Genomic DNA, 144,179 nt, shown 5'->3' with positions numbered 1-144,179 from the left:
AGAAGTTTGGTAGGAATGGGATCAAGCAGGCAGGTAGTAAGGTGAGAGGAAGACAGCAGTTTTGAGACTTCCTCTTCAGTCACTGGGGAAAAGGAGCCAAGAAGAGACTGGGTAGCATGTAGGGAGGGAGGGGAATGGTTATGGGGATTTAGTTGTGCAATGTCACTTCGGATGGTGTCAATTTTATTTTTAAAGTGCTCAGCAATAGCTTGAGCAGTGACTGAAGCACACGGAGGGGGCGGAGGAGGGGACAGCAGAGAGTTAAAGGTAGAGAAGAGTTGTGCAGATTTTTTAGAGAGGGAGTTAATAAGTGCAGCGAAGTAGGTTTGTTTAGCTTGGCAGAGGGTGGTGTTGTAGGAGAGCAGAGCAGATTTGTAGCTGCAGAAATCTGACTCTGACCTTGATTTGCGCCAGCGGCGCTCAAGTGTACGTTTTTGGAGGGATTTGGTATGAGCAGTGTGCCAGGGTTGGAGTGGTTTGGGCCTCATGCGTTTTGTCTTGGCAGGAGCAAGCTCATTGAGGGCAGTGGTGAGTGTGCTGTAGTAGACAGAGGTAGCCTGATTAGGACAAGAGACAGTTAGGATGTTAGAATGAAGAGAGTCAAAGGAAGAAGAAAGGTGTGACGTGTTCAGGGATTGCAGGTCTCGGTATGTATATGTTTGGGGGGCAGCAGAGGGTGTAGAGGGAGTTAGCGAGAGTTGAAATGTGAGCAGATTGTGATCAGAAAGGGGAAAAGGGGAGTTAGTGAAGTAGAACAACATTTTGTAAATATAAGATCCAGGGAGTTTCCATTAGAGTGAGTGGGGGGGTCAGAGCACAGAGAGGATCCACATAGGAGGATGTTAGTGAAAAGAGTTTAGAGGTAGCAGGGGCATTAGGATTGTTAACAGGTATGTTAAAGTCAACTAGTACAATGGGTGGGGAGTCAGAGGAAAGGAAGTAAGGAAGCCAGGCAGAAAAGTTGTCAAAGAATTGTGAGGTCGGTCCAGGAGGTCGGTATATGACCGCAATGCGAAGTGAAACAGGGGAGAAGAACCTAATAGAGTGAACCTCAAATGAGGAAAATGAAAGAGGAGGAGGAGGTGGAAGGACTTTAAATGAATAGTGGCGGGAGAAAAGGAGTCCTACCCCACCCCCCGCCCTGTTTCCAGGTCTGAGAGTGTGAGTAAGGTGTAGCCCCCCGAAGGACAGAGCAGCAGGTGAGGCAGTGTCAGTAGGGGAAAGCCAGGTCTCAGTTATTGCAAACAAGTTAAGTGATTTAGCGATGAAAAGGTCATGGATGGAGGTGAGTTTGTTGCAGACGGAGCGGGAATTCCAGAGGGCACAGGAAATGTGAATAGAGGCTTTGGGTATAGGGGTAAGGGTTCTGTACTTTAAAGGGGTACAGGGTGGGTTTGGTGAACGTGTCCCTAACAGAATAGGGATGGGGGTAAGGGCCAGGGTTGGGGGAAATGTCACCAGCAGCGAGTAACAGGAAGGAGAGGAATGCAAGGTGAGAGCGGGATTTGTATGTTTTTGTTTTACGTGAGGAGAAAGAGTTAACTGGGGTTATGGAGCAAAGCAATTTAAAAACTTCATGTGGTGAGAGGGAAGGAGAGGAGAGTAGAGAGGCAGTGATGGTTATACCTTTCTGACTGGATGGAGGGTGTGGCTGGAGATGTTTTAGGAAACATGAAAGTGCAAAGAGGAGGAGGGCAGGATAAAACATTTTGGGGTAGGAAATAATAAACTACCATGAATAAGCAAAGTTGTTTTCTTGCGATTCTTGCGACTTCTATAGAAACTCACAAGCTTTTAGATGCCAATTTTTTACATTTGGGTTTTTGCACTTTTGAACCATAATTCAAATTAATTTTTTAGCACAAAAAAACTCGAATCCTGAAACAAAATCAAACAAGTTGAAGAAGTGCTTTACTAAATCTCATATATTAAAGAACTAAAGTAGTGAAGTAATAAATGTACTATTTTATATAAATGTAATGCTAGGTATACTTGAACTTATGATTCTGACAAAATTCATAGGCTTTTTAAATGTTTATTGGTTTGAATGAGAGCTAGAAGATGAATTGAAGAGGCTTGAACAATAAAATTGTAGCCTTGGAGTGCATTAGATTTATGTTGCCATTTGATTATTGAAAAGGAAGGGGGGAAAAAGACAAATTAAAAAGTATAGGGTAAGGAAAGGCTAAATTACTGGGGGGTTGCCAAATGTTAGGCACCAAAAGAAAACTGGTGGGTGGCTCGGCCCCCAAACATCTGCCACTGTAACTTATGTGCACAGGTTATACAAGGGGAAACTATGCACTGCAAAAATACCTCTTATGTAGCATTATCATCCCTGAAAGCTATACAAGAATGCATCAAAAAAGAAAATCAATCATAGGAGGTCTGAAAAACTTAAAAACTTAGGTGGATAATTGCTGGGCTGCTGATCTGCAGTAATTTTTTAACTTGTAGTAAATTGTCACAATTGTATTACTGATTGGTTGCCAGGCTGAGCACGGGATCCTTTTTTTAATTAACGGCACCGCAAGTTGAATGTAATATTGTGGAAATGTGCCACAATTTGAATGTAATATTAAAATCAGGTTGCAGATATGTTATCAGAAAGGGCCAGACTTTAAGGGACATGTTATCTTCCAGTATGGTGGAGAGTAAGACATCTAAGAAACCTACATAGTTCCTTGGTAGTTTATAATTGCGGGACTAGAAGATGCATTGTTTGCCCATACATAGATGTGACCAATTCTTTTCCCTCATCTGTTACTGGTAAATCATATAATATTGGTCAAAACATCAACTGTAATACCAGGAATGTTTTTTTGGTTATAAACCAAAAAAAGTTATTTGGGGCCTGATTCACTAAAGTCCGAAATAAGGAGTGCTATTTATAGCATGCGTTAAAAATCTTATCACTTCTTATTTTTCGCTCTATTCACTAAAAGGACACTTGTCATAATTAAGAAGCGATGTTCTTGGCGTTATTTATCTTGCGACGACATATTTTCAAGCAATATATTACGCAGCGCACAACATATTACGCAGCACGTTGCTTGAAAATATGTCGTCGCAAGATAAATAACGCCAAGAACATCGCTTCTTAATTATGACAAGTGTCCTTTTAGTGAATCGAGCGAAAAATAAGAAGTGATAAGATTTTTAACGCATGCTATAAATAGCACTCCTTATTTCGGACTTTAGTGAATCGGGCCTTAGTGTTTTATTGTTACTCAGAGATATATTTAGGTTAATCACATATCTGGATATTTCACCGGTGCAATGTATTTCTGCTAAAGCAGCTGGAAAGGAGTAATTGGGGTTGGAAATTTATAAGAGAAGATCATTTACAAAAGGAGTCATTTTAATTTTGGTATGTCCAAATCTAATGCCTTTAAATAAGGGTAGATCCTGTAATATTCTGGAGAGTGGGTCCACTGCTAGACTGAATAAAAAGGAAGAAAGTAGGCAAACGATGCATACCACAGCACATGGAGATAGGAGGTAAATTTTTATTTTTAATGATCAATATATTTTACAGCATTCCATATATTATTATATAATTTGAGAATGTTTAGCCAAATGCTCTGTATTCTAAAACCTTAGATAAGTGTGACCAAAGAACTTTATCAAATGCCTTCTCCGCATCTAGACTTAATAAAATATTTCCTGGGTCATTGAGGTGGGATGAGACAAGTGTCTGCTATGGACAAATTCCAATACATGTTTGGTAAGCAGGGTTGGAAAAATGCTCTGAAGAGGATTTGCTAAAATGTTTGCCATACCGAGAAAGGTGTTTGGGAGTAAGGGTTGTATATGCATCATTAAAGTGAGGGGGAAGTTTAAAGTCTTAAACGATAGTATTGAACAGGTCAGTTAGGATAGGGGTAATTTGTGTTTGTAGCATTTTATAATACATTGCTAAACACCATTTGCATAATGAGATGTTTGATGACCGCATGTACTTCCTGTTGCGTAACTGTAATGGGTAATTGTTGGGTTCAACAGTTCAAATTGGTCAGTTGTTAATTATGGGGATTTTGCTACAGAGGATAATATCTGCTTGTGTTGGTATCCTTGAAGGGGCATTGTATATCTATACCATATAGAGGTTTTATATTACCATGGAGTCTGTAGTCTGTTGCCGAGTACTAAGTTGGGTAACTAGGGCTAGAACTTTTGCCCTAAAACCTTACTTTTTGCACTAAAATCTGTTTTTATTATAGTCTAGTTTGCAGGCTATATCCTGTATGTGGTAACCATGGTATTAAATAAATCTTAGACTATCCAATAGTTGATCTCATTTTTAACCATAACCTGATTATATAAGGAGTTATGTATGTATGTATGTATATCTTTATTTATAAAGCACTACTTATGTATGCAGCGCTGCACAGTAGAATACATTATTACAAACAGGGGGTATTAAGATAATAGATAAATACAAAGTATTACAATAAACACAAATAAATAAAGGATACAGTTGCAATAAAGAAGAGGTCCCTGCCCGTACAGCTTACAATCTGGATGGGAGGGTAACTTACAGACACAAATAGGCAAATATAAGTGCTGTAGGTCACAGTGGGTGATATTACAATATAAGTGCTAGGGAAGGGCCTGAACTCTCCTGGAGGAGAGGAGGAGAATTCTGGCAGCAGTATTTAATATAGACTGTAGGGGGGAAAGATGGAAGTTCGGGAGGCCGTTTAGTAGCAGATTACAGTAGTCAAGACGGGATAGGATGAGAGCATGCATGAGCAGCCTAGCTACGCTCTAAGATTTTGGAGGCAAGCGGTAGAAGCGAGACAGGATGGGTCCAGCGCGGCCTTTTTAAGGATAGGCTTGACACAGGCCTGTTTGAACGAAGAGGGGAAACTTGCAGAAGTCAGAGAAGAGTTGAAGATGTGAGTAAGAGCTGGAGTAAGTTCAGCAGCACAGTGTTTAAGCAGAGAAGAAGGCATAGGGTCTAGACAAGTGGTGAGAAGTGGTAGAGCAAGTGGTGAGGAGAGCCGACAATAGAAGCCGGGAGACTTCAGAGACAGTTACGGGACCATGCAGAAGGGGGCAGAGGAAGGAGGAGCTGGTTAGTATTAATAGAGGGGGGAATCTGATTGCGGATAGACTTCACTTTGTTCATGAAGAAATCAGCAAAGTCCTGGGGAGAATGCATAAAGTGAGGTAATGGAGTCTGTGAGGGACGCAGAAGGGTATTGAATATAGAAAACAGGCGTAGCGGGTTGGATTTATTATTGTTTATAAGGGTATTGTAGTATTCCTGTTTAGCCTTCAGCAAGGCAAAGTTGAGGCAGGCCAATAGGAATTTATAATGGATGAAGTCTGCTTGCGTACGGGATTTCCTCCACATACGTTCCACAGACCTCGCACAGGAGCGTAGGAATTTGGTGTGCACATTCAGCCAGGGGCGTGGGTTTTAAACCCGAGTAGGCTTAGGCTGAAGGGGTGCAAATGAATCAATGGTGGAGGCTAGTATACTGTTATACTCGCTAACCAGGGTATCAGGGTCAGACATCTCATTAAAGGAGGAGAGACTGGACCTGAAAGAGCGAGCTAAGGTCTACGTCACATGTATTTTGAATTAGTACAGCGGGGGAAGGAGAGTGAGAGACAGAAAATGTAACTAGGTGATGGTCAGAGAAGGGGAAGGGGACACTGTTAAAATTAGAAAGGGACAGATTTTTGGTGAAGACTAAATCCAGAAAGTGGCCATCCTTATGAGACGGAGCGTTTGTCCACTGCTGGAGTTCAAAGGAGGAGGTTAGGCGGAGAAAACGTGAGGGCCAGGGCTGCGAGGGATCATCAGTGTGGGAGTTGAAATCCCCAAGGATGATTGCAGTACAGAGGAAAAAAGAGAGCCAGGTTTCAAAGTCAGAAAGGAAGGTAGCAGGGGAGGAGGCTGACGGGGCCTGTAAATGACAGCCACCCATACATAGAGAGGATGGAAGATCTGAAGGGCATGCACTTCAAATGAGTTAAACAGAAAAGCTGGGGAATAGGAATAGATGCGAACCGGCTACGGGAGGAGAATCCAACTCCCCCACCGCGTCCAGTGGGCCCGGGGGTATGGGAAAAAAGACAGACCGCCATGAAAGAGCGCAGCTTTAGTGGCGGTGTCATTCTCCAAAAGCCAAGTTTCTGTTAGTGCAAGGAAATGAAATGATTTAGAGCAGAACAGATTATGGATTAGTGTAGCTTTGTTAGTTAAGGAGCGGACATTAAGAAGGGCACAAGAAAACAAGAGTTATATACTTTTGATTAGGTGCAAAGTTTTTGTAACATGAATGGTGACATAAATGTGGTCTGACAGCAGCCAACATCACACAACGAGCCAAACCCTCAAACAGAAGAAGGTAATCAATGCGAGAATGGGTCTTGCGCACTTTCCCAGGGAAATAACTTCAGTATTTGATTGTTATTTACTCCGTCAGTAAGCAAGACATAAAAAGGGTGTTTAGGAGTGTTTTGAGCATAAATATAAGAAAGGTGTAAACTTCAACATTACGTTTTACGGTTACTTTCAGAAATCTACCTTTGAGGTCTGTTTAAAGGAGAAGGAAAGGTACAATCACTGGGGGGTGCCGCAATGTTAGGCACCCCCAGTGATTGTAATTGCTTACCTTATACCCCGGGCTGGTGCTCCTGTTAGGAGAAAACTATACCAGCCTGGGGTAGCTGTGAGAGAGCTTGGGAAAATGCTAACCAGATTATCCTTTTACAGACTACATCCCAGTGTTATTGTTATAGAAATTGCCTGTGTTTTGTCTGTAAAATCAGGTGTGTAAGCATTTGTAGCCATTAACATTGATAAACCAAACATACCATTTTGCCATGTATCGTATTTTGTCTTTCTAAACATATGCATTGCTTCTCTGGGCACATAACCAAAAACTGAAACTGAATAAAACGAAAATAGAAAATAAACTTACCCAAAAGAAAAAAAATAATAATATGCATCAGGGTTCATTTCAAACACCTTAACTGCACCTGCAACCTATGATTGTCATTAGTATCAGTCACTAGATAACCTGGTTGCCTGTCATTAATGTATTATGAAATGTGCCTTACCTTCCTGTGGCTTATCAAAAAGTAAATTTTGATTATCATGTGTAACTCTCAGTTTTGCTGGGTACTGCAATATAAATCGTATATATTTTGTTTGTATAAATGTTTACAAACATGTGCAAACTCTATCCTCTTTTGTTTAACAAAAGGAGAGAAGTCCTGAAAAATTAAAATTTGTTGTCCTTGGATGTTGCGTTCTTTCTTTTTTTTATAAGCTTGAAGCACCTGTTCTTTATCAAAATATGTAAGGTACTTAGCGAGGGCTGGTCTTGGTCTGTTAGCATTGTTCTGTGTCTCTGGGCCCAGAAAGGTTGGATATGTAAAGATTTACAATTTCTAATGCCACATATTTTGATAGTTTTGTTTGTCTAATTGTTTCTTGAATACCAATGAAGTGGAGGTTGTTCCTACTACTTCTATTGTCCAGGTTATTGATCTTTTTCTGCAGCTCGTGTATAAGTTGAGTCTACACACTGACCTGGTTTTGTAAGTTGGTCTTCATTATTGTTAGTTCTTTGTTCTACTATGTTTAGACATTGGTTATTAGCTTCTATCTTATTCAGCGTAATGGTCAGCTGGAGACCATCAAAATATAAGTTGAATCTGCACACTGATCTGGTTTTGCAAGTTGGTCTTCATTATCGCTAGTTTGTTCTACTATGTTTAGATGTTGGTTATTAGCTTCTGTCTTACTCAGCGTAATGGTCAGCTGGAAACCATCAAATTTCTGGAAAAATTGGTTGGGTCAAAAAAAGTTTTCCGTGTAGAATCTAAATTTTGTGGATAAAAGGAATGAAATTCCACAGATCGTAGATTCTACGTTCTTCAGCACTTCTCGTTTGGAAGCAGAGGAACAGTTTTAAAGCCACTCCTTCCCTCCCTGTTCGTTAGCCAGCCCCTAGGCAACAAGCAGAAGTGGGGAATAAGTGGCCCCTGAGGCGCGATCGCCCAGGGGCCTCATAGAAAACGTCAGACATGTGACAATTTTTGATTTAAAAAGGATTGAAATTCCACAGATCGTAGATTCTATGTTCTTCAGCAATTCTCGGTTTGGGAGCAGAGGAACAGTTTTTAAAGCCACTCCTTCCCTCCCTGCTCGTTCGCCAGCCCCTAGGCAATGAGCAGAAGTAAGGGGCCCCATACAAAATATCAGACACGTGACAATTTTTGACGGGCCTTAAATTTTTCTTGACACACGCAACAATTTTGACTGCAAAGACCGCAAATTATTCACTGCAAAATTTTGCAGACATTTTGAGAAAAAAAATTGCTGATGCCAAAATGCAGAATTTGGCTGCGACTCCATGCCTCATTACTACAGGTTAGTGTTAAACAACAAACAAACACACATTTATTACACTAATACACACTTATACTTATACACACACATTTTGTGGGGTTTCACACATTCACAGCACTCACACTTACTTGCACACACATGCAAACAACAAACATTTTTTCCTGAAAAAATGTTTTATTGCCATTGTGGATAGCGTATTCGCTAACCGCATTGTGCAGTACCTTTTGTATGTTATTTTAGTGCTTGTATTACATTTTTGGTGACTTCAGTGCATTTTTTTAGCGATTTTCAGTTCTGCATAGGTGTTGTTTGCTTGATTTTGTCCATTGATTTTAGTGGTTTTATTGGATTTTAGTGATTTTATTGTTTTTTGTTACTTGCTTTTGCCCAAAATAAATGTTGTCTACTTTATATATATTTGGGTGCCACATGCCACATAGCTTGCTAAATCTATGCATATTGGGCATCAAACTGTTAAGCAGACCACTGATATTCATATTTAGAATGTTTTAGACAATTTTCAGGAATTACATAAAAATTGTTACATTTAGCTTAGCTTTGCTGTTTGGTGCTTTGCCATACAAAGACATATTTACCCATTTTACATTCGTCAGAATGTGTGTTTTCTAAGAAATATGAAGTTTTAGGGGTTAACTTACTTATTTCCCACATATATTTCTACTACCAAAAAATACACCTCCTGATTTACTGTACATTCCATGAAACATGTTTGCACTAACTTCCGTTTGGGGTCTCCTTTTGTCAGATAGTTTAGTAATCCTATGCACAATGGGCATCAAACTGATCAGTAGTCCCTTGGCTTTCATATTTAGGATGTGTTTTCTTGATACCTAATGCTATGTGGGAGATAAGGTGCTTCATAGTGGAAGCTCTGAGGCGATTTTCAGGTATTTCATCAAAACCGTATAGCGACTCCATAATTTAAAGTAGAAAGACATGGGTGCCCATTTTTGATTCGCCCAAATGTGTACTTTTGAAAAACTTCAATAGAAGTTAGAAATCTCCATAAAACTATACATGTCAGGTATTGGCACATTTAGGAAACACAAGGCTTTCCGAATCAGTTGTATTTTTGCCCATAAAATATTTTTCTGGTGTAAATCCCTATAGCATGAAAAATAGCAATTGGGAACTTTCTGCTGGCACTTAAAGGATTAATGATCTAATTCATTACTTTACTTCTTCAGGTATTGTTAACACTTCAAAACTTGCCTGTCTGATTGGAGTAGAAGGAGGACATGCGATAGACAGCAGTTTGGGAACCCTGAGGATGTTTTATGATCTGGGAGTGAGATATATGGGTCTGACACACACCTGCAATACTCCATGGTAAAGCACTCATCCTTATCATTCAGATGCCTGTATGTTGTTTATACATTTCTGTATTATATTATTTATCATATTTGTTTAGTGCTGCAAGCATATACAGTGCTGTACATTATTATTATACTTTTAAAATTACTGTAACAATGAATGCAATTATATTCAAGATTGAGGGGCAGATTTATTAAAATAGGACATTAGAGCTTACCACGGAAACATTTACTCACTTTCTATTCATTCCTATTGAATTTTAGAAGTGTATTTATTAATGGATGCACGTTAGAGCTCCTTATTTCAGAAATATACTTTGTGACAAAAAGGTTTGTCTTAGTGAGAACTGTCTGTTGGATGGCAGATATATAGCACCCAGGCTGAGGTACTGGCTCCTTTAAATCTCCAGGGCAGGAGAGGCTAGGACCCTGAAGTATGAGAAAGCTAGAGAATGCTGGAGCCAATTAGGGAATGTTGGAGCCAATTGGGGAATGCTGGAGCCAATTAGGCAACACCTGAAGCATTTAAGGTGAGCCTGGGTGTGCAGCAGGGGGTCAGTTTTTCTGAGAGAAAGAGTTTGAGGTTGATCCTTATCTGAGTGAAGGTCACTCTCAGAGCAGGGCACAGAGCAGGAGGGCTGCCTGTGTTAGGAACTCCCAGAGAAGCTGGGGGTGCCTCCTGACACTGCGAAGGAGCAGTGGGAGTCGCGACCAGATGGTTGAGTGCTGAGAGGACTCGGCAAGGCTTAATGTGAAGCCTGACTGTTCCAGAGTGTGGAACCAACCCTGGAAGGTGAGAGCCCTGAAGAAGGGACCAATCACATCCATGAACTGTATGTTGATGAACTGTGTGCCTTTAAGCTGTATGTGGGGAAGAATTCACCCAAATAAACCTGAGTTTTGCCTGAAGACGTGGTGTCCCTGTCTCTATGCTCCAGATCCTCTGCATGCCTGCTTGCCTACCATTGCTAATTCCCTCAAAATTGCGTGTACAGGCAGTCAGCATGTCACAACTTTTAAAAATCACATAGGAATGAATAAAAAGTAGGTGAGTTTTTCTGTGGCCAACTCTAATTTCACACTTTGATAAATCTGCCCCAATGTGTTACGGTAAGAGTCTGATTTATTAACAATTATAGCTTGGGTTCAGTCCAAGTAAGAAAATGCGAGAGAGCTCTTAATCTCCTTTGTTTCACCAGCTATATTGAACCCGGGTAATGAGCGTCCTTTTATTTCGAATTTGGCACAGAAGTACGGCATGATGATGTCATACATCAGCGTGCACTGGTGTTCCATTGTTGGAAACCACGTGGCACCTATGGGTGCCGCCATCTTGGAGGACGTGCCCACTGAAGCCCCAGAGAAGCCGCAGGACCATCATTGCCAGGCTTGTGAGGAAATTGTTTTGAAAAGTCATTAATGAGACGAAGAGCATGACATTACTGTGCTTTACCCAAGAACACTCCTCTGGACAAAAGCCTTTTCAAAGGATTAGAAATTCAATCAAGAATTCTTTCTACCTCGTACTCCATCCACAATAATAGGAGCAGGTATTTCATGTCGAGAGGAAAAATAATTGCAAATCAGGTTGGAAAAAGGGGGAAGTTGAAGACAAATGGCCACAGGATTGATAATCTCAATGAATTTAGGTCCCAACCTGGGAAAGGGAATCCTGAGATGAGTATTCTTGGTAGAGAGCCAGACCTTGTCCCCCAGAGAGTATGGAGGAGCTGGTTATATTTCCTATCAGCATAGTTCTTCTGTACAAGGGTAGACTTCTCCAAATTTTCCTTGGTAGCACTCCAAATAGCAGACATGTAGGATACTATATAATCAGCAGCGGGGACATCAGGCAGAAGAAAATCCTTGGGGAAAGCTAAGGGATGTTGACCATAAACACAAAGAAAAGGAAATCTTCCTGTAGCTACATGGGTGGCATTGTTAGAAACATGGCATCTCATGAATTGTACCAAAGCTTAATTAAATTTAATTAAGCTCAATTAAATTGGAGGTTAAGGGCTCTGGCACACGGGGGAGATTAGTCGCCCGCGAACAGGGAGTTAAATCGCGGGCGACTAATCTCCCCCGTGTGCCAGAGCCCTAACCCCAAAAGACTTGCAGAGAGAGAGACAGAATTTAGAAACGAATTGAAAACCTCTGTCGGAGACAATTTCCACTGGAAAGCAATGTAGACAAAATATACGTAAAACAAATAGCTGGGAAAGTTCCTTAATATGTGGGAGCTTATGTAAAGGGACAAAGTGAGCCATTTTGCTGAAGCGGTCAATAACCATTCAATGATAAAGTCCATAGCTTAATGCGTCCATGGTCTAGAGGGAACTAGTAAGGAATGCAGAAGACCACAAGGTAAAAAGTGACTAGACATAGAGGAAGCCCAAATTATACAGGAAGGAACTAAGTCTTTGATGTCTTTCTGTATTGAAGGTCACCATACAAATCCATTGGTCTTCTTCCAGGATGACTGGCTTGTTTAGAAAAGTGTGTCTGTTGTAGGACAGATGGAGTTTAGGAGGAATGTATGCCATACCAGTGGGAGTATCTGAAGTAGACTGAGCATACTGAATTTCAGAAGCAAACTGTGGAAACAGAGAAGCCATAATCAGGTTTTTGTCTTCACTGAGAGAAAACTTCTAGAGAAAGTGTCTGCTTTTCTATTCTAGGAAGCAGGACAATAAGTGATAACAAAATTAAACTGTGTAAATAGTGTCCACCGAGCCTACCGAGCATTCTATCTTTTGAGAGCTTGACACCACCCTTCCAAAGCTAACTTAACAGCAAGTAACTCTCAGTTCCCAATATCAAAATCCCAATATCAAAATTCTGTTCTGAGAAGGAGAATTTCTTAGAAAAATATGCACAAGGATTGTAGCTTCCCATCTGATTCCTGCCTCTGGGACAAAATACCTCCTGCAAGGAGGGTTAACAAGGGTCAGGATTTCTGAAGCCTGGAAACAAAAGAGTCTTTCAATGATTTAAAGGCTGGGGACCAGGCATTTGGTTTTCCACCTTTATGGAGAGCTAGGAGATAGGCACTATGCAAGAAGAGAATTGATGAATTGTTATTGGCAAAGCCAATAAATCTCTGTATGGCCTTGGTGCTGGTAGGGAGAGGCCAATCCTGAATTGCATAGATTTTGCTGGAATCCATCTCAAATTTATTTGAGAGATGATATAACCGAGGAAGGGAATCTTGGGGACTTGGAGAATTTTTCCTCGAGAGAGAGCTTCTCGCACCTGGGCTCTATGGCTGATTAAGTCCTTGGAAAGCACGAGAATATAATCTAGATAGACAACCACGGATTGACCCAGAAGATCCGTGAAGATGTCATTAACAAACTCTCTTCCAGTATGGATATAACGTATCCGACCTTTGGCACATTTATAAGCATAATGAGATGGCTGTAATTCAAATTGGATTAGGCACGCTGGGAACAAGCGCACCCAGCAGAGATCATTACACCTAAGTGTAATTATTATTATGTTGGTTTGAAAAACTCAACATACTGTTCTTCGACTTCATCTTATTCTACCTTTTTTTAATTCTTAGCGCCCCCCATTTTCTAAACGCTACTCCTCCTACAGTTTTAAGGGTATAACACCCAAACTCCCCACACTTCTTCGCCCTATAGCGGAGCAGGTTGCTTGTGCTTTTCTAAGTGATCCTGCCCCCCTGTCTTTTTGTGGCGCCGCTTCAAACACCCCAATTTTTCTATTGACAGGCAAGATTTTCAAACTGCTGCCATTCTTATAGCTTTGAGGCTACACCTCCCCAAACTTGAATAACATAATCATGGGGTCACCCCCGAATGATATGATAAGAGTGATATTTGTTGGATGACCCAAAGTGGGAGGGGCCAACAACGGCCAATCAGATTTCACCTATAGACTTTACATGTTTAAACATTGCAAACATTGCAGAGCTAGTCACCAGGTACCTGCGGTTCAGAGTTAGAAAAAGTGGGTGGAGCCACAAACAATCAATCAGATTTTAACTATTGATTTTCATTGGGGAAATTCAACCTTCTGCCATTCTCACAGTATGAACACCAGGGTCACTAGGGGACTGCATTTTTAGGTTTTAAAAAGTGGGTGAAGCCACCAACAGCCAATCAGACTTCACCTATTGAATTTTTTTTGTTTGAATTTAAAATGCTGCCTTTCTCACACTATTTATGTCAGGGTTCCCAGTCACTGGATGACTACGTATTCAGGGTTAGAAAAAGTAGGTGGAGACACCAACAGCCAATCCATTTCCACCCATTAAATTTAATTGGTTTATATTTAAATACTGATGCCACTATTTTAGTATTAATTCCAGGGTTGTTAAACTTTCCAAAGTTAGTCACTGGGTATTTGTCATTCAAAGTTAGAAAAAAGAGGGTGGAGCCACCAACAGCTAATCACATCTCACCTATTTACTTTCAATGATGAAATGTAAAATGCTGTCAGTCCCACAATTTGTATGCCTGAGTCCCCAAACTTTGTAAAGTTGGTCACTGGGGGACTGCAGTTCAAAAATAGGAAAAGTGGGTTGGGCCACTAACAGCCAATCAGATTTCATTGAATTTTATTGGTTTAAATTTAAAATGCTGCCATTCTCACACTTTGCAGAGTTAGTCACTGGGTAACTGCAGTTTCAGGTTAGAAAAAGTAGACAGAGCCACCAACTGCCAATCAGATGTCACTTGTTGACATTCAGTGGGGAAATTTAAATTTCTGCCACTCAGACATTGGCCATTCACAGTGGTTTTTCAACCCAACATGAAGTTTCTTCTCAAACTTCCCTTTCTAGTTTTATTATTATTATTTATATAGAGCAATCAATTCACACAACACTTTACAGAATAAAGGGTTTCAAATACAAAACCAAACAGTTAACATATACAGAAAACATTTTCTTAAAAATGATTCACAGTTACAATTCAATATTGTTAGGAGACAATAGGGGAGAGCCCTACTCACAAGAGCTTACACTCTAACAGGTAGAGTGATTGAGACATAAGGTGAGGGTGTAGCACATACCATCACTTTACAAACACACAGGTAAGTGCAAGTAAGTAAGAGGTGAATGAGTGATAAGTGAGTGCGATAGCAAAAAGAAGGGGGGTTTAGTGGGTAATCAAGTTGCTTAGGGCTTAGATTATAGGTTTGAATGAAAAGGAGAGATTTAAGTGACTGTTTAAAATCCTGTAGACTCTGAGAGTGTATAATAGGACAGGACAGAGCTTTCCAGAGGATAGGTGCAGCATGTGAGAAGTCCTGGATGCGATATTAAAAGGAAGTAATGAGTGAAGAAGAGAGTATGGGGTCATGTGCAGACCAAAGGTTATGTTTGTAATTCAACATAACCTTCTACTCATCATTTTAAATGGGTCTACAAAACTTTCAAAAAAATGAAAAAAAAATTCAAACTCAAACAGTCACTTTTCACTCACCTTTTCATTCAAGCCTATAATATAAGCCCTAAGCAACTTGATTACCCACTAAACCCCCCTTCTTCACAAGCGTTTAGATGCCGAAGTTTTACATTCAAATTTTTTGTGCTAAATGAATATCAAACATAGTTCAAATGTGGGACATTTTTGCGCTAAAAAGCCTTTTGCCTTCCTCTGGATCGTAAGACAGGTTATATATTGGGCACTAAGGTTGAACTAGATGGACGTATGTCTTTTTTCAGCTTAACTTACTATATTATTAAATATTTAAAAGTAAAGCTAACCCTATATTATTTTCTGACAGGGCTGAAACATCTTCATATGGAGTTCATTCATCGTACCAAGATACTAAAAGCCTAACTGATTTCGGCAAAGTAAGATTTTTTTTTTTTTTATGTGTATTTAATTTTTTTGAATGGGTGAGATAAAAGGTGCAGTATCCATGCTTAGGATAACAATTTTGTTCACACATTGTAAATGTACCTATGTTGATAAATTAGATTGTATGGCTTATTTATCAATAGAAGTGCTAAATTGCACAAATGCACTTGCCCATAGCAGTTACAATTACAAATTCCATCAATTTTGATATCTCTGCATACAAAAAAAATGATCTTGTCTGACTTGATCTGTCTCCTAAGAAGGTATCCCCTTAATTTTCCACTTATAATCGATTAGAACAATAATTACTACCTTAAAGGAGAAGGAAAGGCTAAGTCACTTGGGGGTGCCAAAATGTTAGGCACCCCCAAGTGACTTAGAACGCCTACCTTGTACCCCGGGCTGGTGCCCCTGTACGGAGGGAACAGCACCAGCCCGGGGCACCTGTAGACACCGCTTCCTCCTTCCTTTGCGCGCTGCCGGCGAAATCCGCCGGCCGGCGCATGCGCAGTAGAGTGAAAAGCCGACTTTAATGTTTAAGTTCGGCTTTTCACTCTACTGCGCATGCGCGCGCAAGCGAGGAGGAAGGAGGAAGCGCCGGCAGCTACCCCGGGCTGGTGCTGTTCCCTCCGTACAGGGGCACCAGCCCGGGGTACAAGGTAGGCGCTCTAAGTCACTTGGGGGTGCCTAACATTTTGGCACCCCCAAGTGACTTAGCCTTTCCTTCTCCTTTAAAGTGGTGCTCTCTAACTGGCGGCCTTAAAGGATCTAAAACAACATTTTAGTATACCCCCTTTCTGAGATGAGCTCATTCAGTTAGGCTTACAGTATGTAAAAAAGTTCATTAACACTAGCTATTTACCCAGTTGAGAAACTCGCCTCAGATGGCAGTGTCCGGCAAGTTACCGAGGGCAGCAAAAAAGCTGTAATTTCAGCACTAGCGATGCACCCCCCTTCCTGTATCAACTTGCCCACCTCAGGCGGACCCCTGAGGTGGTGCTGCATTTTCCAACATCCCTTAGACTTAAAGTGTAATGCAACTGCTCTGCTTGTAATAGTGGGTGGTGACCAGATCATCTAGAAAGCAGAAAGACTTTAAATTCCTGAATCCAGATCAGAAACCTTAACACAATTAGATATAGCAAGACTTAGGGATACATCAAGTACATAGTACATTTACAATAACTATAGATTTCACAGGGTGTGTTAGATGCCTTGCCTTGCTGCTTGTAGTCTTAATTCTAGTGAACACAATTAGATATAGCGAGACTTGGGGATGCATTAAGTACATAGTACATTTACAATAAACTTAGATTCCACAGGAAGTTTTAGACAGCACCCAGATTTAAAATCTGAACTAATGTGCTTCATATTTGTGCCACTAATCCATTAAGCAAAAATAGATACATACATGGCACCGGGCCCCCTGCAGAAGACTTCTTTCGCACAGGTGTGCACATCTACCCCTTCCTGGTCCCACACTACCCACTCACCTTGCTGCTTGCATCTCCCACTCCCCACCCGCTGTCAGGTAAGAGGGTGGGTGGGGAGGGGGGGACTTCTATAACTGTAAAGGAAGCAGACCCCGTGGTCCAGGCCCACCTGCAACCACGGGGTCCACTTACTCTATAGTTACTGAATAGACACTGAATACACTTGCAACTTGTAAAGGGCTCTCTTTTAACACTTTTCCAGTTAGACACGGTTCATTCCACGTGCTGCTTGTGTATTCCATGGGCACCTTATATTTACATAGCTATGTGGGGGCATGACTATGAAGGGCACTAAGGTACACAGGAGAATCCTACCTATGACATCTTGAAATCATCACAAATCTAAACACAGCCCACAGTTGCACTGCAACCCATACATAGTAAAGGCCTTACTATTTAAATAAAATTAATCTTAAATATAGTCCAAGACACTACCAATGCTGCTACACAGCCGGTTATGGGTAATAGCACGAGACAATCTGTGACCTAATCTATATCCCCAGACTTAGCCACAGAATTGAAGGCAATCTGAAAGCCAGAAGCAGCACTTTCTTTGAAAATGAATGAACGTAAAGCAGAAGAAAAGGCACAGTCACTCAGTGATCGCTTACCTTATACCCTGAGCTAGTACTTCTGTTAGGAGAAAACCCCACCAGCTGGGGTATCTTCGAGCAAGCGATCCTTTTCCTTCTTCTGTCTTCATTTTGCTTGCACCTGCGCAGTAAAGTGAAAAGCCAAACTTTAACAAGCAAAAACATACAATTCAGCAGGAGAGAATTACTTCCAATGACACTGCAAAGTTAAAAATCAAAGAAAACAATAACAATACAACAAATTTAACACAATAAACTGAACTGTAAACAGGAACACACAATTATTGAACATAATCAGCCCCTAAAAGAATTACTGGCACCAAAACAAAATGAACAGTATTAGGGTTACACGAAGTGATGAGCGAAATTTGTCACCAGGCATGGATTCACAGGAAATAATATATATATATATATATATATATATATATACAGTATATAAAATTAGTCCTTTATTTAAATATACATAATATATTACTACTGTTTCAAATGAAATGTGTGCAGAGATTCATCAAAAGCCTTTTGTATTTTAGGAGGTGGTGAAAGAAATGAATAGAATAGGAATGATCATCGACTTGTCCCATACCTCCTTTAACACATCCCGAGAAGTATTGAATATATCAAAAGCTCCTGTGATATTCAGTCACTCTGCAGCCTTTGCTTTGTGTAACATTAACCGAAATATCCCAGATGACATTTTAAAGGGAATTGTAAGTGAAAATCTGATATTGATTATGTGTGTATATATATATATATATAGAGTCATGTCAACAGGCTACTGCTTCGCACAGGTGAATCATAGAAAGATTTATTTGTAACAAAAATGACATTTCTGCTGGGACTCCAGGCTTTCTCAAAGTGCCAGAATGTAAATGAAAAGAACTTAAAGGACATGTAAACCACCCACAAAAATATTAATTAGAGAACATCCTTTTTAAAACATTTTTTGAAACATTGACATTTTAATAGTAAGGCTGCAGCATCCCCCTTTATTTACTTACTTACTAAATTCCTTCTTCTCCTCTAACCCATTCGCCCCCCTCCCTCGGGAATTTAATTTGGCTGTTAGCTACTAAGTATGCTCAGTTCTTCTCAATTCAGGTTACTATACATGTCCTCCAGTCTAATAGCCAACAAAGAGATTGCATTGCTGCAGTACACATGATGCAGCTTGGGTGGAGAAGATGTGCCCAACCCTTATACATGGTAGGTTTTTTTATGTCCTTTAAAAGAGGTGTTTGACAGGAAATGCCCAGAATGTAAGGTAAGTGACATATTAGAATGAGGACCCACCCTAAGATAAGAAAAAACACAGCAGAAAGAAAAAAACATTTGAACCTTGGTTCCTAGCATTTATTTATTTAGATTTTTTGTGCCAGAAGTGACACGATGATGTCACATGCCATACCACATGGTGTTTGGCCATTTTGGATGTGGCACTGGACCACCATGGCCAGGTTTCTGAGGAAACAACCTGAAAAACTTGCACCAACTGTGGAGCATGCACATTAGAGTACTTCATTCAGGAATGTTCCTCAGGACCAAAGCCATTTCACTGGATAAGGTACTGTAACAAGCCCATGGAGAATCCCGAGTCCAGTACTTTCTGAAATTTATATTCTTGTTAGCCATCCACAATCACAGGAGTAGGAGAATAGGAGAAATGGTTGGAGGCTTACTGTAATAAGGGACACATAAAAAACATTAAGAATGCGCATTTTAGGAGGAAGCTGGAGTTGGACAGCCACTGAGTTAATGATCTTCAGAATAGGGAAAGGACAAAAACTTGGGAGAAGGAATCTTCAGATGGATATTCTTGGTGGACAGCTAAATTCAGAGTACCGAATGTCAGGAGCAATCTGCAGCAAATTCCGTGTTTTGCCACTGGCTGATTTTTTTGTAAATGGGTGCAAAAACTTGGAAAAAATTTGACGTGTGTCAAAAAAGAAGTTGCTCAGGTCAAAAAAGCAATGGCCATGTCAAATTGGGTGCGCTCACATTAAAATGGGTGCAGTTGCATCGAATTGGGTGCAGCCACATCAAAAAAGTTGCATGCAACAAAAAAAGGAGGTGTTTATCAAATCTTTTGCAGGTTTTTCTGTGAAACGGGACAGATTCGCTTATCACTAAGTATCATGTCTGCCGTGAAAAATAAATAGATGCTGAGGACCCAGATTTAATGCCCAATTATAGGACTTTGCTTGCAACTTCTTGGATGCACTTTAAATTTCTTTTTTGGACTGTTATACTAGTTTATGACCCTTTTGCCGAATTCTGACTCCACTGTTTGCTGCCTGAACAGAACTGTGTCTGAAAATCTACTTTGAGATTCCTTAACCCCAATAATTAGTTCCTTGGTTATATAATCTCTCAGGAAGGGTTTGAAATGAACCCTGCCAAAGTCTCTGCAATTCAGGATTGGCCCCTTCCTACCAGCGCCAAGACCATAAAGAGATTTACACCTCCGAGGACTTTTCCCACTACATCTCGTTTTTACCTGGGTAGGCTATTCTCTATGTTACCAAACCAATAGTCCATTCCTTTCTCCATTATCACCAGATGGGGTTTACATTGAGGATAATGTGCTGAAATGTTCAAATTGAAATGCCACAATATAGTAATAAACTGACTGGCAGGGACGTTGGTTCTCTTCTTCTGTTTCCTGGGTGCTATTTTCTGTCTTGATTCCTGTGTTTGACCTCTGCCTGACTTTGACAACTGCTGCCTGTCCTGACCCATTTGCCTGATCTTTGACCACGTCTTTTGGATTTCGATTTTGTACCTCAGCCTGCTTGTGACTTTGTCTCCTCCCTCTGATTCTGCTGAAATGCTTAGGTTCCCTAGCTTGCCCAGAATGATTACCCTGGTCCTCTCACATACGTCCTGGTGGCACCTGAGTAGCAGAAGGCCACTCCCAAAGCAAAAGGTGGTTGTTATAGGCGGAAGAGGACCTTGGCTTTTGTTCTGGGTTTTGAGATACCGTGTGTGACACCCCTGAGATCGAGTTTAGAAAATGTTGCTTCCTAGAGCCGCCGGAAAATTTCTGGAATAAAAGGAAATGGGCACCTGTTATCAGTTGTAATCTTGTTAAGATCATGATAGTCAATACAAGGCATCAATGTACCATCCTTTTTTTTTTTTTTTTTACAAAGAATATTCCTCTATAGACTCTTTAAATTTCCTGCATGGAGTACAGTAAATTACCAAAAGCTATGGGCTTTTCAGGGTCCGAAGTATATTTTCCACATTTTTTTTTTAACACAAAACAAAATCAAAACTATATTGGGCCCATAGCAGGCATCAAATGTTATGGTCCATATTACATGATGCCTAGTGAGAAAAATGAATTATGATATGGTACACAGAACACATTTAATTTTCAGAAAGAACTAAAAGCGTATTGCAACAGGATGAGGCAATGACAAAAAATAAATATTCTTATTACTGAAAGAGTAAAAAGAAACCCATTGTAGTCTGTAGATCTTGATAATTTTCAACTTATTACACTGTCATCTGTCTACATGGCTATGGACAGATTTAAGTCCATACCATTAGACACCATAACCATTGTACCAGGAGACAATTACCACAACACACAAAAATGTTTTTCTACACCAGCTATCCAGTGTTTGATGTATGTAGCACATACAGAGAATATTACCATTCAGCATGCATTAAGGGGTGGTGAAAAGAAAAATGGAAAGGTACTTTTTGGATGGCTATGTTTTTGTTGATGGTAAGCACAACGCTTTTGAATTTCAAAATATCAATTTGGATGACATTTATATCTTTTTACAACCTCAGCTTAAATAATTTATCCGGAAAATACAGTTTTCAATACCCCTGGATCCCCATGATGTGGTTTATGATGCCATCAAGTTGTATCACAAAGTAGAGGAAGGCGAAATCATAAATTATTATGATTTCTTTAGCCCTTACCCCTTTGTAAATAAAACCAAAACCTATCCAGTTGGTCATCGAAAAATAATTTTTTAAAATTTTCGTTACATTAAAAAATACTTTGGTATGGTGAATAATCTTAAACACCCAAGGGCCCACTTAAGCCCCTCCTCTTGCTGTTGATTAAGTATAGATGCAAATAATTAACGCCAAACATCCATACTTTTTAGAACACAAATAAATAACAAGTCCATAATTTACAAAAGTCCATTGCCAAGTCCATTCATTTTTCATTGTTTTGTGGACAATTGCTTAATACCTAGTCCAATTCTGAAACCTGAAACTGCAATATACATGCCTATCACAAAAGAAGAAGCAAACCTAAAGCAAAATTATCAACTTACTTTTCTCCTGTAAAATTATCTGATACCTTTATTCAGATGTCTGGATAACTGTCTATAGAATCCCAATGTAAAACATACAGCTATTAGTTTGTTCCAAAAAACATTTAAAGTTTAACTTATCATTAAACCCTTTAGGAGACATTATATACAATCAACATTACCTTTTGGGTAAAGGCCATGGATACATGGCTTCATCATCCATTCTCCTGCATTTTAACTCAGGGAAAAAAGTTTTTTGTAAAACAGTTACTATGCATGCGGGCAAAAGTTGTATGATGAATTATCTTATTCATTTCCCCATATTAGGTTTATTGAGGGTCTACCTCACACATTTATGGATGATGATTTGTTTCCACCTGGTTAGGTAAACTTGACAATTGTTGATGACCATATGGAAAGTGCTAGTGAGTATGCTGTAATAGAAAAAGCATTTACCAAGTATGTGCATCACAGAAATTTAAGTATTATGTATCTTGTGCAAAATGTGTTTTGTCAGGGTAAGAAAAGCTAGACAATAAACTTAAACAACAAATATATGGTGCTTTTTAAAAATCTGCTTGATAAGTAACACATTATTACATTGGCAAGACAAATGAACCCTGAAAAAACACTTTTCTTTTTAGAAGCTTTTGAACACAACATCCCTATGGGTATTTAGTAGTTAATTTAAGATTCAACACCCCCCGAGGAATTGCGGTTAGAAACAGGTCTATTCCCACCATCCCTCCTAGCAGTATACATACTAAATGTTTTAAAAAGTAATTTTTTTTCATTGTTCTGGGCATTCTTAATACTGTGTGCATTGCTGATAGGATGTATAGCAGACTACGTCGTAATTGGGCGCCCTTAAAGTTTGGTGACAGCAAGACCAACTGATAGAAATACTATTTTACGAAAAGCCAGTAATAATTTAATATCAGCTATTAGTAAAATTACGCTTAATGTACTTAAAGAGCAAATTGTGCAAAAAAAAGCCCCAAAAGAACATTCTAAAGAAGTGGCAAAAAGCTATAAAAAATCTGATAAAAAATTTCCTATCAGTGTTAAAAAGCGACTTGTGAATTAGTCAGGTGGGTTCATAACCTTGATTCTTGGATTTGCAATTCTATTAATGGCTAGCTTGCTGGGTAATAAGGCTGCTAGCCAGCGCCAGATTTGTAATCCGGGCGCCCCGAGGCCCCACCCTTGCGAGCACGCATGCACAAACACAATTCCCTCCCATCCCCTGCGAGCGCGCATGCGCGAACGTTTAAACTCCCATACAGAGCAGTGGGGAGAGGTCCCCATTGCTCCGTATGGGAGCAAAATGTAAACATTTCGCTGCGGTGGGGCGGCATGCCGCCCTAGGCCTGGGCCTTTGTGACTTTGCCACAAATCCGGGCCTGCTGCTAGCTAATACATAATGGAAAATGCTGATAAAATGTACCTAATGTCTAAGCTTGAACTTGACAGGTTAAAAAGACCCACTGCAGCAGCACCTGACATATGCCAGACCGTTACACAGCGTTTAGATGCTAAAATCAGTGACATTTTATATACTTACTAGATGATGAAAAAATGGAAAGAGACACAACTGTGTTGCAGAGATACTTGGTATTTGCTAAACAGGATGCAAAGGAATTGTCAACTTTAAAATTGCTAATGCCTAATGCTAATAATACACAACAAACAAAAAATGACACCAGTAACAAATATAATGCTGTCCCAGAAATATTAAGCCATGTAAATTATCACATTGCCTTGTATTTAATAAAGATAATTTAATGAATACAGTTGTGCTGTTGTTATTTTGATGAAAATTTAATAGTGGTAATAGTAACATATTACAGTGGGTTTGTGTTTTTAGAATATGTGTATAGAAACGCAGTATTGCACATTTTAAATATCCATAAGTACTACCAGGATGGTATGGTATGCAGCCATATGTAACAACCACTATGAGTGCACTGTGCAAAATCCCTTGTTTTTCTATTTTTTATCATACATAAAATGCATATAATATGTTGATTTTTTATTCACTGCTTTTATATTGAGGCCTTTACGCACTATAAGCTTTGGTGATCCTATGCATAGTGGGCATCAAACTGTTCTGAAGACTGCTACATTCACATTTAGCATGTTTTATAAAAGAGATTCTATGAAATGCAAGCTTTGAGATACTTTTCAGAATTGATTTAAAATTTGCTTACTTAAAATTGCTAGCTTACATTACATTGCAACAAACAATGTTGCAACAGAGCTCTGGGCTTATGTTCCTATAGTGCAGGGGTGTCGAACTCAATCAGAGAAGGGGCCAAAATCTAAAATCCAGCCTAAATCGCGGGCCGAATGGTTGACTGAACAGTCATAAACTGACAATGTTAACCAGAAATGTGAATTTAAAATGAGTGGAACAATCTTTTCCTTAACAGTGCTGTTAACCAACTCACATGCTATCAAGCAAAACAGTAATATTGGAATGTACCTAAAATGCTCATTGTTTTGTTTTCTGGCTAGATGTCTGACACCGTTTTACCCGGATCAATGAGTCAATGTTCGGTTTTATTTCTTGGGCTGTAGCAACCCGCAAAACAGCATGGAGGTTGTCATCGGTAATGCGTGATCTGTGCTTGTTTTTGTTCAGATTCATTATTGAAAACATCTGTTCACAAAGATAGGTGCTCCCGAACATGGATAGAATACGGGCAGCATGAAGTCGGAGCTCTGGCATTGAGACAGGGGGCAGTAGAGGGTAGAAGTCCTCTATTTCAACATCCTGAAACCTTGATTTCAGGCCACTGTCAGACTGAAGCTCGATTATCTCCATCTGAAGGTGATGGGGCACATTGTTGACATCAACTGTAAAAGGATTGGCAAAGATGTCAAAGCCTGAGTGCTGTGTTCTAAAGTCAGAGAAGCGCCGCTCAAATTCACTTAGTAAACGGCTAACTTTGGTAGCCAGCCGACTGCAAGGAAAAGTACCAGAAATAGTGGTTGAGATACTCAAACAAACGGGAAAGTGGGCAAGATTGTCCTGTTCCAGTTGGGACTTCCATAGTTGAAGTTTACGCTGGAATGCTGTGATCATGTCAGACATCTTCGTGATGACTTGTTTGCGTCCATGCAGCTTCAGATTCAGTTGGGCGAGATGCTCGCATATGTCACACATCATAGCAAAATCACATAGCCAGGCGGGATCCGACAGTTCAGGCAAGGGCTTTCCTTTACTTTCCATGAAAAGAGCAATTTGTTCTCTGAGCTCAAAAAATCTTTTGAGGACTGCGCTCTTGCTCAGCCATCTTACTTCTGTGTGGTATGGCACGTCTCCATGCTCTGCACCCACCTCCTGTAAAAACTGCTGGAACTGGCGATGATTCAGGCCACGTGCCCTTATAAAGTTAATAGTTTTAATGACTGTGGTCATTATGCCATTCATGTCCAGAACTTTTCCACACATAGCCTCTTGGTGGATAATGCAATGATAAGTAATCAAGGGTGTGTGGCAGTGACTTTTTTGCATTCTTTCCTTCATTAGTCCAACCAAGCCTTTCTTTTCTCCGCACATTGAAGGTGCGCCATCGGTAGTTAGCCCCACCAACTTTTCCCAGGGTAATTTAAAATTATTTATAGATTTCTCCACAGCCTCAAATATATCTCTACCAGTCGTCGTCCCATGCATGGCAGCTACATCCAAAAGTTCCTCAGTGACAGAGAGGTCGGTCTTCATAGCACGTATAAAGATGGACAGCTGCGCTGTAGCAGTGTTGTCTGTGCTTTCATCGATAGCAAGTGAAAAAGCGAGATAACTGCATGCCTGTTCGGCCAGCTGTGATGATAGATTTCCTGAGAGTTCTTGAACTCTCAAACATAATGAAACGTGATCACACTTTTTGGTGGATATAACTCTTACCCACAGTGACGGTGGGTCCAGGTGCTCATGCCCCAGACCATTCAGCGCAGGGAGTCATCACAGGAAACCAATTATGAAAATAGGCAGGCACTCCGGATTGTTTGTTGAAAAAAGGTGCAAAATAGTAGAAAAATGCAGCCAGTAGAAAATAATTAATTAAAAAAGTATAAATTTTATTCTATCCATATGTAAAAGCAGATAGCCTTACGCGTTTCATACCATAGGGTACTTAGTCATAGGCTGAATACATTGAACACAATACACAATATTTAAAGGCAAATTTGACCAATGAAATAAACTTTGCAATTAACCAATCAGACCAGAAGGTCATGTGGCTAGGGAAAGTGGATAAAAAGTCATAAATTTACATAGGGATATATTAAACATTATATACATTGAATTGGTGTATAACCATAAAAGGCTAGATTTAAGTACTTATACATAACAGGTAACATCATAGTCATAGTTAAGTCCATGTGGTTGTCGAGTTTTTAGGAAAAAAATCCACTTAGTTTCTTTTCTAATTAGAACCAAAGAGATATCGCCCCCTCTAGGGCTAGGGATAGCTCGATCTATCCCTATAACCTGTAAAAAAGACAAGGATCTATTGGAGCATTCAGAGAAATGTTTTGCAACAGTGGTGTGACTGTTGACATTAGTAATGTTCAGTACATGTTCCCTTATCCTATCTTTTAACTTTCTACATGTCTGACCTACATATTGTTTCATGCACTTGGTGCAAGTAAGGAGATATATGACGTTTTTAGTATTGCAATTAATGAAGTGTTTTATCTGATATTTTTTCATAGTCATAGAAGAGATGAACGAATCCGTTTTTTGTATATAGTTACAAGTGATACATTGACTGGATCCACACTTATAGCACCCTTTTGTAGACAACCATGTAGTTGTCGGCTGTCTGGTGTGTATTTAACTTGGTGACAGTAGATTGCTTTTACATATGGATAGAATAAAATTTATACTTTTTTAATTAATTATTTTCTACTGGCTGCATTTTTCTACTATTTTGCACCTTTTTTCAACAAACAATCCGGAGTGCCTGCCTATTTTCATAATTGGTTTCCTGTGATGAGTTCTTGAACTCTGTCTGCAATGGTGTTTCTTGACAAACTGACATTTTGAAAACTCTGTATCTGGTCTGGGCATACTTGCTCACACACTTTTAGCATGCATTGCTTCAAAAAGGCACCCTCTGAAAAACACCTTGAAGTACGGGCAATTTCTTCAGCCACTATAAAGCTTGCTTTCACTGCAGCATCATTTTTCGCTGTAGCCTTTGTAAACATTTGCTGCTGTGATTGTAGTTTGCCTTTTAGTTCTTTAACAATTTTATGCTTTTCTTCCAAAGTATATTTGCCATACTTAACATTATGTTTGGTGTCAAAATGACGACGTATATTGTACTCTTTCATCACCGACACTGTCTCATAACACAATATACACACTGGTTTGCCCTCTCTAAGCACAAACATGTATTCATTTTCCCATTTGTCATTAAATTGTCTGCCTTCACCGTCAACTTTTCTTTTCCAGGACATTTTGGGATCAATATTGGCAGTAAAAGATGTAGTTTATTGGAAATCTGCGTTAGAAGGAAAAAGTTGAAAACTGCACAGGGATAGCTTGATTTGGCAGATGGAGTGAAGAAAAAAAAAAGTCAGTCAATAAATGCCTGGCTGGGTACAGATAGCAGATTCTGTTGCGATTTTTATGCCTGCACTTTATGCCAGGAACTGGCAGCTTCTGCTGTGTATTTTTTATGCCCGCACACTCACTCTCTCCTCTGCTCTGCCACCCGCACAACCACATCGGATGCCGGACTATAGGTCACGCCTCCTGAATCTCGCGTGACTTGTTATCTATGCGCATGCGTAATAGATAGCAAGTACGGCCGGCGAGATCACAAGCCTCCTATGTCACCGCGCGTCATTGTGATGGAACGCAGCGGCGTGCAGTGATGACAGCGCGGGCCACATTGCAAGGCCTGGCGGGCTGGATTTGGCCCGCGGGCCTTGTGTTTGACATGTGTGCTATAGTGCAATGGTATTAAGATTGACTTGACCATCTGGCTTCTTTTTAAATTAATATTTGTGTATCCAACAACCAGTTAGGGCACAAATGTTTTATTAATTCCATGTTTAACTGATTTGCACCACCCCTCTTTTGTTTGATGGGAGATACAGTGAAAGCAAATGTTTTCTCATGCTTTTGTACTAGATGTCCAGAAAAGAATATTATGAAGGCGAAACAATATTCTAAACATGGTGTTAAATGCTATATTCTTAATTTTTTATTGCTTTTAGAAAAAGAACAAAGGTCTGGTAATGGTGAATTTTCACACACAATTTGTTGCATGCCAAAAGACCGCAAACATCTCAGACGTGGCAGGTGAGCAATTTATTCGTTTTCTGTTCTTTTCATAAAAAAATCTTTTGGAGTACATGTGTCTGTATACTAGCTGATTAGAAATACAAAATGGTAAGTTACATTTTAGCATTGGCGTGTGTGATACAGACATGCCAACTAACCCTATGTCAGTGGTGGATTTTTTAAAACCCAATTTTTCTTCAGTCAGTCAACCCCCCCCAAAAAAAAGTACCTGGTGTGCATTATTATCACTCTTATGACTTAGGTTTGTTAACATCTCTGGTAACACTGTTGTGATAAACTGACATTTTTTAATTAGGTTAAGGTTTTTTAAAATGGGCCCAAGTCTGAAATAATTTTCTTTAGCCCTTTCATATATCCTTTGCAACTTCTACGTCTCTATCTAATTGTTGTGAAAGTAGGCCTTGAAAGTCAGGTTGTCTGCTTTGTTCAAAACTGGTTTTAATAGGTCAAATAAACTGATAAGTTTATTTAAAATAAATGCCAGGAAAGTATTATATATAATGTTTATATATGTATGTATGTATATGTTTATATAGTATTATATATAATATATAATGTTTACTGTGTTTCCGTTAAAGGACATGAAAACCCCACAAACAAAAATGTAATCAGTGAACAGCCTCTTTGAAATCTTTCAATACCTGCCACTCTGGCTGTCCAGAGGTTAATAGTAAGGCTGCAGCATCCCCTTAATCACTTAGATTTCCTTTTCCTCCTGTAACCCATGCCCCCTCCCTCAGGAATTTGCTTTGATTTCTGGCTTGTGGGCATGCTCAGTTGTTCTAAGCTCAGATTACTCAGATTACAGTCTAGCAGCCAGTGAAGAGATGGCATTGCTGGTTCCCATAGAAATTGGAACTTAGAAAGTACATAGTTACATACATAGTAAGTTAGGTTGAAAAAAAAACGTACGTCCATCACGTTCAACCATAATGCCTATATATAACCTGCCTAACTTCTACTTGATCCAGAGGAAGGCAAAAAACCCCATCTGAAGCCTCTCTAATTTGCTGCAGAGGGGAAAAAATTCCTTCCTGACTCCAAGATGGCAATCGGACCAGTCCCTGGATCAACTTGTACTAAGAGCTATCTCCCATAACCCTGTATTCCCTCACTTGCTAAGAAGCCATCCAACCCCTTCTTAAAGCTATATAATGTATCAGCCAGCACAACTGATTCCTTTCCGAATATTTAAACGGAACCTCCCTTCTTCTAAATGGAGTGGGTGCCCTCCTGTCCGTTGGAAGGACCTACTAGTAAATAAAGCATTAGAGAGGTTATTATATGATCCCCTTATATATTTATACATAGTTATCATGTCACCTCTTAAGAGCCTCTTCTCCAGTGTAAACAGACCCAACTTGGCCAGTCTTTATTCATAACTGAGACTTTCCATACCCTTTACCAGCTTAGTTGCCCTTCTCTGGACCCTCTCTAACTCAATAATGTCCCATGTGAGCACTGGAGACAAAAACTAAACAGCATATTCTAGATGGGGCCTTACCAGTGCTCTGTAAAGGGGGAGAATAACCCCCTCCTCCCGTGAATCTTTACCCCTTTTAATACAGCTCAAAACCTTGTTTGCCCTTGCAACTGCTGCCTGGCATTGCTTGCTACAGCCAAGTTTATTATCTACAAGGACTCCAAGGTCCTTTTCTCCATTATGGATTTGCCTAGTGCAGTCCCATTAAGGGTATAAGCGGCTTGCATATTTTTACATCCACATTAAATCTCATCTGCCACTTAGCCACCCAGATTGCCAGTTGGTCAAGATCCTGCTGCAAGGATGCCACATCCTGGATAGAATTGATTGGTCTGCAGAGTTTTGTGTCATCTGCAAACACTGATACATTGCTTATAATACCCACCCTTAAGTCATTTATGAACAAATTAAACAAAAGTGGACCCAGTACAGAACCCTGAGGGACCCCACTGAGAACCTTATTCCAAGTAGAGAATGTACCATTAACAACAACCCTCTGTACCCGATCCTGTAGCCAGTTTTCTATCCATGTGCAAATGACTTCACTAAGACCAATAGACCTTAGTTTAGAAAACAGTCGTTTGTGGGGAACGGTATCAAATGCTTTGGCACAATCCAAATATATTATATCTACTGCATCCCCACTGTCCAGCTTCTTACTTACCTCATCATAAAAAGCAATTAAATTGGTCTGACATGACCAGTCCTTCATAAAGCCATACTGATTACTGCTCATAATGCCATTCTCTAGTACATAATTTTGTATGTGATCCCTTAACAGGCCTTCAAATAACTTGCCCACCACGGATGTCAAACTTACAGGCCTATAATTGCCAGGCTGAGATCTTACTCCCTTTTTAAATATAGGAATGACATTCGCCTTCTTCCAATCCCTAGGTACCATACCTGATGAAAGAGAGCCTGAGAATATCAGAAACAAAGGCCACTGTAAATCTGACCCTAGCTCTCTCAGTACCCGAGGGTGTATTCCATCTGTCCCAGGTGCCTTGTTCACATTTATCTTGTGTAACTCTTTAAGCACCATATCCTGTGTCAACCACTGCGTAGTTGGAGCCGAGACAACAGTGCAGCTATTGGGTGGGACTTGGCACTCTGGCTCCTCTACTGTATACACAGAAGAAAAGAACTGGTTAAGCACATCTGCCTTTTCTGTATCCACTGTAACCATATTGTTACTATAACTCAATGGGGCCACACCCTCAACCTGCATCTTTTTACTATTAATATACTTAAAAAACTTTTTGGGGTTAGTTTTAGCCTCTGCCACAATGCGCTCCTCATTTTCTATCTTTGCCTTCCGGATTGCTGTTTTACAACACTTGTTATAGTGTTTATATTTATTAAACGCAGCCACTGTCCCCTCTGACTTATATTTCTTAAAAGCTTTACTTTTTTTCCCTTTTTTCCCTCAGAGTTAAGCCACATAGGGTGATTCTTAACACTTCTACTTTTTCTTATTAATGGAATAAATTAAGAACAGTAATGATTTAATATAATTTTAAATGACAACCATTTCTGCTATGTGTTTTTATCAGAAAACATAATGCCCCAATCTATGCCCTGAAGCGCTGCCCTTATGGGGGTAAAATGTGCCTTTCTAAAATTCAGTGTCTTTATTGCCCCAGTGTACATTTGTTTCCTGCACCAAACATCAAATGAAATAACATTATGGTCACTGTTACCCAGGGGTTCAACCACTTGCATATACATTCTGGGTCATTAGAGATCACTAGATCTAGTATAGCATAGTTCCTGGTTGGCTCCTCAACCACCTGTGACATAAAGTTGTCATGCAGCAAGTGTATATACATGTTCCCATTTACTGTTCTGGCAGTACTATGGCTCCAGTCAATATCAGGATAATTAAAATCCCCTTGATTGTGTACAACCTGAAATTACACTATAGATGCTGGTAAGTGTCCTATCTGGTTGTAGACATTTGGAGTCTTCATGCCTGAAAGCAGACAAAGGATCAGCAGTGGAAGGTTATGCAAATGTGCTTTTTAAAGTGAGTCATACACAGGCCTGGATTTGTGGAGAGGCCACAAAGGCCCGGGCCTAGGGCCACCCTGCCACAGCGAAATTTTGCAATTTTGCTCCCATACGGGGCAATGGGGACCTCTCCCCACTGTTCCGTATAGGAGTCTAAACTTGTACGCATGCGCGGGTTGAGGGGGGGGGGCACCCGGTTTAGAAATCCGGTGCTGGTCATACACAGTGTCGGCCTGGCCCACCAGGATACCAGGAAAACTCCCGGAGGGCCGAGTGGTCAGTGGGCCCTCCTGCTCCTAACCATTTGGCCTATTTCATGATCATACCCTATTTCTGAATGGGAACAAAGAGGAGAAATAGATGGAAGGATAGATGCTAGCATGTAAATTAATTGAGACTTGGAGAATAAAGTGGTTGAGTAAGGAAAGGATTAAAAATAGGTTGGAGAGTGGGCCCATCGTCTAAGGTTTTCTGGTGGGCCCCTGGGGTCCCAGTCCGACACTGGTCATACACTAGATGAAGATTGGGGGCCATATGTCCTGTTCTCTCTGGCTGATCTACCTTGGGGTGCCCCTCGTGTTTGCAAGACCTGCTGGAACACCATGGAAAGTTAAAGCACCCAGTTCACCTGCATTTCATACATTTGCTACCACCGCCGCAATGCAATATAATGCACCAGTTTTCTATCCATGTGCAAATGACTTCACTAAGACCAATAGACCTTAGTTTAGAAAACAGTCATTTGTGTGGAACGGTATCAAATGCTTTGGCACAATCCAAATATATTATATCTACTGCATCCCCACTGTCCAGCTTCTTACTAACCTTATCATAAAAGCAATCAAATTTGTCTGATATGACCTGCCCTTCATAAACTATGCTGATTACTGCTCATAACGAGATTCTGCAGAACATAACTTTGAATGTGATCCCTTAACAAACCTTCAAAATACATGCCCACCACAGATGTCATAGATGTTTTAAGACAATTGGCAACTGGTCTTCATTTTTTATGGTTTTTCAATTAGCAATAAAATGTAACAATAACAATAGAATTGTAACATCACAGGGCAACAGTTTGCTGCTGGGGTCAGTGACCCCCATTTAAAAGCTCGAAAGAATCTGAAGAGGAAGACAAGTCATTTAAAAACTATGCAAAATAAAGAATGAAAATCAATTGCAAAATTGCTAGGGGTGTAGCTCTTCTCTTGACAGTGATGGCTTTGAATACAGTGGCTTGCAAAAGTATTCAGCCCCCTTGAACTTTTCCACATTTTGTCCCATTACAGCCACAAACATGAATCAATTTTATTGGAATTCCACGTGAAAGACCAATACAAAGTGGTGTACACGTGAGAAGTGGAACGAAAATCATACATGATTCCAAACATTTTTTACAAATAAATAACTGCAAAGTGGGGTGTGCGTAATTATTCAGCCCCCTGAGTCAATACTTTGTAGAACCACCTTTTGCTGCAATTACAGCTGCCAGGCTTTTAGGGTATGTCTCTACCAGCTTTGCACATCTACAGACTGAAATCCTTGCCCATTCTTCTTTGCAAAACAGCTCTAGTTCAGTCAGATTAGATGGACAGCGTTTGTGAACAGCAGTTTTCAGATCTTACCACAGATTCTCGATTGGATTTAGATCTGGACTTTGACTGGGCCATTCTAACACATGGATATGTTTTGTTTTAAACCATTCCATTGTTGCCCTGGCTTTATATTTAGGGTCGTTGTCCTGCTGGAAGGTGAACCTCCGCCCCAGTCTCAAGTCTTTTGCAGACTCCAAGAGGTTTTCTTCCAAGATTGCCCTGTATTTGGCTCCATCCATCTTCCCATCAACTCTGACCAGCTTCCCTGTCCCTGCTGAAGAGAAGCACCCCCAGAGCATGATGCTGCCACCACCATATTTGACAGTGGGGATGGTGTGTTCAGAGTGATGTGCAGTGTTAGTTTTCCACCACACATAGGGTTTTGCATTTTGGCCAAAAAGTTCCATTTTGGTCTCATCTGACCAGAGCACCTTCTTCCACATGTTTGCTGTGTCCCCCACATGGCTTGTGGCAAACTGTTAACAATGGCTTTCTTCTTGCCACTCATCCATAAAGGCCAACTTTGTGCAGTGCACGACTAATAGTTGTCCTATGGACAGATTCTCCCACCGGAGCTGTAGATCTCTGCAGCTCCCCCAGAGTCACCATGGGCCTCTTGGCTGCATTTCTGATCAGCGCTCTCCTTGTTCGGCCTGTGAGTTTAGGTGGACGGCCTTGTCTTGGTAGGTTTACAGTTGTGCCATACTCCTTCCATTTCTGAATGATCACTTGAACAGTGCTCCGTGGGATGTTCAAGGCTTTGGAAATCTTTTTGTAGCCTAAGCCTGCTTTAAATTTCTCAATAACTTTATCCCTGACCTGTCTGGTGTGTTCTTTGGACTTCATGGTGTTGTTGCTCCCAATATTCTCTTAGACAAACTCTGAGGCCGTCACAGAGCAGCTGTATTTGTACTGACATTAGATTACACACAGGTGCACTCTATTTAGTCATTAGCACTCATCAGGCAATGTCTATGGGCAACTGACTGCACTCAGACCAAAGGGGGCTGAATAATTACGCACACCCCATTTTGCAGTTATTTATTTGTAAAAAATGTTTGAAATCATGTATGATTTTCGTTCCACTTCTCATGTGTACACCACTTTGTATTGGTCTTTCACGTGGAATTCCAATAAAATTGATTCATGTTTGTGGCTGTAATGTGACAAAATGTGGAAAAGTTCAAGGGGGCCGAATACTTTTGCAAGCCACTGTATATTGCTTTCAATTGCACTCAGATCAGTTACATTATTACAGTTTTACACTATTACATTTTTGCAGATCATTTTGACTACATCAGTAGCATTGCTGGCTTTCAGTCTGTCGGTATAGGAGGGGACTATGATGGAGTGAATGGGTGAGTTATGTTGTCTTATTAGCATTTGTTTTCATTGTGCTCCTTACATCTTATTCAACACTTGTTAAGAGTGAGGAGCCACTGCTTGAAAAAATCTGTGCAGCTTTCTTAAAATTAAAATCTGTTTTTTTTGTTAATTCTATAGGATTTTTGGTCTCATTTGCACTTTATTTATTAAACAACTCCTTTTTAATGATATGAATAACAGTATATGTATCTCTTTGACTTTAAAAGGATTTCCAGAATTTTTTACCTGTGTTTACATCCATCTCAATGGTCCACTTACATATTAAATATTTGGGACTCCCCCTGCCATTTTGTGAGCCTGATCTTAGCTGCTTCTTTGCTTGGATGGTGAGATCTGTAGGCTGATTTTTCTTAGAGAATATGTGCCTCTCTGTTATCAAGGAAACGGCCTGCTTTGACTGAAATCTTAAACCATACTATTCGACCACTTTGACTGATTAATTGTTGTGTGGGCCAATTAGGTTGCCCTAGAAGTGTGGACATTCTTGTTTAGCTATGATGTGATGCCACAGGTGTTGGATGGCGAGAATGGTGAATCAGCTTGATTCATGGCAATATGTTAATTGTGATTTAGTCATTTTGGCATGTAAATTGCCCTTAGGAGATGGAAGCATCCAGATGCTTGTGTGCCCATTTTTATTTGTGGTTTGACAGTCTAACCTCATAGCTTAAAGCTTCCATCCCCTTTACCAGTTTAGTTGCAGCCTCTGCACTGCATACTCAAGGTGAGGCCTTACCAGGGACCTATAAAGGGGCAAAATTATGTTTCCATCCCTTGAGTCAATGCCCTTTTTAGTAGCCACCGATTTACATTGCCAGGAATAAGACAAATTGTTATGTATAAAATCCCCCAGATCCTTCTCCATTAAGGATACCCCCATCAAACAATTTAGTAGATAGCTTGCGTTTGTATTATTTCTACCAAAATGCATAACTTTGCACTTGTCCACATTGAACCTCATTTTCCAGTTTGCTGCCCAGTTTTCCAATTTTGTCTGCAGAAGGCTCTGCTTGGAGTAAAACTGTGTCTCCTGACACAACTTGCCTGCAAGCCAGAAATTAAAAAAATGGGCAGCTTTGACACCACTGGGAGAAACATCAAAGGGGGTGAGCAACATGTTGCTCATGAGCGAATGGTTGAGGATCACTGGGTAAATGATAGGAGAGAATAGGTTGGATAGTGGTAGGAGATAGTGGTAGGAGACCCAGACAGATAGGGACTAGGGTATATGTAGGGCCTAGTGTACCTGAATTGTAAGGTAAAACCCTCTGCTAAAAATGTCCTTATTTGGCATCCTCAAAACTTTGGTGAGTGTGGATCATGAGTAAAAAAAGTTGGGGATCCCTGCACTAAACCCTTCTTCAACGGCCAAAAGAGGAAGTGGGTCACTATACTTAATCTTTTATAGGGCCTTCGGAGGCCATCCCTTACCCATGAGCACCACCTGGTGGTGGAACAGTAATGAAAATAAAGACATTTTCCCACTCCATACAAGCTTATTTTGAAGGTCAGAGCTTCAAGTTTGAAAATCAGAAAATCAGATCAGTTAAAAATTATATCAAAAGACTTAGGGCGATGTAAACATTTTTTGCTGGGGGTGGCCAGGGAGGTTCCTTATGAGGGAACTATCATGAAAATGAAATGAGAAATATCATAAGTATAATCAATCAAATCAAACACCCAAGATTATTTCAGAAATAGTACATCATTTTTAACTGATTTATTTACGTATAATGAAGGTAATATTTAGTGATGAGCAAATTTTTTTTTGCCAGGCATGGATTTGCAGCGAAATTCGAAATGTTCGCCATTGGGCAATTTTTTCATAAAACGGGCACAAAATTTTGCGACGGAAAATACGCTGTTGCATCAGAAAAAGTTGAGGTTGTGTCAAAAAAAAGTCACGTTTTGCAACTTTTTCTGAAGTTTTGCAAATTGTATGGCAAAAGGGAACAGAATCACTTGTTATATTACATTTTTATAGTTCCTTTTATACACCTAGCTGTGCTCTCTTTCTGTGCATAAATCCCAAAGAGAAACTTCTTATACAGGTATGGGACCTGTTATGCAGAATGCTCGGGACTTGGGATTTTCCAGATAAGGGATCTTTCCGTAATTTCAGTCTCCACAATTTAAGTCTGCTAAAAATCATTTAAATAATTAATAAACCCAATAGGCTTTTTGCCTCCAATAAGGATTAATTATATCTCAGTTGGGATCAAGTACAAGGTACTGTTTTATTATTACAGAGAAAAAGGAAATCATTTTTTAAAATTACAATTATTTGGAACTTTCTGAATAACGGGTTTCCGGATAAGGGATCCAATACCTGTACATGGCTACATTGCAAATGTTTTTGACTGGTTGATTGATAATTCTTATTCGCATCATTGTTTCCATTATAAGGTTTCCCAGGGGCCTTGAAGACCCTTCAAAATACCCATCATTGATTCAAGAACTACTACGACGAGGGTGGAAGGATAACGAACTAGAGGGAGTTTTAAGAGCAAATTTTTTGCGTGTATTTAGAGAAGTAGAAAAGGTGAGTAAGCAAACCAATACAATTACCATTGATTATTTATTTTGACTTTAATTTCATGTGCTCCTAGTCATGAGTCTTCATTCATTATTTCTGAAAGAATAACAAATACAGTGGTCCAAGGCCATGCTATAAATAATACATATTCACACCTGGCAAAGACTCCTTACAGTGTACCATCTAGAGGCAAATTTCTCTAATTAAGCAGATTTAAAAGAGTTTAGCACCCTCCTAGATAAGTGTGTATATATATATATATATATATATATATATATACATATTTAAAAGCACCGTAACTTAGGCTCATTTGGGGTGAAGACACACTGAGCTACTAGTAGCAGCTATTTTTTACAGCTAAACCAGAAAATACCCTGCCATAGACAATACTGATAATTGCCTCTGCTAAAGCACACACAAACACAATATCGGTCATCATAACTGATTTTAATAAACAAACTGTGATCTTCTTTAGGGACTAACAAACATGAGTGTAAGCAGCGCAAACCTTTAAGACCTTCCATCCCATTAATTACTGTTTTTCACATCTGGTTATTATAGCAATTAATTTGATTCCTGTTTTGGCACCACTGCTTACACTCATGTTTGTAAGATCACAATGATATGATCAAAATTTTTTTTGTTTATTAAAATAATTTACTCTGAGCCTGTTGCATGTTGTACTTTATACAGTATATAATTAAAAGAAACATTAGCACAGGAATTTGAAAGAATTGTTCAAATTTTACTGCATGATCAACTTTTCAGTCTCACTTTCTCAAGATAGAGCGAGAAAGCCCAAAACCACAATATATAAACTAGTGTAGCCCACTTTTGTGGATTCAGTGCTGCTACTGCTATTATTTGGCGCAACAGGAGCCCTGAGCCCCGCTTACTATGGGGGACAGGTGTTTTAATGCTGTTTGGCGTGCCTCCACCCAGGGGTGATTTTGTGGGACTACAACTCCCACCCTGGGAACTTGATGTGGCACTTTAACCCTTGACTGGGATCCACACAACTCCCAGCACCTTGCCCCTCCCTGAGGTAAAATCTTACCGGCCAGTAGGTGATCCTTTAGGTTATTAAAGATCCGTACACAGAAAGTTATGTTGAACCAGATGAAGTGCTTTATTTGGGCTGACCTCTCCAGGAGTGTAACACATACAATCAGGGCACCTTCTCCTTTACTCCACTCATAGAGAACCTCTCTCCTATTGGGTCCCATGGTACTCCCGCCAGGTGATCCTATCTAGGTGCTCCCCCCGGTACTCTCTCCAAGAGACCCTCTCTAAGGGCTCTCCCCGGTACTCACGCTAGGCAAACCCACCACAAGGACTCACCCCAGTACTCACGCCTGGACACCCTCAGATTAGGAATCTCCCATCTAGTGGTGACTGATCCACCTACCTAGACACTTTGGTCCCTGATCTCCAGCAGATGGATTGCTGGGGGATCTTAACCCCTCTACCGCACCTGGAGGGGCAATGTCCATTCTAGCTATTAGTCCCTACATGGCACTCCTAGAGTGTCCTATAACATGAAAACTGCTCACTCAACCTTGAATATATGGAGAACCTCTGTCTAAGGCAATCCCCACACTAAGACTAACAGAACATGGCTGCATGCCCTTTTATATCCCACCAAAAAATAGTAAATAATAATCACATGTGTAGAAAAGTGCTCCGCAAATATTGTGACATAAATCCGTATATTTATGCGGGAATTGAAATTTTCCTCTCCTCTTACTGTTGGTTCATACCTATTACTATATCTCCAGCTTTTCCATTCTACTCTTTTGAGGTGAACGCATAGTTCAATTAACAAACCAGAATCTTACACTCCTGTGCATGGCGCGTGGAACGCATGTGGAGGAAATCCCGCGCACAATCGGACTTTATCCAATATAAATTCCTGTTGCCATGCTCCAATCCACAATGGCTGTTTTCTATATTCCATACCCTTCTGCATCCCTAATCAACAGAATCGCTCAACCTCATGCACTCTCCTCAGGCTTGTTCAATTTCTTCAAGAACAAAGTAAAGTCCATCCACAATCAGATCCCCACTTCTATTAACACTACTAGCTTTTCTTTCCTAAGCTGACTTCTGCATGCCATAATACTTTCCATCCGGTAACAGCCTCCAAATTGTCCCAGTTTCTCCTATCTTCCCCATTCACAACCTGCTCTCTTGACCCTATGCATTCTTCTCTGCTTAAACACTGTGCTACTGAACTTACTATAGCTCTTACTCACATCTTCAACCTAACAAAAACTGAACACTTTCCACCTAAGCCTGGTCCCTACTCTCTCCTTTACTATCTTTATTAATGGCATGCTCATTAATCCTATCAACCTGGCAGGTTGTCTAGGGGGTGACTCCATTCTCTTATTCTCTGACCATGTCAAAGCCTGTCACTTTTTCTTATGCAATATTGCAAATATCTCTTTCTTTCACTTGCAACAGTGAGGCTGCCCATGTGTGCTCTTATCCTAACCCACTTGAGCATGCACACACAAATTTTGAGGCCAGTGCACAAACTTACTGTGGTGTGCACAAAGAATTTTGTATAAAAAACACAAAATGTATCTATTGTGACCTGAGCACACTGTTTTTAAAAATGTGCACACAAGTGTGAGCACAGAATTGTTTGCACATAGCTGAGAAGGAATTAGAGGGAACATTGTCACAAGCTTCTGAAGTGCATAGAAGAGAAAGGACAGAAAAGGCCAGTTCAGTGTAAACAGACATTCTTATCGATCCATCGTGTCAGGGCTATAGTCAGTAAACCCATGTCCTCCTGTGTAGAGCCCACTGCTGCCTCTTCCCAATTTCTATTGTGCTTACCGAGTGCTAGTACCACATTACTCCTACTCGCACTTGGCGCACATCAGTGTGTATAACTGTCTGCTGTTCCTATACAGGCTTTGCCCATTGCCACAGTAACACCTGTCCACCTTCACCAGACCCAACAACACCATAATAGGTGATAGTTACAAGTCATAACTTAGAATGTCTGGGGAATTCAGTGGACAGTTACTGGGTAACCAGAGACAGGTCCCACCATAGGCTTATTGAGGACGGGAGAAATACAATAAATAGGTCCTGTAAATGACAGTTCACTCTCAACTGAACTTATGCAGGAAAATATTTGCCCAATCATTCTACACAACTTTGGATCAGTAGAAATTATTACAAAAAAAAATTTGAAAATAGTAGCGATTTGTTTAATCCCTTGCACCATAGAGATGGCAAGGCTTGTCTTTTTTTCTTTTTGTCCTTATTAAAAGCCTGTTCCTTATATTCCTCTGGCCTTGACCCTTCATGCAAGAGTGTATCCATCAGTGAGTACTTTTTTAGAAATAGGTTTTTTTTTTAATAGCTGCCGCAAGTCGTATCAAAATATATACAACAAACTCAGAGAGGCGTGTAAGCTTGTGAGTGATTTTTAAATTACCCTTGTGAGAAAGAATTGAATAAAATACAGTTATTACATCTATAGCAAGCATTTTTGGCTTTAGGTAACCAAGTATGTTTGCGTTGTTCCCCCTTCATGTCTGTAATGACCAAAAAGTCTCTCAGACTTGCTCCTTTCTTATACCCATTGTAGGTGCCTTGATCTTCGTGAAAGATAATTTATCATCTGTCTGCACAATGGGCCAAAATCACTGGACCGAGTCCCTTGGCTGTGAGCTAGCTGTATCAAACTGTGAGATAAAAATATACTGCCATCCTGATCCTTACAGTTACTAATAGACTTAGCAGTAATCCTGTAACCCTGTTTTGTTTCTGTCACCTGAACTCAGAGTACAAATTTTGTTTATGATATCCCTGGGGCAAAAAACATTGAATCAATTCCTCACATTAGTGTAAAGCCCTAATTATGTTGGTATTGTTACATAAAGCCCTGAGAAACTGTGAATATGGTATGCTCTTAATCCATGGTTGCAGATGGAAGCTAGCTGCATGTTAAATGCTATTGTGATCAGTTGGTTTATGGAATAGGGTGGTACTTATCCTCTGATCCTCAAATAAAAACTGTCCAAAAAGTCCACACTACTTGGACTGTACAAAGAAAGTTGTATATGTTCATTGCATTGTTAATACCATCCATGAACATTTTAAGTTCACTCGAAGAGCCACTCCATATAAGAAACAGATCATCTATGAAACGGTTATAAAAAATTTGTTTCATGCAAAAGATCCCTAAAGATAGAAATATCTTTATTATGTGGAACTATATTACAGATAAACTCTATTAGTGTGGCAAGAATACAATTAGTAGGTATTATGTGGTTTCGGAGTTTTGTCTATGTGTGTATGTGTGTCTATGTGTATGACAAGGGGAAGTAATGATGTTTTGATACAATGATGTTCGCTTTCACATGCATGTGTTACTGAGACGCCGAGATTTTTGCACATATGTAAGAAAAACTCTTCAACATAAAGAAAACCTCAACCCTGCTGTTTTGTGCTAGAAGCTACCATAGACAGAAGTGACTCTTCTTTTACCATTACTCTATGATCTCCTCTCCTCCTAAGCATTTAACAAGATCAGGACAAGTTTACCACAGCCCAGTATCTGCCACATTTAAGCATCTCTGTGCACGAAGGAAGCTATATACTAAGTTGTGGGTGAGGGTCTAAAAAGAGTGACTGATAAAAAGGCAGCGGTAAGGGGTGGGGAGAAAGGTGACAAGTTAGGAACATTTGGAGACTTTGAAAGGCATACTGCCTGATGGTGAATCACTAACTACAATTGCTAAAGTGGAAAGTAAGGATCTTTTTTGTGGAACAGAAAGGAGGGGAGGGAATGGTAGGCTATATGTCTGCCTGATCTGTTACTAATTACTACCCATGGGTATATAAAGCATTTTATTTTTGTGTACCAAGAAATTCTTAATTAATTAAATATTCTGTTAGTAATTACAGCACCGTGCTGCTATCATTTATGATAGTCATCAACTAATTGACTGGCTTACCACAGTAATCTCCCAAGCCTGAATAACACTTCCATGACTACGATTGTTTTATTTGCAGAAGTGGGTACCTAACCCTGTTTAGTATTCCATCCATAAAGACTTGTGTTGTCCAGTTTTTAAAGCAGTTACAGTGGTGACAGATATTGCTAAGTAGTATGCATGTATACATGTTGTCGACATTTTTACAGATGTTAAACAGTACTAAAGTACATTAACCATGGCCTTACAGGAGGAGGCTGCTGCGGGACCATGATGTGCTTGTCATGAATTGCTGAGGGCTAACCTGTGTCTGTCATGTTATGGAATGCTGGGGGCCATGCTTTGCCTGTTATTAAATGCTAGTGACCATGGTGATCCTGTTACAAAATGCTAAAGGCCATGCTGTGCCTGTAAGAAAAATATTGGGGGCTATGCTGTGAGTCAGAAAATCATCCGGGTCCAAGAGATGTGCAGATCTCTTTTCTGCCACCCTAGTCAGACATGCTTTGTTCAAGGAGCTCTCTTAATGGCCATTTCTTGTGTCGGGAACCATTGTGAAGTTTGTGATTTGCTGGTTGCTGGGGTATCAAATAACAGCACCAATGTGAATAGATTGACAACTCTGCACCAGATAAGAGGCCATCCCCAGCCTACCCCACCCTGTTTAGAGGATTAGCCCATGTATTCTATGGCATAGATTTGCAACAGTGTTATAACTTGTGTGTAATGCACTGAAAATCTGAAGCTGCCAACTGCATCGTTTGCCCAACAAGCACTACATTTACTAGTATATATATATATATATATATATATTTATTTATTTTTTTTGGTACCTCAGCACACTGACCTTTATTTATAGTCCCAGTGCTACACTCCTGTAGGAAACAACAACCCCTCTCAAAGTAATATAAAATAGCAAAAAAACATATTAAAGAGTACATTCTGTTGATGGTGTGGGGTAGGTAATATTTTCTGGCCACATTAGATGTGGCCAGTTTGTATATGTCCATACCACACCAAAATGGAATGCAAGCCTGTGAGTGGATTCTTTAAGAAATGGCACATTATTCAGATCAGCAGATGTACTTTCATACAAGCATCATATTGAGCTGTAATTATTTCACTTTTATGGACCAATTTTACCTCCAGTTATGTGGAACCGCAATGAGAATCAAACATCACCCCACGATATGCCAATGTCTTTATGGCTAGGCTTGAAGAACTCCATATATATCACAATGTGAACTTCACTAGGTATTGCTTGGCATTGTGAAGATACATTGATGATGTTTTTGTATTATGGAGGGGTGATGTTGACTCCCTTCAGCATTTCCACAGTAGACTGAATGAGGTACATCCCTCTACCATTTCTTCTGTTACGTCTGATCGCCAATACATACATTTTGATAAATCTTCTCATCACAAGCAGATTTTGCATTACACTAGTCAACATCCACTACAAAGTCCATTCCAGTCAACTTTCTAGGGTATAGAGATTGGGAAGTTAGACCCAAGAGGAGGTGTTGCAGGAACATGTTATGTGTCAAAAATTTTGGGAGAGATATTATCCAGAAAAATTTAGCCTGCAGGGTTAAACATCCTTGTAAGAAAACAAAGCAGTTTTAGCGTATATAGTGATGAGCGAATCTGTCCTTTTTCGCTCAACTGAAAATTTTGTGAAGTTGCTGAAAATTTCACCTACCGCACCAATGGCAAAATGCTTATCACTAAGTGTATAGCTTTTGCTACACCGTTTCATGCTAACAGTGAATTTGTAGAAAAACGGAAACATTGGTATATATTACAAAATGTATACCCTACAGTACATGAATTTCGATTGCCACCTCTTATTATGTAGCGTAGAGGTACTGTAGAGGCAAAACTATTGAAGCTTCTCACTGTTCTGTATGAAAGTTAAAACTAGGGAAATAAATACCTTTTTGGAAGGCAGGTCCAAGGGCATGTTTCCCTTTTATTATTTATATTATTTTTTTTCCCTAAACCAGTTTCCCATAGAAAATAGGCATTCAGGCCTAGTTGTGCGATCTACTTCTTCCGAGATGGAGAATAGTGTTATCAGATAATATTGACTTGGTTCACATTAACCCCACAGCATTAGCTCATACTTGCAGGGTTGCTTAAACTAACTTACAGAGATATTCACATATTCTGTTTACACATAGGGGAAGATTAATCAAAATGTGACATTAAAGCTCACCACAGAAAAACTCACCCATTTCTACTCAGTTACAGTTCACCATTTGAAAATACACTTCTAAAAATCCCATAGGAATGTATAGAAAGTGGGGGAGTTTTCCTGTGGTGAGCTCTAATCTCACACTTTAATATCTTCTGCATCGACTTCATGCTATTATGTTAAACATATTTGTAAAGCAAAAGTAAACATAACCCCTCTCCTCAGAACACTTTTTGCAATTTACATTTTTTTCTGTTTTTTAAGATATCAGTTTTTAGAAATTCAAAGAACAGTGCTATTGGTCAGTTATGCCGGCTGGCCTGACAGAAGAAATTTTCAGAAGAATCTATTCTGATATTCTGCTTAGAAAAGAGCAGAGAAACACCAAGTGACTCTTCTCTATTCTTTTGTAAGCAGAGTAGTAATACATTGCCAAAGTGTTCATAAAAACATGCTAAGCAGTCTAACTGTCTAAGCAGTCTTACTACAGTCTTCTATTTTGAGGGTTTACATTTCCTTGAACATATTCTAATACCATAAATGCATTATTCCCCTTCCCCTTACAAGATTCCCTTCCCTAATTTATTTTTACTCACAGGTGAGAGATGAACAGATATATATGAAACCGAGCGAGGAAGAAATTTCCGCTGATGAACTAAACTATTCTTGTCGTCTTGACCTGAGATCATTTGAACCAAAAAATCTTCAAAAGTCTGGTGGCCAAGAGAAAGGCAGAAGCATGATAGATTTAATACTAAGTATTTGGATTATATTTTTTGCCAATATGTTTGTGTAAATGAGATAGGGATTAAATTATGAAATGGTATATAGGGCAAATACAGTAAACCTGACAAAGAAATATTGTATGTGATGCATATGGCTCACTGTACCATCACATGTAAGTCACAGTTGTCCTATGTCAGTAAATTCCTCCACATTAGATCCCCATCTTTCTGATCATAGTAGTCATTTTCAGTGATAATTTGAGAAAAAAAAATAAAAGAATGAAAATCCTAGTGCAGTAAATCTGCTAAGTAATTGCTCTAATGCAGAAAGCTGTGGCATTTTACCACTGGGGGGTTGTGGGAGGTAAAGTAAGATTGTCCTCCATCTATACCAACAACGCTTTACACAACACAGATGTGGATGGGAGTGTAGATTATTTATAAAAGATGTAAAAACTACATCTCAACATACAATGTTGAAAGTGTTGAGCCAGGCCTAAATCTTATATAAAACAATTTTAGGAATTTAGAGGTTTGTCTACAGTTATGCTTATAATTATATTTTTTAAAGATATTCTTGCATGAGTAATCATTTGACATGACTTAATAAACTTTGTTTGAAATGTTTGTTTATATTTTTATTGATATTCCTGCATGATTTGTCATGAATAAAAACATAATAAAAAAGTCTAAAAACAAGAAAAGTGGATGGGGTGTGGCTAACCATTTAACAAGATGGCCGCTTATCTCCGTGTTGTTGGCAAAGCTCCCATTAAAAGTGGAAAAGCGTTGAGTAAAACTCAAAACCCTTAAGATTACCGATTCTCAGAAATTTCTGAAGAAATTCTTGATGACATGTGAACAAGAGGCTGACTTACGGTACTGCAGGTTCTTATCCAGCTGACTAGGAGAAGAAAAAGCCAAATCAGATAGGGATCAAGTAAGTTTGGAACAGAATACAACTGGCTATCTCAAATCTTTACCCAAAAAACAGGACATTCTTGACTCATCAGTGCAAATTAATGCAAAGCTGAAAGATGGGTTGCAGACCTAAAGGACAAAATTACTTCACTACACTCAAGAACGGCAGGACAATGACAGGCACGTAGTAACCACATGTCTGTAATTTCCCATGGGGCCCCTGGGCAATCCCGACCCAGGGGCCACTCAATCCCCTCCTCTGCTCATTGCTAAGAGGCTGGGGAACGAGCAGGGAGCGAAGGAACGGCTTTAAGAGTCGCTCCTCCTCTTCGAAACCCAGAAGTACTGCAGAACCTAGAATCTATGATCTGTGTCACTTCTGTCCTTTTATCCACAAACCATACATTCTATGTTCTGTGGCACTTAAAGGGTTAAGAGTCTGATTTGTAATATGATTTACTGTATTTAGCAAAAAATATAAAATTCCAGGTTAATTTCTTAGATTAGATGCCAAAAAGCCTTTTGATAAAGTCTCTTGTGTTTTTTGTGGCAGTTTTGAGCTGAAGATGTCAACAAATTGGATCAAAGATTATTTATATTTTTACGGCAATGGGAAAAACATAACATTGTCTTATTAAAACTGAGAAAGTCAAAACTACTGGGTGGTCTAAACATTTCAGATTCACCATTTGAAAATACATTTCTAATCCCATAGGAATGAATAAAATGTGGGTGAGTTTTTATGCATTCAGCTCTAAGCTCACATTTTGATAAATCTGCCCCCTAAAGTGGATATCAGAAAAGGAAACATATAACAAATTAAAAAAAGAACTACTTAAAATCCAGAGAACATGTAGTTTCTTTATTACATAATAAATCAACACACTGATAAAAAGAAAAGCTTTATATAGATACAGTTGTTATGTGGAAATTTTTCTTTAAACAAAATGGTTTTAATCACTTAATTTTCCCCTTTCAGTTGCTTTTAATATGTTATTTTGCCAAAAGGGAAGAAAAACTTTTTTGACTCCCTCTAGGAAAAATAAAGATATTTCCCAAATAAAACATATTGTTGATCCTGACAGTGGAAATCCTCTTCCTTGGGAAGCTATTAAACATCAGTTCAAACTGTATGAATGGAATGTGAGAGACATAGGTTTGAAGCGCCTTTCTGTACTTGAGTTAAATACAGCGGCGCTGCGTACATAAGCAGCGCTTTATAAATAAAGATATACATACAAAAAAAAGCTCACTTTTTCACCCTTTAGGTGAATCACTTCAGAAATTAATTGATGAACCCACAAACCATCTGTAAATAAAACCTGTTATATCCAGTTTATTATTTTAACCATCAATAAATAAGAAATAAGATTAATTTCTCTCAAGAGCTCATCCTATGGGACATGAGGCAAGCAAGGAAAGTTAGTACAGGCAGCACGTGCCCCTCCAAAGAGAAGAGGTTAGCATCTCGGCGGAGTATAGTGAGGACCCTAAGGTGCTTCAGGCTGATGCCCGAGAGGTTGTTTGGAGGGACCCAAGAGCACCTGGAAAGTCTGGTACCAGTCTTGTTATAGGGGGTTTGGAATCCCCCTGAAGAAAGGTACTGGAGGGTGAAGGTGGAAGGGGCAGGCGAACAAACAAAGAGGGAAGGGAAGTGTGTGTGATTACTTGGGACTGTGTACAGAGGTGCTTTAACCTGCTTGGTGGAATTAACATCTCATGCTCTATACAGGTATGTGAAAATGCCTTGCCTGTTCTGCATGCATGTACAAAGTTGGAATAAACATTGTGTTGCAACTCCCTGCACCATTGTGCTTCTATAGTATGCCTATATATAACCTGCCTAACTGCTAGTTGATCCAGAGGAAGGCAAAAAAAAAACCCATCTGAAGTCTCTAATTTAAAGCAGAGGAGGAAAAAAATTCCTTCCTGACCCTAACATGGCAATCGGACCTGTTTGGGTGCCGCTGCCGGCAGCCCCCCAGGTTCAATAATCAGAAAGTGATGCGAGCAGGTGGGGTCCCTAGCTGAGGACCCTGCTCACGTGATCAGTGGGCTTGGCTCTCTGTTAGTGACCCTGGTGACTGGCCTGCACGGCTGCACCTAAATCCTACGTTTCTGACAGCAGGCAGCAGTTTTAGACCATCATCCAGCATGCTGTGCGGCTCTGGAGTCTGGAACGGATCGGTAGCTCCCCTGCACACTTCAGTCCCATCTCGGAGTTATTGCTGCTGCACAGTAAATGATCAATGTCAGGGCCAGAGTTCAGCTAAAGCTACAGATGTGATCAGCTCCGCGACTCACAGTAAATCAAACAGAAGGTTTGAAGGTTTGTATAGCGTCATATAAAAGCAGCGTTTTTTATTTGCGAAATTGGTCACACTACGTTGAAACATGTCAAGTCTGGAGAAGAATGCACAATTAAAAAGTACTAGGGTCATAGACACAACCAAGTGGTCTTTGTTGCTGGGTAGGGAGAAGAAATACAAGGAATTATGTTTAGTACAGGAAAAATGAGAGATATGTGACATATTAGGGTTAAAAGGAGATAGGGGTTTAGCGAAAATGATATATATATATATATTTTTTTGCAGTGAGTGTTAACTTGCTGTTAAAATCTTCTTGGGGGAATGGGCACCAGCTGAGGGGCTTGTCTGGGGTGCTAGAATACCTGGTTCCAACACTGGGGGTGGGAGGCCCCTGAGGTGACAGTCCTGGTGGGCCCCGGACACCCCAGTCCATCACTGGGCATATTCAAGATGGGGCCTTACCAGCTCTCTGTAAAGTGGAAGTCTAACCCCTGTTCCTTCGAATATATGCCCCTTCAATGCAGCTTAAAACCTTGTTTGCCTCTTCAGCTGCTGCCTGGCATTGCTTGCTACAGCCAAGTTTATTATCTACAAGGACTCCAAGGTCCTTCTCCATTATGGATTTGCCTAGTGCAGTCCCATTAAGGGTATAAGAGGCTTGCATACTTTTATATCCCAGATGCATGACCTTACATTTATTTATATTTAAACTCATCTGCCACTTAACCCAGATTGCTAGTTTGCCAAGATCCTGCTGCAAGGATGCCACATGTATGTGATGGTATATGTTAATGCCTCATAATAATACCGACTGCTTAACGGTGGCTTTCAAAAACCTATGCCGGCAAACTTTAATGTCCCTAACTGGTACACGGTTTCCTACCCCCACATACATACCTGTCAACTTCCCATTTCCCTGGGAATTACCTCAATTATTCTTTTCCTGGGCCCTTTCACTATACCTCATCTCCCAGGCTTTCTAATTTCTTTGGAGAAATCCATTCTGCACATGCACAGAATCAGTCAGAGAAGCTAGCAGAGCTAGAGCTAGCACATGCTATCTTCCTGCTTGGGACCACAGCCTTGATTGGTAGCTTACTTATCTGCAATTTATATTGAAAAGGCCATTAGAGATAGTACAGTGCAAAGCAAGAAGGACCCACAAAATTTAATCTTTGCCCAGGGCCCACACATGCCTTAAATTGGCCCTGAAGAGGGTGTATATTTATAATCTTGATCTTGTACTGGCCCAATGCCGCACTTACTTGATTAGCCAGGCACCCCTGCTGTCAGTGAGCTGCAGACTTTGGAAGGGAGGGCAGGAGCTCAGGAGAAGTCAGAAGAAGGGTTAAATTGTAGTTCGCTACTTTTTTCCTCCACTGTTATCATGTTTCCTACAGAGTATATTATTCATGCTGCCTCCTCTACTTCAGTACTAAATGCTCAGAATAACATAATCCAGTGTTTACTTTTAAATAATTCATTTAATTTTCACCTACTGATAAATATGCTTCTAAAAATCCCATAGGAATAAAGAGAAAGGGGGTTAGTTTTTCTGTGGTGAGATCTAATATACTTTGATAAATCTGCCCCCAAGAGTTATTTGGGGTCTTAAAAGTTTTGAACCTGGGAATCTTCCCTGCAGCTTTTACAAAAATATCTACTAGAAGTAAAACCAAAGGGATTAAAGGGCATGTCAGCCAGAAAAATAATTGTTTGCATAATGAAAGAATTCTAAGCAACTTTCCAATATAAAATAATAAAAAATTTGTAGCGCTTTAAATGTTATTTGTAAATGTAATTGCTATTGAAAGCTGCATTTGCTGAACTCCTGGTTGTTACATTTTAAACAATGTTGCAAAGGTCTTGCTTCTCCAGCAATACAGGTCTGTCAGTCTGCTGCCTTGTGTTACATTGTTTCAACAGTCTGAGCCACCAGGGCAGAGAATAGAAAGCACAGGCAAACACTGCTTGTAATAGCAATTATATATACAAATAACTCAAAAACCATTACAAACTTGTAATAAATGTATATTGCAAAGCTGCTTAGAATTTTGGTTTCTTTTCTTAGGCAAAATTTTTTATTTTGCGTTGCCTTGTCCTTTAAGCAAGTTTTAATAGCTAGGGAGAGAAAGTACATACGAGAAGAGGGTAAAGGCAGAAGAGAGCGGATGAGGAACTGCAGAAAAGAGAATGGGAAGTAGAAAAATATATGTATGTACAGTACAACTTGATTAAAAAGCACCACAAGAATGCCGTACAATCTTACAATGTACAAAAACACACAGGGAGGACATACAATATATTATAACAAAAACAATGAATAAGTATAAATACACAGATTAAGAGAAAAAGGTAAAAACTAAGTAAGCTTTATTAGAAAGGTCTATGTAAATACAGCCATACAGTGAATAGAAACACCACATTTATTTCCTTCTATTCTGTATACATGATCTTCTGTGTCAGACTTCCTTTTCTCACAAAAATCCTTCAGGGAATGGCATGAGCCTGCTCGGTTTTCTCCTCTCTCTGCCTTCCTTCTCCTCTCACTCCCATCCCTGCTATAATCTGAGCTGCCTACACAATGCTGCCTGGAAGTGATGTCAGACCAGGCTAAAATGGCAGCAGCTATCTTAAACAAACAGAGAGAGCTTCTAGGGCTGTTTACTCAGGTATGGTAAAGCATTCTGAAGAATAAATACAGCATTCTAGCTTGCACTTTTGTGACTATTAGTAATAAAATGCCTGAGTAGATTTAATTCTCCTTTAAGCGCCATGTGGTATGAGACACAGCAGGAAGGAGGTTCCTGCCCCATAGAGCTTGAAAAAGAATTAAAGTGGGAGAGAATTAAGTAACAGGTGAGAATACGAAAGGAAAGAAGGAAATAGCAGAAAAAACTATTGATTTAGAGGAAGAAAGCACAAAAAGTAGAATAAAAAAAATGTATTAACTATTTTGCAAAGTAGATACTATTGCTAGTTAAAATAGTAATGGCAGATTTCGGGTTTGTTTTTGGATTTCCCATATATACTGCTGTAGCTTTTTAGTGTAACAGCAAGATCTTAGGAAATCGTTACATTTATTTTGTCTCAAACCTGTATTAAAAGCAAGAGATCTTGTTAAAAAGTAAACACCATGGCATGCGTAGAAACTATTTTTTGCAAGTAGAGTGTGTTTAATATTTGGGTGAGCTCTATGTATTGCATACAGCTTAAACAACAATTTTCAAAGATCAAAAACACCAAATATGAACATTTTTCATTTGTCGTAAACTCGAACCTGTTTATTACTATTCTCTAGATAATCCTGTAAGCAAAAATGTTTTTTGTTTGAAGAAAAAGTTCTGGTATGGTTAAAAACAACTTTTCTGTTTGAGCCAGGTTTACTGAGTTAGCAAATACTTTTCATAATAAAAAGAAATATTATGTGAACATTTTCTTTCATATGCAACTGATTTTGAAAGCAGCAAATCTCCCTAAGCATGCCAATACCAAATATGAATAGCTTTATAGTTCAGTTTGTGTCGTAAGAACCACTATGAGAATGTGTTAGTGTCACACACGGTACGCCACAAACGCCAAGATTCTGGTCTGAGCTCACTTCCCTGCATATAACAGACGCCTTTCACTACGGGAGGAGCCCTCCACTATTCAGATGCCACCAGGACTTAATGTGAGAGAACCAAGGCAATCATTCTGAGCAGGCAAGGGAACCTAATAGTAAACTGGAGTACAGGGAGAGGAGACAAAGTCACAAGGGAAATTGGTCAGTACAAGCAGCAATCGTCAAGGTGGAGGTCAGGCAGAGATCAAGCAGGAAAACGCACCCAGGAACTAGAAAAACTGAACCTACGTTGGGTGATGAAAACATGCGCATGGAACATTAGATATTTAAAGCTCCAGAAGGCAGGCGTGCCCACCGCTCCACTAGACCACCAGGCGCAAGTAATATTACAGTTACTTAGTTAAGCTGTGGTGAAAAACCACCTATGCTGCTTCAAATCTAAAGGGGTGGCTTCTGGGGCACTGGTCGTTTTTATGGGAAAAAAGAACATCCCCTAACAATCTATAAATCTGTAACAGGGTAATCATGTCCCCTTAGAAGCGTCTTTTTCCAGAGAAAACAACCACAAACTTAACAGTCTAACCTTTTAGTTAGAATCTTCAATCCCCTTTACCAGTTCAATTGGTATATGGTTCCAACTCATTTAAATAAGCCCCCAGCTCAGCAAGGGATGCTTTATAAAATGTGGATAAGCTGGCACAGTGATGCACATGTCTTTTCTTTATACTTTGAAATGCTAATAGAAAATAACTGAAAGAGAAGAGACCCTGTTTAATAAAAGCATATACTGTATATACTCGAGTATAAGCCTAGTTTTTCAGCACCCAAAATGTGCTGAAAAAGTCACCTTCGGCTTATACTCGAGTCGGGTGCCATGGGTCCCTCTAGACTAGCACCCTCTCTCCTTTGTGTGCAAATTAGGCCACCTGCAACCAGACCCTCCAGTGCCCTGGTCTAGGCTCCCACTAGCAATACTTATTTCTCCTTACATCTCCTCCGGGACTGGGTCTGCTGCCAGTTTGCCAATGTGCAATGAGCGTGGGGTAGTACTCATATTGTTTTTGTTGACCCTCTTCTCCGCTTACAGAGCTAGTTTACTGTTTTTCTTTGAAATAAATATTTAAAAACATATACCCCACTGATGCCTCAATTAATGTAATTTTATTGGTATTTATTTTGATTGTTAAAACTTAGCAGTAGCTGCTGCATTTCCCATTTTCCCCCCTAGGTTTATACTCGAGTCAATAAGTTTTTCCAGTTTTCTTAGGTAAAATTAGGTACCTCGGCTTATATTCGGATCGGCTTATAGTATATATGGTAATACTAAAATAATTTGTTGAAAAGTAGATCCTAATCCACACTTGGCAAAAACATAAAATAAATAGTACTACAATAAAGGTGTGAATTAGGTGGAGTACCCTTCTGATATTTTATATGGCATTTAGTGACACACCATGTCAGGTTTGACAGAATAAAATAGCTAAAGAGTTCAGAACCTTTCCTAAAATACGAAGGTCAATATTAACCCTTTAACTACTAAGCATGTATGCCGTACAAACTGGCAGAAAAAGGCTCTATCTACAAACACGTACCCCATACGTTCTTAGGCTGATAGAGGCGCATGCTGCCTCTGTGAAGAGTCAGGAGCAATGACAGCCCCCTGGGCAATGAGCCAGAGTGTCATTTTGGTTGGTCAAGTTGGTCCTGTGATTGTTGCAAGACCGCTGATCATACATTTACACAGGCATGCAACACTCAATTGCATGTCTGTTGTGCATTGAAGTTTTTTTGTTTTTGCATTTTTTCATTTTGCACACTAAGGGGCACATTTACTAATCCACGAATCCGAATCATGAATGGGAAAAAATCGTATTGGAAACTAAAATTTCGTAAGATCGCAAATATCCCGAAAATGCTTACGAAAAAATCGTATTAGTCACGATAATATCGTATTGGCGATCCGAAAGTCACGAAATTTTCGTACTGAACAATTGGAAACAGCGGTAAAACCTTTCCGATTTTTTCGTGCAAACATCCGAAAAAGTCGTGCGGACGCCCGAAAAAATCTGCGAAAATACGCTCGGAGCGTTCGTGTTTTTGTAAATGTGCCCCTTAGACACTCATATAAACTTACACACAACCTTTAGATGTGTAAACATAAGTATACACAAACACTCTTGGTATTTTGGCAGGTATTTTCACCACAAATTACACTGTTCTATGGATTTGCATAATTATTGTGGTTTTATTGCATTTAATTTTTTTAGCATAGCTTTGCAAGTTTGGTACTTTGGTGTAGAAGGATGTCTTTACCTATTTTGAATTCATCAGAATGTGTACTTTCCAATAATAAATGGTTTTCTGAGGGGCCCTGAGCAGATGGGGAGACTTAAGGCACATAATACGCTGCAGCGGGCTATGTTTGCAAAAAGCAGAGTTGGCAGGCGAGAAGATTCATTTAGACTATTTTCATTTTGGGGTCTGTACATACCGCATACTTTGGTATACCTATGCATATTGAAAATCAAACTGTTCAGTAGACCTCTGGAATTCATATTTGGGGTGATTGACGTTTGTATGTAAGAACTTGTGTGAGATAAATGCGTAAATGAGTGTAACATTTTTAGGTGATTTTCAGAAATGTCTATAATCCGCTAATTTTAGGAAAGCTTTGCAGATTGGTACTTTGGTGTACATGTTGGATTTGGCTGAATGTGTACTTTCCAAAAATATATTGTTTTCTGGGGGTCTCTTTACAGTTTGGGGGCCTTATGACACTTAGGGGCATATTTATTATGCTGTGTAAAAAACGGCGAGAAAATTCGCCACACATCACCAGGCTTCGCCGTGTAAAAATGGCGTAAAATCGGCGTAATTGTTTTACATGTTTTTTCTTCCACCGGAACTTATGGAAAATAACGGCGTAATATCCGGCGTTCAGATGGCGAACTTTTCCATTTATTTTACACAGCTTTTTACTCCGTTTTTCCGGCAAATTAGTTTTACACAGCATAATAAATACGCCCCTTAATACACAAAGCACAAGGTCTTGTTTGCCGAGGCTAAGTTGGCAGCTGAAAGAATTCATATGCACTATTTTTAATTTGGGGTCTGTACATATAACATACTTTGGTAAATTTATGCATATTGGGAATCAAACTGTTAAGTAAACCTCTGACGTTCATATTTAAGGTGATGTGTCATTGTATGTAAGAAATTCTGTGAGATAAATGTGGCAGATTCAAACATTTGTAGGTGATTTTCAGAAAAGTCATAAAAAATGCTAACTCTAGTAAAGCTTTGCACATTGGTACTTTGGTGTAAAAAGTTGTCTTCACCCATGTTGGATTCCTCAGAATGTGTACTATTCAAGAATATATTGTATTCTTTGGGTCTCTATACAGTTAGTGCATCTTACAACACGTATTATTCAGTCATGGGTCTCTTTTTGCAGAAACGGATTTGGCAGGCCAGAAAAATCCATATGCACTATTTTCATAAATGTGGTGAATTGCAACATTTTTAGGCAATTTGCAGAAATGCCACAAAAACTGCTAACTTTAGAAAAAGCTTTGCTGTTCAGTAGTTTAGGGTAGAAACATATATTTAGCCATTTTGGATTTGTCTGATTGTATACTTTAAAAAAAAAAACCCAAAAAACTGCCATGTGTTTATGAACTAGTGTAAATGTAAGCTATTAAAATAGTATGCACAAGGTATATTTTCAGGTCTCTACATGCCACGTGCTTTGATAAAGCTATGTACAGTGGGCATCAAACTTTTAAGTAGACCTCTGGTGTTTATATTTAGAGTGATTTAAATGGTTATCTAATGACTGTTGGAAATAAGATGCTGCAAAGCTTTAGGGTGATTTTTTGGAAATTTCATCAAAATTGCCAAAGTTTGGAAAGCTTTGTGGCTTTGGAGTAGAATACATGTGTACCCATTTTGAATTTGTGTACTTTGCAAAAATATATGGTTTTCTAGAATGAACATACTTTTTTTGTAGGTTTACCCCACATAAAATGTTGCTAATGTGTTGATTTTGCAGTAACTGAAATGATAGATCATAAGGGGTATGTTTACCTTGGGGCCCCTAAATTAATGATTTTTTTTATATTGGTACCTAATGGTATGTGGGAGATACAGTGTTGCAAAGTGAAAGCTTTGAGGTGCTTTTTGGAAATGTCATCAAAATCGCCAACTTTAGGAAAGCTTTGCGGCTTGGAGTAGAAAGAAATGTGCCCATTTTAGATTTGAGGGAATGTGTACTTTCCAAAAATATATGGTTTTCTGCGATAAGCTTACTTTTTCATAGCTTTATCCCACATAAAATAATGTAAATGTGTCGATTTTGCATTTTGGGGACCCTACATTCATACTTAGGTAAATCTATACATATTGTACGAACTGCTCAGTGAATGCCTGGCATTAATATTTAGGAAGTTTTATCTGGTTAAAATAATATAAGATGCTGTAGATTTGAAGCTTTGAAACAATTTTTCAAAGATTTCACAAACGGATACATATAGGAAAGCATTGCAACTTGGTAGTTTGAAGCACACAGACAGTTTTTCAGGGTTAACTTACTGTTAGTGGAATTTTTGGCCTTGAAAAAGTATGCAGTTTCTGGAGCAGTGATGTGGAAATTTGGTTTACGTCTTGGTGTTTTTGACCTATACAAGTAAGAAATCTCTATAAAACTATAAATATTTGGTATTGGTGCATTCAGGAGACATGGGGCTTTCCAAATCAGTTGTATTTTCGTGCATAAAAATGTATATTTCTGAAAAATACTTGAAAAATATATGGAAACTTTTTTTTTCATTTTTAAAAACATTTAGAAGCCTATATCCTGTAACAGAAGTGGTATTACACAACAATTCTAGTATATTTTGAAAGCTTAGGCTGTCTTGAAAATATAATTTCCCTAAAAGTCCCCCCCTTCCCCACGAAAGGCCCCTAAAGTGAAAGATATCAAAATATTCAAAAACTGTCTGACAATGAAAGTACAATGAATGGGCTAAAACATGTAAATATACTTTAATTACTAATTGAGAAAATTCCTGTATAAGGCCAGCTTCAAACTGGATTGTGTTATCCAGTCAGTGTGAAGTGTGGGTACCCTCAGAAGAAAGACTGGTATGGATATTTGCATAATTGCACATACAAGCACATTCCTAGGAATTGATCTGATGCATGATTAGATGAAGGTTTAAAAAAAAAAAAAAAAAAAAAAAAGGAGTCTTTATTTGACTTTAATTACTTTAACCCAATTCATGCCAAACAATAAAAAAAGGATTTTATTTGACTTCTTTTCTTTTCAGAATAGTGTTCAGGCACTGACTGGCAATCTTTGGATTCTGGCAAATGCCAGAGGGGCTGCTGTAAGATGGCACAGACAGTCAATATTTAGTGGACTGGTGGGGGCTCTTTAGATCTGTGTGCTATAAATGCCAGGGCTTAGGGCTTTTTAATCTCAGTCCAGGCCTGCAACAAGGTCATATGTTTTTATTGAGACACCGCCTCTTTCTTTCTAATATTTATACTTTTACATATAATTGGAGGTTTCTTTAATGTTTTCTTAGACAAATGCCTAGATTACTAGTAGAAAAAAAGAGTTAATGCATGTTTGAGGGTCACTCAATATTTAAACATGACTTTTAAGTTTGTAACAACACCGTAAAATGAGTAATATTTTGCCTGCAGATGTAGGTACAGGTTTCATGGCAAGCTATTCAACTCAAGGTACAACTGCGAGGATTTAGTAGAAGATGTTAGTAGAAGGGCTAAGGGAAAATAATGTAAATTAGTACTACTTTTGTGTTATGTAATTTTAATTTGACTACTTCATTAAAAAATTTAGTGAAAATAAGTTACTTTTTAACTTAAGAATGCCACTTTCAAACTTGCACTAACCCTTTTAAAACGAGTACTAACGTAATAAATATGTGAAAATAAGGTAGCGGCTGAATATCTATACCTTTTGCTTTATAGACAAGGCACAGTCTTTATAACCATGGGTTGTGCTGTAGTTCATTGCTTTCGTAGATTTATAGATCCTTCAAACCAAAGATGTAAAATTAGTCTAAGATATTTTTTTCCTGCTTGTTTATAAGCTTAATCTGAAGGCAAAGTTCAAAGTTGTATGTCAGAAACAGTGGATTATGAATAGATGGTGATTACTTCTCGTCCTCCCCCACGTACCAACAGGACCCTCTCCAAACCTTCAGTGAGTACTTCAAGAAATTCCATGTCTTTTTAAAGGTTGTTAAGGTTGTTTAAAGATAATAGAAAATTCCAATACATGTTTGTAACAAAGAACCTTTTTAGAAAACACTTTCTGCATTTATATGCAAAATTAAATGCATATAACATGCCAGCTATTTTAAGGAGCTCACATCTATATAAAATCCAGTACATACCTAAGAATATGTAGACACTTATTAGACCTTTGCTTAATTTTATGCAACTGTTATTAATGGGTGTGGTTGAAGAAGGCAATCCTCTTGGGCCAAACATGACTTTCTAATTGTCATAGGATGCCACCTGTCCATCAGATCAGTTCATCAAATTTCTGCCCAGCTAGACCTGCCCTGCCAACTTGAAAATTGGTGCTCACTATACAAAGGGCTGGAAACAGAACTATATGGACTGATTGGTATCTCTGACTTTTAAAGGGCAAAACTGGTACTAATTGAGAAAGTCAGGACACACTGATGAAATGTGCTGAGTGGTATTGACTTTTGTCTGATAAGATAACATTGCACTACAACACTGCAACGGTTTTTATTTGTGTGCACCTGCACACAAGACTAAGATTCTCACACAAAATGCCAGTCATTAGCTGGAGTGGTAAAAAACACGCCACCACTGGACTATGGATTAGTGGGAAGGTGTTCTCATCTGGCAGTGTGATGGATGAATCTGGGTTTGGCAGATGCAAGAGGAACACTACACCAAGGTGCACATATACTAAAACTAAGGTTTTTCTGGCCTTGAAAGTTGCATAAACTAGAGATTGGATAAAGTTCTATTAAACTCGTTAAGTGCTGTATTTAGAAATATCCCAGGTAATGCCTTACTCGCTTGTACGAAATGTCGAGTTGGGTTTTAGAGCTTAGTGTAGTTGGGGAGGGTGGGGGGGGGGAGTGCAGTGTAGACAGGATGGGCCAGGGCAGAGGGGAGGAAGGAAGATGGGCAGCAATTGTAAATCTCTGCTTGTTACTTATGCTGAATATGTATTTGGGTGCAACAATGATACAGAGATGGGATACATTATGTCCACAGCCAAAACGGCATCTGAGTAGGATTTTTTTTTTTTATAAACACTTCATTTTATTTAAAATATTTGTTACTTTGCAGTGTGGGTCTCACATAATAGTCTTACTAGTACCCCTGTTTGCCCACATGCCCCTCAAAGAGATTACATGACCTGCAGCTGTTACGGCTGAATCTCACCACATTAATTATGGGAAGTGATTTACCTCCAGCTTTTTTAATGGCTTTTGTCTTGTTTTGGAATCCCTGGGGAATCCAGAATGTTGTTTTGTGGCTTTGTCCTTTGTTTTCTAACCTTGTTGAGCATTCCTTTTCTTTTACTTCTGTGAACTTGTAGCTCAAGCGCAGCGCAAAAGGCCCACAGCCAGAGACAGACAAGAGACCCAGCAGCATTTATGAATATATTCTTATGTCAATGTACTACTTATATTTTTCAGAAGACCAAACCGGAGCCTCACACCAATCCTCGTGTACTACATCTAAAATAATATATGTCTAAAAGACAAAAATATTCTTCCTTATGGATGCTCTAGGATCTGGTGGATTAAATTAAAGTATTGTTCTTAACACTTTTATATGATCTTAATTCACATAATATCACCTGTATTCAATACTGATATTATGATTTAATTATTACCACTTCATATAATCATAATTAAAAATTAAATACAAACACTATATAAGAATAAATCATGATTTTAATATGCAATTATTTGTGGATTACAAATATATCACTTAATTTATAGGTAGTCCTTCATGCATGGTGTATGTATATACAGTGGAGGAAATAATTATTTGACCCCTCACTGATTTTGTAAGTTTGTCCAATGACAAAGAAATCAAAAGTCTCAGAACAGTATCATTTCAATGGTAGGTTTATTTTAACAGTGGCAGATAGCACATCAAAAGGAAAATCGAAAAAATAACTTTAAATAAAAGATAGCAACTGATTTGCATTTCATTGAGTGAAATAAGTTTTTGAACCCTCTAACAAAAAAAGACTTAATACTTAATGGAAAAACCCTTGTTTGCAAGCACAGAGGTCAAACGTTTCTTGTAATTGATGACCAAGTTTGCGCACATTTTAGGAGGAATGTTGGTCCACTCCTCTTTGCAGATCATCTCTAAATCCCTAAGGTTTCGAGGCTGTCTCTGTGCAACTCTGAGCTTGAGCTCCCTCCATAGGTTTTCTATTGGATTAAGGTCCGAAGACTGACTAGGCCACTCCATGACCTTAATGTGCTTCTTCTTGAGCCACTCCTTTGTTGCCTTTGCTGTATGTTTTGGGTCATTGTCGTGCTGGAACACCCATCCACAACCCATTTTCAGTTTCCTGGCAGAGGGAAGGAGGTTGTCGTTCAGGATTTCACGATACATGGCTCCATCCATTTTCCCGTTAATGCGAATAAGTTGTCCTGTGCCCTTAGCAGAAAAACACCCCCAAAGCAAAATGTTTCCACCCCCATGCTTGACGGTGGGGACGGTGTTTTGGGGGTCATAGGCAGCATTTTTCTTCCTCCAAACACAGCGAGTTGAGTTAATGCCAAAGAGCTCTATTTTGGTCTCATCAGACCACAGCACCTTCTCCCAGTCACTCACAGAATCATTCAGGTGTTCATTGGCAAACTTCAGACGGGCCTGCACATGTGCCTTCTTGAGCAGGGGGACCTTGCGAGCCCTGCAGGATTTTAATCCATTGCGGTGTAATGTGTTTCCAATGGTTTTCTTTTGAGGTCATTACTAACTCCTCCCGTGTAGTTCTAGGATGCTTTTTCACCTTTCTCAGAATCATTGACACCCCACGAGGTGAGATCTTGCGTGGAGCCCCAGAGCGAGGTCGATTCATGGTCATTTTGTGCTCCTTCCATTTTCGAACAATCGCACTAACAGTTGTCACCTTCTCTCCCAGCTTCTTGCTAATGGTTTTGTAGCCCATTCCAGCCTTGTGCAGGTCTACAATTTTGTCTCTGACATCCTTGGACAGCTCTTTGGTCTTTCCCATGTTGGAGAGTTTGGAGTCTGCTTGATTGATTGATTCTGTGGACAGGTGTCTTTTATACAGGTGATTAGTTAAGACAGGTGTCCTTAATGAGGTTGACTAATTGAGTAGAAGTGTCTAACCACTCTGTGGGAGCCAGAACTCTTAATGGTTGGTAGGGGTTCAAAAACTTATTTCACTCAATGAAATGCAAATCAGTTGCTATCTTTTATTTAAAGTTATTTTTTCGATTTTCCTTTTGATGTGCTATCTGCCACTGTTAAAATAAACCTACCATTGAAATGATACTGTTCTGAGACTTTTCATTTCTTTGTCATTGGACAAACTTACAAAATCAGCGAGGGGTCAAATAATTATTTCCTCCACTGTATATATATATATATATATATATATATATATATATATATATATATACACATACATACATTTTTTTTTTTAGTTAATTTTGATAATCTATCATGATATTTCTATATAGTTGGACTGACATGTAAATTTGCGCATCACCATGGAGACGCACCACGTGTGTAAACCATAATGACGCACTCAACGTAATGAAATGACGTCACAAGGGCTAGCGATTCTGCCCTCCCCCCTTCTATTGACCTTTCCTTCACTTTTAACACATCATACCTCCTTTCTTTGTTATACTAATTGGTGTCAAAGGTGATTGTGGGTGCATTAAGGATTTCAGCCCATTGTTAGTTACCATGATTTAATTCCCTGAAGCGGCCTCCTGGTACACTATGTTTATGGGTGTCCTAAACATAAAAGTTACGTTTTATTTAATTACTGATCACTTGGTGGTAACTTTCCACAAATCATTCTCCTTATATTTGTTATTTTGATCCTGAACACTCCCTGTAGAATACTTTTTCTCTATACAAGTGGAAGGTATCCCTATTTACATTCAATTGAATGTTGTACTACTATGCACTTTAATAATACCTGGCCCTCCAGGGCCTTATGCAGCCCAGCACTTACATCATGTATTTGTGATTTTTTTTAAAAAGGGCACACAATGTTTACAAAGGCCATAGATGTTAAATACTGTTTATGTCAGGCATTTTTTTTTCTATCATAATATCTTGCTGTAGGGGTGCATCAAGTGTCATGCAACAAGTGCTTGGCAGCAAACAAGCAACCTTTTATTAGGCTTGGTCCTTTAGGGGTCAAACGGGGCCGTTATAGGCTGAAAAGGATGCTCAGGCTGTGTTTCTGATGCCCCCTAGGCCTAAATTATCTATTTATATTTCTTGTGGAAATTGTCAAAATATATATATATATTTAAAACATTACAACTTTGTCATCAATATATCTTGTTGGATTTTGTAAGTATTGATTTAATATTTTCATTAAAATATATTTAACTTGAAAAATGTTTGTCTTTATTTTGGTTCAAGATGAGATAAATTTGTAAAAGGCAAGAAGTTGAAGAGGTATAAGTTGCTGGGCCAATCAGTAAGGTGCCATGAATTGAAGGGAAAACAGGAAATGATATAACTTCCCCTTGAAATGCGTGTATGAAAAATGTGCTTCACTTCCCCTTCAAAGTGTGAAAAAGAAAACAATGATGGGGTTAACTTCCCCTTGAAAGTGTTAAGCAAACCACTTGGATTCAACTTCCCCTTGAAAGTGTTTTGTAAACCACTCTTGGGTTTAACTTCCCCTTGAAAGTGTGTAGCAAACCAACAAAAGTCATGTGGTTAACTTCCCCATGACAGTGTGTAGCAAAAGGACAAGCTGACAATAAATATTCATCTTTTTTACCATTTTTGATTTAAACTCAAACATGTCTATTATTTGAAGCCTTCCATAGGACTCAAGGGTACTTGACAGATCAAACCTGCAAATCTGTATTCCCGAATTGCGAAGTGTTTAAGTTCTTTTTGGGAAACTCGAATTGTTCGATAAAACTTCCCAAGAAACTTGATGTTTCCGATATTGTTTTATCAAAGAATTCGAGTTTTCCAAAAAGAACTCAAACACTTAGTTACAGGACATTTACGAACAGTTTTTCGGCAGTACTCGATGTTCCCGACATTGTTCCACAAAAAGTTCGAGTACTGCTAAAAAACCATTCGTAAAATTTCAAAATTAAATTGAAGTAAAAAAAACAAAAAACCCAGACATTATCTCAAAATAGCTTAGTAAATGTGCCCCTAAGTGCCTGCATGCATACTGCCAAATTTGGTAGTAGAGAAATAAAGGTCTAGGGATACATTTCATGGTTTGAGCTTGTCCCCTTAATTCTAGCTTGTCCCCTTAATTCTAGCAAAGGGACAGTATTCCTTCAACTAAAAACTGTAATTTTAGTGAAACAAAAAGTAATCAACTTTCCAATATATAATAATTAAATTCAATGGTTTTAATGTATTTGTAAATGTAATTGCTATTGAAATCTGTTTACATTCTCTGCACTTTTGGCTAGATGGGCCGGAGGAGTCCTGACTTCTGTCAGATCCAGAGAATAGAAAGGGATGAACAAATACTACTGTTATACAAATTACATTTACAAAAAACATTCAAAAGATTGAAGTATTTTTAACGTACATTGTAAATTTGCTTTGGATTACATTTTTTTCTATATGCAAAAAACAGTTATTGGGTGGTTCCCTAGAATGCTGCAGCATACAATGACATTCTAGAAAACATTCTAGAAAACAATGCTTCTGTGTATAGTGTGAGGCCCATAAAAAAAAAAAAGCTTACCGAGTTTGTAAGTGTTTGGAAAAACACAGATCCTAGACCTGAACTCATTAAAGGAACAGCAACACCAAAAAATAAAAGTGTTTCAAAGTAATTAAACTATAATGTACTTATGGTCTGCACTGGTACAACTGGTGCCTTTGTTTTAGAAACTTTACTACAGTTTATATAAAAAAGCTGCTGTGTAGCCACGGGGTCAGCCATTGAAAGCACAGCTTATCTGTTATCTACTGTGTATCCTGTGCTTGAATGGCTGCCCCCATGGCTACACAGCAGCTTTTTATATAAACTATAGTAGTGTTTCTGAAGCAAACACACCAATGTTACCAATGCTGGGCAACAGTACATTGTACTGCCATTTCTTTAAAACACTTACATTCTTAGATGTTACTGTTCCTTTAAACACCTTTGAAATAAATTGTAATGCTGTAAAGGATGTTATAGCCGCAAAAAAGGGGGGCAAAATCCATATTAATGCATCTGATTTCTAAAGAAAATGTTCTGGGGGTGATGTTGGTGTGTACACATACTTTTCGCCATGTAATGTTCCTGCAAACGATTTTGCAAACCACACATACATATAAATCAACAGAAACATATCTTAATGAAAGGATACAGTTTTCATCCCCATCTGTATTTTTGGGGGGACCTGGCATGTTGAGAAGAACTAATTTGGCATCATGTGACCTTGTCACTATGACCTCATTTAGTTTAACTGCAGTGTGCATCCGTCGAACATTAGACTGGTCCCTGTGATGATACAAACCCCCCCCCCAAAAAAGTCAGACTGTGATGCATATAAATTCAGTAGCATCCAAACATAAGTAAATCTGCTTCTATAGACCTGTGTGTACCTCTGTTTATGAGTACATGTAGAAAAGTACTTCTGGATGGGGGTACCAAAAGAGAAGTGACCTTTTGGTACTAGCGATGCTTTTGTGGCTTGAAATTCCAGGCAGATGACAGCATGGGCAGGGTAAGTGATGTTTTGGGGTGTGGTTATGACATCAAGCGGAAAGCTTTTGACATGGTGATGGGCTGATAGCCATGTCATTAACTTAAAAATCCTGTCCGGATTTCCTAATTTGGAAATCTGGACAGGCAGTTTTCACCCGGACAGCAGAAAAATAGGGTTGTCCAGGTGATCACCAGACACGCGCCAACCCTACTTGGCATTGATTATCCGTTCTCCCTGAAGTCTTGTAACTCTTATGTAAACAAACTTTTTAAGTCACTTTACTGCATGTTTACTCTTTTACTGTTTGCTCTTATCCTGTGCCACAACTGGCTGATTACTTTTGCTGGTTAAACAATTCAGATCAGTTGTGACTCCCAGACCTGTGTGCATTAGTCCCCAGCTCTTACTCTTGCTATTAAAATATTTTTAGTGGAAAGTATTTGCTAGGGGTGAGCAGTTGCAAGTGTGATTTGTTCCAAAGGGATTCATAAACAAGTTATCTAGATGAGCTTAATAAAAATATTTTATTTACTGGTAAATTTGCTCTCTGCATTTATTTTCATCTCTGCCGTTGTGTGCATTTTTGGACAAGACTGTCCACTAACCCCTAGCAAATTAAGCCATGGCCATTTTAATTAGACAGTCTCCCCAGATTAAGGGACTAACATATGACACAATACAGGAAAAAATGTCATTCTGCAGCCTCGATGGTGGTATCATTCTGGGAAAGCCAGGATTCTTAGCGCAAGAAAAAAAAAATGATTTAGAGCAAAAGAAAATCATGGATGAATGCTGATATATTAGTTAAACAGCAGACATTAAGAAGGGCACAAGAAGGCAGGAAGAAGCAAGAGTTGGAATCTGAATGAGGTTAGGACAGTAGAATAATAAAAAGGCTTTAAGCAAAGGGACAGAAATACAAATGCATATAAGTTGGTATGGAGCAAAGCCCAGAGTTTAGAGAGACATATCCTGCAGCCAGTAAAATTAAGACAAAAGTGAAAAAATGTGGGAAGAGGATTTGAAATGTCTGTGCATCCACCTATTGGCAGTAACGTCCACCTATTGGCAGTAACTAGAGGACAAATGTGTGCATAAGCTTTGCCATTAGCAGGTAGATTGTAGTGCTTTGTCTTCATAGTATGGCTGCAGCAGATAGGTAGGTTCCTCAGAAGTACACCAGTAAAACGTCCAATATTTTAAGCAGTCCATTAAATTTTAGTAGCAGGCAGAGATCAAGGTCCTCTGTAATGGCTCTACTTGTTGAACACCTTGTTACATGGGTTCATATAACTTGTAAACGAATCACTTGAGAACTAATCACCCTTTCAAATGTTCTCACCTAAAGATATCTTAAATTATTGGTGTAGCTCCATTTTGTTGTTTACTACATTTAAACCTATTTGGCTAAAACTCTCGCAACACATAACCCATATTTTCTGGCTCATGGTGTGAAAGAAGCACATTTGACTCCACTTTCTCCTAATGGTAGTATTGCTAGTAAGAACCTGGTTGGCACAATGCTGAAAATATTGGCTTGGTCTATTAGGATTGGGGGAGCAGGCTATTGAAAAGTAGATGCAGTTTGAGTCAGAACATTTTCTTTTTGCTAACAACCTAAAATTAAACATGGCAAAATTCATAGTAAAAATCTCTCACTGGGGGTTATGTAATAAAAAGGCCCAAGTTTGCTAATTATCTAGTAATCAACAGCAACCAAAGAACAAGTAGCATGCAGTAGTCAGCTATTTGAAAACAAATATCTGGGTTACTAGATGTGGACAAGCTTAGGATGACCAGGCATTCACTTATGCCCGTTGGAGGCCCCCTGCATGGTCTTTCAGCAGCACTTATTGGCCTGTGTATGGCCACATTAACACAGGTATACTCTTGATTGTCTGCCATTAAACCTAACAAATTGCCATTTTTTACTAATTCAACATCCAGAACTGTCCATTACCATCCTCCCAGGCATGGAGCCTTGAAGTTATCCATGACTGGGTGGAACTGCAAATTCTAGGTACATACAGTATGAACATATACAGTAGGTTAGTAATTTCTGTCTCACAGGGGCTGTGCTTTAGATATGCCAGCTAACAAGAATGGTAAAGTTCTCCTGAGGAAAAGTGTGAAAGTAGCAACCCCTTGCCCATGTGTAGGAACACACACCTGGAAAGACAACTAAGACAATTTCTTATCCTTCAACTGGAAAGCACTGGAAAGTGACAAGGTGTCACTTTACTGGTAAGAATAATACTTAACAAATTTTATCTATTATGGATAAAAAGCTTGATCCTCTGTATTTACTTAATAGTTACTACAGCACTCATTTGTTATTGCTTCCAGAGCCAGATTTTATTTGCGGTGCCCAAAGGCTGCCTCATTCTTGCCTGCCCCTTTTTGGTCAGATACGGAGCACTGGGGCATTTGTTGTTCTCAAGTATCTTTGTTACAGTTTAATATAAGGGTCCTCAAACTTTTTAAACAGGGGGCCAGTTCACGGTCCTGTTGGGGGGCTGGACTATAGTTTGGAAAAAACAATAGTTTTTTTTCCTGGCCTGACTATCACTGGCAGTGGCCCCTAAATATTCAACACTGAGCCAAGCCACAAAGAAAAAAAAAAAAAAAATCTTCGGTAGGGCCCCCACCCACTTGCAAATAAATACTGCTCTCCTACCTGAGAGCCAGCGGGGAGTCGTAATTATTAGGGAGGGGGAGCATTGTGATGCGACAGCAGACAGGATTTCTGTGGGGGGCTGTATCCGGCCCGCGTGCTGTAGTTGGGGAACCCAAGGTTCCTGGTGCCTAATACATTTCAGCTTTACATTTTAGTAAGGGCCCAGCTAAGAGAGGGGGTCAGAGTAACAGTATTCTACAGGTCAGCAGCTGAGGTAAGAAAAGGGAAATTATTCAACCTTCCCTCTACCCATTAAAGCAATTTGTTAGAGTGTCAATGCACACAATGCAGTCCTATCCTTATCACCTGCCATAAAACTGACACCAAATTAATTTAAAAGAATATTAAAGAATAAAAAAAAAAAAAAAAAAAGCATAAACAACTCACGGCTTTATATCTGCAAGCTCCCTAAAATGCATTGTTTCATTGTTTCTGTTTTTCCATTGAGCATTATATTTATCTTTTGTCCAAGTCATATGTATCTTAGCTAGCTCCAATTCTGGCTCTTCATCCTCCTCATCAGAATAGTAACTCTCAACAGGAATGATGGAATTTCTATCCTTCACCAATTGAGCCTAATTCGGAACAGAAATCTTTATTAAGATTTTAACTGGATCACTAGAAACATATTGCAACATGGCAGGACCTACCTCCCTATCCCTTTCTGTTTTTGTGAGACGCATCTGTCTAAGCATCTGTGATCGCTGCTCCATCATCAGTGTCCGCTCATATGTGTATGCAGAGATGTCACTATTGTGCTTGTAGAAGAGAAAATAAAATACTATATGGTTTTACAGTTGACAGGACATATACAGTAAACTGTACTGCTGTAACATAAGGCTCATTTAGACTTACCATTTCCACTACTTCAACTTCTGCTTCTAGACGCAAGTGATAAAGGAATGTTGCCAGGTCTTTCTTCATTTGGATACTATTGTCATCCAACTGAGCCACAGTAAAAATGCGCATTTTGCACTTTTTCCAGACCTGCCACAAAAAAACATATTATATTAACAGCTGTATGAATGGCTGCTAATTTTAAAACATGATAAAAAAAATTAAAAAAAAACAAAAAAAAACTGTTTTACAAACTCATCTGGAAGGTCTAACTACATTTTAGCAATGGCCACATTTTAACAAACACCTGCAGAAGTACTAAACACAAAAGGTTTCTTCTTAGTTGAGACAAACATATCATTATAACCCACCAAATATACTTTATGTGACATAAAAATACAGATGAGCAGATGCAATGGTGTCTTTGGTCCAAAATAGGGCAACACAATTAATTCGTTTCACCACTACAATTAGAAGCATTCCTGTGCTTCATGATGCACCTTGCAAAAGACAATGAAACAATACAGTCTGCTTAATTTGTATAGAAAAGGGAATTTTGTTTTTATCAAGGGAAAATGTACATGTGATTCATTTACAAGTGATATGAATGCTTTTAACAAAGATCAACTTGTAGAGCCATTACAAAGGACCTTGATATCTGCCTGCTACTAAAAATTAATGGACTGCTTAAAATATTAGATGTTTTACTGGTATATTTCTGAGAAACCTTCCCACCTGCTGCAGCCATACTATGAAGACAAAGCACTATAATTTACCTGAAGGTTTAACTTCCTTCCTTCAATTGCGTCTCTCACACACTGCTGGCTCCTAGCTGTTAGCTCAGATTACAGCAGGGAAGGAAGGAGGGAGAGGGGAGGGGGAAGAGGAGCAAGCTCAAGCCTGTGGCCTGGTGGTTTGAGCTGAGAGAAGGAAGTCTGATACCATAACCCATGCGTACAGAACAGAAGAAAAGAAATGTGGCATTTCTTTTCACAAAGGACTCATCATTACTGCACTTATTGGTGTATTTACATACATCTTTCTGATAAAGCTTACCTAGTTTTACCTGTCTTTTTCCTATAAAAGTATGTATGTATGTATGTATATCTTTAATTATAAAGCGTTACTTATGTACGCAGCCCTGTACAGTAGAATACATTAATATAAACAGGGGGTATTAAAATAGATAAATACATATAAAGTATTACAATAAGCAGAAATAAATAAAAGATAAAATTGTAATAAGATAAGAGTCAAAGACACAAGAGGATGGAGGTCCCTGCCCCGCAGAGCTTACAATCTATATGGGAGGGTAACTTACAGACACAAACAGGCAAATAAGTGTTGTAGGTCACAGTGGGTGACATTACAATATAAGTGCTAGTTCCCTGGTCAGGTGGTAGGTGAGTGCTCCAAAAGGTAGTCTTTTAGTTTGGTTTTAAAAAGACTGAGGGAGGATTCTCTCCGGAGGAAATCAGGGAGGGCATTCCAAATGTAAGGGGCAGCAAGGCAGAAAGGTTTAAGGCGGGAAATAGCAGTAGTAGTGGGGGGCGCAACCAAACGATTGCTCTGCGAGGAACGAAGGAGTCGGCCAGGAACGTACGGAGACACAAGGGAAGAGATGTAGTGAGGAGCAGAGGAATGGAGGGCTTTGAAGGTTAAGAGAAGGAGTTTGTAGGATATTCTTTGTTTAATAGGAAGCCACGATAAGGACTTTAGCAGGGGAAGGGCCTGAACTCTCCTGGATGAGAGGAGGAGAATTCTGGCAGCAGTATTTAATATAGACTGTAGGGGGGAAAGATGGGATTAGGGAGGCCGATTAGTAGCAGGTTACAGTAGTCAAGCCAGGATAGGATGAGAGCATGCATGAGCAGCCTAGCTGTTGCAGTAGAGAGAAAGGAACGGATTTTGGCAATATTGCGCAGGAAAAAGTGACAGGTTTTGACAGTGGTGTTAATATGGTCAGAGAAGGAGAGACAGGAGTCAAAGATCACCCCAAACAACGCGCGGAATCGACCGGGTTGATGAGGTTGCCATCAATAGAGATAGAGAAGCAGGGCGGGGGTAGGACCAGGCTTAGGCGGAAAGATCATTAGTTCAGTTTTTGTTAGGTTCAGTTTGAGGTGGCGTTGATTTATCCAATTGGAGATGGCCCGGAGGCAGTTAGAGATTTGAGTATCAGTTTCGACTGTTAACGAAGGGGTTGAAAAGTAAATTTGGGTATTATCAGCATACAGATGATATTTAAAGCCAAATGAACGGATAAGATCTCCCAAAGACAGTGTGTAGAGGGAGAACAACAACGGCCCAAGTACAGAGCCTTGGGGTACCCCCACATTAAGAGGAACTGGAGATGAAGTTTTGTTAGCATAGGAGACAGTGAATGAACGGTTAGAGAGGTAAGAAGAGATCCAGGATGCAGCCTGACTACGGAGACCAATCGAATGCAGAATTTGCATTTGTATACATAAAACATTGTAGTGTTTATACCCATATATAATTTTTTTCTAGTTTTATTATTTGTTTGTTTTAATGTTTGAGCAAATATATGTGCAAGGAAAAAAATAGCAACCATGGCTTTTAAGGACAAAATTAATGAGCAGGTGAATGCAGTTGGAATCATCTATAGTCTACTCTCTCCCATGCACAGATAACTAAACTAAAGCTGAAGCTCCTATTCTTCCTTTTGTTATTGTATCTGGAACAATTTTTTAAATAATGTAATGCTAAAATGATAGTGCTCTAGCATTATTATTACACTTGGAGTGCTCCTCTCTTGTTGTTTTTAGGTATCTTCCTTTGTGGAGTGGAAGTTGTTTTTCTCCACAGATTCTGAAGTTAAATTATGAATAATTGGCAGCTCTAAACTCCACTGTATGATGCCAAGGTAGGTTAAATTAACTAATGTTAATTAAGGCTGGCTTGTGTATGAGTTAACTGGGCCTGGGGATCCCTGAAGATTTTTTCTGGGCCTCAGCTCCAGAAATCACAGGTCACACAAAAAAGTGTGGGCCATCTCCTTGTGGGCCCAGTTATAGGGGAAGTCGACCCACTGCTTAGGTGGCCTGCTTCCTCAGTAGTTATGCCACTTACTAATTAAAAACTGCAGCTTAATTCTGCCTTGTGTTTAACTTACTTCTCTTCCCAAATGCGCTATTTGCTTGTGGGCTTTGCCAATAAATTCATTTCTTACAAAATTATTTCTTAGGCCTGGCATTACCATAACACCTAATTATTGTACACAGGCTTTGTGCAGTAAAAAAAAAAAAAGGCTTCATTCAATTTATGATTATAAACCCCTTCCCTCAAGGAGAATTTTCTGTAGATGTGGGTGGGGCCTCAATCCATTGTTTTTTTTTTTGTAACTTACAAATTTTTATTGCATAGTTTCAATAATGAAGAACATTACAGGTATATACTTTCAATAGTGGAATATAAACATTTGTTCTTATACAATTGTACATAATTGGTACCAATGAAATGATTAGGGACATGTTAACTTGGATGATGCTTGATTCCTTGTTTGACCAACATTGTAATTGCCTTGCCCGTGTTAACAGGGTCTTAAGGGTTTTACTCTGAGTGTGGGGTTTTTCTTCTGCTTTAGCTTTGGTAGTGCAGAGAATGGGTTAGGGTTTGTCGTTGTTTGTGCTCATACTTTCTGCGCGGGTCACTTCTGTGGAGGTTGTAGCATTTATTATAAAATGAGTTTCTCAGGGGGACCATATTTTGAGAAATACACTCTGTTTGTTATGTGGGCTGTCATCTGCTCAAAGCGGTTATTGCTTCCCACTCAGGAAATTACTTCCGTTATTGTGGGGATTATTTGAGATTTCCATTTGGATGTGACTACCAATTGCGCTGTTGTAGTTATGTGGTTGACTAGTTTCTGGGAAGAGTGCTTTAGTTTTGGTATGGGTAGTCCCAAGTGGAGGTGTGGGGGTTTGATGTCGCTCGTGAGTGCTAGGACTGTTTTTATAAGGTCACAGACCTCTTCCCAGAATGGTCTCAGTTTGGGGCAGGTCCAGAGGATGTGTGTCAAGGTCCCGTTTTCTGGGCAGCCTCTCCAACATAGTGGGGAGGCTTGTGGGATATATTTTGCTATCCTCTCTGGGGTTGGATACCATTTCATCACTTTGTACACATTTTCCTCAACCCATCGTTTTGATGACTAATATTACATTTATGTAATAGATATGAGCCTATAAAACTAATTTGGTGTGCTGCTTCAGAAGATTGTTCCATACAATGAAACTGTGACATTAACTGAAACTTTATCATACCCCCAATAAAAGTCCCATTATACCTTGTGTTGTTTCAGTAGAAAAGGCAGGAGCATTAGCATACCGCCATCATGTACAATCCACCAGACATCAATATTTCCCTCCAGATAGCGTTCATGGTTGCTGGGGTAAAAGGAAACATTTTTTGGCACCATCAGTGCCAAGCGAGCTGCAGTTGTGCAGCGTACAGCATCTGTAAGAAGATGGAAATAATTTTTATATATATATATCCCCTCCTAGGTCCGGAATAGGATCTTACATTTGCCGAATTCATACGAATTTCCTAACATATGCCATGTAGTGATAGAAGCGCTACAACTCGCTATAGTCTTCATCTCGGTATGGCTTGACATCTATCTACTTGCCTATTCTTTTCTATGCTCGATCTGCATTTTCTACATACAAGGGATTTCCGGACACTGTAAGTACTCTGTGCTGTACAGTCTGATTTCTTTTACTCCACACCGTTTACACATTCCTTTGATACGTCTCTTTGGTACTTTGGGATTAAGGTTTCAATTGCTGTCCCTTATTATCTATTCTTCCTAGGCCCCTTTCTATTGACATGTGTTGTGTATATCGTAAGGCTCTGTTACTAAGCAAGCGCAGCCCTAGCAACATCGATATGATCGCTTACGTTACACGGGGGTGAGACCGCTCTATAAATACTTATATAAGAGTAGGTATATTCTAACTTAACATATAGAGATCTCACACTTAGAAACGCACTTGGTTATTACACTTAGAAACGGATTGGTGTATACCCTATATGTGACGTAACTCCGTCGGTTTGACCAGATCAGCTTGAGGTTACTTATGAAGGCCCACCAGGAGATTTACACAAAAAACGTGTGTTATTGAATGTATATAGAAAAGAGAACTCTGTCAGAATCACCTATGGGATGTTTGTATACTACATACTCAGTTGTGTTTATTCATTTTGTTTATTAAGCTTAAATGTTGGTGTTTGAGTAGTTCACACAATTGGTCCGTTTGGATACACGTCACGTCCTATGTCATTACCTTGTTTCCCGCCACTGAATGTATTTAGGTGTGCAACTTACACAGTTTGTTACTTTGAGAAAGGCTGGGAGTCCGGCCGAAACGTCAGTCTCCATTTGTGATGCGTGAATAAAACTACATTTTTTCATAAGTCCTGTGTGAAGCGGTCCTCTTGTTCGAATATATATATATATATATATATATATAGTTCCAGTACTGGAAGCACACCACATACAGAGTGGTAATTGCCCGGGTGCTTATGCAGAAAAATACAAATATAAGAGCAATACAGGCCAGCACTCACGGGGAAATAACATATCAAAATAAAAATGAAACAACAAAAAAAATATGGCTACATGGTTTTTTATTGATCCGACGTTTCAGTTCCTAACAGGAACTTTCATCAGGGAAAATAGCACTGTGAATGTATACACACATTTTAAAGGCACCAGATGGCGCCAAAACGCGTTGCTAGGCAACAACCGAATCCAGTAAAGCATATGAAAATACAAACAAAAATCAACATTTATCTAAGATGATCTAAAAACAAAACAGGAAATCTAGCACCACCGGTTTTGGAGGGAATACTAGTGTGGACCAGAAAGTTACCTGCCCCCACCTATCCCCCTGTTCGTGCCCACACTCACCCGAGTCACTGAAGGAGAATCGCCAGAGCCCCCAGATCCGCCAGAGCATGTCATGCCCCAAGTCCCCTTCCTCATGTAGTCCCCTGTGCCTAAAAGTTTTTATCAGCCGTGCCAGCCAGAAGCGCTAGGACAGCGCGCTTAAGAGACGCGTTGCCTAGCAACCAAGTTAGCGTTCGGCTCTCCTGCTGTCCCCATTTGTGCGCTGTTGTGCAGACTAGCGCTTGCGGCACCAGTGTCCACAGGAGACACCCAGGACTCGCCGAACAGCTGTCCCTAGTGCTCCAGGGGGTGTCGGTTACGGAGGCGATTTGGGGGAGGAGTTATAGTTATGATAATGGGCCCAATGCATCAGGGACCCCCCCACGCGGGGGGATACAGTGTGTTGGGGACCCCCCCACGCGGGGGGATATTGGGGGCTCTCAGGCGGAGAGGGACAGTGCGTGCAAGTGCAGGGTATACTCGCTACCCTACCCATCATATTGTGACCGGTACAGTGGGGGTGGTTAGTGGGCAGGGTTTCCTAGTCCAATATTCCCCCATCAGCCAGTGTATGTGCATACAGAATCATGGGCGGCCAGCCATGGGGAGTGAAAACAGAACACATAAACATAAATGAAAAAGGTTATAAAGTACATCAGCTAGTTCAGAGATACTCAAAGGCTACTAGGTACATAAAGGGTCTATATACTACGTCAGAGGAAGCATCCCAAGGGTAACATCTCATTCAGGCCCCTAGGGGCCACACAGTCCAATGTGTGGATCCACCTGGACTCTCTGCGGAGAAGAGCCAAATCTCTATTGCCCCCTCTTGACAGGGGAAGCTGTTGGTCTATGGCCATGCATTTGAAGGTAGGAAGTGGATGCCGTTGCTGGGCAAAATGCCTAGCAACCGGCTGTATTGAAGTACCCTCCTTCAGGGCTTTGCTGATCGCTGAGCGGTGATTACCGATTCTCTCTTTCAACATGTTCACTGTTTTACCTACATAGTATAGTCCGCATGGACATGTAATGATGTAAACCACATAGCTAGAAGTACAGGATAAACGATGTTTGATTTTGAACCTTCTACCCGTGTGGGGATGAGGGAAGTCGGGGCCCGAAAGGAGACAGCGGCATGTGACACAGTCCGGGCATCTGTAGCAGCCCAATTTTTTATGCGCTGAGAGCCAATCTGAAGGGTCTTTGTTCTGTTTCTTAAAGTCAGTACGTACTAGCATGTCTCTGAGGCTACTATTCCTCTTATAACCCATAAGGGGTTTGTTAGATAAGTGGAGTGAGAGGGACTCATCCTGAGTAATCATTGGCCAATGTTTCTGTATATTCCTAGAGAGTTGTTTAGAGGCTGCTGTGAATGTAGTAGTGAAGATCAATGGGGGATCCTTCCCGGTTTCCTTCTGTTGTTCCAGTAGGTCATCCTGGGTGTGTTGAAGCGCCCTCTGTAGTTGTTGTTCCAGTATGCAGTCAGGGTAGCCACGTTCCTGGAACCCGGTGAACATTTCTCTTAGATAAATGTTGATTTTTGTTTGTATTTTCATATGCTTTACTGGATTCGGTTGTTGCCTAGCAACGCGTTTTGGCGCCATCTGGTGCCTTTAAAATGTGTGTATACATTCACAGTGCTATTTTCCCTGATGAAAGTTCCTGTTAGGAACTGAAACGTCGGATCAATAAAAAACCATGTAGCCATATTTTTTTTGTTGTTTAATTTTTATTTTGATATGTTATTTCTCAAAGACCCGTGAGTGCTGGCCTGTATTGCTCTTATATATATATATATTTATTAATAGCGAGGCTACCGGCACTCACAAAACAAAAAGTTCAAATCGCCTGGGTGCAGCATTCAGCAAAAGTGTACAGGAAAAGAACTTGGAAGCCGCACTCACAGGTCTTATGAAGATAACAAATTATTTATTGCCAGAAGAGTGAACTAACGTTTCGGCTGATACACCTGCCCTATGCTGCCTGTGTGACCCATATTCTGTCTGCCCTACACTGTGTGTGCCATACTCTGCCTGCTCTACACTGCCTGTGTGTGCCATACTCTGCCTGCTCTATGCTCCTTGTCGAAGTTAAGTCTGGTGGGGGGTTGTTAGCATTTACAAATAGGTGTCCGTAAAATGTTTAATTATGTGCTGGGGGTTACTGTGCTATCCACGGGAGGAGGCAGCATATGGATTTAAGGGTATGTTTTAATATAAGAGATGGGTAATGTACTACCACCATTAATGTGGATATGGTCTTAAAAGTAATTTTGATAACATAGGTGTAGTTTAAAGTGTGGTTTGAAAACATAGTGTGGTCGTGTAGGCCAGAATAATTCCATGACTCATGGACTACAGAAGATTCACAGCACTGATATATACAATAAAATATAAGGCTTTAAGAATTTCCTTAAGACCCATGGCCATATAAAAGGCTTGTGGCCTCAGAAGGAATTTTCTAAATGGTTTAGCATATAGTGTAGCTAAAGACGAGCTCAGATAGCAATTAAAGCAAACTATGCAACCACACACAAAGTAAAATATTCATTACATTTGTTTTCTACAATTAAAAAATACCACACATAATACTCGCCAATAAACGTCTTCCAAGAGCGAGGGTCTTCACTCTGCCTCCAACCATATGGCCATCCCAGCAGTACTGTATTATGCTTCATTCCTCCAAGTCCACATGACTGAATTAGATGTGAAATTCCATCACAAACTTCGCTGGAAACCACAACCTGGGAAAATCCTTTGACTTTCTCAATCTCCATCATGTTTTTAATGGTCTGTGATGACGAATAAAACTGTTAGTATTTTGAATCTATTGTAAGAAAATGTTGATGATTTATTTGATGACAGATAAATACCACTATGGGGCCTACTTTTTATGCTGCGTAAAATAAATGACAAATCTTGCCATCCAAACGCCAGATTTTACACTGTTATACATAATGTACGTAAGTTCCGATGGAAGAAAAAAGCAAAAAAAATTACGCTGGTTTTTATGTGGTGAAGCCTGCCAAAGTGGCAAATTTTGTTGTTCTGTTTTTACACAGCATAATAAATAGTCCCCCCTCCTTTTTTTTTATGAAGAAGGGATTTATACCAGAAAAATATTTTATTGTATGGACAAAAATGCAACTGATTCGGAAAGCCTCTAGTACATGCCAATACCACTTAGTAGAGTAGAGTTTTATGGAGATTTCTTACTTTCATAGATCAAAAACTCCCGGCAGTAAATTACTGAATTTTCAAAACACTACAGAAGAATACAACATACTTTAGATCCAAAGCAATAAATCATAGAACATTAGGTTTACCCCCTGAAAAATATACACATTCTGCCAAAATAGGTAGCCAAGTCTATCTACTCTTAAATACCAAACATCAATGCTTTTCTGAACTTACAGTATCTGTAAAAATATGAAAATTCTAAAAAAAAATCCCCTTAAAGCATATAATTTCAAGCTTCTCCCACATAGCACTAGGTACCAATAAAAAAAAAAAGAAACAACTTAAATATGAATGCCTAGAATCCACTGAACAGTTTGACGCCTATTGTGCATAGAATTATCAAAGTATCTTGCATTCAGAGACCCCAAAAGGAAGTTAGAGCATAGAAATTTCCCTGGTGATCACTTCAGCTACTGAAAATGCAACACATGTACTGCATTTTTGTGGGTAAAAATGCAAAAAAATATGTTGACCCAGCAAAACCATATATTTTTGGGAAGTACACATTCGGGTAAATCACAATGCTATACCAGAATTGCTGGCTTTGATGAAAATACCTGAAAATCGCCTCAAAGCTTCACTTTCTAGCATCTTACCTTTACATAGCATTAGGTACCAAGAAAAAACATCCTAAATGTGGGTGCCAGTGGTCCACTGAATAGTGTGATGTGCTTTGTCCATAGGATTACCAAAGTAACTGGCATTTAGAGACCACAAAATGAAGCTAGTGCATTCATATTTCATGGCATAATTAAGTTGACCCAAGAAAAACTTTCTTGACTGACTAAAAAGAGGTGTGAATAATGAGTACTGCATTAAACCTAAACAAGCCAGTAAGATAATTGCAGAATATAGATAAGGTGCATACATTAACCCCTGATGCCTCAACAACAAACACTTACACAATGCTGGCATTGTCTCCAGTGCTCTTTTTTATCACAGGATGAACATTTGTCCTTTCCTTTTCTATCTGTACTTTTGTAATACTCTCTAGATTTTTTTTTCAATACCCCCCCCCCCATTTTTCGTTAACCATTACAACTGCCATTCTGCTTCCCCTTTTTACCTTCTTCCCCTTGTTCTCCACCATTCCTTTCATTGCATTCTCCCCTTCATATTCTGCAGATCAATGATTCCCTCTTCAACATAAGATTTCCCCGCCATTCTTTACTAAGAATAGTGCAAAAGGACATGCTACGGGTTTCACAGATGGACAAATAGAGAGAAATCTACAGACACATATAATAAAGAATAATATAATGGATGTGGAGTTGCTCAGACCAGCTGTGTGTATAGGTTCCACCTCATTGCTCCTCTTCTGCATCAGCTGATGCCATTAAGAAATGAAAAATACTCATTTTAAAAATGGTTTATTCCAAGAAAAGTTAAAAAAAATGTATCCTTTTACTGAAAATCACTGGAAGTTATGAGACTCTAAGAGGCCCTAAAGCAGATGCACTTCCATAACCAGGGTGTGCAGGGGTGCCATCCTTTCAGTTGATGGAGTTATCCTGTAAGATGTCGTGCAAAGGGGGCAAAATCTGGTTCTTAAGAAGGCCTATACAGTGGGAGCTGGCTGCAAGCCAGGAATAGCCATTAGCATGGTAGCCAAAAGGCATATTTAGAAAAAAACACTAAAAATGTATGTCAGCTGAGAAAGAATTTGTAACTGAAGCATCTATGAACTGCTGAGGCAGTGGAAAGCAGATTATTCCCTCTAAGCATAACTTGTCAAGCTTGTTTGGAATGAAACCTGACCAAGTAATTAACACGGCTGCTGCATCTAAAAGTGTTTTTCTGCTGCAAGATTGGAAGAAAAGAAAAATTATCAGAAATGAGCATCCATCTTTTAGTGTGTTAAAGGGGATGTAAAGTCATCCCATTGAACTAAGAGATTCTTAGAATCTAAGTATATTTCCAATATGCATGCATTCTTTTATTCACATAATGGTAAAAATAAAAGATCTTCAACTCTAACAGGCAGCCTAAGCCAGCCCTACCTCAGCTGTTCTAGAAACTTAGGCCACCACCAGCAGTCCTTATCTCTTAGTGTAGCCAGACCCTGTTCAGAACCCTCTCCAAAAAGTTTCCCTGTTCAGAACCCCTTAACAAAATGTGATGAATTTACATCCCCTTTAAAAACCTACAAACTTCTTAAAGGATAAGCTTTATGGCTGTTTTGTTCTCAGTCCTTTTGTTATTTGGAAACTGTAATTCCTTAAAGTTCTTCTGTTTACTGGAATTGTGCAATCATCGGAGCTTACGCTGCCTGTAGCAAGGTCAAATTTTATAAGAGTTACTCAACAAAAAAAGAAACCATGAAATTGCCCCTCAATTCTCAAGTCATCCTAGATTTAAAAAGATCTAATCAATATTTACACATAAATCAATTCAGAATGGAAACTCTCAAGTCTCTTTCAGACACCAGAAATTTCTGAGGTTAGGCATTTTACATCTACAGTTCCAATATGGAGCACTTTCAGGCTCCCCACTTCTACTTTGACCTTCACAAAATGTCTTGCTCCATTTGTAGCACTTGTCAGACTACAAGGAATATGTGTCTATCCCTACTTTAATAATTTCCTTATAAAAGTTTCTGAAAATGTATTTAGAAAACGCATAAAATATAGTGATTGTTATAACAGGTACAGTTTGTTCCAGATAAAGTAATACTTAGCCACAAACAGTCCATTAACTGCCAAATATTAAATAGTAGCTAAAGACCTGAATGTTTGCATTTGCACCTCTGCAGAGGTGGAACCATATTAGAAATACATACCTGCTCAGCAGCCTGAACCTCTCCATAGCTCTCCAAAAAGTTTCCTTGAAGGGTGGTGCCAATTATTGTTAAACCTTTGCCAGCTTTTAGCTGGGAGGAAAATGTAAGTAGACGTGGATATTTAACATGAAGGTCTTCATCTAGCTTTAAAAGAACCAACAGTTGAGGTCTGGAGAAGATAGATGAAGTTGTAGTTATCACTTACAATAATTATAGTTGGAAAAATACAAACACACAGTTTTGGCCAATAATATTAGTACCCTCCCACTTCTGTTAAATAAATCTCTCAACAACTACATTAAAACCTAAATTTTACATAGTCTGATTGTTTTCCTGCATTTTACACAATTTTCTTTCTTTTGCTGTCCCAGAAATATATAATGCATATTCCTGATTTTATATTTTCCTGTACATTGCACCACTTTTTTTCTGGTTCCCTGAAAATCCTAGATGGGGGTTTTACTATGTATTATTGTAGAGTGCTGCGTAACTTGTTGATACTATTTAAATAAATAAATGATGATGATGACAAAACCAAGCTTCCACAATTCCCTGTTTTACTATTAAGGTTATAGAGGTTTATTATTCCATTCAGAACTGAAAGGAGAAAGAAAAGTTAAACCTAAGTAAGCTTTATCAGAAAAGTCTATGTAAATAGAGCCATAAACTCGTGAACACTCTCCTCAGTGAAAATAAAAACTGCATTTGTTTAGTTCTATTCTGTACACGAGTTTCTGTTTCAGAATTCCTTCTCTCAGCAAAAACCTCCAGGGCACGGCATAAGCCTGCGCAGCTTGCTCCTTTCTCCCCCTCTCTTCTCCCTTCTTCTCTCAGCAGTGAGAGACAAGCCAGCAGGAGAGATGCAGGCAGTGAAGTGACGTCAGACCAAGCTAAAATGGCAGCTGCTAACTTAAATAAAAAGGGAGAGCTTCTAGGGCTGTTTACATAGGTATGGTAAAGCATTCTGCAAAATAAATATAGAGCTCTTGCTTGCACTATTGTAGCTAATCTTTGGCAATATACTGCCTCAGTAGCTTTCCTTTGCCTTTAATACATCCTTTTTGATCTGAAAAAAACGAGAGTGACAAAATAATTTATACTGTACAATATTTAACAGCAGACCCATTGGAAAGACCCATAACCAAGTTCTTCCTATAGACACAAATCTCTCTACTAGCACTCTTGCAAAAATGATGCCTTCCCTCAACTGCAGATTTGAAATATCTTTACAGTTGATCAACTGAATTTAAATCGGATTTCATTGCTGGCCAACCTTTTCCGATAGCATAACTTGTTCACAGAGTCTGCACACAAATATTCACAAATTGCGATTAAGCCATATTTATGCCATTCATGCACATTAAATGCACCAGTCTTGTCCAGCTTTATAAACATAAACATGGGCAGGGCAAATATGTTCACTGTGTGAATAATTCTGCACATTATTTTCTTTGAAGGCTTCTATTTTTTTTATTGGAAACAAAGAGATGCTTTTCTTTACAAAAAAAAAATAAAAATAAAAAATAAACTGTTTTAATTACATGTCATATGTTTAAAGTACTGTTTTACAGAAGCATTTTGGTTTCAGGTTCAAGTGCGTTTTTGTAAACTCCAGTCAGGATTTCTTATATTTTTTTTTCATCAGCAGCAGGCCTTTCTGGGTCTTCTACCACTGAACCCCCTTTCATTGGTGACAAATGTTGACAGTTGAAATTGTTAAAACTCATTTCTTAAGAATTTATGAAGCATCATCAAACTGCTTTCCTGTCTATACAGTGTGGTGAACATAGACAATTTAAACTGGTTAAATGCGTACATTTTAGGATTTCTGTATGGAATGGGATTTTATTTTTTAATTTTTTTTCATTATTTTTGTTGTTTTGTTTAATTGCAAGAAGGAGAAATACATCTGAAAATATGTTAATATAAATGTGAATACCATAGCATTGTTATTCTCAAAGATTATATGGTGGAACTGGTACACTGTGTAATAAAAATGCTAGGGTGCCAATATTTTTGGCCTTCACTATTTAAAATACATATTGGAAGTGTGTAAAACTGTAGTAAAAAGTGTCACATTAGGGTGTTTTTAAAAAAAATAAATAAAAAAAAAAAATCTTGAATTTACCTCCAGTTTTTGGTGTGTGGTGGTCCCTCTTCCAGTCTTAGTAAAGCATATCTGGCTGCACTTAGAGACAGACCTCTGATGCCATCTCCCCATTCCTTCTCTGCTCTGTCAGAATACAGAAACTATTATTTTTTTCAGAAAATAATAAAAGTAAAAATTATTAAAAACTAAATGTCATCTAATCAGAAGGTAAACAGATAAAAGAACAGAAATGGGAGTAAAAACTGGACAAAAGGGATAGAAGGGAACAATAATTATACATGGGGAAGTGCGAGGATAAGAAAAAAGGAATAAGGGAAAGGAAGAGCAGGGGAACCTGAAGATCCATGTAGAAAAAGACAAAATATTAATAAAGGTAAAAACAGATATTGATTTAAAAAAATGTGTGGTCAGGAGGGATTCAGTCTGCAAACATATTTTAGGTAATGGTAAAAAAATCAAAAAATCATCCACTTCACTGAAACCCAAGTCCTGTGAAACACAAACAAGAGAAACTGAATTTTCTTTACAGGGCAATTAGTTTACTTTTACACCTTGGACAAACATTCATTTTAAGACATTTAAAACAATGTATATGATATCTTAATAAGATACACACTTTATCCCGGCAGGGCTGAAATTAGGTGGTCCTCATGCGTTGAGTGGGGATGAGGTGAAGAAGATTTGCATGCAGCTCTTTATTAAAATTGATGCCAAGGTCTGCACAGATATCACATATCCTGCCGGTTTATGACACTAAGGGACAATTTGCAGTGCATAGAATTACAGCTGAAGAGGCCAAGTACAAGTTGTGCAAGGTGAGGAGGACATGGGTGGGAACCAAAGGCATTCTTCTTCTGGTTAACCACAATGCACGCACAATCCACTACCCATATCCATTAATAAAGGCTTGGCAACTAAGTGCTAGCCTGATAATACAAAATTTTTATTAAATTAAAAAATCTGAGAGAGAGCAGTGTTATTTTTCATAATTATGGGAATATTACCACACCAGGGATATATCAGTATATTAGTTTCAGCATTTCACATTTAGTCATTATTGTACAGTGTGCATCTTATCTCATCTTTTCAAATAAATAGTTTTTTCTAGCACGGTGCTATTCTTATTTATATTAGGCATAGGATCTGTTATCTGGACATACATCCATGCATTTCTCATAGTCTCCTATTTAAAGGAAAGGTAAAAACTAAGTAAGCTATATCAGAAAGGTCTATGTAAATACGTCCATAAGCACTTAATAATAATAATGCTGCACTGAGCCCTCTATCAAAAGAAACACAGGATTTCTTGTCTATTTTTTTGTAAACATGATGTTCCCGCATCTGACTTTCTCTCTCAGAAACATCCTTAATTCCTGTGGCCAGAGTCTGTGCAATTCTCTTCTCTCTCCCCTCTCCTGCTCCCCCCCTCCCCTAGGAATGTGTGATCTGAGCTATAATGGCTAGACTGTAGGAAGGAAGCTACCTAAAATGGCAGCTGCTATCTTAAGCGAACGGAGAAAGCTTTTAAAGCTGTTTATTTAGGTATGGCAATGGTTTCTAATAAATATAGGGTTCTATGTGGCACCAATGTGGCAAATCTATTAGCAGTAAAATGCCAACTGGTAGAGGCAGGAACTCAAGTCTAAAATCCGCTCAAAAAATGCCTGGGTGCAGACTAATACTTGCTGTACAGACTTCAAAGGAAGGTACCGCACTCACAGGATGTAAAGTAGTGTGGCCGCGCTACTTTACATATGGGAGTTACATAGTTACATTGGGTTGAAAAAAGACCATCAAGTCCATCAAGTTCAACCCATCCAAGTTAACCCAGCACACACAAACCTATACTGACCTATCTATACACTCACATACATAAACTATATATACAACCACTAGTACTAACTGTAGATATTAGTATCACAATAGCCTTGGATATTCTGCTTGTTCAAAAACTTATCCAGGCCCCTCTTAAAGGAATTAACAGAATCTGCCATTACAACATCTCTAGGAAGGGCATTCCACAGCCTCCAAAAGCTTTCCCACTACTGATGTCAGACTAACAGGCCTATAGTTTTCAGGCTGAGAGCGGGATCCCTTTTTAAATAACGGCACCACATTAGCAATTCACCAGTCTCTCTGCACCATGCCAGACCTCAACGAATCCTGAAAAATTATGTGAAGAGGCTTGGCAATCACAGCGCTCAGCTCATTTAATACCCTGGGATGAATCCCATCCGGTCCTGGACCTTTGTTTACCTTTACATGTTCAAGTCTCTCTTGAATTTCCTCCTGAGTGACCCATGCGTCAGTAGCTAAATTAGAACTAGAACTTGGGCATATTAAAAGGAAAGCCTTCATTAGCTGGCTCCTCAGATGTATAGACAGATGAAAAATAAAGAGTTCAAAATTTCTGCTTTTCCCCCCGTTCAACCAACTTACCCCCCCCCCGCGATAATAAGGTTCCCACCCCTTCTTAATTCATTTTTTTACTATTCACATAATTAAAAAATAATTTTGGATTCTTTTTACTTCTAGCTGCAATATCCCTTTCCATCTCTATTTTAGCTTGCCTGATTTGCAATCAATGGGTTTTAATATATAGAGCCAGTGCTCAAAGCACAGGAAATTTAGTGCAGTATTCTTTATAAGGCTGTTTCACCTTTTTGTGTTACTATGGATATAGGAAAGAATGTGTCCCTACACCTTTTTTTTCTCTTAACCAGACAGAAAATGGTATACTTGATCTTTAGCTTTAGTGCACTCTATATGGTAGAAGTGGGTACACAGACTTCAAAAACTTTGCCTTAAATAAATCCCATTTTTCTTCAAACATGATATGATAAAATGGTATATGATTGTAGAGAAAAGATACAATTGCAATAATAGGAAGAGGCGTATTCACGCCGAAATCTAGCGAAAGAAAAAAAGAACGTGCAAGAATTTATTTTACGCATGCACATATATGCCAATATGTTACCATGGCGACTATTTGCATATAAGAAAAGACGCATGTGCACAAAAGCCAGGAAAGCCTCTGAGGAAGTCGCAGACGTCATCCAGGTGCGCCTCGTGACCACACGGTTCAGAACGCTGACTTAGACCATCGTAAACCAATGAAAAAGATGCGGACACCCTTGGAGAGACTGTTTTAAAGCACTATGATGGCTTTTAAATTGTGAGTGTAACTTTTTAATTTAATAAAAAGGTTTTATGCTATAGAGAATCCTGTTTTATAGAATTTGATGTCTGCTGTTTGAAAAAAAATAGGATTTATCAGTGGGTTCACTTCCACCCATTGTCACTTTGAGAAAGGCTGAAGACAGCCAAAACATTAGATACACATATCTGTCCTTTAATTGTTATTTACAGCTAAGCAATCTGATACCATTTTTGTATGTAGAACTATTTATCTCTCTCTACATATATATATTAATTTCTGTAAGTTCTGCAAAGAAATAATCTCTCTTTAAGGAATTCACTTACCCTTGGTATTCTATATATTTGTAAATCATTCCAGCGATTAGCATTGCTATCAAAGCATAGTACCAGGAACAGACAAACATCAAGGCCAAGCAGATACTCATTCCAAAGAAAGAGAGTGCCCTGTTAGTACAAAAGAAAAAACGATTAACACCTGCAGAAAACCATTTTTATATTTGCATTATACTCAGAATAGTGACTCATTACACTCACTTAAAGGACATGTAAAGCCTACATTTGCCTACAATGTATATCAGTTGGTCATGTCTCCCCCACCCAAATGGTATTATTTGTACTGCATATATCCCCTCCGTTTGCCAGCACCATCACATTTTCCAAAAGCAAATAGCAGCTTTCACCCGGTGGCCATTTTTCCTCTGATACATAATCCGTTACATGTAAATCTGCAAACATACACACACACACCCTTATTCAGCATACATTTCTTCAAGAATACAGGCTCACACAGGCACAACTGTCTCTGATAAAAGCAGGGCTGTGGAGTCGGAGGCAATTTTGGGTACCTGGAGTCGGAGTCGGCAAAAAATGAACCGACTCCGACTCCTACTAAATTTAAATGGGAATAAAAAAAAAAAATTAAGCAAGTTTAAATGTCCCAATTCACAAACAGTCATAATTAAATTACTTCTCTGCTATAAGAATAAAGCCCAATGCACGCAGTGCATAAACAAACATGTTGCGTGACCATGAAGCAGGCTTTTCATTGACTGTATGCTTCACTAAATGGGACGTAACGCACAGTTAAGTGCGGCAGCTCCACTGCGTCGTGTTCCTCTGTTACAGGGAACACAATGCCCACTGTGAACCTAGCCTAACTCTCACTGATAACTAATTAAGTAAAAAAAATTTGCAGGACTAGAAATACTTGTATACGTGAAGGGAATGGATAGTCAATAGTTTAAGACTGAAGCTTTAAAACATTTGAAAAACTGCTGTAATTCAGCTGTAATGTTAGCTTAAACTTTAAACATGACTATGGGATTCTAGGGAAATCATTAGAAGTAGGAGTATAGATAAAATTGTCTATCAGTTTATGATCAGTTCAGTTGTGTTTTAAGTGCCCCTTCCCCCCTGCCCCTTCCTGGATGTATAAAATACATTAGCATATTAAAAACAGAGGAGTCAGAGTATATATTTTGCAAATGGCAGAAAGACCACAAATTAACAGTTTGCAACAGTGCACAGTGTATGTATTAAAACTTCTTACTGATAAAGTTGTTCATTTTGCATGAAAATATTATGGCACCTTCAAGCACACCCAAAAACTGTGCTATACGCAAATACAATTTGCAACACGATAACCGTCTAACAAGAAATATTACATTGTGAAATGAAAATTTTTATTCTTATTTGTGCTAAGGATGGACTGTTCACGCTGGGCCCATTTGCAGGGGGGCCCGGCCCCACCAAGTTAGGCCACTGTCAAGTGAGCCTGTTTTGCTTTCTGAACTGTAGTAAAGTCCCCTAGCAAAGGTCACAGATAATCTGGGTTTGCAGATAAGGGGAAGTAAACATGTGAAAGTACAGGAATGGGATCCTTTATCCAGAAAGCTCCGAATTATAAGAAGGCCATCTTCCAAAGACTCCATTTTAAACAATTCAAATTTTTTACAAATTATTTCCTTTTTCTCTGTAATAATAAAAAAGAACCTTGTACTTCATCCCAACTGAATTATAATAAATCCTTATGGGAGACAAAACAATTACTTTCGATTTATTTAATGTTTATTTTTTTTTTTTTGTATGTAGACTTGAGGTATGGCAATCCCATAAGGTGTATGACTGAATGTCTTGACAAGGAAATAACCACATGACTCTCTTGGCTCTTGCATGAAATTGTGCCTTAGAACACATCAGTATTTACCACAGTGCTTACTTATTGCTGTTGAATTGCGAGTCGAGTCATATAATGAAATGGTGTGTAGAGGGGGCCTCCAATCCTGTTTTTAATTGTAACCCGTAATCGGAAAACCCATTATCCAGAAAAATCCGAATTACGGGAAGGCCATCACCCATAGACTCCATTTAAAAAAAAAAAAATAATAATTCCGATTGTTAGAAATTTCCTTTTTCTCTGTAATAATAAAACAGTACCTTGTACTCGATCCTATTAATTCGATATAATTAATACTTATTGGATGCAAAACAATCCTATTGGGTGTATTTAATGTTTAAATTATTTTTAAGCACTCTTAAGGCATGGAGATCCAAATTATGTAAAGATCCCTTACCCATTCTGGATAACATCCCATACCTATACAAAAATTAATTATACCTAAGGGCCAGTATCAAAAAAATGCATAGCATCTAGTACCAAGGGCTGCATATACCTCAGTGCTAATAAAAAAAAAAAAAAAGATGTACAGTATAGCGCCTATCACAGAGGACAGAGACAAACTGAAAAAAAAAATCTCCAATACCTTTTTTTAATCAAAGCTCCACCTCTTCCTCTAGTTTCTGTATCAGAGCCTGTTGGTGGAGAGAAGAAATCTAACTATCTATCTATGTGACAAGCAGCAGAAACCAGCACCCCAGAAGAGAGGGATGCTGCACTGACAGTACAGACCTATGAGACTGGGCGATTCCCAAAGCGGTCCAAAGAACAGGAGGAGCACTAATCAAAAACTTGAACTACAGAACTAAAGGAGACCATACACTGCAAGATCCACTCATTGGTTAAGGTTGCCAAGAAAGCGGATCTTCTTCCAATATGCCAACCTACGGGTGGGCGATATCGGGCTAATTCGATTGTTTGGGCCTAGAGAAAACAATCAAATTAAAATGGCGGGCACAGGCGCGGTTGGATCAGGCACCACATCAACGAACCAATGCTGTCCCCGATCAGACAGAAAAATCAAACCTGCCTGATCGAGATCTGCCAATTTCGGGCCAGATGTGTGTCGGGGAGGCCCATTGCTGCTGAATCGGTCTAAAGCAGGGGTTCCCAACCACTGGGCCGTGGACTGTGTTGCAACGGGCTGCCTCTGATCCAGGCTGTTGTTACACAGTGGTGCAAGAAAGACACGCATAAGGATGTATATGGTGCAACAATGCGCATAATGTTGCATATGACACAAAAGTGTACATAATGCAGCATATGACACCGTGACACACATAACGCCGCATATGACATGCCGGTGTTATGATGTGCATAACACCATGACGGCGCATCATCATATGTGTCAAACAGTGACTGTCTGCCAATTACAATCCCCCAGTAATTGAAATACGTGACAAATTTTTCTTAATTGTAAACAGGTCCATGATGCAAAAAAGGTTGGGGACCGATATCGGTAGCTGCAATCGTGCCATGTATGGCCACCTTAAGAGATGAAGGAACTAGCTATGTGCTACTGCTGCTTGAGCACCTTTCTGACAAAGGGTGCTTCTGAAGAGGCCATAACATCAAATCTATAACATTTGGAGAAGGTGCCACTTTTTATATGGTATCTATAAATACAGAATTGTGAATAGCCCATGAAACTTCTTTTCCCATAGACCTATAAGCCTCAAGTACAGCTGTGACTAGCCATCTTGCTAAGTAGCGTCTGGAGGCCTGTAGACCTCATTTGTTACTTCCAAACAAAACAAACAGCATTAGAATGACTAAATTCTGCTGTTCTGTGTAAATAGACTTTTAGTGCCTGTACTTGGTCTAGAGAATGTAGTTTGTTTCTCTCGATGGTTGGCCGGCTTAGGACAGAATGACGGCAATATGATTTCTTTGTTAAGATGGAAGTCCGAGGTGACCTTGGCAAGGTGAGATTGAATCGTGTGGAGGACCACTTTATCTTGCTGGATGATTGTCTAAGGTTGTTGGTGTGACAGAGCTGCCAGGTCTGAAACTTGCTAAGCAGAACAGTTTGCGAGAAGAAAGGCTACCTTCTAGAATAGGAATTTTATATCCACCAAGCCAAAAGGCTCAAATGGGACTCTTTGAAGGGCTCAAAGTACCAAATTTAGGTCCCAGGGGAGAAAAGGGTTTCTCAGCAGAGGGTGGATTTTGAGTAGTGCCTGGAAAAATAGCTTAACTTCAGATGAAGACTGTGTTCTTGCGGCGAATAAGGTGCAAACTACTTGGTCTGAGAAGCCTTGCCTCTTCCATAATCTGGTCTCAACATCCAAGCAGTTAAATTCAGCATGTATACATTTTCACCTTTGCCAGACCTTGCAAGAGAAGGTCACAAGTTAGGGGAAAGTCCATGGCTGCTCCTCCGACATCTCTATTATTTCCGCAAACTTGGTGTGTTTACGTCCATGTCATGATACGGGATACCTCTAAAGCACGGATTCGCTCCCTGTTCCCCCTTGCCGATTCAAGTAGGCTACTGTGGTGCTGTTGCAGGAGTTGAAAACTGCCCTTGGTTCCAATGCATTGATATGAAGAGTTCCTGATGTAGCCATGTGCCCTGGCATACCCAGGGTGGCCATGTCACACCCCTGCCTAATTCACTGGCATCTATCATGACTACCTCGTGAACAGGATAGTTCCAGCCCTTGCCTTGCATGAGGTTGGGAAGGTGTGTCCACCAAGAGAGACTTACCCTGGTGGAGAGGTTGATCTTTTGAGAAAAGGTCTTGATGGTTTTTGTCCCATTACCTCGATAACTCCCACTGGAGGGGTTAAATTTTGCGAATGGTACTGCTTCTATGCTGGCTGCCATAAGGACCAGTCTAAGAGTGTTGTGGGCTGAAGCCTGGGATTCTAATAGGATGCTGTAGGCTGAAGGGTACCTGTTTTTGGCAGTGGAAGAAACACTTTTCTGTCCACTGTATCGATCTGCATGCCTAGGAACTCTAACCACTGTCTTTTTGTGGTTTGTTAGTCAACCATGTTGTTGTAGTGTTGACAGGCTCTGTCGGGTGTGTGGGAAATGGATTCCTCTTGTTGCAGTGACTATGAGGTTGTTGAGATTGGCTGTAACATAAATGCCTTGGATTTGAAGAATTGCCAACAAGGGTTCTGGTAGCTTGGTGAACACTCTTGGGGCCAATGTTAAGCCAAAGGGAGAATTGAAGGTGTAGTTGGCTCAGTGCAAACCGCAGGAACCTCTGGTGAAAAAGATTGATGGTGATATGAAGATGTTTGTCTTGGATATCCAAGATCTACTTAGCAACAATGTAACTAGAAACAGGTTTGAGAAAAACCCCTGAAAAACAAGAACTCCGGAGGTACTGGGGATATTACATTGTTGCTAAGAAGATCTTGAGTGAAGGAGAGTAGAGCTTGTTGTTTAACCGGATCGGAAGTTATGGAGGATGTTACAAATCTGCGCTCTCAAGGATTTTTGGTGAAGGGAATGCTGTATCCATGATCTTCAATTTTTAGATCTGCCTGTAACTGAATTTCGCAAGATCTGCAGAAACTGAAAAAGTCTGCAAAATCTTTCCTAGGTCGACTGCCCTGTGGTAAAAAGGCACCTTTGCTTGTCACTTCTGTTTTAGTTCTGGTCTGAAGAGCTGTGACCCAATGAATTTAAGTGATGTAAGCTAGTGCTTGGAGCTGTTACACCTTAACACTGGTGTAACTACAGGGCTCTGCGAGCTGTGATAGATGCTGCTCAGGCTCTGGTGGACAGGATGTCTTCATGGCCACATCACTTAAAGACGATCAGGGTCGGACTGGTCCACCAGGACAATTCCTGGTGAGCCCTGATCCTGATGGGCCCCTTCTTCAATACTCCCTACCACTGTTGACACTTTGTGATTCCTTGTCATTTGAGAGGTAGATGAAGCAAAGAGGAGGGGAGGTGAGATAAGAAGAGATGGTGAAAAAAATTAAAGTCAGAGTAAATATGGAGAACAGAACGAAAGCAAAGAGGAGTGAGAAGATGAAAGTGGGGGGGGGGGAAGAGGAGAAGTATCAAAAAAAGATCAGAGGTTTTAAGGTTTTTTTTTCTGTAAAGCCACAAAAATTTGTAGGAAAATGTAAAAACCATTTAGATCAAGACTAACTCAAAAAAGTTTTTAAAGTATATTAATATTAAAAAGAGATGGATTGAAAGTATGGCTAAGGCAATTGTGCTCAGTTCTTTTCTTCAGTGTATACAACAGAGGAGCCAGAGTTCCAAGACAGACCTAATAGCTGCACTGTTGGCTCAGTTCAATCTAGTCAGTGGTTGATGCAGGACAGGGTACATAAAGGTTTACTCACAATTAATGTGAACAAGGCACAACAAGGCACCACAAGGCTTTCATCTGGTATGGTATCATGGTATAGTACCTATGGATTGGAGGAAAGCTGATTTAATTCCCATATTTAAAAAGGGATTACGATCTCAGCTTGGCAATTATAGGCCAGTAAGTTTGACATCTGTTGTGAGCAACTAATTTGAAGGCTTGTTAAGGGATCACATTCAAAATTATGTTCTGGAGAATGGCATTATGAGCAGTAATCAGCATGGCTTTATGAAGGCTAAGCCATGTCAGAAAAAAATGATTTGATACAGTGCCCCACTGCTTTCTAAACTAAGGTCTGTTGTACTTAGTAAAGTTGTTTGCACACGGATAGGTTACAGTTAATTGTACATGCTCTCTATGTGTCTTTTTTTCAACCCAACTTTCTTTTGTCACTATGAAATACACACACACAAAAAAAAAAGAAGTACATGATCCAGGGATTGTTTAAAAAATATTTTTTTTTACCCCTTAAACTTATGCTATCTGTGCTTAATTGCTTTAATGGTCATGTAAATAAACTAGGAACTCTTTGCTTAACATGTAAAAGCCATGTCCCTGTCATGTAATATGTATTTTCATAACATATGCAAGCTTTTGCAGACATTTTTCAAAAGTTAAAGGAGACATTTCATATCACCTTCATATTCAGTTATATGATTCATCTTTTCTCAACCTATGGAATCTTGCAGAAAAAAAATGATCTGAATGCATTTTACCTGCTAAAATCGTTTTTATATCAGAGCTGCAGAGAGATCTTCACTCCTCTGAAGCTAAACTGAAATGAGAGGTGGGAGTGTCTCTTCATTCTCCCACAGGAAATGGTCACAGCACTGACTGACAGGCTGAACTCTGCTGTAGCAGGGAAAACCCCTCCCACCTCCCTGCCTGTGTATCTGTTACCAGTTACACATTTAGTTAGCATTAGGTACAGTATATTGCTTTTACTAAGTATTAGAAAAAGATTTAACTCTTTTATAAAGAGATTGGCAGTTACAGCAGCATTTATGAGTCACAGAGGCAAAGAATCTGGCAGAATGTGCACTGCAATGCTAGTTGGGAGGGCTGGGCGGGGCCAGGAGCAGCAGAGGAGAGCAGGACCCAAGTGTGACTGACGTGCCTGCCGAAATGACGTCATCAAAATCGCCGCCCATGTCTCCACCCCCCGCTTTCTCCTAGTGGATGCGACTCCTCTATAGAAAGAAGCCAGAGCCGGCGGCCCCAGCTACAGTCAGCCTGTTTCTGCTAGCCGGAAGCCCTGGAAACAGGAGGGGCTTCAGCAGTTTCACAACAATTGCACAGTGTTCTTGAATAATAGGTGAGAAATAAAAGTTGTTTTATTCAATTTCATAGTACTAGCTACAATTTAGAATAAAGTTAAAAACAATGGTATATGTCTCCTTTAACACTTCAATATCTTCCCTTCCCTGCACTTATAGTCTTTTACAAACTATAAAATATGCATTTTGCATCCTGTCACACCCAGGCATTCAGTGCATGATGTTAAAAAAAAAAAAATGTTCAGGTTATGTTGAAGTTCTGTATACTCACCAGTGATAATATTTAAACCTTGGTCTCCAGTTTGGCGTTCTCAGGAGTGTCTGCACTGCACATGCCAAATTAACAAATAAGTAACACATCAGAAAGAACCTACATGGGGACAAAACCAAACTTTATTAAAGTAACATTAAAGTACAACTTTATTAAAGTAACAATTTAATGCTATAAAGATGACTTATCTTCAAGGAATCTCTTAGATAATTAGAAATTCAGTTTTAGTATAGTGCAAAGTATGATAATTAAAATATCTTAGAACCTTCTAATGTTTAATAATGACTTCCTATGGAACTGCTTTAACATTTTTATCATTATATTTCCAGCCACATTTCAATCCATATTTAAAATGGAACTTTAATGTACATATATTTAAAACATATTTTTTAAAAATTTAACAGAAAATTTTTACAAGAACGAGAAAGAAAACTTAATACATGGGGGTTTATATTGCCTCAGTGTATCAAATCGCTAACTTTTCCCCTGCTGCTGTGGAAAAAAATTAAACCATTCTAGGCATCTCTTTAGCTAAGAGATGAGCATGGCTAAGGTATTAGTATTTCCCAATGTTCCCTTGCATAAATTCAGATTTGCATGTGTGCATTATAGTAAAATTGTAAGATGTTACTATAGTGCATATGCTCAAGGCTACAAGTTTGTAAAATGTGCAAGGGAGCATTAAAAAATACTAACATGGAAGGCATTTTGGGAAGATTAGTTGCCCGTGCTAGGGAAGATTTATTACGGGCGTGTGACTTTTGGGGCCATTGATAACTGGGTAAGCTAAGACAATAGATGGTTAAACACAACAATGCTAATAACATACATGCACTGCAATAAAAAACATGATTTTTCTTTTGTCTAACCCTGTCAAATTATATTTGCCCATTTGTGTCTGTTAGTTACCCCTCCCATATAGATTGTAAGCTCTACGGGGCAGGGACCTCCTTCATCTTGTGTTTCTGACTCTTATTGCAACTGTACCTTGTATTTATTTGTATTTATTGTTGTACTTTGTATTTATCCATTATCTTTAACACCCTGTTTGTATTAATGTATTCTACTGTACAGCGCTGCGTACATAAGTAGCGCTTTATAAATAAAGATATACATACATAGATATACATACAATTATATGTTCTGAAAAAGAACACACCAGTATGACTTTAGTATCAAAACAGACATTTTATATTTACAGTTGTAGAAATCCAAAAAATAGGAAAAAAGCTTCAGCAGGTTTGCTGCAAAACATACACTTGATAAAGGGTATTGACCCGAAACATGTTGTGTTACCACTACCCATAATATGTTTTGCAGTTAGTAGTAATAACAGTTATCCTATCTTGTAGCGCTATAGACATCCACTAAACACATTGCAACATTGTATGTAGATCAATTAAATACTCAAATACAATTGCTCTATTTGCTCTGTTGAATTGTAAGAGTTTATTGGATGTTCACCAATTTAGCTGTCAAAGATATGCAACTTGTGTGATGGGTTTTAGCATTTTATGATGTAATAGTGGTGTGACTACTGTAGTTTACTTAAATGTTCACTTTTACACTATCTTTAAAAAAGGTCCCAAGGGCGAATGAACGCTGGATGCATAATGATATAAAATAAAAGTTCTGACAAGTTTGATTTAACTAAGGAGTGTTGGTTTTTCATGCTATGTATCTATACAATTTGACTAAAGCTCCCAAAAGGACACAATTTTATGCATTGTAAAGTAAAATAAGATGCAAGGTGAAAGATGATGCAAGGTGAAAGATGATGCAGGGCAAAATAGCCTAGAAACCTTCATTTTTCACTTCATAATGTATTAGCACTCTTAACACATTTTTAGTACATGGGTTAGATTTAAAGAAGGTCAAACTTTTTTACATTGATAAGATTGGTGCCACCATGTCCAGTGAAGCAATCAGAATTCCTAACTCTGCTATGAAAGCAGTCAGTAGAAGGGCCCAGGTTGGCTCACCATTTACTTTTCCCTGTCCAAATACCTGGAGAGAAAATGGGTTAAAATTCAGAAATGTCAAAATTTATGCATTAACACCAGCCTAACAGTTCTTTATTTGAGCATAATAGGCAAGGTTTTTACAATTTACAAGTTTTTAATTAGCAAAAAAGTAGTGTTTCTGAAGGACACAATTGTTACCTTTGTATTGCAACAGTAAATTATATTTATATAACTTTAAAAACACTTTCATTTTTGGTGTTCACCTTTAAGTTATCAATAACTGTACTCACCCTAACTGCTAACCCACTAGCAGCAACATTTTTGCAGGACCTGTGTGGATTAAACCTGACCTGTATTTATAATCTCAAATCTGCTCTTACCACCCCCTCATGGCATCAGAGACTGGAGGGTACCTACAGGTTGCCAGGTCAGGTTAGAGCAGGTGGGTTAGCACATCACTATTTGATGGTAATTGAAATGGCTGGTGCCACTGTAGGCTTTTGGAGTTTGTACTCTAGCTGTGTGTTGTCTTAGCATATTTTTCTAAACATGTCTTCCATCTTTCGGCCTATGGGCATCAGACTCTACTTAAGCACTATTCTTCTTTTTGGAGGGACCTCCAAAGAACCCAGGACAGTTGTTTCTACTGTGCTTGCCTAGGAATCTGAATTCTTTTGGTGGAAATAAACAGGCTATTTGCAGTTATGGCACTGGCCGCAAACACATTTTGATTTATGCTCAGGTTAAACATGTTTTGGGAATGGAGTTTACTAGCCTTCTATACCCAGAAAGGGAGGGATTAAGAACATGGAACTACTGCCAGCAGTATGTTCTTTAAATAGCTGCTTCGGCAGGAGACAAAGGTATGAACCTTGTAAAATTATGTGAAGGTCTTGCAAATCTGCTCTAGAGTAGTGTTATTCTCTACTGCCCATAACATGCTAACCAATCTGGTGGAGCCTGTTAGGCTTTGTCCACCAGAGCACTGTGTCTTGGTAGCATCATCTATCTGCGTTAACTGGGAGAGGGTCTGGTGTTTTTTTCCAGGCCATCAGGAAGGTCCTCTACAGGTGGCAGAGATAAAAAGGAGGATATGGAATTGCTTCTGGGGCCAAGACCATGAGGCCAAGCAGCTTGAAACAATCCTCTGCTGTCTGAGTTTGAGAAACTCTTGGGCCCAATTTTTGGCTGTCAAAACTAAACCTGCAGAGGCTATAGCCAGCCGTAGAATAGTTGCACTGACAAAAACCCTTTTCAGTTTTCCATGCACTTGTCCATTGAGTCCATGACAGCAATCACATCCTCTGTGGAGAGTGAATAGCATGAAAGCCTGACTGCAGAATCAGCTTTTGGTGATTTATTCCATTTCTTGTAAAACTCATCAGATACTGGAAATCTATTTTAGAATTTTCTAGGAATGAAGACCTTTCTCTCTGGTTGTTTCCACTCAGCTATGTATACTTAGGTTGAACTCACCAAAAATATTAGTGAAGGGTTCAGGTGCACAAGCCAAAAGCCTTTAGCCCTAAGGTAATTTGAAATAGTATTTACTTCATGTTGGAGTAAGGCACAAACTGAACCAAAAAACAATGCGGTGCAGTTAAAAGATTTTTTTATCTAAAGAAAAACCGTCTGAAACACAGAAAAGCCTTACACGTTTTGTGCCTAAAACTGGGGCATTTAATCATAGGATAACATTTTTTAGAAATGACAAAGTATTTATAGGTAAAACCACCAATTAATACACGCCATTAATTATCCAGCTGCAAGACCTAATTAATTCAGCAATTACCAGGAGTTTTACAAATACATTTATATTTTTTTTTTTATAGATTGAGACTTTTTGAAATATTACAAGGTATTATAATTGTCTAAAGTAGAAATTATATGTACATATAACCTGGCTTCAATATTCAAATTGTCTAATTCCAGGCAGTGTCATTCAGTGGCTACAAAAGCAAATAAAGTGCTGTCTTGTATGAAAAAGGGCATTAACCCTTTAAGTGCCAGCAGAATTTGACATTTCGGTTCCCCTCAGTGCCAGACGTTTTGTAAACATTCTGTGCTCTCTCAATTTAGGGGCTTTTACTGGGGGAAGGGTTAGGTTTAGGTAGGCAAACTATATATTGTTTTTTTCAGGAGAACCTGAGCTTTCCAAATCTGCCTGAGTTTTTCTGTATTTCCACTTCTGGAACAAGATTTAGAGCTTGAAATACAAAAAAAAATAAATAAAAAAAAAGCTATTTTTCATGATATAGGGATTTATACCAGAAACATTTTATTTTATGGACAAAAATTCAACCGATTTGGAAAGCCCCATGTCTCCCGAACATGCCAATACCTGATATGTATAGTTTTATGGAGATTTCTGACTTCTATAGATCAAAAACTCCCAGCAGTAAATTACCAAATTTTCAAAGCACTACAGCAGAATACCGCATACTTTAGATTCCAAAGCCAAAAATACTGGAACCAGGAAATCATATATTTTTGAAAAGTACACATTCAGGGTGTGGTGGCAAAATGCACAAATGTCTCAGAACTGCAGGCTCTTTTGAAACTGTAAGCCCATAGTTAAAACTTTGATATTTTGATTCAATAAAGCTCTTAGAGACCTGTGTTGACTAAAGTCTCTAGAAAACTTCTAAAACAATATGACATTTGATCCATTCATCCTTCTAACCAAAATATCCTCCTATGCTCAATCACAAATACCAGCATTGTTTTTTTCTGGACAACCTAATATCTGTTTTATCTATGTATACCTTGCTGCAGTTATTTTGTAAACATTTTATAATAGCTATAATGTATATTTTTCCAAGCTTACATACCCTCAGGAATGGAATAATATTGTCATTTGCAATTGCTTGTAGTAACCGTGGAGCTCCTGTTAAGCTCTGCAATCCAGCCCCACAAGTTGAAAAAAATGAACCGATGACAATAACCCATGGAGAAGGCCAAGACAGTGTCCCCACAACCAAATTTTTGTTCACTGCATCTCCATATCTAAAAAAAAATAGACAATGCATTGATATGATGTATAGGTTTTTCTCATTTTGCATTACAACTATATTTATAATTGATGATTATATACTGTATTCATGGTAATTTTTTTTTTCTTTCTGAGACAGACACAGGCTATTAATAAGGTGGATTCCACTTTAGTTTTAAAATGGGCAATTTTGAGGATGTATCCAAAAATCACCTTATAGCTTCCACTCTGCAGGATCTCACACACCATTAGGTACCAAAATAAAACATTCCAAATATAAACCCCAAGAGTCCACTGAACAATTTGATTCCCAATGTGTATAGGTTTTTGGGCCCCATTTATGGGCCCCAAGATGAAGATACCCCATAAAAAGTAGGTTCACCATAGAAAGCAATATATACTTGGAAAGTACAAATCCCCCTGAATCCAAAATGGGTACAAGTCTTTCTATTCCAAAGTACCAAAACCACAAAGCATTCCTAAAGATGGTAAGTTTAATGACATTTCTAAAAATGACCTGCAACATTCCAATTTGCAGCATCTTATCGCCTACAGGTTTGATGACCAGTGCACATAGGTTTATTCAAGTATGTGGCATGTCTAGACCCCAAAATACAGAGGAAATAATTATTTGACCCCTCACTGATTTTGTAAGTTTGTCCAATGACAAAGAAATGAAAAGTCTCAGAACAGTATCATTTCAATGGTAGGTTTATTTTAACAGTGGCAGATAGCACATCAAAAGGAAAATCGAAAAAATAACTTTAAATAAAAGATAGCAACTGATTTGCATTTCATTGAGTGAAATAAGTTTTTGAACCCCTACCAACCATTAAGAGTTCTGGCTCCCACAGAGTGGTTAGACACTTCTACTCAATTAGTCAACCTCATTAAGGACACCTGTCTTAACTAGTCACCTGTATAAAAGACACCTGTCCACAGAATCAATCAATCAAGCAGACTCCAAACTCTCCAACATGGGAAAGACCAAAGAGCTGTCCAAGGATGTCAGAGACAAAATTGTAGACCTGCACAAGGCTGGAATGGGCTACAAAACCATTAGCAAGAAGCTGGGAGAGAAGGTGACAACTGTTGGTGCGATTGTTCAAAAATGGAAGGAGCACAAAATGACCATCAATCGACCTCGCTCTGGGACTCCACGCAAGATCTCACCTCGTGGGGTGTCAATGATTCTGAGAAAGGTGAAAAAGCATCCTAGAACTACACGGGAGGAGTTAGTTAATGACCTCAAATTAGCAGGGACCACAGTCACCAAGAAAACCATTGGAAACACATTACACCGCAATGGATTAAAATCCTGCAGGGCTCGCAAGGTCCCCCTGCTCAAGAAGACACATGTGCAGGCCCGTCTCAAGTTTGCCAATGAACACCTGAATGATTCTGTGAGTGACTGGGAGAAGGTGCTGTGGTCTGATGAGACCAAAATAGAGCTCTTTGGCATTAACTCAACTCGCTGTGTTTGGAGGAAGAAAAATGCTGCCTATGACCCCCAAAACACCGTCAAGCATGGGGGTGGAAACATTTTGCTTTGGGGGTGTTTTTCTGCTAAGGGCACAGGACAACTTATTCGCATTAACGGGAAAATGGACGGAGCCATGTATCGTGAAATCCTGAACGACAACCTCCTTCCCTCTGCCAGGAAACTGAAAATGGGTCGTGGATGGGTGTTCCAGCACGACAATGACCCAAAACATACAGCAAAGGCAACAAAGGAGTGGCTCAAGAAGAAGCACATTAAGGTCATGGCGTGGCCTAGTCAGTCTCCGGACCTTAATCCAATAGAAAACCTATGGAGGGAGCTCAAGCTCAGAGTTGCACAGAGACAGCCTCGAAACCTTAGGGATTTAGAGATGATCTGCAAAGAGGAGTGGACCAACATTCCTCCTAAAATGTGCGCAAATGTGGTCATCAATTACAAGAAACGTTTGACCTCTGTGCTTGCAAACAAGGGTTTTTCCACTAAGTATTAAGTCTTTTTTTTGTTAGAGGGTTCAAAAACTTATTTCACTCAATGAAATGCAAATCAGTTGCTATCTTTTATTTAAAGTTATTTTTTCGATTTTACTTTTGATGTGCTATCTGCCACTGTTAAAATAAACCTACCATTGAAATGATACTGTTCTGAGACTTTTCATTTCTTTGTCATTGGACAAACTTACAAAATCAGTGAGGGGTCAAATAATTATTTCCTCCACTGTATACCTTGTGCATACTATTTTGATTGTTTACATTTAAACAGCAATTTTATGTGTGGTAAAAACTGCAAAAAAGTAAGGTGACACATTCTGAAAAATCCAAAACAGGTAATCATTTCTTCCTACTCCAAACTACCAAACTGTAAAGCTTTTCTAAACTTACCAGTTTTGATGGCATTTCTGAAAATCACTGAAAAATGTTGTAATTTGCAGCAATTTACAATTATCACAATTTTTTATATACACTAGCATATTACCCTAAAAATGAACACCAGGGGTTTACTGAACAGTATGACGTCCAACATGCATAGATTTACTAAAGTATGTGGTATGTACTGTTGTAAGACTCCCTAACTGTACAAAGACCTCCACAAAACCATAAATATTTGCAAAGTACACAAATCCAAGATAGGTAAAGACATCTTTTTACGCCAAACATCAAAGTTTTCTAAACTGGATTTGATTTTTACATATAAAGGCAATATAAACACCAGATGTCTGCTGAACAGTTTAATGCCCAAAGCATAGAAAAAGAAACAAAACTTGTGTTTATTGGCCTGATATATTTATGTTATTTCTTAAGGCATTATATTGAGAACAGTAAATGGTTTGATATAATTTTAAACCATTTCATGTTTTAGCTAAAAACCTTCTATCCCAATCTACCTGCTAAAGTAATGTTTCTGGGGTGCTATAAAGTTTGCTTTCTTGAAATTTAGTCTTTGTTGGTCAGATGTGTCTGAGTATGCTTTACTACAAATATGAATTGATGTTTGGTAACGGTTACAAAGATGTTTTTTACTTCACAATGTGTCATTTGTTCTGGGTTGTTATTATAAAAGTAATAGCAATTGTAACCACCTAGCAAAACAAATATTTGAGCATTTACAAAAAGATTGTGTGTCTTTCCAAGCAACCTTTCCTAATTCATATGGGCAGAAAACATTACACAGTAGAAAACGCCCCAAACATTAGAAATGACCAAGACAGGGTAACAGATGTGAAAATTATGGGTTCAAAATAAATACTAGGCACATTTCTCCTTGCTCAACATGCCACCCACAGTCATGGAGGTGTTCACCTCAGAGAAATTGTGGATGACTATGGGAACTCAATTCCAACTAGATTTCTAGGAATAGAACTACTCGTATATGAAACCCTTGAGCTTTTACAAAATAAATATGGGATTGAGAAAAGGGATAAATTAATTTTTTACAGCTTACTAATGTCTTTCACCATATGCCATTTCCGGTATCGGGATAGAATAATTTAAGAAATACTATGCAATGGAGGTGTGTGTATGGTGAGAAAAATATGCCTGCAACTCTTTAGAGCTCAAGTATATCCGTTGGGCAGAGCCATATTTTTTTGCACACAGGCAAAAACCCCCAGATTAAAAATCACCTGGATCTGTGGCATTTTCTCTCAGGCATGGTCCAGAGGAAGCAAAAAGATCATGCATGCTTCCTCTCTTTCTCCACCTCAATCAGGCACACAAGCTAGAGGGGGAGTCCTAAGGTGGTGCCAGCTGGCATATTTAATTGTCCTACAAATCACTCCTGCAGTATACCACTCAATGGCTGATGTTGATGCTCCCCTCTCAACAAGATGGATTTTATGCACACAGAAGTAACTCACAAAAAGTGGGTAAACACAAACAAGGGAAGCTCATGGGAGACGTGGTAACTACAGCAGATCTTTTTGATCTTGAGAGGCAGATAGGTCTCACAGTATTAGGCAAATGAATGTGAAGTGGTACTCCTACAAGAGACCACAAGAAAGGAAAGGAGATACTTGGTGGCTCTATAATAATTATATTGCAACTTTATTAATGCTTCTGGCTTTAAAAAGAGAGTAATTTTGCTACATAGGAAGACTGCATTTCCCCCAGACAAAATCATAAAAATTTTTTGGGGGGATTTGCAGAAGGTTTAACTCTTAATAGGGATAAAAGGATTGGCCTTCAAAAGCAGCAGGGACTCTCTTTTCTGAAAGGCAGAATCATTAGTACAAGGCACAGGTAGAGCTGAGAGCCACTTGATGGCGGACTGACAAGATAAGAAAGAGCTGAAGTTAAATTCACAAAAAAAGTGTGTAAAATGGAGTGTAAAAGACAGAATCTAAAAACTGTCTGTTTAAAAGAAAAAAATCTGTGGAGATAGAGGTTTGTGAATAAGGTGGTAAATCTGACAAATCTCTCTCTTTTGTTTTGCCTCAATATCACCACTTTTCTAAATTCCCCCCAAAAGACCATAAAAAAAAAATGAACCATACAAAAAAAAAATCATTTATACCTCAGAAATATGAAAACATGGCCAATGACAATTACAGAACCATCATATTCTTGATGTACACAAAAGGGATTATTTATACATTTTTGAGTTTGTGAATTTGAGTTCGAGAATTAGAGTATTTTTTTTAAATACAATAAAATCGCATATTGAATTATTCACGCTTTCAAATGAAAAAACTTGAATATCTTGAATTTATAAAATTCAATAATATAAAAAAATGTATAAATATATATAAAACTTATATGTCCGAGAATATAGCTTTGCTTTGCCTTTGACAATTCCCCTTGACTTCGATAGAAACTCGCAAGTTCTTTTTTTTTTGCACTTAATAAATACTAATCATATTCTGACAAAAAAATACTATGTGATATTAGTACATGTGCTAAAGCAGGATAAGCTTCCATCTATGCTTAGGAGCGATTGAGACTAACACATTTCATATGGAATAAAGGAGTGGATAAGAGGAAATTAGGTAACAAAAACACAAAACACTCAAAGCTCCACAAGAAGACTTACATATCAAGAATATTTTGGGTAGTCATGTATCTTCCCTGTAACAGACTGTGTAGTGGTTTCTAATATCACTGCTCTCCTAGCTTTAAAGAATGTTAAAATCCAGGTGGTACAATAGAGAACAGTTAGCTTAAAGGGCTAAACTCCACAAAAGATTTTGTAGGATGGTGTCGGATTGATAAAACACATCCTACAAGTCGGATGTAAATGCATGGATCAAAATATAAAATGATAGAAAACCTTTTTTATGTGTGAATTACATGAAGGCTTTGTCATCTGACACGACACACCTGTTAGAATGTAACACTGCCTGCTGAAATACATTGACTGTTGGATGTAGATGCATTAACAAAACACACTATCTGACATTCCTGCAGAGAACACTGTGGGTATACAAGCTTCTGTCTGCCTATCACCACTTATAATGTTAATAAATGAGATGTGCTGTTTGTGAAATACACAATGGTGACTCAAAAACGCTCAAGTAAGTCACCACTACATATGCTGCACACACAGCACTCTTGAATAGCATTAGCAGCAGTGACAGGGGGATCTCTACTGTTCTCTGACGGTATTTAGGTGCTGTGCCACCCCAGTTGTGGAAGTGACTTTAGATGAACGCTTACTCAAATTGCTAAGATGATGTGTATTTTTTACATGAATCCCACGTGTACACTTTCCACACTAGAAATATTGAACTTTTGCACACACATTTATACAATAAAAACCATATTTTTATCCACATTAGCAAGTAGCAGAAAATAATGCTGCAGTGTGGGTAAAAAACATACCGGATTGTATGTCAATAGCATATGCAAATATTGTAAATGATTTGTTAAAAACTGCGATTGTGTGTAGTAAAAATAACAAAAAGCTTCTTGTTCCTTGTCAATGGTCTTTAAGGGTTCTTCTAGGAACATGACCTTACAGCAGTACAACTAAGTAAACACTCCCCATTTTATAAATACATTCTTACTTGTCACGCAAAACCACTCCTTCAATGCAAGCGCCAAACAGAACAACAGTGCTAAAATCTGAAAAGCTATGTCAAGGCATGTTCAAAAAGATCAAGTAAAAAATAATTAATTACCAAATGTTGTCACTTAAAAAAAAGTCACATAACGTATATATATGCATACTCTTCCAAATTAGAAGGACAACATTATGAGAATCAAATGATTTATGTCTCATGCAAAAAAGGATACAAATAAATGAGGTGGTGATAATAGCAAGTATGGTTCCTACAGGAATGGATTTCTGGGCATCCCGCAGATCCCCTGACCGATTACTTCCAGCCATGATACCTGAAAAAAAAAAAATTGTTAAAAAAATATTAAAAAAAAACAAATTGTATGCCAGATCTGCTAAAACATAAGAAAGACATGTCTAGGAGGAAGAGAGAAAGGAAGAGAAAAAGGGAGGAGTAAAAAGAAGGAAAGAAGGGAAAAAAGGGGGAAGAGAGGAAGGAAAAAAAATCCACTTACATATATATTAAACATTGATTTCAGTAGTTAGTCACATAATATTACAAATTCAAATGATCACGTTACACAATTTTATTTCACAATCCATGTATTGTCACACTTCACGTTATTTTTACCTATTAACCCTACACCAAAGCTGTCCAACTTGCGGCCCGTAACCCCCTGTGTGGCCCCCACCTGTATGGCTGCTTTGATGGCTTACCTTTGTGTAAGCTTTAAATGGTATCAGTACTGAGATTAACTGGCTCCCTGCATGGTTCACACCTCAGATTCAGGCTGTAAACCCTCTGTAGTGTTTAAAAATGTAATCCCCTGTGTTGTTTCCACCTTGTAATGCCTACATTGTTCACCCTCTGCATTGTTCACACCTCAGGCTTAGGCAGTCCCACATTGTTCACCTGTTCACACCTCAGACAGACTGTAGGAGCAGTAGAAACCCACAAATAAACCCTGCACACTATAAAAAGAACATATACTGAGGTGGTACTGCAATTAAAAAGTTTTTTAATATATAGTTATTGTGCAGACTGTAGGGGCAGTGCCAGTGTGTCACTGTATGCTGCCTGTGTGTGCCATAATCTGCCTGCCCTATGCTACCTGTGTGTGCACACATAAGCAGGGTAGGGCAGGCAGAGTATGACACACACAGGCAGCATAGGGCAGGTAGAGTATAGCACACACAGGCAGCATAGGGCAGGCAGAGTATAGCAAAGACAGGCAGGGTAGGGAAGCAGAGCCAGGCAGGTTTTTGCTGTACTTCCATTATCAGCCCTCCACCACGTAGGCCGGAAAAATTCCGGCCCTCGCTACCACAGAAGTTGGACAACACTGCCCTACACTATCCTAATTAGATCCTTATGACATGCCATTGGCTTATGAGTTCTTTAATGGATCTATAATATATAAATGCAGACAAGAGGGGAAATGTAATATCTGGACATGAATACACTGATGAATGTAAAAACCTTACATTACTCATTAATAGTAAACTCTGGTATTTACATATAATTGATCATCACTTCTGAACTTACAAACGAGAGGTGACTGCTAAGGAGAATGAGGGAGGGGGAGGTAGTATGTATGCGCGAATAGGAGGTGAGTGTGTTGTTGGTTATTTAAAGCCAACCAGTGACATTCTGGTAATATTTGATTACCAGATACACAGAGTCACTTCTTGTGGGTGATGTGCTGGTTATTTATACCCCCTAATGACCACCCAGACACACCAGTGTATACTAGGTGCTTCATATCACTAGTGGTATACAGACTCACCATTGATGAGTGTATTGTTTGCTTTAAGACCACCTTATTTACCACTCACATTATGCCACCATTCAAAAAGACAACAAGCAATTTAATCAACCTTTTATTGATCCCCTCAGGGTACAAGCAATTGTAATAAGTTAGCCCTGCTTACTGGCAGTTTTAAATAGTTTTCTTTTGTTCGTCCCAGCACTCTAATTTTGAACTTTTTAGCCATGGCTTGTTAATAAAGGTTATATTTTTATTGGGGGACTGAATCTTGGATATTTATGAAGGGGAGGTGCAATATTTTTGGTCACACTTTTCCTTCTTTTTGATTAAAAAATTCAACAGACTGCATCCTGCACAAAAAAAAAAGCTATAAATCATCACAAATACAGAAGAGTCAGACACAGAAGCTATAGATTTTTCATGATTGATACAATAGCCAAAAACCATGTTGCATATAATCCCTTTAAAACAAGGTAGAGAAAACGCAGTTCTATGAATAATACTGTATAACACTGGTATTCTAAAAAAAAAAAGTCCCAATTAAATATATAAACACCCCCAATCACATGGGATGAAAATGTAAAGCTTTTTTTCTCATTTTATATAAATATAAATAAGATGCCAGTTCCATTTTTGCACATTTCACATGGCATTCCACCACTGTGAATGCAACAGGCAACATATGACCCATTATATCCATTGCCAATGACCTTTCTGTCTTAGCTAGATTATACATAAAAAACGGACATTGACCAGCAGATAGTGGCTAAACACTAGGCAGAGGCTAAGCATAGCCTTGCAGCTTTCAAGTGTATAGTATGCCAGTTGAGCATTTCCCTGTCAGCGCCCATGGAGAAGATTTTGATAAGGCTTTGCTTAAAAGAGGGGCCTATTGGATTTATGAATTAAACTGTGTAGCACCTAGTGGGTTAAATGGCTAGTTGGTCCTGAATTGCTTTTTAAATGTAAACCTTTTTCCACAGTGTATCGTCTAGAAAAGACAGAAAGATAAATTGCAAATAGAAATTAATGGGTAATATGTTGCCTGTTGAGTAAATTAAGAGTAACAGAATTTTTTCATTTCATTATTTTAACATTGCATATCTGTCATTTCTGGAAACAAATTATGCAATTTGTATAAACTTACAAGTTTATATGGATGGACTTAATGGAATATTCACTTCACTTGCTCAACGGTGACACCATGTGGTAAGAAAATATATTGCACATTTAATACTCAAGTTATGTTTATACAATTGACTTTCTGTGTAACTCTGGAATGCATAGCATCATATTTTGGCACCATTTTTTAAAAAGGGGGAGGCTTAGATGAAAAAAAAACCGTCACATTTACACTTGCATTTTGCCCTTGTTAAAGGTCCTAATGTGGGCCAAAACTTTGAATACAAAAGTATGATTAAAGAATTGTGATTTACTTGACACGGAGTGTGGGTGCTTTTGAACTGTTAACTATTATATATAAATAAAAGAAACTGATTACCTGGGTGCCCTGCCACAATACAGCATAGGCAAAACATAGCATCTGTAATATTCTTCAGAATATTGTCATTATTGGCATTGGCCCTTTGATGGCAATGTTATGATTACCCATTGTTCCCTAAATTTAACGATTTTCTTAAAAAAGGAAGAAAAGTTTGCACATATGCAAAAAAGCTTGACTAATTTCCCACAGAACAATGCGTGCATCAGTCCACATTGAATAAAATAATGTAAACCACAAAATTAATTATACAAATTAATCTGAAATTAATCCTAATTATATTCCCTGAATGTGGGTGAGCAAAACTTTCTGCCACCATTAATGAGTTACACAAAATGCAACCATTACATTCGTAGCAACCATTTTGGGTAATCATGTACCAGTTTTCACATCTGATAAAACATTAGTGGCACATTAGTAAATCTCATAAATTGGAACCTCTGTGAAAACCCATAATGGGCTTTTTACATTTGTCAAAGGGCTGTTTGTCATCTGTGAAGGTCTCAGAGCACTACTGGAAATATCAAAATGAGACATAAAAGTCATGCTCTGGTCTTGTGTGCTCTACAGAAACACCCACTCATAACCAGGGATATTTCCTAACATAGTAAATCAGCTGTCTCAATATTTGTGTTGTTCCTAAAAATCCTAAGGAACTGTGAAAATGAATGCTTTTTTTCCCTTTATTAACCACTCCCCCGCCCATTGTTTGTTTAAATAGAGATAAAAAAAACTCTATATACAACTAAACCTTTCTGCAAATTTAACAGGAAACTTGTCTGTAGAATGATGATTTGATTAACTACCTTAACAGCTATTTCATAAATTAAAACAAACAAAAAGAATGTTAACTTATGTTAAACAGGTTGGTATACTGCCCCTTCAAAGGTACATTTAGTTTGGACAACAGAGACAGATTTTACGAGACTATGGGGCCCATTTACTTACTCACGAACGGGCCGAATGCGTCCGATTGCGTTTTTTTCGTAATGATCGGTATTTTGCGATTTTTTCGGAAAATTATCGCGACTTTTTCGTTACCAATACGATTTTTGCGGAAAAACGCGAGTTTTTCGTAGCCATTCCGAAAGTTGCGATTTTTTCGTAGCGTTAAAACTTGCGCAAAACGTCGCGCCTTTTAAGTTTTAACGCTACGAAAAAAGCGCAACTTTTCGCACAAGTTTTAACGCTACGAAAAAAATCGCAACTTTCAGAATGGCTACGAAAAACTCGCTTTTTTTGCTCAAATCGTATTGGTAACGAAAAAGTCGCGATAATTTCCGAAAAGTCGTAAAGGCGCCGAAAAAATCGAAAAAAATACGAAAAAGTCGCAAAATGTTCGTTTTCCAATCGGAATTTTTCCAATTCGGTCGGAATTCGTGTCTTAGTAAATCAGCCCCTATGTATATCATACTCACCAGTGACAGAAGGAAAAAAAATGCCCACAAGTACAGTGAATGTAGCAGAGATGTCTGTCAGAACATACAGGTGGAGATTACTTTTGGATCCTAGTTCATCAACTGAAGAAAGTTGAGATTTTTCCAGAATTTCCCCCTTCTGTAAATAATTACTCCACAGATTATCTATAATAATCAAACACATAATTTTAAAGGAAAACATAATAATCCAAAACTTGTATTTAAGCAACATTTAAATGTTAAATTATATGAACAGTAATTATAAACTTGGCTTAGTATACATGTATCCAGAATGCTTGAGACCTGGGCTTTTCCGGATAAGGGAACTTTCCGTAATTTTGATCTCCATGACTTAAATCTGCTAATGAGCGAATTCTATAACCCATTCATTATGCGCAAGCATGTAGCAGTGTGTGTGTGATACTCTTTTTCCTGGTGGGATCATTTAGCTTACCTAGTAAAAATATACATACATTTTAAACTTCAAGGAAAACCTTAACCCAGATTAATGTAGTTCTATAAAAAAAAAATATATACTGCATAAAACAGCTCAAATGTAAAATCCTGCTTAGAAGTATGTGCCACACCCTGGGATTATACAATTCCCAGTACACACAAACAATCCAAGGGCACACATACATGTTAGGTCACATCAGCCAATTAATGGAGAAAGTTCTGTATTTTACTCCCACACGTCTTCCTATTACAGTTAGAGCTGCATTATTTCTGGCAAGAAATTATTATTTGATGGCTCAAGGTAAGAGATGCCTTGAAATAAACTGAAATAATCAGTTGGTTCATTCTAGGGCTATAGTTTTCCTTTAAGTAAGTTAAAACTTACTTTGAATTATAATATCCTTATATTTTTACAACAGGGGGGTACACGCAACAAAATATTTACAGTTTTATGAAGATTGGAGAATGACATTTTTAAAGCACTGCTTAAGAAATTATCACACATTATATTTAAAGTCTAAAAATCTTACCAACACTTGGCTTACTTGTAGGGAACTATATATTTTTGTAAAGTACACATTCCGACATATCCAAAATAGGTAAATTTCTACTCCAAATACCAAGCTGCAATGGTTGCTAAGTTTTTTCATAAAAATCAACTCGCTGCTTGCATTTTACAGTTTCTAATCTCTCACATCATTAAGTCCCAAACTAAAACACCACAAATATAACAGCCAGGGGTCTTTTGAACAGTTTTGATGTACCTGTATACAGAATTAACAGGACTACCAAAATACCTGGCATGCAGATGCACCAAAATCAAAATATTGTATACAAATGGTCATGGTAGTCACTTCAAATATTGCAAAATTGAAAACTATACTACATTTATATGGGGTAAAACCACAAAAAATAAGCTCATTACCCCCTAGAAAAAAACATCTTTTTAAAATACACCACATTCTACTGAATTCTAAATTGAGTGCAAGGATATATTTAAGGATATACTTAAACGTGGTTTTAAAGGGGATTTCTAAAAACAGTGTCAAACGTTTCACTTCAGCATTGTATCTTAGTTATGTAATCAGGTGCTAAGCTAAAACATCCTAAACATGTCCAGCATCAAGAATTATTTTACCCTTGTAACTACTATTGTAGTACTGTGGTGGGACTTAATAATTAGTATGGCAGCTTCCTTAGCGTTCCCAAATTTGCTTTTGTCTGCTGCTGTAGCATTTTTCTTTCCCTAAAGTTATCTATTTATTTATCTGTTATTTATTTGATAATTGAAACTTAGCAGTAGCGGTTGCATTTCCCTCGGCTTATACTCGAGTCAATAAGTTTTTCCAGTTTTCTTAGGTAAAATTAGGTACCTCGGCTTATAGTCGAGTATATAGGGTAACCATAACAACAAAATTGTAGCCTCACAGAGCAATAGTTTCTGACTGCTGGGGGTCAGTGATCCCCATCTGAAAGCTGGAAAGAGGTAGAAGGCGGCGGCAAATAATTAAAAAACTATTAAAAAAAAAAAAAGACCAACCAACTGAAAAATTGGTTATATTTAAACGTACTAAAAGTTAACTTAAAGCTAAACTACCCCTTTAAGAACAATACAGAATGCAATAAAATCACTAATGAGTGGTCAAAATCAGTTTCAATAGTTTCACTGTGATATGAAACTTTTACAAGCACAAACAATTCAACACCTATTCCAAATGCAAAAAAACCTGCTAAAATAAGCAACAAATCCAAATAAATCAACCTTTCCTGACTCCCAAGAGGGCAATGTAACCAAAAGTTAATTTCAGTAACTTGGTATTTACCCAGTTTCTATAAAGGCATGCAACCCTTTTATCATGATACAGGCCTGTAAGAGTTAATAAAGCAGGCCAAGGTATTACAAAAATCATTATTTTCACTGCTCATGTTTAAAAACTAACCTTATATCACTCCCACTATACAGTTTCTGCCTTAGTTTCACATAATGCCACTTTCCAGTTGACAATTTTGACTATATTTGGCGACAATTCTGCCAATAATCTTTAGTAACCCTTGCGAGACAACTTACGTAGCAGGAATGAGATAATAGGCGATAAGATATATGTGCATCAGAAATTCACAATGACACTTGTGCTTGCACTTTAGTAAACCTGCTCTTCTGTTTTTTCAAGCCCAGGTCATTATCACTAACGGACACCCAAGAGCCAATGCATGTGGGTACTCAGCGCCCACAAATACGATTGGGTCCAAATGGGAAAAATTCGTATTTTCTGTGATTTTGTTCGCTTATTTCCGCGACTTTTTGGTACTTTGCGACAATTTGTGTGTCAAAATCGTATTTGTTGCAATGACTACGAAAGTTTGGAATTCATTCAACTTCGGTATCGCGACTTTCCTTTGGCCATGTTGGAGCTGCAGAGTGCCATTGCGTCCTATGGGAGGCTTCCAAAAGTCAGAAAGGTTTTCGCGCCGTTTATGATCGTTCGGGTACAAAAATTTCGGAACTTTCGGATGGCACCACAATATTTTCGTACGACCATGATTAGAAATTTTCGGTCTTTTGACGAACATCAGAAATTATCGGATTTAATCCGAATTTTTTTTAATCGTACTTTTAAATGTCCGAAATTTGGACTTTAAAAGGCCTCTCATTGGTGAGAGACTAACCCCAAAAAGTTTTTTAAGTATATTAATAGTAAAAAGATGCAGGTTGAGGGTGTGGCCCCATTGAGTTATAATAACAATATGGTTACAGCGGATACAGAAAAGGCAGGTGCTTAACCAGTTCTTTTCTTCTGTGTATACAGTAGAGGAGCCAGTGGGCCAAGTCCCACCCAATAGCTTCACTGTTGCCTCAGCTCCAACTACACAGTGGTTGGCACAGGATATGGTGCTTAAAGGGTTACACACGATAAATGTAAACAAGGCACCTGGGCCAGATGGAATACACCCTCGGGTACTGAGAGAGCTAGGGGCAGAATTGCAGTGGCCCTTGTTTCTGATATTCTCAGACTCTCTTTCATCAGGTATGGTACCTAGGGATTGGAAGAAGGCGAATGTCATTCCCATATTTAAAAAGGGAGTAAGATCTCAGCCTGGCAATTATAGGCCTGTAAGTTTGACATCCGTGGTGGGCAAGTTATTTGAAGGCTTGTTAAGGGATCACATTCAAAATTATGTAGTGGAGAATGCCATTATGAGCAGTAATCAGAATGGCTTTATGAAGGACAGGTCATGTCAGACCAATTTAATTGCTTTTTATGATGTGGTAAGTAAGAAGCTGGACAGTGGGGATGCAGTAGATATAATCTATTTGGATTTTGCCAAAGCATTTGATACCGTTCCCCACAAACGACTGCTTTCTAAGCTAAGGTCTATTGGTCTTAGTGAAGTCGTTTGCACATGGATAGAAAACTGGCTACAGGATCGGGTACAGAGGGTGGTTGTTAATGGTACATTCTCTACTTGGAATAAGGTCCTCAGTGGGGTCCCTCAGGGTTCTGTACTGGGTCCACTTTTGTTTAATTTGTTCATAAATGACTTAGGGGAGGGTATTATGAGTAATGTATCAGTGTTTGCAGATGACACAAAACTCTGCAGACCAGTCAATTCTATCCAGGATGTGACATCCCTGCAGCAGGATCTTGACCAACTGGCAATCTGGGCAGCTAAGTGGCAGATGAGATTTAATGTGGATAAATGTAAGGTCATGCACCTGGGATGTAAAAATATGCAAGCCCCGTATACCCTTAATAGGACTGCACTAGGCAAATCCATAATGGAGAAGGACCTTGGAGTCCTTGTAGATAATAAACTTGGCTGTAGCAAGCAATGCCAGGCAGCAGCTGCAAGGGCAAACAAGGTTTTGAGCTGTATTAAAAGGGGTATAGATTCACGGGAGGAGGGGGTTATTCTTCCCCTTTACAGAGCGCTGGTAAGGCCCCATCTAGAATATGCTGTTCAGTTCTGGTCTCCAGTGCTCAAACGGGACATTATTGAGTTAGAGAGGGTCCAGAGAAGGGCAACTAAGCTGGTAAAGGGTATGGTAAGTCTCAGTTATGGGGAAAGACTGGCCAAGTTGGGTCTGTTTACACTGGAGAAGAGGCGCTTAAGAGGTGACATGATAACTATGTATAAATATATAAAGGGATCATATAATAACCTTTCTAATGTTTTATTTACCAGTAGGTCCTTCCAACGGACACGAGGGCACCCACTTCGTTTAGAAGAAGGGAGGTTCCATTTAAACATTCGGAAAGGATTTTTTACAGTGAGATCTGTGAAGTTCTGGAATTCCCTCCCCGAATCAGTCGTGCTGGCTGATACATTATATAACTTTAAGAAGGGGCTGGATGGATTCTTAGCAAGTGAGGGAATACAGAGTTATGGGAGATAGCTCTTAGTACAAGTTGATCCAGGGACTGGTCCGATTGCCATCTTGGAGTCAGGAAGGAATTTTTTCCCCTCTGCGGCAAATTAGAGAGGCTTCAGATGGGGTTTTTTGCCTTCCTCTGGATCAACTAGTAGTTAGGCAGGTTATATATAGGCATTATGGTTGAACTTGATGGACATATGTCTTTTTTCAACCCAACTTACTATGTTACTATGTTACATGGAGGTCAGATGAAATAAAAAAAAACTCAGACACAATCATCCTAGAATCCACAACTGCAAGGGTTTAGCCCTTTAACTGCCAGCCCATTTGGCCATGGTGGTACAGGTATGGGATCCCTTATCCGGAAACCTGTTATCCAGAAAGTTCAGAAAAATTCTGAAACCTAATTTTTTTTTTTCCATAACACATATCATGAACATAAATTTTATACACAAAAACACAAATGATTTGGTGCAATAGATCAAAAACTCCCAGCAGTACACATCCAAAGCACTGCTTCAGAAAACTGCATAATTTAGAATTCAAGGCCAAATATTCCACTTACAGTACTTTTACCCTAGTTCTTTGTATAAATACATGATAATTATCACATAATAATTATGTTAAACAAATACTGCTCTTGGAGGTATAGACGTCAACCATTTTTTGAACCAGAATAAATAGGCATATATATATGGCAAAGGAGCAATTTATTTAGAGGCATTTAGCACAGTTAAACAGAATTCAATAAAGCATACTACTGTACATGTAAATGAAAGCATCAGTTATTATCAGTAATGCAAATTTCATAGAAGATTGGCCAGAGCAAAACAGTTCTTGGACAAACAACACAAAATAACAGACTAATTTCAGACTAATGGATATTCTTACAGTGGCCCTTGTGCTGAGAGACTTAAAGAAACAGTTCAGTGTAAAAATGAAACTGGTTAAAATGGATAGAAAAAATATTTTTAATATAGTTATTTAGGTGAAAATGTAATCTATAATGAATGGAGTGACCAGATGTCTAGCATAAAAGCCAAAAGTATACTTGCTTTTAGCCCTCTGACCTCTTAGGTCAGTGACTTGTGCATGCGGACAAACTAACTGAACAATTATGTCCCATATGCCCCACCCCCTCAAGTCACTAACTGCTAACAGCTTAGAGTGCTGTAAAGTAGCGTTATGGCCATTATGTTAGACACCTTCCCTTCCCTCTCCATTTTTTATTTTGCGCAGTCTATTTTTACACTGAACTGCTCCTTTAAAGCACATGTCTGCATGTGAAGCAGACAAACCAATTCTGCTCAGCAGGGGAAAGTAAGAATTAACGTCAGATGACTAAAGGGACTGACAGATGGTCAAGGTATTTGAGTACCTATGGGGCCCTATACCTTTATGTCATAGGGCCACAAAACTTGGCATCCTATTCTATAATTGTACACACTCAGAGCATTTACATTGTATTAAGAAGTATGAAACTTAAACTATAATACTAACCTTTTAAAATACCACTTGCAGCCCCTGGAATCCCAGCAATCTCAGTTACATTGTTTTTAAGGAAATATTGATCACAGCTACTGGTGGAAAAATTGGAGGACCCACAGAACTGCTCCCATAATGTTGTAGGCTTTGTTACATTGTCTAGAATGATAGTTTTGGCACAAATTTCAAACCGATCTCTGGAAAGAGTCCTATTGCCCAGCATGCAAATCCTGTGCAGAGAAAAAGATGATACGACGATTAATTTCTAAATATTGAAACATTGTAGCAAAAAGATTCGGGACAAGGACAATCTCTTCAATAAGAATGTATGTATATAAATTAATGGACAATCTGAAATATATAGATGTTTATATATTAGGGATGCACGAATCCAGAATTCGGTTCAATGCTCCTGGCCGAACCAAATACAAATCCTTCAATTTTTTGTTAAAACACGGAAGTTGAAAATTTTTGAATGCGCATGCCTAATACATATATTGTCGTTGTTGCTATGGCACAATACCTGGCTAAATACTAAAAACTGCTATTTATCACGCTAAGTTGTCCATCATTATTTTTGATCAGAAGGCAGAATTCATTGCACAGCTGGTGATATTTTTAGGTGTGTATTTTCATTTAGTTCAGAAACTGTAGATTATAAGCTCTTACGAGCAGGGCCCCTGATCCTATTACTCTATATACCCTTATTTGCTAAACTTTTTAAGATCCCTGTTTGATTAAATGTAATGTGAGGTGCTGCCTCATTTGCTGGCGCTCTATAAATAAATGATGATGATGATGATGAAATTAACATTATTTTACACCAACTCAGAGCTAGCTAGTGTGACCCATTAAAAACAATGGAACTAGGAGAATAACTTGATTAAAAAGCAGTTAAAAAAAAAAAAAAATTTATTGGAAACCAAAACTGTACTGCATACTCAAGGTAAGGCCTTACCAGAATCGGCAAAAATAGAAACAGTACTTTCAGTGTGCGGTACTGTATCAAATGCTTTAGCAAAGTTCAAGTAGATGTCATCCACTTCCACCCCAGCATCAAGCATACGGCGTACCTCCTCAGAAAAGGCAATTAAATTAGTCTGGCAAAATCTGTTACGCATAAAGCCATGATGGCACAACTTATAGAATTGTGACTTGCAATGTATTCAAGTATCCTATCCCTTATTACCCCTTCCAAAAGCTTTCTTACCACAGATGTTAGACTAAAAGGCCCATAGTTTTCAGGCTGAGAACGGATCCCTTTTTGAATAACGTCTCTCGGTACAATGCCAGACATTAATTAATGTTCAGGGAGATCTACTTAATGTTGCACTTGACACAGAAAAAATTGAACAATACCAATAATTAATATAGTAACTAGGGTTAAAAAAAAGAGACAAACGTCCACCATCAACCTTTAATTTTATACTTGTCTAACTGCTAACTGATCCTTCTAAAGCCTCTCTGGCTTGCTTCAGAGGGGAAAAAACATTTCTTCCTGACTCAAAGATGGCAAATTGGACCTGTCCCTGGATCAACTTGTACTAAGAGCATTTTTCAATAAGCCTGTATTTCATTACTTGCTAAAAAGAGTCTAAAAGTAATCAGCTAGATCAGAAGGAAAATAGGGTGCTAGGCTTAGGGAAATGTTCCATACCAAATGAGTACATTAAAAATTATGAAAAGGTTGCATATTTTTTAATTGATGTATATTTTAAAGCTGCATGAAATTATGTTTACTTTTCAAAAAGCTACAATGAGTTTGGGTGGAGTTCCGCTTTAAAATTCACAATTCACAAGTTTGGAAAACTGCAACGCTCTTTTTTTGTGGTTTACTTACGGAAAAACAGGAGGATCAAAGATAGATTTGATGGATCCAGCATATATTGACAGGATGGAAATAATCACACAAGCCAAGAAGAGAGATGCAAATTTGTTCACATACTTAACGCCAACAAACACAATGATTGCCATCAAAGTGAGAAAGACTGTGCCATAAACACGCATATTGTTTAGCTTTGCACTAGAGTCTTCGTGAGTGTTTGGAGAGTGAAAGATGGCAGCCTCAGGAACAATATACATCTAAAAAGAATGAAGACACAAAAAAGACAATAGCATCAATCATTGATATGTTATAGGTGACAACTTAAGCAAATACCCAAAATAAACTACACAATAACAAAATAAAACAATAAAAAAAGATATACATACAAGTATATAACAAATTATTTATTTTGCGCAGTTTATTTTACCCAGTTTCATTTTTACACTGAACTGTTCCTTAAAGAATCAAGTAACACAATTCACACAGTGATATCAATTTTTTTTTTTTTTTTTCTAAATTAAATCTAGAATCTAATAAGAGGTTAGAGACCTGAAAGCAGGAAGTAGTATTTTGGTTTTGTTAGACATCTGCTCACTCCAGCCTTTCAGCTTATAGGTTTGACTAACTATATTATAAATATTTTTTAATTTTACACAGTCTGTTTTACCCAGTTTAATTTTTACACTGAACTTTTCCTTTAAAGTCATTACTGTCATTACATCGGGCATTGCAGACACTGCTCTCATTGTGATTTTTATAGGAGTGGCCCCTTCTCCTTCGTTTTTATTTATTTATTTTTTAACATAGAAAAACACCTCACTATCTGTCTATTGTGTCCTCTTACATATTTATAAAGAGTAACCATGGCCTTTCACAAGTGCCTCTTCTCCAAACAACCTACTCCAAAGCACACCGCACCACTGATGTCCACCTTTACTAACAATACAGATGACATTTTGTTGAGCTGACAATACTGAGATAGGACATGCAGGACATCAGGGAACAGACCACTGCAGCAGAATCTGGAATCAGCTCTCTGAAAGACAATTGCTACCACTTTGTGTCTGAATTAAACAAGCAGTGGCACATATAGAGGACCCAGAGACCTGCCAAAGAAGAAATAAAGTGTGGGTGGCCTACCAGAGGGGGTGGAAGGAAAAGACCCAAAAACTTTTACAGAGTGGCTGAAGCATCACCTGGTGGAGTCCATCTTCTCCCCCCACTTGTTGGTGGAACGGGCACACAGGAGTCCCTACAAAAGCTATACCCCCAGGGGCCCCACCACACCTGTTCTTAGCTAAGCTATAAAGATTGTGATGCAGCCTAGGCAGCTGCAAGGCGCAATGGGGACATCTCATGGCAAAAGAAATGTCATTGTAACTGGACTTCTCTTCTGGGATACAGAAGAAAAGAGCCACCTTCTATAATGCCAAGAAACCCCCCTGTGACAATATGATGTATGCAATGAAGTATCCAGCCAAACCCCATGTCAATGACTAGCTAGACAGCAAGGGTTTCAAGTAAAGGGTGCCATCAATCTATACAGCTAAGCCAATATACATCACACAACGGTTTAAGGTAGTATCTCTGCTTCTAGATGATATCGGGTGGGATAGGGAAATAATATGTTATTTCAGTATATTGTACAAGTGATTGTACATATGACTTTCTACACTCATGTATAGCATGTCTGAACACATATCTGACTGCACTGGAGACAAATGCACCTCTTCCCTCCCCCCTCTTTTGGTTTCCTTTTCTCCTTTCTTCTGAGAAGACATGACTGAAGCCAAAGCTAGATGGACATTGTGGAATTATAGAGAGTTAAACGACACAATAAAACGTACCATGTTACTTTTATTTTAAAAGACCACAAACCTAATAATATCCTACTCCAAGAACACACCTCACAGGCAGTAAAATTGTATCCCTTACAAAGCCATGGATTGGCCATCATTATCACTTACATTACCCCATAACCAAAGTATGCATATGTATTCCACCCCCTTCAATCTCGACTTACTATACCAGATCATCTTAAAATCTGAAAACCTAGGCCCATGCTTGTAGCAGGGGACCTCAATGCTGTCAAAGACTGCAACACCCTAGTTTAGAGATGACCTGGTTTGGTTTACTTTACAAATACTGGGTCATATTTTAAAGCAGAAGCAACACTTTGGTGACTACTCTGCATGTGAACTAAAATAAATCCAGTATTCCTCCAAGTAACCCCCAATCCTTGCCCTAGGGTGGATCGCCCCCTGAAATGGTATCTGAAATTTCACATGGGTATTATAAATTCACATGACAATTCTAGCTACCTGAGATCAATTTTCCAATCTGCAATTGAAAATCTCAAGGCCAAAATCCCCACATGGTCAACTCTACCTCTCTTACCGGGGCATGTAGAGTAGGGTGAAAGTGCTGACTTTCTTGTTTAAATTCAGCTTTTCAGTCTTCTGCTCAAGCGGTGCAAAGACAGAGAATGGAATGCTCAGCCACAGATACCCTGAGCCGATGCAGTTTTCTGCTAACAAGGAGAACCGATATCCCCGCTTTTTTCCCCTTTCTTACCCCAGTCCCTTCCCTTCACAACTGACTGATTTGTGTGCTTCAGTTCAGTGTCAACCATATTAACCTATACCATAGCAAGCTGTACAAAACACACACATTTTTATTATTTCTTATAATTTATACTGTAAAATAAAGATCATTTGGAGAAAAAATGCAACCATGCAACACCTAGGTGCATACAGGACAGGTACAGTGAAATGAATAACTGAGGCATGAGCTGCCTAAAAAGAATTTGCATAATGCTTGGCAAGCTGTTTTTGCAAGCACAGGATTATGCATAATGAACAGAATAAGAAATATTTAAGAAAAGAAAACATAAAACGTATGAATAAATACATACTTTGTATTATATTGGCAAGCTGCCAATAATGTTTTTGACTGGCTAAATAACTGGTAATTTCTATGTATTTTCTATAACTTATTTCCAAACATTAAATATACTTTAAATATCACCTTGGTGAGTGGTGTTTGTTGATCCTAGAACTTTAATTCATCAAATTTATCAAAGATAAATATTTACGGGTTTCTTATATCAGTTCGTACAGAGAGAATCTGGGATTGATTATATATTTAAATGCATTTTATTACGTACATATACAAATGCTTTGCAGAAAATCCTAAAGATGATATTCGCTTACCAGAAGTATCTCAATAGCTCCCAAAATATACATAGCTCCTGCAAATGTAGTCCCCAAATAGAAGCACAGACCCACAGCACCTCCAAATTCTGGGCCAAGGGAACGAGAAATCATAAAGTATGATCCACCAGCTGTAAGAAAACAATATAAACAAACCTTTCAAACTTTTTAAAACCAAATCATTGTAGTTAATATGTGACATGTATTTAATCTTTAATTTATCTTAATTTTTGAGAAAAAAGGGCCATTTACTAATATTGGACAATTTTGCATTACAGGAGTAAACCATTGCAAATTATTTTTCATGCAGTTGACCAGCTAATCCTGGAGTGTTTGATATTGGTTACAGGCAAGATGCAAATTTGTACAGTGCTAGGAACGAACTGTACTTTGTTGCTTCCAAAAAAAAAATAAAAAAAAAAATTATGCAGCACAAAAATTCTGCTTGCTGACAGAATAATGGCTGAATGAGTAGTGCTGACAGAATAGTGGCAATGATGGTGCAGCTGCTTTGGGAGAGAAGATAGCTAGAGGGTAGGAGGAGATTTTAAACCAGAAGTGGGGGGGTAGACAGGATAGATGAGGTAGTGGGCATAGTAAGGGAAACCGGGGAAGCAGACTTGCTTCGAGATACTGATAATGGCAGGGAGGAACATAAGTTGTTTTTGCAAAATTCTCACGCTGGTACCAGTATTAAATGTATGTTTACTAATGCAAGGAGTCTGACTGGTAAAATGGGAGAGCCTGGCTTTGGAGCAGAAATATGATGTGATTGACGTTGCTGAAACGTGGTTGAATGAATCACTGGGAAGTTAATATTGGAGGTTATACATTGTTTCGGAGGGACAGGGGCAATAGAAATGGAGGAGAGGTGTGTCTGTTCATTAAGCAGGAATTAGAAGCAAATACTAAGGAGGAGGTGATGGTGGTAAACAAACGAGCTGAAGTCTTATGGCCCTTGTAGTTTTCTTTCTACTTTACATTTTGCCTTCTGTCAACATGTGAGGACTTAATGGAAACGTCAGGGGTTTTTTCTCCCCTGAAGGTGTAAGTTCTTCAAGAGCACTGGGTAGGCTGAAAAGGAAAAAATGTGAATCTTTTTTGAGCTTAGCCAATCACTTAGTGGCAGAACCAGGACTTACACCTTCAGGGGAAAAAAACACCTGAAGTTTCCATTAACTCCTCACATGCTGACAGAAGGCCAAATTTAAAGTAAGTAGAAAGAAAACTACAAGGGGACCTAGAAAGTGATAGAAGCGAAGATTGATTGCTTAAATTTAAATAGACAGAAAAGAAAGTGGTAAAAAACTGGAATGCATAAGTAATAGTGAAAAGCAGAATAAAAGCATAGAGAGTGGATTTCAAAGAATAACAGCAGTAAAAGAAGGATAGAAACTGGTGAGAGCAAGAGGGGGAAAAAAAAACACAGGGGATAACATGGGAGAGCAAAATAAGGGTCCATCCTGAGAAAATGTAAGTATCTGTGTTGTAGCTGCTGCTGTCTGTTAATCTGCAGTATGCATGATTTCCCATAATTAAAAAGGGTGCCATACCTTCCAACATTTGAAAATCACAAAGATGGACAAAAATGTTTCCTGTGAGTCGCGCCAAAATTTTGTGTGGCCACAGCTACAAAATACCACGCCCATTTTACAAAAACAGCTTTTCTCCATGGTTGGAATGGCAGCCTCAGACACACTTGATTTTAAGAGATATGTGGTTCCCACATCTCATGAAGTGTTGGGGCACTAAGCATTTCATTTGAGAGTCCCCCAGTATTTCATGACAAATCCAGTTGATCCAGGGATTGGTCCAATTGCCAGGAAGGAATTTTTTTCCCTTCTGCGGCAAATTAGAGAGGCTTCAGATGTTTTTTTTTGCCTTCCTCTGGATCAACTAGAACTCAGTGTGGCACAAGCATATTATGCTATATTTTGGCCCTCAGTAATTAATGGTGATATACTGTATTGTCAAGGTGGGGTTAGGGAAAGAGTGTTACTGTGAGCATGTGTACAAGATGGGAAGGCAATACTTTTCATCAGTGTTGTCCAACTTGCAGCTTCCTGCTGTAGTTAAACTGCAAATATCAATGGCAATAAGTTAGAGACTGACAGAGAGAGACAAGAGAGATAGGCAGGAAATCTCAGTGAAACTTGTAGGAATCAGTAATAAGGTCAGAGCGGGAGGTAAAGGGAGAGACATCGCTAAGTAACATTCACCTTAGCTGCAGGGGAGAGAGAGAGCCAGAGCAGAGCAGTGGGCAGCAGAGCAATAAATCTAGCCGGGTCGGTTTAGTATCTCAGCAGCAGATTTCACACCGCATTCTCTCTGTTTTAACCGGAGCAGCCGTGACGTTGCAGTTTTATCTCGGGAGACAGACTGTGCATTGCGGAACATTCAAACAACTAGCCGGGATAATGGGTTGTGCTATAGAAAGCGGAACTATATGTGTATGGGGGTATGTGCCACTGTGTGCAATAAATGCATTACAGGTACCACTGCCCTTTGAAGTTTCTTACACATTGACAACATTCACCTATCCTGTTTTTTAAGCATACAAGTGTCTCTCTCTGCATTAAATACTGTTCCTGGAGTGACGGTGCCCACCTTTTTTCCTGTTTATTATGTGCTTGTGGTTCCTGAACCCAGTGTTTTTCACTAAATGGTGTTCTTGGGGTGTCAGTACCTTCTTTGTGCTTGTGGTGCCCTAACCCACTCTCACCCTCAACTTTCACTATATGATGTACTTAGGGAGTCAGAATCCATCCTGTGCTTGAGCTGCCTGTATAGTGCCTTTTGTTGAATAAGGTGCTATAAATGCTGAGCTCACATTAAGTGGTGGGGTTGCTATGTTGCTATCCATTACCCTCAAATCAACTAGTAGGCAGGTTTCATGTAGGCAAAAAGTTGGAACTGATGGACATATGTCCTTTTTTACCCTCATCTTCCATACTACTATGTTTTCTGGCTTTCTGTAGTTATATTATTGCACAGGGAATACTAAAAGCAGGAAAAGTCAATGCACATAAACAGGTAAGAAAAATAAGTTGGAGAAATGAAAGACACTGTAGCAAAAGAAAAATGTCCCTGTACATAGTTCTGTATATACCTGTATAAGTTGAGGGTTGCTTTACTAAATATAAAAAATGTGTGTGTGTTTATGGACTTATGATTTAACCCTAACTTTACAGCTGTTACTGCATGCTTTTTCACAGAAGTTTAAGATCCAAAAGAAACCCAGTAAACTGAATTTGTAAATTATAAAATTAAGAATTACCTGGCACAACTCCATTGGTAGCTATTGCACTCATTGAAATGGCTGTAAGCAGAGTCTGTAGGAAACAGAAAAAAACTTGTTGCAAAACAATTGGAAAAGGAAATAGTCTTGATTTTAAGATAAATCCTAGTGCCTTTGTCTATTGCACATATTACAAGAAAGTTGCATGAATAACCTTGTTTCCAAATTGAATTTTCAATTTTTCTAAAGTGTTATTGGTTACAGGTTGGATACATACTGGCCAAAAGAAAAATTGTAAAAATTGCCCACAACCCCCATTAAATTGCTTAAAAAAGGGGTAAATTATTTCAAACCATAAACTCTTGCAAATAAACTTATTACTACCTACATTATATTCCTTAAAATATATGTGCAAATGTTTCTAAATGTTTTGGTTGTCCTATGGTGGAAACTAAAACAAAACAAGATACACTAACTACCCATATAGACTAACAACATTAGAAGTAATAATAGTAACTTAAGCTAAATGGTAAGTGGCCAATCAATCTACCATGCAGATAAATACTGTTACTCAAAACTTTTCTTAGAGGGCTTTAGGAAGGGCCCTTCTCACCCTGGGTGTCATGGTTCCTTTGCCTCGCTGCTCTCCAACTCCCTCAAAAGCCATGTTCCAATATTTTGTACTGATGAGACCTAAAAAGATCGAAACAGGCCTTGAATTACTAGGCCTATCAGTGCTATTATACCAATGTCTAGTAGAATAAAGTCTAACACAACTGGACTTTTCTGAGTTTTTTCTCTTCATAGACATATTTAGATGCATAGTAGGCCACATGCACATTAATGAGTATTTGCATGTTCATTATAATTCCTTGAGCGAATGGGGAAACCAATCATTTTTGGTTTTAAGGCATTGCTATTAGTGTACCATAAAGCATGTGAATAGCTTCTGTTTTAAGAATGCTTTTACCTTGCACATCTTAAAGTGAAATAAATAGGGACCCAGCACTCCATCAGGTAATGTCCAAACCTGTCTGTTTTGAACCAGATAGTCCAGTGTTTATACAGGCTGCAGTGTTTTAAAACCCGAACAAAACTTTGCAAAATTAACTAAATGTACCAATTCCCAGCCATTACATCATTCAATGGCATGACCCTGACCCAGGGCCGTATTTACAGTTTGTGCTGGCCTAATCTTTATTGATTGATGATGCCCCACCCCCTCAGGTTTGACATTGTTTTTTGCTATGAACCTACTGCAATGTCACTAGATTTTCAGAGAGGAATCCAGGGATGGGTAGGTGGAAGAACGTGGCACACAAAGCCAATTATAGCTCTTATTAACTGCATTTTATGTGCTGTAAAGCCATAAAAATAAGTATCACCCAGAAAGCCAAATACTTTTGGAAAGTACACATTCTCCAAAATGGGTAAAATATCTATCTAATCCAAACAACCAAACCACAAAGCTTTTATATTTATAACAAAATTCCTCAAAGCTTCCACTTTGCAGCATCTAATCTCCCACATTTCATTAGGTACCAAGATCAAACATCCTAAATATGAATACTAGGGGTCTACCAAACTGTGTGATGTCAAATGTGCATAGCTTTACCAAAGTATCTGATATTTAGAGACCCCAAAACCTTGTGCAAGCTAAACCCTGCCTGTACAATGACCTCCGACTACCATACTGTTTTGGAAAGTATACATTCAGACAAATCTGAAATAGGCAATATTGTCCTTCTACAAGCTATGAAACAGCTAAAAATCACCTAAAAATATTGAAATTTGACACATTTATCTCAAAACAACCCCACTAAATATGAATGCCAAGGGTCTACTGAACAGTTTCACACCCAATATGCATACCAAAATATGTGGCATGAACTAACCAAATGAAAATAGTGCATATGAATTTTCTCGGCTGCCAATTCACCTTCTGGAACAAAGCGTGTGTGTGTGTATTAAGTGTCAAAGAAGCACCTAACAGTACAAAGAACCCTGTAAAGTACAGGAATCGGACCCCTAATCTGGAAACCCATTATGGGCCATCTCCCATAAACTCCATTATAAGCAAATAATTCACATTTTTAAAAATGATTTCCTTTTTCTCTGTAATAATAAAACAGTACCTTCTACTTGATCCCAACTAAGATATAATTAATCCTTATTGGAGCCAACACGATGCTATTGGGTTTAATTACTGTTTAAATATTTTTTTTAGTAGACTTAAGGTAGGAGATCCCAAATTACAGAAAGATCCCTTATCCGGAAAACCCCGGGTTCTGAGCATTCTGGATAATGGGTCCCATACCTGTACACATAAATACAAAATTGGTAAAAAAGGTCTTTCTACTCCAACCACTTAAACTGCAAATCTAAACAAAACTAAGAACAATGCAGGCATAAAACATATATATATATATATATATATATATATATACAGTGGAGGAAATAATTATTTGACCCCTCACTGATTTTGTAAGTTTGTCCAATGACAAAGAAATGAAAAGTCTCAGAACAGTATCATTTCAATGGTAGGTTTATTTTAACAGTGGCAGATAGCACATCAAAAGGAAAATCGAAAAAATAACTTTAAATAAAAGATAGCAACTGATTTGCATTTCATTGAGTGAAATAAGTTTTTGAACCCCTACCAACCATTAAGAGTTCTGGCTCCCACAGAGTGGTTAGACACTTCTACTCAATTAGTCAACCTCATTAAGGACACCTGTCTTAACTAGTCACCTGTATAAAAGACACCTGTCCACAGAATCAATCAATCAAGCAGACTCCAAACTCTCCAACATGGGAAAGACCAAAGAGCTGTCCAAGGATGTCAGAGACAAAATTGTAGACCTGCACAAGGCTGGAATGGGCTACAAAACCATTAGCAAGAAGCTGGGAGAGAAGGTGACAACTGTTGGTGCGATTGTTCGAAAATGGAAGGAGCACAAAATGACCATCAATCGACCTCGCTCTGGGGCTCCACGCAAGATCTCACCTCATGGGGTGTCAATGATTCTGAGAAAGGTGAAAAAGCATCCTAGAACTACACGGGAGGAGTTAGTTAATGACCTCAAATTAGCAGGGACCACAGTCACCAAGAAAACCATTGGAAACACATTACACCGCAATGGATTAAAATCCTGCAGGGCTCGCAAGGTCCCCCTGCTCAAGAAGGCACATGTGCAGGCCTGTTTGAAGTTTGCCAATGAACACCTGAATGATTCTGTGAGTGACTGGGAGAAGGTGCTGTGGTCTGATGAGACCAAAATAGAGCTCTTTGGCATTAACTCAACTCGCTGTGTTTGGAGGAAGAAAAATGCTGCCTATGACCCCCAAAACACCGTCCCCACCGTCAAGCATGGGGGTGGAAACATTTTGCTTTGGGGGTGTTTTTCTGCTAAGGGCAGAGGACAACTTATTCGCATTAACGGGAAAATGGACGGAGCCATGTATCGTGAAATCCTGAACGACAACCTCCTTCCCTCTGCCAGGAAACTGAAAATGGGTCGTGGATGGGTGTTCCAGCACGACAATGACCCAAAACATACAGCAAAGGCAACAAAGGAGTGGCTCAAGAAGAAGCACATTAAGGTCATGGAGTGGCCTAGTCAGTCTCCGGACCTTAATCCAATAGAAAACCTATGGAGGGAGCTCAAGCTCAGAGTTGCACAGAGACAGCCTCGAAACCTTAGGGATTTAGAGATGATCTGCAAAGAGGAGTGGACCAACATTCCTCCTAAAATGTGCGCAAACTTGGTCATCAATTACAAGAAACGTTTGACCTCTGTGCTTGCAAACAAGGGTTTTTCCACTAAGTATTAAGTCTTTTTTTGTTAGAGGGTTCAAAAACTTATTTCACTCAATGAAATGCAAATCAGTTGCTATCTTTTATTTAAAGTTATTTTTTTCGATTTTCCTTTTGATGTGCTATCTGCCACTGTTAAAATAAACCTACCATTGAAATGATACTGTTCTGAGACTTTTCATTTCTTTGTCATTGGACAAACTTACAAAATCAGTGAGGGGTCAAATAATTATTTCCTCCACTGTATGTATGTATGTATATATATATATATATATCATAGAAAGAAAGCTGGTGAAAGTTTATTAACTGATCCTAGATACCAAAATTCATAATAAATTACCCAAAGTAATCAAACCCCATAAGTATATACAGACTTAAATATAATGAAACTAAACAAAAAATTACCATAAAAAAAAGAAAAAAAGGTAATGTATACTTTTCAATAGGAATTTCTTTTTTTTGTGGGGGTGAAGGCCGAGTGTTGCGCCACTGGTCCATAGCATTATATTATTTTAGTTGATATTATGCTGTTGCTTACAATCACCGTTCTCCAGGTACTATTTTGCCTTTTTCTACAATAATATACAGTTTTTCAATGTTATAAACTCTATTATGTGTCCCCCTCAACTATCCAATGAAAATGTTTATGGTGTTGTGATGGTTGCAGGGTACACGCCAGTGGCTGCTAGAGCAGCGACTGGCAGGCACAGCCCGAAGCCCAGTCCAGAACCTGAACTAAAAAAAAAAAAAAAACTCTAATGTTGGCTAATTATAATTTACTTACACAGCAGCAGCAGATTAGAGTAATCAAAAGGGTCTGTAGTACTCCACCAGTGCCGACAATCCAGGTTAGGCGAAGAAACAAGATTACACCAAGGATGTTTTGCATGCAAGGAAGGTAGACACCCATTACTGTTCCCATGCAAGGAGACTGCAAAATGGAGAGAAATAGGGGTCAGAAGCTTTACACAGGTTGTATTAAAACACAAACATTTACTTCACACTAGTGTAGGGCAATTAAAAAAAATATGTTTTCGTATGTAATATGCAAACTATAAAGTAAGCTTTTAAGATTTGTAGGCCCAATTTAAAATACTGATATTTCCACTGATATTACCGCTAGAACTCAGTAGACTCATTTGAAGCAAACAAAAGTGTTTGCCTGGGTGCCTGTTTTCTGTAAGCAATCTAATTTGTCCTGGATTGGGCTGGGCATCTTCATACCCAAAACAACATTTAATACAACAAAGACCCTGTCCTAGAAGTATTCTTAACCCCACCCAGAACCGGTTTATCAAATATTTATCCTACCATTGATAGCAGAGTTTTGGGGGTCTATTGCCCTAGTAGGAAATACCTTATTAAGATATAGTAAAATGGAATAGATTATCAGTTTGTTTTGACAGGCTCCTACAGGTACAGGTGGAGTTAGCCTGTTTAGGTGGTAGTGCTATTCGGTTAACAGCTGGAATAGAAAAGATCTTGCACAGCATTGATCTGTGGAATACCATCCAGGACAATAATCTTGCACTGAAGGTCACCATTTTGGCCAAAGGCCCATGGAATTCTATCTTTGTGTAAAGCAGTTCAGTTACAGCAGCAGGGTCAGACAGAGAAAGCGAGAACAGAACTGCGCTATGTGCTACTGTGCAAGCCTGAGCTTCCTTATTCATTTCCATAGCAGTAATTCTATTGGCTAAAAATGTATGCAAATGAGCAAGGAAGTGATAGGGCATGCACAGGAGTGCTTAACCTCAAGCTCTCTACCCTAGTTTCTTTGAATGCACTGCTGATTTCTATGTCTTTGTAGAGGTGAAGGGGGTTGGTGACAGTAGCTGTGGGCAGGCGCTTATTTTTATTACTTCTGGAACGTAAAGCATAGATTTTTGATTGCATTGGTAAAAGAGCATCTTTTGCAAAACACTAGAAATCTGGTAAGACTTTACAAAAGGTGGACAGTCCCTTTAAGATGCAGCGTGACACTAAGTTACAAAAGGTGCTTTGGCTACAAAAAACGGAATATTTCTGGGCAAAAAAAGTTATCAATTTACTTCACTAGGGGGTTCCTTGTTACGGTAATAACTATCACTCTTTAATATAGGATAACAGAGTTTTACAATAAATTTAATATATGATTAAGTCCTAGCTACAACAGTAAAAGCGGCTATATTTCTAAAAAAAGAAAAAAAAAAAAAGTCTCTGTGGATATGTTGCTTGGGACAGAGAAACAGATTTTTTTAATGATTTGGCCCGCAGGAAAGTTGGTCTGAAACAGTACAGAACGTTGACTTGTGTAAAGTAAAGTAAGCAGCACCCTAAAACAGATAGAAGAGCTGTCAGCTCTATGGTTTATTTACTACAAGGCCCTGTATGGAAAACCTGGGCAAAGCAGGTTTGACAATTATTGTGCTCACTTTGTTAACTTTTCTTCGAGCTTCCTCAGCCTCTTCATGTTCTTTGGCACCTTGGGTAAGGTTTGTGTAGTTAACAAGACGACTGAGAAATGATGAAACTTTAGGTCGAATATCAAGCTCTTCCTGTGTGATAAACAGGAAAACATTTAGTTAGACACAGAAAACAATAATAAATTAACAGGGATAAAATTAATCACATTTTTTTTTTTCATTTGACTACTTAAATTGACTGCCCACAGAATTCCACTGTATGCCATGACTAACAGTTTTTTTTTTTTTTTTACATAAGAAAGTAAATTGCACTGTAATACTAATACTCAAAATTAGTTCAAGTGCAAAAAAGTATATGTTTTAACAGTACAGAGTGTTCGGCTAAAATACTTTTTTTGGCATACCTAGGACTGGAAGATCACCTTTTACAAAAAATTACAAAGAATGTCTTTTTACTACTGTATCAACTGTTTATTTATTTGCCATAAAGGATTTTATTCTGAGAAAATAAACTGTCATCATTTATGCTGTCTAATAAATCTGCAATTTTTTTTTTTTTTATCGTACAAAGAGTTTTGCAAGCGTTATTATTAACACATACATTTAAAGCGCCAATATATTATGCAGGGATGTGCAATAGGTTGAACTTAATTATGGAAAAGGGACAAGAACATGATTTTTTTTTAAACATATATTAACACAGATGTTAATATATGGACATTGACGATTAAGATGTAATTTACGCAGAAGGATCAAAGAAGATAACTGTAGCCCGGAGAAACTAATATAATGATACCGTATATACTCGAGCATAAGCAGAGTTTTTCAGTACCCAAAATGTGCTGAAAAACTCACCCTTGGGAACAAGCAGTGCTCATATGGAAATGAAGGATGACTAAGGGGCTGCTGGAAGTAATGCACTTTGCTCTGCGCCGCACTATTTAATTTTCAGCTGTCGAACAGAAATGGAATCAGGGATGTAGTGGGAGTGCCAGCAAGCTCCCTCTTTGAGACCGTTTTACGGTCCTCTCATTCTGCATTAAATTTATATACTTAAATTTCAGGTTGGGGGGTTGTGTGAAATCTGTCTGTACTGTACCTGATCAGTAGTTACTTCTTAAATTCTGCTTAAAATTATGAGCTAATATTTTTTAATTTGACTGGTGGTTTTTCATATTTAGTTAGAGAACCTGTGGTGGGCCTCTAGTGTGCCAGTCTAACAGTGCTTACTGTCATGTTAGAGTGGCTAATGCTTGGGGTTAATGTGTTGTAAATCAATTTCTGTAATGATATTACTGGTTTAAAATTTTTAGAACTGTTCTATGAGATTGGGACCCTCAGCTTTTCCCTTTCACTTTATGCCACATTTGATAAGCTGGCCCTGTTTGTTTACACACATTGTTTTGGTGGGCCCCTAGGTTGATGTTTCTGATGGCCCCCAGGCACCCCAGTCCAACACTGACCCCTGCTAGCAATTCCCGCTGCCCCCGCCAACCCAAGCTAGAATGTACCTGTTAGCGCGCACACTATTGACACGCCTTGGTTAATCCGTCACAGGACCCTGTACCTGCTGCATTTCCCACCCTAGGCTTATACTCGAGTCAATACATTTTTCCAGTTTTCTTAGGTAAAATTAGGTACCTCGGCTTATATTCGGATCGGCTTATTCTCGAGTATACACGGTAACTACAAAAATTGGTGCATCATTTTTTTTTTTTTTTGACAAAAACAGTTTTTCAGATTTTTCTTAACCTGTAGAATTGCAGGGATTGGCTGAGCTGCTAGTGATATGAGTAACCAAATGCGGTCCACAATATACAGTAGTTCCCACATATTTAAATCCTTTACTTCTATTTTCTTTTACCCTCTTTTTTGTCTCTCTCCTCACCATCCAAAATGTATTATTTTTTTTATTCCCCAGCAACACAACTTTTTTCTTATGTCTATGCTTACAATATTCTTGCATACAATGACATTCCCTCCCACTATTTCTATTTTGCCCATCACCCTTAGCACTACCCTACTCCACATTCCTAATCTTGGCCTCACTTTGTTTTATTTATTTTTTTAAGTTTTTTTTTTGCATTTTAAATGTATTAAACACAAAACAGGTGGGTTCATTCATAACGTTTATGGGCTGTGTACACTCTATATCAGAGACATTACATGCAGGTTCAACTACTGTTTCTGGTAACTCAAGCCATGGACCCAATATATATGTAAATTTGTATTGGAAGCCACAAGCCAAGTACACCAAGTTTTGGAGAGGAAAGTACAACGGTACAAAGGCAGTATAAATAATTATCAATATCATAGCTTGCCATAGTCATTATATAGACCATACAATTTCCCCAGTTAAAAACGGTTCTTTGGCATCAAAAAATTCTACTTCCAGTTACTTCAGCACTCCTCAGTGTGTAATTGCTATGCCCCACACAACACAGCATCTAAAATCTGAACGGCCAAGCAGAACTTTCCTTCACAACATGTCCAACATTACTGCCCCTCACTTCACTTCGCTCCGCTGCTGCTCTGGGTTGACACATCACAACACTTCTGGGAAAGGAATATGAATATGCGATAAGCAGAGTATTGAAATAGGAAACTGGGTAACTGAGAAGATATGTTTAGGCCACTGTTGACTGAACTTTTAATATGAAGGTTGTTTCAACGGGGAAGAAAACGTGATACTCAAAGAATTTGGTGAAGATGTGCAGCGAAGACCACATCGCTGCCTTGCAGATCTACTCTGTGGAGGCCAAATTGAAGTGTGCCCAGGATGCACCAACGGCCAGCGCAGATTTCTAATTTGCGCACCCTCAGGCTGTCCCCATTCTGCGTCCTGATCTGAAGCAGTCGGATTGGACATCATGGGGATTCTTGAAAGTCAGCTTTACAGGTTAACTAAAACAATAATACAAGAAATAACAGGTCAACTGTGTAAATTTCCAGAAAGGAACCTTCAATTAAAGGGGACCTGTCACCCTAAGCTATTTATCTTTAGTTAGTCGTCGGTCTCATCTCACATATTGGGAAGTGGTTTTGACGATGTTGAAATGAACCACACAGTTTGTTTTCTGCTCTGGTTTAAAACATGTCTGTGAGTAATGTATTAACAGTGTCAGTTTGAAACTTTTAAGGTGTGTCAGAGAGCCAAGAAGGAGACCCCCCACTCTTGTAATCACTGTTATTGTGAAAACATGGGCCCTTGGAATTAGTAAAATAAGAGTCTGCTGCAGGTTGTGGTGATGTCTGTGGCTGCAGTCTCCATAAGCGGTGATGCCTTCCTGCCAGGAAAACTTTTGGCGACAAGTTCAAAAAACAGCCTCAAGAGAGTCCTGACTATCTCCTGCACAAGCCGTAGCCTGCTATATCAGACACAATTTGGACATACAAAGCAGATAGAATACAGTGCCAAACAGACTGTCAGAGTGTCCTGCCAGTCTGTGTCCACAGTAGCTAGGATGTTGCTGCTGGGATAGTTAAGACCGTGCTGCAGCATGCCCGTGAATCTCGTTCCCCCACACAGTAGTAACACAAAAGCACATCTTCGTTGTGGTGTGTATCACCTTGACCTGTCTGAAGTGCCCAAGGCAGCACAGAAGCATGCCTTGCTGGGCATAATGTACCCAAGTCCCCAAAGAAGCGCAGAAGCATGCTTAATCGTGGGTGACGATATAGGATTCCCACACAGCACAGGAGCCCCATAAGGGATCAAAGTCAAAATAAACCTGTAAAAGGAAATAAACTGGAAAAATAAAAAAAAAGTTAAAGAGGAGAAGAATCTAGTCTTTTTTTTTTGTTTTTTTGCCATCCTGTCTTTTAAAGGGAAGAGCACATTAACACTATCGTTTCCAGTGCTGCCTAGAGATGCACAGAGAAATTACAAATATTTGATATAAAGCAGATTACCTGCCAATCTACATATGTGGTGTATATCATCATTTGCCCATGTGGTTTATACTACTTAGGCAATACTGTATAAGAAATTAGAAAGGTTTTTTTAAAACATAAAAGTGCCACTAAAGCAGGCACGACATAATGCTGTTTGTACAACATTACATCGAACATAAACATGTGGCTCATTTATCAACACTGGGCAAATTTTCTCAGGGGCAGTAACCCTTAGAAACCGATCAGTGATAGGCTCTTTCCAGCCAGCTGCAGGAGGAACAATGAATGAAACAATTTGATTGGTTGCCACAGTTTTTTTTGCCCAGTGCAGGTAAATTACCCTAAGAGGCAGATTCATCAAAGTACAAGTTTGAATCCCAAAATGGGTAAAATTAGATGCGATAATTTCTGATGATTGGAAATGTCACGAATATGCTTACATAAAAATCGTAATAGTCACGATAATATTGTATTGGTGATCCAAAAGTCACTAAATTTTCGTATCCGAACAATCGTAAAATGCAGGAAGCCTCCCATAGGACTCAATGGCACTCTGCAGCTCCAACCTGGCCCAAGGAAAGTCACGATAACGAAGCTTTAATGAATCCGAAAATTTCATACTAGGCGCAACAAATACGATTCTGTTGCGCAAATTGTCTCAAGGTACGAAAAAGTCAAGCAAATTAATGAAAAAGTCGCAAAAAATACGTAGAAAAAACACTTTTTTGTATTTGGATTCAATCGTACTTTAATGAATGTGCCCCTAAATGTCTCTTCTTTGAGTCTAATGGGAATTAGACAAGTAACCACCACAATTGATGGTATAGATAAAAGTACTCGCCTTCTCAGAAGTGAGGCTGAGTGGATTTTCTGTCTGAATACCATAGTACTGACAGGGCTCAATAAGTGCTTAATTTATCTTTCTTCTACAGACTTATATAATTATAATAATTTCTTCATAGGAGATCATCCCATGTTGCTCAGTATCTGATGTTGGCATAAGACTTCACTTTGACCTCTAGGTAAACTTGACTGTCTTTCAAACCTTGTTTTGAGATTTTCTTTTTTTGTTTGAATAAGTTGTATTGTGTTTGTTTTGTTTTTTGGTATACAATTTGGCTGGTTTTTTGTATATAGTACCCTTTGTGAAAAAAATTGGCGCCTCTGTGGACTTCTTCGCTACATTAGTCTGCATAATTTGTATTATTAAATATGTTTATTCATTTAAGAGCCCCTTAGAATAACTGCTGCATTAGCTGTTTAACTTGCTGGGGCTATACACAAATATTGAATATGTGGCTCTCACTATTGTTTCTTTGACATCCCATAATGTATTAACTGCTCCCAACATCACGTACAACACAACTGCGATTCATCTGGATACATTCACAGAAGATGGAATGCATATGCAATGCGCAAGGGACACAAACACTAAAGATATATAACTTGTACTTTTAAAAATGCTCTTGCTGTCAATATTCTCTATTTTTCTCTATATTTATTGTGAATAAATCTGTTTGGGCAATCCTTTTCCTATATATGTAACAACCATAGAACAGGGGGCCCAGACCATTGGTTTGCTATATGGTAGTTCCCCCTGCCTTGCCACCCTCTCGCTTGTTTGCTGCAGGTGGTGTGGTGGGAGGATGTTAGGGGGTGTGCATGTGCATTCTAACCCCGCCCCACCCCCTCGCAAAAAAAAAATTCAGTTGCAGAATTTGTCATATTTATTAGCCACAATATGTTTTAAACATGTTTCAAGTGTGATATAGTGGCATCTATGCTAAAAACATGCAGTGTCTAATAAGCAATTGCAGCACTGCGGTACTGCGGTGTTGGGAAAAATTCCAGAAGCCACTGACGAATTAAAGATGTAAGTTAGAGCTGGAGTATGCAGAGGGCAGATAGTGCTTGATATGCAGATAAGAAACAGTGGGTGTTGTAGTACAAAGAAATTGTAGCAAATTAGTTTACGTTAAGGAGATGAAGCTATCTTCTTGCAAGCAAAATAATATTCAAAGACTATTTGAATGCATTGACTGTTATTAAATTCAAACATTGCAAGATAGACTTCTTACCTCAAATAAGGCCAGATTTTTGTCATAAAACTGATTTCCTTTATTAGCCTCTGAACCAGTAAGAAATGGACTATTCTCTTTGTAATTTCCATGACCTACAAAAAAATATTGAAACTGATAAGCAACTCTTGCATATTAGGTTGGCCCAAACGTATTAAAATCAGTATAGTAATAAAAACCAGTTAAATTAGGATGGCCTAAACCTATTAAAACCAAAAGCTCACAGGATCCCCTGGGATCATATTTATATATAGATAGAGAGCAAAAAAAAAAAAAAAAAATATCAAGTCCCTGTGAGTGCGGCACATTTATATTATATATTTTTGTTTTTGACCTGCACCAAGGGCACTTGGACTTGTATAGGGTTTGCTCCCCCCTGTGTGTATGTGTATAATATATTATATATATATATATATATATATATATAATAGCACAGAATACCTGGGTGCCCGTGCAAAAATAAAAATATACAATTGTAGGGCACAAACCGGGACCTAGTGAAAAAGAAAACATTTATTGAAAAAAATCCAACACAAACTATGCTCTTCCTCAGGGACAAACCAACAGTTTGAGTTCCCACACACACCCCAAAACCATTCTCATATAGTGTAATTGTGTGGACAATAGAGTATAGATGGAGGCCCCTAATAAATATTTTGGTACACCACTATGTTTATAGTGTCACAAGTCAAAAGGCTTAGGTCACATGCTAATCCTCATACCCAGGTAAAGCTCTAGTACAAATTCGAACATCACAACACAATTAGCAGTATAATTAACAGTTTGTCATATATATATATATATATATATATATATATATATATATATATATATATATAATGCAGCAGAGGCCAGCACTCTCGTGTAGAACGAATACAGATGCCTGGGTGCAGTTCCACTAATTTGTTCACAAATGCTCGAAGGAAGGTACCGCTCACACAGGTCTTAGGTTCAATTTTGTAGATTTATTGAAATACAATAACGCCTAACATGAGACCGTGACCCGGTTTTGAATAATGTTACCTTGTTTTGAATAGTGTCACGCTTTGTATATTATTTTTTTCCCGTATTTTTTCTTTACCTATTTTTTCTTTACTTATTTTATGTTACATTTTTTTCTTTTGGGCAATTCACATTAACACATTCTGTTTTGTTTATTCTGATTGTCTAGTACAAATATTTGTTGTATTTCGTAACCTTGGTGTGGATTGTGTACATGTACTGTCTGATGTCATCACATTTGCATTTTTTGGGGGGTGTTTTCTCACGCTCACGTTATTGTCCGTTGGTGTTCCCGCCAAACACTGTTTATAAGGTTTTTTTTTCACTTGTATTTGCAACTTTGACAAAGGCTGGTGTTGCAGCCGAAACGTCAGTTCCCTTGCCTCTTCAATAAATCTACAAAATTGAACCTAAGACCTGTGTGAGCGGTACCTTCCTTCGAGTATATATATATATATATATATATATATATATATATATATATATATATATATATTATATATATATATATATATATATATATATATATATACACACAAACACAATGCATATTACATATATACACACTTACATACAAGTATGGGGTCCATTATCCAGAAAGTTCACACATGCATATTCTATATAAATTAATATTTTTACATATAAATTTTTCCACATTATGGGAAGACTACCACAAATATTTAAAATGTCTTAAAGGTATAGCGATCGAAATTAGGGAAACCCTGTTATCTGGAAGCCCCAGGCCCCAAGCATTCTGGATAACAGGTCCCATACCTGTAATTCAAAGCTAACATTTAAATTACTGATGCTAAGTAACATTTAAATTCTGTGTTAAGAACCCTTAACTTTTTTTTTATTTTTTATAATACATAAAAACTAAATCTTAATCTTTATCCTGCTCGAAATATGAATTAACATGTCCTGACAAGTCTACAGCATGCACAGTGTTATGACTTGCCAGACGAAAAAAAAAAACGAAAGTCAAGAAGACAAACTAATGAGATGGGAAACAAATCCTCTCATGTAAAACGCGCCTATAAGTTAATGTCAAGTAAAGTAAAAATATATAGAGTTAAAAAAGCATAGCACTCAGCAGGAGTTATAAGTTAAATTTTTTTTCACTGTTTCAGTATAGCAAAATCCAAAGTATAAGGCTGATGTCCCACGGAAGTGTTAGTCGCCCTACATAGATCTCTGCTATTGTAGGCAACTATCCGCTTCCAAAGTCTTACAAAGTTGCCTGCCGGAGGAAGCAATTTGAAGGCCTTTCCACCAGCAATTCCTGTTTGTGTCGGTGGAAAGTCATTTCGGAGGGGTTAGTCGCCCGCAATAACAGAGATTGATCGTCGGCAACTAACACGCTCCATGGGACATCAGCCTAAGAAACCAAGAGCCAAAAGCAAGCCTGTGCGACACAATACCCGTTACATAAGATGTACAATATGCCATTACATAGTTAAATTAAATGTTGTACAAAGAGTTACATCATAGAAGGATCAGAAGATCCAAAAGGTAAAAGTATTGCCCAACCTGAGTATATGGCAATTGTGCAATGCTGCTACATAAACTTTTTTTGCTTTGTCCATTTAAGGTAGGGATGGGAATTTCCTGAATGGATACTGTAAAACAACCAATAACTTTTTTGTATTATGCAAGTGCTTTATTAGCTTGTTGATCCAGATGAGCAGCCCTTTGGACTTTTCTACGTCTGTTGCTTGTTTGTATGCAAACAAGCAAAGTCATCTGTATGGTCATTATAGGACAGAGAAAATATCCCAGGAGAAGAAAAATAAAGCAGAGTTAAATATTCTGTAAGTTCTGAATAAGACCCTTGCCAAATAATACAAAAAATATTGAATATCATAGGTACAAAACTATCTGTTATTGACTACTGGCTATACAACATTTGCACTCCAGTGTGTGTACTGCCCACCTGATACAAACCACTGATGGATATTATCAATTATGCTGTGGAGCTTAAGGCTAGAGGTAGCATTTTTACATCAAAACTGGGTTTTCTGTTGAACTGAAAATATCTGTGGAGAGCGAGAATGCCTTCAGAATGCTTTTCATTCTTAAAGAATAAGTAAACCTTTTTTTATCAGTAAAATTACTCTAAACAGCCTCCAGAATTACCTACCTTTGTCCCAGCATTCTCTCTGACCTGGTTCCTCAGTTAGAAGTTAATCGTTTTTCTTTGCTTCCTTGTGCAGAGTGAAGCCCCGCCCCCACTTCCTTTTCAGTTTTCTCTTCAATTCGTCGACCTGGAGAGCCTTCTGGGCATGCCTGAAGGCAGCAGGAGCCAGTCTGTGCATTAACAGGTTTTTTTTTTTTTTTGATGAGAGACCTAAACAGGAAGTGGGGGCGGGGCTTCACTCTGCACAAGGAAGCAAAGAAAAACGATTAACTTCTATGTTAATACATCAATGTATGTTCACTAATGCAAGAAGCTTGCCTCATTAAATAGGAGATCTGGAGTTAATAGTCCATAATTAGTTTTTAATAATTTAATACAGAAACAGTTTCTGACCTTAAAAATGCTAAAACAAACACAAAATGCCCATTATCTACCTGCGAGGAGTATCTCTGTGGGATTCATCCCACAAGCCAAAGGCATACATTAGCAGAAAGCACAAACGCACATTACATTCTTCATTAATACTGGCTCCTGCAAACAACACGCAATGAGCTAACAGGGCTAATAATGCAGCAAAATTGTAAAATTTTTATTGTGCAGCACACTAACTTTTCGACTAACACAATATCCTTTGTCAAAAACTATAAAGCTATTGTGTTAGCCGAAACATTAGTGTCTTCATCATCTGGACTGTACCCAGGCTCTGATATTCTTCTTAAACATGAATGCCGGCATTTGTAGTGTGCTATATATATATATATATATACACACATTTGTAGCAAACACTCGACACAGTATCAACCCCTCCCAAAAAAAAAAAAAATTTACATATTAGATGTATCCTACATGAATTAATGCAAAGCAGATGTGTAATAAACCTACCACATTTCAAATGCACCTCGGTGATATTAGGATCCTGCATACTACACCTCTACAATTTTTTGTGGGAAAACATGTAACATTATCTGTGTTGGTTAGCTGTTCAACTTTCTTGAATGAAGTTCCTGCCTGGCTGTTCTCGTGGCTGCAGTAAAGTGAATTAATCTGGATTTAGCTAACGCTCTAAACACCTTAAGCTAAGGTTGTTCTTAAGCAATCATTATTGGAGGAGGGGCAGAATAAAATTCTGTAATTGTGCTCCAACTATCAATTATGTTAAAAAAAAAAACCCAATAAAAAGTTTTGAAAGCCTTTTAGTATCATCTAGAATAGGGCTACTACAGGTCTGATAGATGAAAGAATATCAAGTCTCCAGAATTAATTTACATGAGATTAAATGCTAATGGTGGCTTACGCGCAACTAATTGTTTGTTTGTTTTTTTTATGACCCCAGCACTTAATATGAGTATTAACATGTCACCTTAGTGGCTACTATTGTGCAGTGACTATCATCACATACGCACACGGGATCATGCCACATTCATAGTATCTTTATCAACTGTGAATATAGCTAACGGAAGTGTTGCCCTCCGTGGCACTGTATACTGCTTCTGATGCGCACCTCCAGTTCACATATCTGTAAGAATCATTTGTTTTTGAGCACCCACTTGAGCCTTTGTATCTATGACTATCCTGACTATATTTTGTATTTTAGTTTTTTGGATTTTTTTTTAGGTAATGATTTCTCCTTCAGTGGTCCTACTCACATTGATAGTGTTTTATGTTTGATACAAAAAAAACAATTACATGATTAAAGGGTCTATACATACCTAGACACAATTTGGATTATATCCTGTTACTGTTACAACTTTTTTGTACAAATGTCTCTTTTTTTAAAAGCCATATAACAGCTAATTTGGATTGTTGTTTTCTCACAATGCACACACATCAACTGCGTGATAAACCAAAGTAGATGCTTTAAAATGTATTTTATTTCATGCAGGTTTGGGGCAGGCTGGGCAGGTAATAAATTGATCAAATGTATAGGGCTGGTCAGAGTGGTGCAGATGGAAACTGCAGGAAAGTGGCATGGAAGCCAAAATGGAAAATGAAAACATTGTGAGAGATGACAAAAAGGGAAATTTGTACAAAAAAAAAAAAGTTTTAAAAGTTGGAGACTAATAAAAAAAAAAATGATGAGAGAGAAAGAGAAAAAAAAATAGAGACAGCAAATTAGGAGAGCAATTTGTACCAAAAACAAGCATGCAGTTTTCTCTGTTTTCTTTTTTTTTTTTTTACTACAGGTGTGGGACCCGTTATCCAGAATGCTCGGGACCTGGGGTTATCTGGATAAGGGGTCTTTCCGTAATTTGGATCTCCATGCCTTTAGTCTACTAAAAATCATTTAAACATTAAAAAAACACAATGGGATTGTTTTGCCTCCAATAAGGATTAATTCTATCTTATTTAGGATCAAGTACAAGGTACTGATTTATTATTATAGAGAAAAAGCAAATCGTTCTTAAAAATCTGAATTATTTGCTTATAAAGGAGTCTATGGGAGATGACCTTCCCATAATTCGGAACTTTCTGGATAACAGGTTTCCGGATTACATATTTGCATATGTATTACATATTTGCATATGTTAAACTTGCCGTACAAACAGTTTTTTCTTAGAAGCATGAGTAGTGGATTAGGCATTTTGATAACTATTCACACTGTTGGAGTAATTCTTTTATTTTATTGGTTTATGCAATTTTTTTTTTTTTTTTTTTACTTACTTTATTGTATTTTTAGTTTTGCATTATAATTTGTTACTTGTATTTAACAACGCTTTGGGGGTTTGAAATAGAAAGATATTTAACAATTTTAGATGTCAGAATGTGTGCTTTCCAAAAATATATGGTTTTCGAGGGTCTTCATCTGTTAGGGGGGGGGTCTTATGACACATAACATACTGTTTTCATTATAGAGTCCATACACACAACATACTTTGGTAAACCTATGCACACTGAGCATCAAATTGCTCAGTAGACCCTTAGCGGGCGACTAATCTCCCCGTGTGCCAGAGCCCTTAGGGTGTTTTATGTTGTTACCTAATGACATGTGAGAGATAAGATGCTATAAATTGGAAGCTTTGAGGTTATTTTCAGAATTTTTTTTATCAAAACTGCTAAATTTAGGGATGCTTTGTAGCTAGGTGGTTTGGAGTTGAAAGAAAATTTTACTTATTTGTGAGATGGATTTGTCAGAATTTGTAACTTTTCAAAAATATAAGGTTAGGAGTCAACATACTTTTTTAGGGACTGGTGTGATTTAAAGAATTAGTCGGACTACCTTGCTGTTTTGATCCAATCTTTGTCGTGGTCCAAACAATATCCTAACTGGGGAAAGATCCAGTAGTGGCAATTACTTTACACCACAAACAGTCCATGGTACAGCAATCTAAGTGAACCCTATAGTGAAGGGTATATTGTCTATATTTGCACCCATTTTGCCCTGCATTTTCCTGTGGTGGAGCACACCTGTGTTTCACTGCCTGTACTAACACGGGTTAATGTAAATGCCGAACGCAGTTGGAACACAACATGGAAACACAGGGCAACACGCCAGTGAGTACAATCCCTAAAGCACCTTTATGGGTGTGGCCAGTGGCATAACTACATTTTACTGGGCCCCACAGCAAAGTCATTTTGGGGCCCCCAAAATGTCCAGAAGTTGGTCTGTTTAACCAATATTTATTAAAATTCCTCATTAACAAAGGCCTCATAGGGACCCCTATACCTTCTGGGCCTCCCTCTATAATTACACCCCTGAGTGTGGCCCTTGGGTGCCAGTACAGAAAAAACAGTAACCCTAGCTGCTGCCAGACACTTGTGGCTTACTTTGGCAGTGAAGCCGAGGCGGGGTTCATCTCCTCTCTTCCCTGACTGGCAATAAGGGAAGAGGCAGTGAATAGTGAGCCAGCTCCTACTGCAGAACAGAACTTCAATCCAGCCCTGCCTGTACAAGGAATTCATTGGCTCCCATCTACACATACAACTTACGGGTAAAAGACAAGAAGATATAGCCTTTTTTCGCATTGACACACACATTTCTCAGCAGCGTTCCTGGCAACTGATTATAAATATTTAGGTGTTCCAAACTAGCCTTCCGACTGGAAGAAGCCGAAGTCGTGCATGAGTTTTTAGCGACTGCATTTTATTACCGATTTTTTCCAAAATCTATTTTTTTTAAATAGGGTAATAAAAGCGAAACATACCGCTGTATAACCGATGTTATAGCAAGGTTAACTCTCCAACAATATTCGTTCCCTGATATAAATACAATACCGAATCTATCACGTACTTCTCTAAGGTTCTCTTTTTATCATTGGATCTGTGAGAAAACAATTACAACCGCGGAGGCCCTAAACTTTCCGACCCTGCTGTAGAACTTACCGTCGGAACTAACGCTGTCGTAGGGATCCCGAGAACTGTGCCCTGTGTCCCTATAATCCACTCCGTTAAGGCCTTCCAAGTAATCACATCCCAATCTAGCTTGCTCTTCAACTGGAACAACTGTGAAGTGAGGCATTTTGTTTGGGGACTATCACATCTTTTGCCAACCAAGCAAAGATACCTAAATATCTACTCCACTTTCAGTGAATTCCAAAACCATAGACTCACTTCCTCCGGGGAAATTAGCATATTCCGCAACCCCCGCCTTGATTCGCTGCTGTAGGGTCGGACTGGCAAAGGCATATAGGGGGAAAGGGAATGCTAGAACGAGTGCACATGATGATAACCGGTGTTTGGGAGGTTTAATAATAAACTGGTCAAAGTAAAGTAAGCAAAATGTATGAAGTTAAAAAAAAAAACAGGTAGAGTGAAAGCAAAGGGTTACCTTGATATTATAGAAAACCCTGCCGATGAGAAGTTTGCATGAATAAAGTATGTCAAAGCTGCAGGAATTCTTGATGTATATATATATATATATATATATACACACACACACACACACACACAGGTATGCAACCTGTCATCCAGAATGCTCGGGACCTGGGGTTTTCCGGATAAGGGACCTTTCCGTAATTTGCATGGGCGT

At 38.6% G+C, this 144,179-nt stretch overlaps 2 protein-coding genes across 8 annotated transcripts in view; one reads left to right on the top strand and one right to left on the bottom strand.

The window, feature by feature from the left end:
• The window catches only part of dpep2 (dipeptidase 2), a 66,853-nt gene extending 21,094 nt beyond the window's left edge, over positions 1–45,759 (top strand). For 5 of the 7 annotated variants that reach the window (XM_018093474.2, XM_031900722.1, XM_031900721.1 and 2 more), the window contains exons 5-11: positions 9,586–9,727; positions 15,472–15,541; positions 18,165–18,341; positions 28,149–28,233; positions 34,610–34,685; positions 37,120–37,255; positions 45,006–45,759. In XM_018093474.2, coding sequence (XP_017948963.1) covers positions 9,586–9,727; positions 15,472–15,541; positions 18,165–18,341; positions 28,149–28,233; positions 34,610–34,685; positions 37,120–37,255; positions 45,006–45,203 — 884 coding nt within the window. In that variant the 3' untranslated portion in view covers positions 45,204–45,759. Of the gene's footprint in view, positions 1–9,585; positions 9,728–15,471; positions 15,542–18,164; positions 18,342–28,148; positions 28,234–34,609; positions 34,686–37,119; positions 37,256–40,859 lie in introns of all 7 variants that reach the window. The other 2 variants (XR_004222332.1, XM_031900723.1) reach the window with 2 other exon arrangements.
• Positions 45,760–56,946: 11,187 nt separating this feature from the next.
• On the bottom strand, positions 56,947–143,800 carry slc12a4 (solute carrier family 12 (potassium/chloride transporter), member 4). Its single transcript, XM_002942670.5, has 24 exons — positions 143,534–143,800; positions 136,075–136,169; positions 130,112–130,234; positions 128,482–128,628; positions 123,920–123,974; positions 120,643–120,773; positions 117,446–117,687; positions 115,621–115,835; positions 109,290–109,454; positions 104,838–104,936; positions 104,609–104,666; positions 98,449–98,623; positions 95,542–95,660; positions 93,654–93,752; positions 85,908–86,027; positions 82,443–82,547; positions 80,315–80,483; positions 76,892–77,087; positions 72,692–72,861; positions 68,404–68,535; positions 68,199–68,306; positions 67,936–68,123; positions 64,530–64,663; positions 56,947–58,184 (listed from the first exon to the last, which is right to left on the bottom strand). Exons 1-24 carry the CDS (start codon positions 143,667–143,669, stop codon positions 58,093–58,095), a joined length of 3,273 nt encoding a protein of 1,090 aa, XP_002942716.1. The 5' UTR covers positions 143,670–143,800; the 3' UTR covers positions 56,947–58,092.
• Positions 143,801–144,179: the final 379 nt, after the last annotated feature.

Source organism: Xenopus tropicalis, chromosome 4 (genome assembly GCF_000004195.4).
Source record: "Xenopus tropicalis strain Nigerian chromosome 4, UCB_Xtro_10.0, whole genome shotgun sequence".
Classification (NCBI taxonomy): domain Eukaryota; kingdom Metazoa; phylum Chordata; class Amphibia; order Anura; family Pipidae; genus Xenopus; species Xenopus tropicalis.
The sequence above is the reverse complement of the archived record's forward strand: the minus strand, read 5'-3'. Positions and strand labels throughout refer to the sequence as shown.

Bases quoted from the DNA above. Each gene is read 5' to 3' on its own strand.
- slc12a4 (XM_002942670.5), bottom strand. From the start codon at position 143,669: ATGCCTCACTTCACAGTTGTTCCAGTTGAAGAGCAAGCTAGATTGGGA. The intron at 136,170-143,533 runs GTAAGTTCTACA...ATTTTTTTGTAG, and splicing joins CGACAGCGTTAGTTCCGACG to GTCATGGAAATTACAAAGAG. The intron at 95,661-98,448 runs GTATGTAAGCTT...TTTTCTCTCCAG, and splicing joins ATATTATTCCATTCCTGAGG to GTATTTGGACAGGGAAAAGT.